Source organism: Narcine bancroftii, chromosome 4 (genome assembly GCF_036971445.1).
Source record: "Narcine bancroftii isolate sNarBan1 chromosome 4, sNarBan1.hap1, whole genome shotgun sequence".
In the NCBI taxonomy this organism is placed as follows: Eukaryota; Metazoa; Chordata; class Chondrichthyes; order Torpediniformes; family Narcinidae; genus Narcine; species Narcine bancroftii.
The window spans coordinates 42,170,134-42,293,582 of NC_091472.1; the positions used below are offsets into that span (position 1 = coordinate 42,170,134).

Consider the following 123,449-nt stretch of genomic DNA (forward strand, 5'->3'; position numbering starts at 1 on the left):
GGTTGTTTTCTGGCAAGGATGTGCTTTTGATTTTCACATAAGAAGTCAATAACTAAATTAGGAGAATGCAATATTAATATAATAACCTCAATCAATCCCTAAGTGAGAAAGGCTGAGAAGTGGAAAGAAATGTGCATTCATTGGAGCTGGTTGTTTAGGCCTTCAGATCTGTTGTGCTCATTTTGATAGTGGCTGAGCTAATTCCTGAGTTTATTTAGTTCTTTCATCCAAGCCAAATATTTTCTCATCAACATTGTTAGATTTGCTCGTCAAAGCCGGATTGATGTGCATAGTTATGGAGGGGTCTACTTTTACTTTTCAATGCTCAGTTCGGGCAGAAGCCAGAATGAAGAGGTTCATAGATGTAATGGAGTGAGTGATGGATGTGGTAAACATCCTCAGAAAGAATTGGGGGAGCAGTAAGAGATTGATGATGGTTCAGTATTTCACAAGGGCAAAAAAAAATCAAGAGTAGGAGGGGAATGACAAAATCAGATGAAAGGAGAAGCATGGGACCCAGCATGGTATCTTGGGAATGGAACATGGGATGTCAGCAATTTAATTAATTTATTAAAGAGAACAGGAAGCATGTTTTGTGGAAAATGTGAGGCATTAGGAATTAAAATCAAGTTGTGAACTTGATGCTCATGCAAACATATGCATTATTGTATGTTAATAAGCTTAACTCATTCCACATCCTAGTCCCTCTGTCATTTTCTTTTATGTTGATACTTAATAATGAAGAAGATTTATGTTGATGCTTCCTTGGAAGAACTGTCCTCCAATAAATGGTCACATTTTTGAGAGACAATACAGATAAGAGTGCATTTCACTGAGAGCTGCTTAACTATAAAAGAGATAGATGACCCAGCCCTGAAGCCCTGTTCCAGAGGTTAATGAAGACATAGAAATGATAATCACAGATGCTGTTCATTTCATTCAGAGATAGAGCACTGTTACAGGCCTCACCACCCAAATGCACCCAGATGACCAATTATCCAACTTACCTCCCATGTTTTTGGTACGTGGCAGGAAGCTGGAGGAAAACCCACGTAGCCATGGGGAGAAGGTACAAATGCGCAACAGACACCGCCTGATTCAAACCAGGGTTGCTGGCACTTTAATAGCATTGTACTAACCATTATGCTGCTGAGCCACTCATGGGATGACCAGTCTGGTAAATAATCCATGAGAAATACCTCACTACCACAGACCTCTCCATAGTTAGCTGCTTCACCTAGGATTACATGCTTGTTAAGAAAACGTCTCCTTGGTCTTATCACTCTCACAATTATTGGGCACGATTTTCGCTAAAGGGCAGCAAAGATAGGTGAATGGCAACTGAATAGGAGAGGACCAACTTTTTGCGTGATCTGGTTTGCTGGAAAAAAAGTGATTGAAGTCACAGCGCTCTTGTGGGGTCCAACCACCCAGTCTGACTGCTATAAGCTCTATACAGGCTTTACGTGGCCTGCAAATGGAGCCAATGGGGTCTGCACCCATGGGGTCTGCACCAAAGATGGCAGTGCCAGTGATTGGCAACAGCCACGAGGGGTTACAGACTCTGGGGAAGCAGAGGAATGGCACAGTGCACCAGAAAATAGGGAAATCACCCCCCCTCCCTGTTTGAGGTAAAACAGAGGAGACGACCTACAGGACTGATGACAGACCAGTGAGGGGCTCTGAGGCTTAAGAACATACAGTTGATGGGCTGCTGGTGACTCGAGGTGAGGAACCTATGCAGGCTGGGAACTGCTAGCTATTGCAGTCAAAGGATTCAAAGCTGACTGTTGGAGAGTGGCTCTAGACTGGTTGAAGGCATACCACGTATCGGAACTGGGTTGCAAGAGGGCCCCAAGGGTGGGAAGGGTTCCTGATTGTGTTGGTGGTTCAGATCTGGAGCTCGTTGGCTTCTGTGTGGCTGCAGTGGCTGCGGGACCACTGGAGGCAAATCCATGGACACACAGTGACTCGGGGGGGGGGGTGGGGGGGGGGGAATGGGGTACGACTACTTTTGCTTCTCTTTCTCTGACTGCAGGATGTGCTTCAGGCAATTTCTGCCAGTGGTGAATCTGTCTGCTTAAAACAATTTTGTGCAATATTGCACTGTCTTTATGACATGAAAATAAATTGAATCTTGAATCTGAAAAAGAGAATAAAGCAGGACTCAACCAGGGCTCAGAGGTGTTGAGTGCGAAAAGAAAGAAGTGAGCAATGACATCAAAAAGAAAATGTTCAATCCCAAAAAGCTTTCAAATGAATGGGTGGCTCGCATGAGGCGAGCAAAGAAGGGATAAGCATAACTTTGGGATGGTTTACGTTGAAAAAAAAATTGAAAAACTGCAGCAGTGTTCAAGAATATTTGCAAAATAGTAAGAACAGAGCTCTTCCTGTTTACACTGATTAGGTTATTGAAGCTGCTCTGCACTGCACTTGGGTTACAGAGGCTGACTCTGCTTTCTCTCTCTGTGTCTTGGACACATGGTATTGAATGACCATTCACTGTCCTATCACCTCTGGATGTGTTGCTAGGAAGAAAGAGATTCCCTTGTCCCCTCACCTCCTGAACAGACGCCTCCAGTCAGGACTTCTGAGACCTTTGGTGCCCGCCTCTGACTCATTTCTGTGAGATTTCATTTGACAAGACCTTAGAAACTAAGCAAGTTTTAAGAGTATGCAGGAGAGACACAGGAGACCACAAATGCTGGCGTCTGAAGCTAAACACCGTCTGCTGGAGGAACGCAGCAGATGGAGCAGCATCTGTGGGAGAAAAAGATTGGACGATGTTTTGGGCCCAAACCCTTCATCAAGACTGGGGATGTGAGATGTTAGTGTAAGGAGGACAGGATGGGAGGGGTAGGACAGAGGCTCCACATGGGATTGGTAAACCAGGGAGAGGAGAAGCATGCTTGACAGATGCAGCAGACTGACAGCAGCAGGGGAGGTGGGGGGGGGGGGGGAGAGAGAGGGAGAGAGAGAGAGAGAGAGAAGAAAAGCAAAGGGGTCAGTGGGGGCAGAGATGTTGTACAGGTGACAATGGTGATAGAAATCTGATGTAACAGAAGGGTGTAGGAGGGGAGGGGCAATAAAGGAAGAAGAATCCAATAGGAAGATGGGGATGGAGGGGGATGGAACCAAGGAGGAGGAGGGGATAAGGATAAGTGGGGGGCCAGGTGTGGTGGGTAGGTAAAAGATCAAAAAAGGGTGACGGGAAACAGATGGGAAAGAGCAGAAGTGGTATGGAAAAAGAGAAGGAAACCATTACCTAATATTAGAAAATTCTATGGACTGCCCAAGAGGAACGTGAGGCATTGCTCCTTTGTTGGGTCTCACTATGGCAGCACAGAAGCCCCAGGGCAGACAGAACCACGAAACACAGAGATGCTGGAGGAATTGATTAAAAATAATTCTTTTGTTTAAATAAGTCAGGACTGATAAACTGACTTGGAGAACTGGTAAACCCGGAGAAGATGAATGAACTTACAATCTAAACAATAATATAAGCATGTCAACCGGTCTTGCAGCATCCAAAGGAGGTTATCGATATTTTGGGCCTAAGCCCAAGGTATGAGTAAAAAAGTGAGACAGATATCTTTATCAAAGGCTGGGGGAAAATGGGGAAGAAAGAGAGGGAAAGAATACAGGCCAACAGAGAAAAGGTATTAATTGTATATGATGAGAGGACAGGAGAGAGGACATTTGAGAATTGATTTTGGCTCTATAAAAGGAGACAGAGGGAAAAGGGATGAGATAGATAGAGCTTGAGGTTGAGAGACATTGAGAAACATTGGGGAAGGGGGGTTCTAAAGGAAACTGGAAAATTTGATGTTAATGCTATCTGGTTGAAGGATGCCCAGAAGGAATATGAGCTGTTGTCCCTCCAGTTTTCAGGTGGCCTCAGTTTGGCAGTGCACGAGACCATGGACAAATGTCAGTAAAGGAATGAAGCAAGGAAATGAAATGGGTGGCTACTGGGACATCCATGATATTTTGGCAGACACAGCGAAGATGCTCCATGAAACAATCTCCAGATTCAGTCTCTCCAATGTAGAGGAGACCACAATGGAAGAACCAGACATAGTAGGTGACCCTGCAGTTTCACAAGTGAAGTGTTGTTTCACTTGGAAGGACTGTTTGGGGCCTCGAACGATGGTGAGGGAGGGAGTACAGGTGCAAGTGGAGCTTCTCTTGCAGCCACAGGGTAAGTGCCAAGGGGATGATTAGTGGGGAGGGGGCAGTGGACGAGGGAGTTGTGGAGGGAGAGGTCCCTGTGCAAGTTGGAGAGGGGAAGAGATGGGAATTTGTGTCTGGTGGTGGGATTACAGAGTAGGTGGTGGAAATTGTAAAGGATGAAATGTTGAACGTGGAGGCTGGTGGTGTGATAGGTGAGGACAAGGGGAATCCTGTCCTTGATGTGTACGGGGGTGGAGGTAGCCAGGGCAGATGTGCAGGTGAGGGCCGAGTACCTGATGGTAAAGGGGAAGCCACATTGTTTGAAGAAGAAGAAAGATATGTGGGAAAGGGAAGGGGAGTTAAAATGGCACACAAGGTGGCCATTGTAGACAGAGTGCAGATGAAGTGCCAGTTAATGAAGTAGACAAAGGCGGCGTAGTCAAACAATAATCATGGCTTTTATAAACAGAAACTAATGGTACAATAATGAAAGACAATGGGTGCATACACAATTATACCCAAGGGGAGTGTCTTAAGTGGTAGAGATAATACACGTCCAATGTCAGTAAAGCAGGGCTAGGCAGAGTGGGAAACTGACAGCTCAACATAGATTCACCATAGCAGATGATCCAGGAAATTTCTTTTGGTCTCAGTGATAGAGAGGAAGCTGCATCAGGAGTGCAGTAGATGAGTTAGAGGAAGTGATGTCTATCTTTGCCTTGTGTGGAAGAGCTATTTAGGTCCCTGATGGTGGTGAAGGAAGAGTTGCAAGAGCAAGAATTAAATCTTGTGTTGTGGTACTTTAAATAGGTTTCCACTGATTGTTGAGGTATTGGGCCTGGCAAGTGGGTCAGCGGGAACTGCCGTAGCCATATCATGTGGTCCTGCATTCAGCAGCAGCAGTTGAATTTCAAACCTCATGATCTACTGAAAACCTTCCCAGATATAAGTAAACCCTAATAATTGGCCCCTATACACACATATTACAGCTCAGTGAAGTGGAAATATCATACTGCATCTCCATTGACTTGCACTCCCTCCTGTACAAGCTCCACTCGTCTCTATGTTCTTAAAATGGAAATAGAGGTTCAACAGCATTTCATGCAACATGAAGTGATACAGGCCAGAAACTTCCAAAGTTCAGTTCTTGCTCGGAGCACATCCCGGCTTTTACCCTGTAACCCATGATGCCCTGACTAATCAAATACCTGTCTGTCTCTGCCTTAAATATACCCAAAGACTTCACTTCCACAGCTGCCTATGGAAACCAGTTCCACAGACTCACAACCCCCTGACTAAAGATATTTTTTTTTCTGCCCATTTATCCAGAAGTTGTTCCCTCTTGTCCTAGACACCTTTTCCACATTTACCTTGTCCAGGCCTTTAACCATTCAAAATGACTTTATGAGGTCCCCACTCATTCTTCTGTACTCCAAAAGGTACAGTCCAAAAGATGACAAAAGTTCCTCATATGCTCATCCTTTCATTCCAGGTATCATTGCAGTAAATCGTCTCTAAACCATCTTCAAGGACAGCACGTCTTTTCTCAAATAACGCATCCAAATCTGTACATAGTACTCCAAATAAGATTTCACCAGTGCTTTATAGAGTCTCACCATTACATCCCTGCTCTTGCATGTTATTTCTCTAGAAATGAATGCCAACATTGTATTTTCCTTCTTCACCACTGACAACTTGAAGATTAAACCTTTAGGGTATCCTACACGAGAACTTCCATGTCCTTTTGCATCTCTGAATTTTGTATTTTTTCCCCCATCTAAATAATAATCTGCCCATCTATTTCTTCTACCAAAGTGCATGACTGTCCACTTTCCAACATTGTATTTAATCTGCCACCTCTTTGCCCATTCTCCCTTAAGTAGATGATCATTGTCTTCTGTTTGGAAACTTTAAATTCTTGTTCTGGAACACCATGTGAGGACGCAAGAGGTTTTAATTGGGAACTCCTTAGTCATGGAGTTAGGAATGATGCGCATCTGTTGAAGATGCACATCATTCCTAATGCCACAACCAATGTGTTTTCTAAAAGGTATCAATCATCTTCTGCTTTTGGGGAATCTGTGCCTTCTGCTGAGGAGAAAGGTGGTGCTAAATAAAATATGTTTATCCCAAAGTAATCAACTTTCTTCCTTCTAGTTATCATACAGCATGAGCAAGACGGCCAAAATGGCCTCTGTCTCTCATGGAAATTTACAATTTTTATCTGACTCTGTGATCAAGGCAATATTAAAAAGCGATACTATTTGGTCCCTCTTGTTGACAACTATTGAATGGGATGATACTGCCTCTCCTGTTCGTGTGAAGAATCCAAATGAACACATTCATAATTCACCAAGGGTGACATGCTTATATTATTGTTTAGATTGTGAGTAAGTTCATTCATCTTCTCCGGGTTTACCAGTTCTCCAAGTCAGTTTATCAGTCTTGACTTATTTAAACAAAAGAATTATTTTTAATCAATAAAGACAGGGAGAAACCAAACATAAATCATTAGAAATGTTTGACCTTTCAAAGAATGAATGACAAAACCATGTTGATGAATGCTGACAATACCCTATCTCATTTGTCAAGCTGTATTATATTATTGCCCCCTTCCAATTTTCTCTCCATACTCTGAGGATATGTGGCCTGTGGGTCATTGACTTCTGGCCTGCTCAGCTCATTTAATGAACAAATGAGCCATTCCAGAATCACAGGAGGTGGAGAGTTTCATAAACTGGAACTCAAAATAGTCACTTCAGAATTTGCCATTTCATTTAATTTTTTTTTGTCACTTGATCAAAAACCCAATGCAAAATACTGAAACAACGGTGATCGAAATACTTTGCCAGGATGGCCTGTTGATTGACTATCAAAACCCTGAGGACTGAGTTCAATTTTTTGCCTGCAACAGGATTTTGTGATTCATGTTATACTTGGATCAGGAAATTTGCACAATAGGAGTGAACGGAAGGTGGCTAAGTGGAATTCCATGCTTAGATCCGAATTATTCTTGGATCAGGAATATGTTTACCTAGGCACAAGTGGGGCAGAGTGTTCACACTGGAACAAAAATTACAACAGGATTATGATGAGTCTTTGTCTGGACACATGCAAGGATTTTGACATGGTTCTCATTCAGCATTCAACACTTATGCTGCTTTTTGCCAGTAATCCTGGAAGGTGATGGGTGAGAATTTTAACGACCAAAGAAATTAACCAGCTCAAACTAACCATCGGAGATTCTCATATTTACAAAAAATATTTAATTATTTATTTGTATATATGAATACTTGTCGGGCATGTTTTGTCTAGATGTGTGTCTGCATGTTTTGCAGTGAGAACCAGAGAACACTGTTTTGTTGGGTTGTACTTGTTCAATCGGATGATAATAAACTGACTTGTCTTTAATGTTGCAAGGTCTTTTCCTGTTTCTTTGGATGTAGCACATTGAAAGATACTGAATATTAAAGGGGTTGGATAGTGTGGACATGAAAAGAATGATACCGGTCGTGGGAAACTCTCTGGCCAATAGACCCAGCCTCAGAATAAAAGGGAAAGAATGAGGAGACACTTCTTTAGCCAGAGAGTCGTGAATCTGTGAGTTACCTCCCTCTGGAGGTTGATAGATTCTTGATTAATAAGGGTGTCAAAGGTTATGGGGAAAAGGCAGGAGAATGGGGCTGAGAGGAAAAATGCACCACCCATAATTCGAATGGTGGGATCGATTCAAGGGACCAAATGACCCAATTCTGCTCTGCATCTTCATGTCTTAAAACCTGTTTCAAAGCCACATTTTGAGACATTAGTGGAAGTGATGGGATGTTTGATCAAAATGGTACATTCTTAGATGCAGTGAAGGTGTTTATGGTGGGAATTCCAGTGCCAATGGCCTGGCAGCTGAAGGCACGGCTGCCAAAGGTGAAGTGATGAACAGCATTGCATAATTGGGGCATATTGGAAGTCCACAGTTATCTCAAAGGGATATAGGGATGGAAACCCCCCCCCCCCCCCGCAAAACCTAACCAACCACTTCATGAAAGTCGGCACTTCCCAAAATAGATCCGATTTCTTGAGAACGACACAAAGTTATGGATGACAGAATGCTTGAACACGAAGTGTTGGACTGAAAATTAAACAAGAAATGGCCATGGCCATGCTGTAACTAAAGATATAGCTATATTAAACAATCAATCTGATTTATTGCAGAAGTTGGAATCGAAGCAAAGCAAAAATTAAACATATGAACTAACAAAAGAGTAACGGGGTGATATTTATTCCTCAGTCAAGATCTTTTGTTTAGCAGTAAGTCAATCTTGATTTTTAAAACTGTGTTTGGAGTATAATCGAGCATTTGACCTGAGTGCAAGTATGCCTTTCAAACCAAAATGAAGCTATCCTGGAAAGATTACAGTCATGTTTAGTGAGTGCAAAGTATGAACAGCACAGTAAAAAGATTCAGTTCCTCCTGTAAACGATCAAACCAAGGCAGATCATGCTAATTAAATGAACTGAAACCTACCATCCCAGCTGAAGTAAATCTGATTTAGAAGTCAATCCGTAATCCAGAGTCACTTTATCTAGGCTGAGGGCACTGAGGCTGCCATCTTTCAGATGGAGCACCAAAGTCTCCTCACCATCTCATCTGCATTTTTAAACTGTTAAGATATTCTTTGAAGAAATTCTCTTCAATATCCTGACCTCCATTTAGCTAGAAATTAAAGTGCACTGTCATGGATATGTCATTTAGACAGTGTATCGCATGCTGATCAATAGATGAGTCATGAACCTGTCATTGCAAAGTTTGCTAAACCTTAGGATTATGCAGGGAAATTGCACATCATGGAGGACAGAGGTCTATCTGGGGTGAAGAACCAGTCTCACGTGGGTCGTAGTGGAGGAGGAGGACTTCTTCACTGGCCACAGAGGTGGAGCATCAGAACCCTGGGATGAGGATCATGATGGCTTCAACCGATGGTTTGGAGCATTGACCTGGTTGGGAGTTGGAGTTTTGTTGGGTTGAGTCCTGGTTTGATTGGGTGGGTGGGAGGGGGTGTCACAATGCACAGCTTACCAGAGTGTTAGGGGAGATGCAAGGATGGGATGGGAGATGCCACAGAGAATGAGGCTGAAAGGAGCAAAGGCTACCTTAGCAGGGTTGTGGATCTGTGGAACTCGCTTCCGCATACAGCAGTGGAGGCCAGATCACTGGGAGTATTTAAACAAGAAATAGACAAGTATCTCATTAGTGAGGGCATCAAGGGATATAGGGAAAAGGCCAGAAATTGGAACTAGTGTAGAGTAGCTTAGTGTAGATTTATGGAACAGACTCGATGGGCCTAGTGGCTGCCTTCTGTTGCTTTGTCTTGTCTTGTCTTGTGATATGATTGTTCCCTAGAGTGACCAGTAATGATAGTTTCAGGATTACTAATTTACTCAGATATATGCTCAGTGTTTGTTGATGGTAACAATGTCATTGTGTATCTATTTCATGCTGAAAATACAAATATGAAACATGACCAGAATTGCCCAGTAAGATTTTGGTGTCATTTTGAGAATGAGCTACATCATAGCAACCACTCAACTAAGAGTTAACCATGAGCTGTAAACCAGTCGCAAAAAGGCTCGTATCTGCTACTCTGACGTCTAGCCATGAGTCAGCTCGGTATGAGTGCTGGTCAACCTTTGCCAGAGTCCCACAGACGAGCAGCTGTGAGACACTCATGCAACAGCCTTACACTGTAATGCAGTTGGAACTTGAAGGCCAGAGTTAGAATGAACACTTGGTCAGTGACATTGGTGCATGTTCCAGTTCAACCACCCTCTATGAATAATATGCAAAAATAACTGCTTATTCATGAATTTAAACCAAACAAAATAATCAATAAATCTATGAACCAACAGTAAACGGTATGAATGCAGTGTGCAGCATGACCCTTGTGTGTGCTCCCTGACCCAGTGTATTGCATGACCCTTGTGTGTGCTGCATAACCCTTGTGTGTGCTGCATGACCCAGTGTATTGCATGACCCTTGTATGTGCTGCATGACCCTTATATGTGCTGCATGACCCAGTGTGTTGCATGACCCTTGTGTGTGCTGCATGATCCAGTATATTGCATGACCCTTGTGTGTGCTGCATGCCCCTTGTGTGTGCTACATGACCCTTGTTCTTAAAAGAAATTGTCAACATAGGAACACGAAGAAGCTATTTATTCTCTCTGGCCTCTTTCACCATTCACTGCAATCATGTTCTACTAGGATTTCAGGCTATCATTTATCTCCACATATTTGCCTATTTCCATTTCCTTCGTGTTTCTGATTACTGAAATCCACTTGATCTCAGATTATTAACAATTAGCAAAAGTGGTTTGAAGATCCCATCACCCTCTGACTATTGAAATAGTTCCTAATTTTACCCTTGAAATAGCTGCAGAAAGAAAACTGCAGAGGAATGGCTTCATCCAACAGACTGCTCTCTCTCCTAGATTTTCCAGTTCCCTTATTTCTAGTCTTTTGTTCCCCTATTCTTTTAAAAACATCAATCATATCATTCCTGAAATTTCAAAGTTGCAAAGGATTAAATCCTAGTTTCAATAGTTGCTTTTAATTTAACCCTTTGAGACCAGATATCATTCCGGTAAACTTTTTTTTAAGCATGGGCATTCAGCACAGTAAACAAGCCCTTCTGGCCCTGAAGCCCATGCCACTCAATTAACCTACAACGCTCATGCCTTTTGAAGGGTGGGAGGAAACTGGAGGGCCCAGAGGAAACCCACACAGACATGAGGAGAACTAAGAAGGAACCTCTCTTTGTAAGATGTAATACTCAGAATCCTGACAGTCCTCGAGTGTGAACTGTTGGTGCATTAGCATCCTTGTATCCTCAAGCCATATCCGTCTCTCTTCTGAAATAAAACAGTGTGGTGCGGTTAGTGTAGCAGTTAGCGCAGCACTATTGCAGCACCAGTGGTGATGGGATCAAATCTGTCACTGTTTGTAAGGAGTTTGTATGTTCTCTCTGTGTCTGTGTGGGTTTCCTCCAGGTGCTCTGGTTTCAAAAGCAGCATGCACAGTTTGTAGATTAGTAAGTAGTATTTGGGTAGTGCAGGCTCATGGGCCGGAAGGGCCTGTTACTGTTCTGTATGTCTAAAAATGAAGAGGTATTATAATGTGCTCATTAACAATAAAAGTACACTGACTGCAGAGAGATTCGTTTCTGCTCTCATTGGGTATTCTCTCTCTGAGGGAAATCACCAAGAAACAAAATACTCTGGGTACTGGAATTCTAAAATAAAAATGATGAATGATGGTAATACATAGGTGAAGCAATTTCACTGGTAGTATTTCAGGTTGATAAATTTCTGTCAGAATATATTACGAAATTCTCCCCCCACCCCTCTCCCCCACCCCCACACTCTTAATTTTTACCATTTTTGTACTGCTCAGTAGAACCCAATTCTCTCATGTCAATCCTCCACAGACTCAAGACGCTCCTCTTATTTCCAACAGGGTCTTCGTCTCTTCCTCACACAAAAAAAAATAAAGTGGAATGTTAGGGATTTGTTCTGCCTTGTCTCACACATACTTCATCCTTCTGAAGAAAGCTTATCCCTCTCGTAGACTTATTCTGTTTGTTCTACTAGGATTTCAGGCAATGGATCAGCTTGGAAACAAGACCCACAATTGTGATGGTTACCTTGCTTCTTTACCCTCTGATTCATCCAAATGTTTAGGGTGTCTGAATATCATTTATTCACAGGTATCAGAAGAGATGCTGGACAAATAAGTTGTGCAGAGAAAGAATTAACCTACACAAGAATAACTTATATTCATATAGCAATTTTAATACAGTAAAATAGAAAATATTGGAAGCACTCAGCATGTGAAGGGCAATCTGTGAAAAGAGACACACCATTAATATCACTGGACAACAAATTTTTTCAAAAGGTTTGTGTGGTGGTACACCACCGGCCTACTGCAGGGGGAAACCTCTGTACCTGCAGGAGTGTAAGGGGACAGGACAACACCCGGTCGGGTGTCAATCACCCTCTGGGATATAAGCCTGTGCCGGCCTCCCGAGGCCTCACTCAGAGTTGCTGCAGCCACAGCCAGCATGGTTCTATGGAAGTCTTTGTGGATTAAAGCCTGTTGTACAGTCTTTATCTTTGTGTGTGTCTGATTCCGGGTAACAGTGCACCAGAGTTTGCTTCCTGAAAAGAAATTGGGGATTATGATAGACAACTTCAGACTGAACACAAAGATAATTTCAGGTTTGCTATATCACGTAGGAAGTTGAAAAAAACATTCATTTAACTTTTATTGAATTTAGCATGTTTAATCTCATAATACATTATGCTTGTTCAACTGACCTAAAATGTTTGCCACTGATTTTGATTTGTACTCAGCATCTGATGCCCCATCGTATCAGTGTCTAACAACAGTCAGCCAGCATTGATGGATTCCAGATGCCATGATACTGCTTTTCCATGGTCGCATTGTCCTAGTGAAACCCTTCTGCATGTTCATCACTGACTGCAGCAAGGTCGGCAGGGAAGGAGTCCAAATGCGAATGCAGAAAATTAATTTTAAGTGACATATTGCATTTCATGGTTTCATATGCTTGAAGTAGACAAAATAGGACAGGAAATCACAAAAAAAAAAGGTTATATCTAAAAATTGGTACTTAATAGGAAAGCTTTAAGGAGATTTTTTTGATCAACAGCCCAAGATCCATAAAATTCACCCAAAAGTGTTCAGGAAGCAAAATCTTCATTGTCCAGTGTATTTAGTATCAAAGACCACTTTTTTTTTCACAGATATGGCCTGTGAATCATTTTCTGTTTGGTGGGTGGTAGCAACCTGGGTTTGAATCTGCTGCTGTTTGTAAGGAGTTTGTATGTTCTCCCTGTGTCTGCATGGTTGTCTCCGTTTTTCTACTACATTTCAATAACGTACAAGTTAGTAGGTTAATGGATGTATTTTGGTAGTGTGGGTTTGTGGACTGGAAGGAACTGTTACCATACTGTATCTATAAATTAAAAAAAATTAAATTAACAATTAAATTTGTTTAACTTTCTAGCATCTGCTGCGTTTTTGTTAAACATCTCAAGATATTTTGCCGAACTTCATTAAGCCACTTAAAATATCAGGAAAATACCTTAATATCTAGGATCAAAATCTGGACAAAGGGAAGAAAGAGAAAGAGATTGGGAAATGGTAGGTACACTGGAAAATATATGTTGTTTGCGATCTATCAGTTGACACAATGGCATGACAACATAAAGGCCTTGAAGGGAGAAAGTTAATGATGTGATGTAGTAAAAAGACAGAAATGCTGGAGAAATTCAGCAGGTCTTTCAGCGTCCATAAAAGGCAAAGATATATAACTGATATTTTGGACCTGAGCCCATCTTCAAGGTTTGAGAAAAAAGTAGGCAAGTCCCTGAATTAAAAGGGTGGAGAGAATGGAAGAGTTTTGAGAAAGGAATGGAATCTTTACAGGGGACAGGGTGTGAAGAGGTCTAGTTTGGTGGGAGTTGGTAGGTTTCTAGAAAATGTGTGTTGAGAGCTTGTCTCCCAAATTGGAGACGAGGAGATTGAGAAAGGGAAGAGTGCTGCTAGAGATGAATCAAGTGAATTTGAGGTCTAGGTAGAAGCTGGCAGTAACGTGGATAGAGTTGATGAGCTCATCATAGGTGCATGAGACAACACCAAAGTAGTTAGATGGAGTAGAGGGAGAGTTGAGGAGCTTTGCCTGTAGGTTTGTAGAATGAATGCTCCACGTAGCCAACAAAAGACAGGTATAGCTAGGCTACCCATTTGATTTGGAGAAAGAGGGATGAGTCAAAGGAGAAGTTATTGAGAGTGAGAACAAGTTCTGTCACCCAGAGTAGGGTGATAGTGGAGGGAAACTGGTTTAATTAGTTGTCAAGGAAGAAGCAAGCAAATTTGTGCATTTAACTATTTGAGATGGAGGTGTACAGTGATTGGATGTTCATGATAAAGATAAAGGTGATGGTAAAGATGATCGAGTTCAGGAAATTGGAAGTTTCTTAAGTGACGGGGGGCATATGAGGTAATAATGTGACCAACCCAAATGTAAATGAGAGATTACAGGAATAATAGGATTGGACTCTTTGTCCTACCCCGAAACTTTGGAGGGGAATTATATCATGGGCCAAGTGTTGATCATGGTCAAGAACTTGGAACAATTGCAGTAAGAATGCTGCTTTGCTTGTTGGCCTTGTCTTTCAAACAGACCAACTGAGTATCTCAAATGTGTTCTTCCATTTTGCACCACATCATCTTGCTCATAGAAGGGTTTGCGCCAATGAAATTTGAAGTAGGCAATGTAATGTCAATCATTTATTTAATAAGCATGCAATGGGACTTATTACATTGATAAATAATTGGATAGATTGGAAGAATACTGTATGGATCCCAGCATAGATGAGGATCAATAGCCCAGAGAAAGTGCTCAGATTCTGAAGAACCTTTGCTGTACAAAAAAAAACCTTTGGACCAGCTCAGTACTTGGAACTATCAGGCCTAATTCTCCAGGCTGGGTCCCATGATGCTTCAAATGATATAGACCCTCCAGGCTAAAGTCCCCGACACTTCTGATGAATATTGATGGAGGAATAATTCTTGTTCTTTAACAATGACCAGTAATCTCTATTGTATAACTGACGGAATGGCAGAAAAATTCAATTCAGAGATTCAGAATCAGGTTTATTGTCATGAACATGTACCACATAATTTGTAGTTTTAATTGCAGCTGCCTAGGATGCAGACCTCAGGGAAGCACTGTTGAAGAGAGATTCCAACAACTCCAGCACCTTTGCATCATGAATGATGTGGTTCTGACTAATGTGCTATATACACGAGCATTAGTCTGGTAAGGTGGAGGGAGGAAATGGTATGGCTCATGTCAAACGTCACATCAGGTATTGCACCCACTGCTCAGCCTGGTTAGCACTCCCTCTCCCTGCTCAGCTCAGCCCAGTCAGCAACCCACCCACCCCCCCCCCCCCCACCCCCACCTCCATGCTCAACATGACCTAGGGCGCAAAATTGTCTGGCAATTTAGCCACCTGCTGCATCTGCCTGAATTATTTCTGATACTCCTGAAATATGAGATGATATTCCTGGCCAGTCAGAGGAGTTGAAGCAAAAGGATGGACCTCTGGCTAATTGCATCAAGTTTTGAGCAACCTGTTAAAAATCAATTTATTTCTTCTCCTTGGAGGTTTTCTCTCCAGACCCTTGTAGAAAACAGTACCTCACTCCTGGTTGGTCCTGGTCTACGAGGTGGTCAAATGTAGTGGCTGGCCAATGTCCTGGACTTTGGTGACCCGCAAATTGGATCTCCCAGGTGGCTGGAAGAAGCCTGAAGCTTGAGTTTGTGCCGAGTATTGTGTTGTTCAATATCTCTTATTTCCACATTTTCAGCTTGTATATTCCATATTCCATATGGCCTTCATTTTGGATACTGTTTCTTGGCATGAAGAGGAGTTATGAATCTTTTCCACATCCTGGTTGAACAAGAATGTCTGCATTTGAGAATTGATGATAATAATGTCTTTACTAAGGGCCTATTGATAAAGAGTCTGTGGTTGATTAATGGGAATTTCTTAGTGCAATAAATGTTGCAACATGTGTACTTATTTTCATTGCAATTAGTGCTTCATAAGGATGCAATTTAGATAAAAGACTAGCATTGGGTTTATTATGGCTTCTTTTCTCTCCTTAATGATTGAAAGGAACAGTCATTTTGTGTGTCAGTGACTTGCTTCTTATTTTAAGCGTGGCAATTAATACTGAAGCTTGATTCCTCAGGCAATAGTTTCCTTCAAACCTGGACCTCCTAAATATATTTTGTAGCTTCTTGTGTGAGCTGCAAAATATTTACATTTTCTATTCTGCTCTTGAACTTTTCCATCACTGATTTCCACAAAGCCTCCACAAATGGTGATTCAGGCCTTGGTCTGCACCAGGCTGAGCATTAATTTGATTAGTTAAGTCACCATCAACTTTCTTTATTTCTGGATTATATTGTCCAATTAGCATTCCATCCCACATCTCTGGAATGTGTGAAGAAACAGGAGCAGTGGAAGGGAACCCATGTGGTTGCAGGAGGAACATGAAAACTCTGCCCATATAGTACCTGAGGTCAGCATTGAACTGGGATTCTTATCTGAGAAGAGTACACAAAATCGGTGAGGACTCCTTCCATCCCCATGCACACCATCTTTCAACTGCTCCTGTCGGGAAAGAGATACAGGAGTATCAGAGCCAGCACCACCAGGCTGAGGAGCAGCTTCTTCCCAGGGGCAATGGGAATGCTGACTGACCAAAGGAATTGCTCACCCTAACCATTTGAGACTCTCACATTTACAAAGCAATATGCATTTATTTGTATATATGAATACTTGTACTGTTTGTCAGTATGTGTGTTATGTCTGGTTGAGAGTCTGGATATTTTCCAACAAGGACCGGAAAATACTGGTTCGTTGGGTTGTACTTGTCCAATCAGATGATAATAAACTTGACTTGAGCCAGTGGAGCTCTGAGGCAGTAGTTCCACTGCATGTGCTGCACTAACCATACCCCTCCAGCTCTGTTCTCTTCGAAAAGATTTCATTTAAAACTTATCTTTTTAATCAGGCTTTTGATCATCAGCTCCTTAAGAGGCTTAAGTGTCAAATTTTGTTTACTCATGGTCTTGCTTTGGGATGTTTAGCTTTATTAAATAGCCTATGTAAATATTTTAAAAATGTCATTGTTTTCATTTAACTGTAAACATTAGCTCCTGACTAACTTCTGTCCTTTAACCACATACAGTAATAATTATGGGAAAAACAGGGATTAGTGACTGAAAATTGGGCAGGATGTAATGGGACATTAAACATCTAAACTGCTGGCTAATAGTAAACAGAAAGATACTGAAAATACTGAAATGGAAATACTGAAAACAATTCTGTTGATTGAAGAATGAGCCCTTTTCAATTAACAATCCTATCCTTAGTATATTTGGTGCATTACCACTGAACCATCACTTCAGAAACATATTAAAGATAATTTCTCACTGAATATCCTTCGTTATCAAAACATGTGCTAAGAAAATATCTGGAAGTACATTCATCAAAGTGTCTGTAAATATCTCTCATAGTCTCTGCATGTTTATCATAGTACCTGCCTTAGTATTATCAGCCAGCGATGAATCATTTCATGGTGCTGACTAAGCAATGGGCAACACTCAGGACTGATGTGTTGCATACATGCAGTTCATTGAATGACAAGTTTACTTGAGAGCCGGGTGACTCCTATTTCTAAAGACAAAAGAGTCTACAGATACAGTAATCAGGAACAAATGGAAAACTGGATGGTGGAAGTTCTCAGCATCTGTGGAGGCAAAGGATGAAAGTTTTGGTGGGATGACACAGACTTGCTTATCCTTATTGGGATATCCTGCAAAGGAATGAAAGCTGTAAACATTCTCAAGTGTGCATGAGTAACATCATCACATCTGAGTTTCTAACATGCAAATCTCAAAACCACAGGCCGAGGAAAGAAATTTGATCAGCTAAGTTACAATGGGGAGTTTATCCCAAGAAGCAAGCCTAAATCTTGATATTGACTGATGGTCATGTTTGGAAAAGAGCAAACTAACTTGGATACAAACAGGAATGAGAGGTGACGAAAATGCTGGATTCCATTCAATCATGTATCATGTAGATGGATGAAATCTTCATCGATGTTGAGTATCTGCTCATTGGTCCAGGATGTTGTCAAACTTAGACCATGAATTCTTTCTCTCCAGAGACTACAGATGGTAATGGATAGTTCTGACACACAGATGAAAAATAATGATTTTAGCTTCCCCAGTCAAGACTCTTATATTCCCATAGAAGTACTCATCGGATGAGAGACCCCAGGTACCTGCTCAATGGGCTGGAATGCACGAGTTTTGCTGATGCATCTTGAAAATTTTTCTGACAGTACATGATGGATTACTCTACCATCTGTTTGATAGATTTTATGAAAAGATAAATAAGAAGAAATATATTTTCATTCACTCTTGCTGGGGTGGTTTCTTTCCCACATACTTTTGTGGAATTAACTTTCAATGCTGCCCCATCTTTTGCACACTGCATTTGACCTCCACCATCTGCAGACATTTTTGTCTCTATTTCCTCAAATGTTTGAGGAAATGTGGCAAAAATCTTGTTTTTTTTTAAATTTGAACCATACACCATGGTAGAAGGCATTTCCAGCCTATGAAACCCAAGCCACCCAATTACACTGAATTAGACCAAACAACACTGTATGTTTTAGAGGGTGGGAGGAAATTGGAGCAAAGGAGAAAACCTATGAAGGTCACGAGGAGAATGTGCAAACTCCTTAAAGATAGCGTTGAATTCGAACCTGGGTCACTTGTACCGCATTAGTGTTGCGCTAACTGCAACGCTAATCATGTTGCCCTATCTGTGATCACCTACAAACCTCAACAATTTTTACACTTGCATTACTGGAAGTATCCTGTCAAGGTACATTACTGTGTGGTACAGAAACTACTCCATTCAAGGCCACAAAAAAACAATGAGGGGTTACAAATGTAACACAGACCAAAACACAAACTTGTCTTCTCTCCATCAACCTCATCTACTTCCAGCTAACTTGGATCTCAACCTTTTTCTTTCCACTCACATATTGCTTTAAGTAATTCATATGCCATCGGTGCTCTGTGATTAGTAAGGGATTGCTTAAGGTGGTATGTGAGTGGGAAGGGAAGGTTGAGAATCAGTGCTCTAGACCCAATTGTTATTGAAATATTTCTCTTGAGAAAAAATGTGCTTTGCCCTTTTACTTTGGAGTTATGAAACTGTGCACATAATGAGAAAGTTAAGTACGATTAAAACAGTGGTTTTCAAACTTTTTATTTCCACCCACATACCACCTTAAGCAATCCCTTACTAATCACGGAGCACCTATGGCATAGGCAATCTGTAAAATGGTAGTGAGTGGAAAGAAAAAGATTGAGAACCTTTTTAAGCCCCAGAATCTAGCACTTATGGTGCATGGCAAAATTCCACAGATGTGTGTGGAAAATGTGCTGACCAGCTCCATTGTGGTCTGGTATGGAGACACCAATACCCCTGAGTATAAAGCCCTGCAAAAGGTAGTTGTCACAGCCCAGGACATCTCATACAAAACCTTACTCACCATCAAGAACATCTACAAGGAACACACCCATCAGAGAGCAAAAGCAATCATCAAGGATCCACATCACCCAGCACACACTCTGTACTCGCTGCTGTCATCAGGAAAGAGGTATAGGTGCCACAAGTTTTGCACCACTGGGTTCAGGAATAGGTGCTACCCCTCCACCATCAGGCTCCTCAACAACAAACTCAATCAGAGACTCATTCAGACTCTTTCTTTTGCACTTTATTGTTTTTTTTCTCTCTTTGATTAGCACAGTCAATTTGTTTACATTTCTTTATTTGTTTACATGTGTACTTTTCTTTTGCAAGAACAATGTGATATTTCTCCTGTGCCCGCAGCTAAAAAAAGAATCTGAGGTTTGCATGTGATGTCATGCATGTACTCAGACAGAAAATCTGAAATCATGTGCATAACTCCAGAACATAAACTCCAGAACCTGAAAGCCAGAGGTTCCATTCAGTTCAGACCATTTTGCAAAAGGAGGCATGATTTAACCTCTTGAAATTTCCCTATTCACCTTGAAATTTTGGAGCCAATTGTGAAAAATAAAATACCCCCTCAAGATAATTGTCTGTAAGCTTCATTAAAGCTCTCAGCCAGCCGATTGTGGGCAGAATTTTCACTCCAGATATTTCATTATCTATTCCAGCTGATGCTTTAATACACTCGAGGCCTGCTGGTGATGCATCATTTTGAAAGAGATGTCAAAGTAAGGTCTTCTCTGTTCTTATGTCGAGGTAAAAGGTTCCATAGCGCTAGAAGTGAAAATCAAGGAATTCTTCCTGCTGTTCTAACCATGGTCACTCATAGCAAATATTTGGTGGGTGAACAGTTCTCTGCATGCAAATTCACTTCCATTTGTTCTGACATTAAAAGAGAGGTAACATGTTTTTGGTCTAAAATACCTGACAATAGTGTTCTTTGTTTTCCAAGTAGGTGACACAAATGGCAATACTTTCAGAAAGGCAAGGGTTAAAGACCAGTCCCTGTCTTTCTCATTTCCAGTCTTAAGCACCCTATACTGGTGGTTTAAATGTAGGTTATGTTCACAGCTGTATGACATTACACTATTGGGTTACGGTATAAGTCTTTTCAATCCTTAGAAGTGATTGAAGTCTTGAGTAAGACTTCTGTTTACATGTCTCTGGGCTTTCAGGTGGATGCAATAAATACCAATTTATTAAGAATCCTGTTCTGCAAAATATATATCCCTCTTCATTCAATAGTAATTTATATATTGAATGAGAGCTCGATCAAACATCTTTTCCACTTAAGTTCTAGTTGAATGTGTAATTAATATTTTGTATGTTAATTGTGAAAAGGGATTAACTTAAAGCACCAGGTCAACAAAGCAATGATCACATGTTTTGATCACTTTCGCAAAGAACTGTGTGAAGATTTTAACCTTACTAACCTTGGGCTTTTTTTTACAGTCGACATAAATATAGATTAAAAATTTCCTGCCATCTATATAAAATCAATCAATCATTCCTGTAGATTTAGAAATATCAATGTGTGTGTCATTGCATACATTATGACTTTTTTTGTTGGGGTAATTATTGAAATTTTAAACTTTACAGTTTACATCAACAAACTGTTCCTTCATCTTGTCTCCACTTCAACAGTGCAGGCTTTTTGCCTTTACCAAGGTCTTGGTTCAAAATACTTAAAATTGTGAAAGGGTTGGACATTGAAGATGTATGTTCCCAATCCTTGGTTGATAAATTATCAAGGTAATGGTTATCAAGTTTGGCTCAGTATGGTAAAATTATATTAATGGCCCACACTGGCTTCCAACCCAGCATTGACAATGATGAGTTTAAATAAAATTTTGACATACAGCAAGGTAACAGGTCCTATCAGCCCACGAACCCGTGCTGTCCAATTATACCCCATTGGCCTACACGCCCAGTACATTTTATTTTGAATGGTGAAACTAGTGTACCTGGAGAAAACCCATGCAGACATGAGGAAAGGATACAAACTCCTTACAGACAGCACCAGATTTGTACCCAGGTTGCATTGCGCTAACTTTTATGTGCTGTCGCTTATTGTCGTACACATTGTACATGTGGTGATATGTAATTACACCACTAGGTCACCAGGGGTCATCCTGGTGACCTTGTATATAAAGCAGTCCAGAGCTACAGTCTAGCTTCCAGGTTTGTCTTGCAGTGTAGTGTACATATTTGTTTATTATAGCTGTCTTATATTCGCACTGCTGGTGTGGTTATGGTCAGTACAATACCATGTACATATGCGCCAGAATTCTTACATGCTGCAGCCAGGCAAAATCTATCACAGTAAATGAATTGAATTAAATGAAAAGAGACAATAAATGCACAACATCTCACATAGATGTCTTTAATGTATGGGAGGTTGGAGCACCTATGATGGATGGGGGGCAGAAGTGGAAAGGTTTCTGTACACATGACTTCCAAGAAAATGGTGATCAATCACACCATGTATAAAATAGACATGGAGAGGAGTTACAAGATGGTTTCCTTGATGCTTTGGTGAAGGAGACCTGGGTCAGATGCCAGAGAAATATCACTGGAACAGATAATACCTGACGTAGATACCTCAGGGAAGGCAGCACTTGAGGAAATATCAGAGGTGAAGAAAATCAATGGATTTATGACTGATTGAATGTATAACTAGGTATTCTAAATATATAATTTTGTGTGCATAAACAGTTTTTAAATTTAAATTTTTTTAAAAAATTACAACATAGTGGAAGCCGATTCTGAACATTGAAACTAATGCTGATTAATTACACCCAATTAACTGGCCAACCTCTTACATTTCTGGAGGATGGGAGAAAAAGAACATGCAAACTCCTTACAGACGAAGTTGCATTCGAACCTGGGTCACTGGTGCGGTAATAGCATTGTCCTAACCGCTGCACTAATAGTTTGCCCATATTACAGTGTAGTCTGTGGAAGTGGATGGTAATCTTTCAGGGATAAGTGTTCTACGTGAGAGGACCTTGGTACTATTTTTTTCCAAGACATAGCTGCTTAGTTGAGCGTTGCTGCATTCAAGAAAGTTCTGTTTGTAATTTTACCCCTATTTATTTGCCTATGCAGACAGCAACACAAAAATATCCTCTGACACTATACTCTGTGACTTCATTCAAATGAATTAGGTCACCTTTTGAAAATCAAGACCAGATGCAAGATGACTCTGCAACTTCAGCACCTCACTGCTGCATAGCCGAGCTCACTGGTAAATCAAACCAGTAATGGCATGAGCACCTGTCTTTCAGCTTGTGGTGGAACATGGTAATGAAGGTGGGGGAATCTCACTGGACTGTACAGGCTGGCCCGTCTCTGACCTGGTAACTCCTCCCCATAGTTTCCCAACAAAGGCTGAGAGCCCTAGTCTCCCCCATCAACTTCAGCCTTGGATCTGGGCCAGAAGCATGTAATTGTACACTGGAGGTTTCAGGACATTAAAGCCTTTGGCCATGTGTGTTATGTCTGTGAGTGATCATTGATCGAGCTACAATTTAATGTCCTGATTACTTTTCCATGGATAAGGCGATACGAGTGGAGAAGCTGGAGACTAATCTCAAGGAACCAGAGGACTGTTAAATTTGATATGTGGCTGCACTGCCTGAAGTCCTTCATGAGATCTCAGCCGTCTGAAAAAAGTATGGTCTGACAACTACGACAACGTGGTGACCTTCCTGTGACCGCAAATGGAGCCACTGTGAATGATGTATGCCCCGTATTTATAGGACACCTGATGCCAGGGCCTTGGGGAGTCTGTCGATGATTTTGTGAGGGCCTTGAGAGAGCTGGGACAATCCTGTGGATGTAAGGATGTAACATCCACAGCCTACCAAGAGGAACTCATCCATAATGGCTTAGTAGCTGGTTTCCGTTCCAACCACATCCATGAGCAACTCCTGGAGAAGGGCGACTGGAACCTCCAGGAAGTCATACATTAGAAACAGCTCAAAAGAAAACAGAGGCCTACTCAGCAAACCACACGGCTGCCAGATGGGGCACACGGACACCACCATCTAGGGATTCGGGGGCCATGAGTGTCATTGCAGCCACTGAGCAGACAAAGTCCAATTACTGTGTCCAAACCCAACACATGAGAAAATATTGCCTGGCCTATAGTGCGACCTATTCGAACTGCTAAAGGAAGGGGAACTGCATAAGATATGCTGTTCTAAAACCCCTTTTAGCAGCGCCACATGTGGGCTGATACCATCTTGGCTCGACCCTCTTCTGTAGTCACTTCCAGTTGCTGAGAACTAAACAGAGGGAATGGGAGCTGGACGACATGGAATGACATAATGTCCGGCTTCCCTTCCAGACACCTCAGCGTGCAATCCATGGAGGCGGCCATCTTTGAGATCCTCAGAGTGGCCATCTTGGAGGCAGCCATCCCAACTATTTGACACTAGCCTCTATCGTGCTGGATCAGAACAGGCCACAGCAACTGGTGTGATCGATAATGGAGATCAAGATAAATGGCCAAACCACAGGATGCTTGTTTGACACAGGGAATACTAAGAGCTTTATGCACCTAAGCACGGTCCAACACTACGCCCTGCCAGTGTCCCCTGCCAAGTGCAAGGTACCATTAGCAGCCAAGTCTCACTCTACAGAAATCTATGGGTGTTGCATAATGACCCTAACATTTAGAGGCACAAATGATAAAAACTTAAAACTGCTAGTAATGTCCCTCCTCTGTGTGCCAGTCATTCTGGGGCTAGATTTCCAGTGTCAGCTTAAGAGCAGTTTGTCGGGCCCCACCCCTCAATCATGGGTCAGAAATAACTAATACCTGAAGGCCCGCCCATTTTTCAAATGTGGCCAATCATACACCAGGACACTACCTGAGGCAACTGATCTGTGGACTGGCCAGCCTCCAGATCTTTCTTCCCCCCGACTGCCAGCCTGTTGCCACGAAAAGCAGATGATAGAGTCCCGGTGATAGGGCGTTCCTAGAAGTCAAAATGGAGCGGCTACTAGTGGAGGGTATCATTGAACCCAGCAACAGCCCCTGGAGGGTATAGGTGGTGGTAGTTAAGAGTGGGGAGAAACACTGGATGTTTATTGATTACAGCCAGACAATCAATAGGTTCACCTTATTGGATGCCTACCCCCTCCCCTGCATAGCTGACATGGTAAACAAGATCACCTAGTTCCAGGTCTTCTCCACCATAGATTTCAAGTTGTAATACCACCAGATGCAGACCCCCCCCCCCACCCCCCCGGAGGATCATCCCTACATGGTGTTCGAGGCCAACGGCTGCCTCATTCACTTTCTGGGGCCTCATATGGCCTCACGGATGGGGTGTCAATGTTCCAAAGGGAAATGGACCGCATGGTGGATGACAATAAATTAAAGCCATGTATTCCTATTTGGATAATGCAACCATCTGAGGCTGTACCCAAGACGAACATGATGAGAACCTGCAAAAGTTTCTGGACCCCACAAGAACTCTGAACTTAACATACAATCAGAAAAATTGTGTGTTCAATACCACGCAGTTAGCAATCCTGAGGTATGTGGTGGAGCATGGTTTCATTGCCCCTGACCCCAAGTACATGCGCCCCCTGCTGGAATTCCCACTGTCCCAGAACCCCAAGTTGTTAAAAAGGTGTCTGGGGTTCTTCTCATACTATGCCCAGTAAATCCCCAAATACGCGGACAAAGCACAACCCCTGATAGAAACAGTCACATTTCCTCTATTAGTGGAGGCTGGCAAGGCATTTGAGGGCATTAAAAGGGAGATTGCAAAGGTGGCCATGGATGCCATTGATGAATCCATATCTTTTCAAGTAGAGAGCAACGTCTCCGACTTTGCCCTGGCTGCCATGCTGAACCAAGCAGGCAGGCCCGTGGAATTCTTTTCCTGAATCCTACAGGACCCCGAACTCAGGCAACTCAGCCATTGAGAAGGAGGCACAGGCTATAATGGAGGCGGTATGCCACTGAAGGCACTATTTGGCTGGCAGAACCTTCACCCTGCTGATAGAGCAGAGAGCTGTTGCTTTTATGTTTAACAGTAAACAGCAGAAAAAAAAAATTACAAGATCATGAGGTGGAGAATTGAGCTGTCCACCTTCATTACGAGATCTTACATTGGCCAGGGAACCTCAATGAGCCACCCAATGCTTTGTTCAGGGAAACCTATGCCAGGGGCACAAGTAGATCACCTCCAAGCCCTCCATGATAGCCCTTTCCACCAGGCTCTTCCACTTTGAGAGGGCCTGTAGCCTCTCCTATTTGGTGGAAGAGATCAGGGAGCTGACCTGTAACTGCTCGGTTTGCATGGAGTGCAAGCCCCACTTCTACCGGCCGGAGAGAGCTCATCTGATCAAGGCCACTCTCCCCTTCGAACCTCTTGTATGGACTTTAAGGCCACCCTTCTGTCAATGAATAGGAATGTGTTTTTGTGGACGAGTACATACACTTCCCATTTGCAATCTCTTGTCCGGATATGACCACGCCCAGGGTCATTAGTCCTCCGCAACCTTTTCACCTTGTTCAGATACCCCAGTTACATTCACAATGACTGGGGGCTCCTCATTCATGAGTGAGAAGTTGTGCCAGAACTTCTGTCCAAGGAGAGAACCACAAGCAGAACCACCAGTCACAACCTCCGTGGGAACGGACAGGTGAAAAGGGAGAACAGCATGATTTGGAGGGAAAGTCAAAAGGGATGTCCGTCTCCCAGAGGCCAGAGGATCTCCCAGAAGTGCTGCACGCCACCAGGTCCCTACTCTGTAAGGCCATGAACGCCACGCCACATGAGAAACTGTTCTCCTCCCTAGAGGGTCGGTGTCGAGAACTAGGCTGTCGGTCTGGCTAACGACCCCTGGGTTGGTGCTTCTCCACAGACCCATTAGGACCCACAAGGCAGACCTGCTGGTTGAGGAGGTGCACCTCTTGCAATACTAACCCCTAGTACGCCCACGTACAATACCTGGATGGGCGGGAAGATACAGTGTCCGTCTAGGTCCTTGCTCAAGCAGGGGCCCCGGCATAGGAGGTGCACCCAAAAGCCCTCATCAGTGACCAGCTGGCCCCAGGTATCATCCAGGTAAATGATCTCTTGCAACCACCACCATCACCACCATGAACCCTCAGGTCCCCCGCCCCCCCCCCCCACATTCCAACACCTCTGCAACTTCTAGCAGAACAACCTACATTCCCACCCCTGTTTGTAACAGGTTCACACTGCCACAGTTCAGCCCCAGGACACTCAGCCTGCCAGATGGGCCGCTACACTGCAGGAGCCCATGACAATACCACCAGTGCTGCGGAGATCGAAGCAGCAGATAAAGCCACCGGACCGGCTGAATCTATGAACTGACATAGCCTACATGACCGAAGACAACGACACAGGACACTGTGCCACTTCACCCTGCAGACCTTTATCCAAAAAAGAAGGGTCAATGTGGTGGAACACAATAATGCAGGTAGGGGCCTCACTGGACTGCTCAGGCTGGCCCACCTCCCACCTGGTAACTCCCCCACATAGTTTCCCAATAAAGGCTGAGAGCCCTAATTTTCTCCCTCAATTCCAGCCTTGGATCTTGGCCAGAAGCATGTAATTGTACGCTGGAGGTTTCAGGACATTAAAGCCTTTGATCAAGCTACACAGCTAGTCTCAGACTTCCACTCTTCACCATGCACAGGCAAGGGAACCAAGGTCTGCTGAAGCATGAATGGGTGATAACACTGTAAAACAATTTTTTTTTCAAAAGTTGTTCTTCCTCATGAAAAAATTGGGATTACAATAGACAACTTCAAGATGAACACAAGGATAATTTGAGATTTGCTGTGTTATGTAGGAAGTTGAAATATTAAATTAACATATTGAATCGCACAATGATACTGACACATTGCATTAATTCAGCTGTCCTAAAATTGTTTTGCCACTGATTTTCATTTGTACCCAGCATCTGATGTCTCTCGTGTCAGTGTCCAACAATAGTTGGCCAGCATTGATGGATTCCAGTTGCCATGATACCGCTTTTCTATGGTCGCATGTCCTGGTGAAACCTTTCACCCTGTTCGTCACTGACTGCACTGAGATCAGCAGGGAAAAGTTCAAGTGCGAATGCAGAAAATTAATTTTCAGTGATAAGTTGCACTTCATGGTCTTGTATTCTTGTAGCGTGAAGGTTATATCTAAAAAAACAGAATGTGATAGGAAATTTTTTAGGTGATTTTCGTGATCAGCAACCCAAAGTCCACAAAATACACCCAAATGTTTTCAGGAATCAAAATATTCATTGCCCAGTGTAACCAATCATCCCAGTCTCTCATCTTCCTGTGGGACAAATTTAAAGAAGCAAGAGAACTTGCATTCATATAGCACCTTTCACAACCTCAGGATGAATCTAAAGGTCTTTCATCCAAATAAATAATGTTACACACTGGCAACTCACATAAATATCAAGATAATAATAACTAGATAATCAGTTTTACTCAACTAAGAGATTTATATTAGACAGATGATCAGGGGTAGCTTGTTTACTCATCTTTGGAATAAGTCTTTTAAGCTCATGTGAGAATACTGTAAGGACCTTGGCTTCATGTTTGATTCCAAAAATGTGATTTTTGGCAGTGTAGCACTCCCTCAATATCACAGTGAAGTGTTAGCCAAAATGGTTGAACATATATCTGGGGTAGGATATAACATAAAACCTTCCGTATCTATTCATGTGTACTGGCTAGCATTTATTGCCATTCCAGTAAAGAGTGTGCTCGCAATTGAGCCACAGGTAAACATTAAGATGTCTGCTATGGTTACAGTGATATCAGCTCTGATATTTTGAAGGGTTTTGAAGTAATAAAGGAATCTGCCTTCTTGACATGAGTGATGACTAGAAGAAACCCAGTTAATAGTTTAGTCAGAGGATCGTGAGTCTGTGGAATTTGCCTAGTTCCTGACACTGTCCCTCTAGGGAAGGAGAACAGTTTCTTATGTGGGGTGGCGCTCATGGCCGTACAGAGTAGGGACCTGGTGGCGTGCAGCACTTCTGGGAGGACCTCTGGCCATTGGGAGATGGACAGCCCTTTTGACTTTCCCTCCAAATCATGCTGTTCTCCCTTTTCACCAGTCCGTTCCCACAGAGGTTGTGACTGGTGGTTCTGCTTGTGGCTCTCCCCTTGGACAGAAGTTCTGGCACAACTTCTCACTCATGAATGAGGATCCCCCAGTCACTGTGAATGTATCTGAACAAGTTGAAGATGTCTAATGACCCTGGGCGTGGTCATATCCGGACAAGAGATTGCAAATGGGAAGTGTGTGTACTCGTCCACAAAAACACATTCCTATTCATTGACAGAAGGGTGGCCTTAAAGTCCATACAGAGAGGTTCGAAGGGGAGAGTGGCCTTGATCAGATGAGCTCTCTCGGCCGGTAGAAGTGGGTGTATTTAAGGCAGAAGTTGACAGGTATTTGATTAGTCAGGGCATAGAGGATTATGGGGAGAATGCCAGGGCATGGGGCTGAGTGGGAGGATGGATCAGCTCATGATGAGAATGGTGGAGCAGACTCGATGAGCCAAATGGCCTACTTCTGCTGCTATATCTTGTGATCTTGTGGTCTTGTCATGCTTTTAAAATGCTACACAGAAAATTGTTAATTTTTTTTTTACATACAACTTTTGAATCATTTTATCAATACTTCAGTGAGAAATATTGTCTATTTTTTAAATTATTAATAAACGACAACCTGAACTTGAATGGACAAAGCGGTTCAGAATAGGTTGGTAATTGATGGCCAGTATAGACATGATAGGCTGAATGGCCTGCTTCTGTGCTGGATGGCTTGATAATTCAATGTGAGAGAATCTTGCTAAATAGAGATCTGCACACAAAGATCTGGCAAAAATGGAACAACCTAAACCAAATGGCTTTGCAAAGTTTCCACAGCCAAGACCATCAATACTGAAAAGGGGCATTTGGCCATCCTAATTCATGCACAGACAAAGACTTGCTCTCACTCTTCTTGTTGCTTGTATTTATGTTTTGCATGATTCCAGAGATTTTGCTTCAACTACTTTTTGCAAAATTCCAGTCCAAATATCGATTACTTTCTCAATACAGGATTTGCTTCCCAAAATCAAATCTAGAGTTGTCTTTCATCACCTTAAACAATTCCCTACTCTGAGTTGAACTTTACCAGGGAGATGTTTAAAGGTATATTCTGGAGTAAACATTTCAATGCTACTTACAATTCCATGACTCCTTAAAATCACTTCTAATGCCTATTTTCCAGGCTGAAAACCCCAAAAATTCTGCTTTCAAGCATCACAGGTCCAATGTTTTTGATCAAGTATCCAATATTTGAATCTTGTTTCTTGATAGCCAGAATCAGATTTACCATACAAGGCACAAAAATTTCACATCAGGCCCTTCTGAGACTTTTGAATTCTTATCCCTTTGTTTCTTGATTTGCAGCCAAATTGCAGATTCCACTCTTTCTCTTATGCCCTCTGAAACTATGGCCAACAACAGCTAGATGTGAATTTTCTCTCAACTAAATGTTGGAGCAACACACAAATTTATTTCTCCAATCTTTAATGGTTAGGTAGAAATTCTTACAACGGTTCACTTATCCTGGAAGATCATAAATAACAGAATACAAGTCTATAAATTAACATGAGCTACATTATGTTGTGATGCTTAACACACTCATTTCTCAGCTCTTAGAACAGAGACAACATTACAATACCATTAAACAAGCAAATGAAAATAATCATTTAACTTTTCTCAGATAGTTACTTTGCTTTCCATGTTATAGATCACAAGGTAGTGTAATGTTAACAGTAACATTTATTAGTTGCCTTTCAGACTCATGGGCCAAAATGACCTGTTACCACACTGTATGTCTAAATTTAAATTTAAATTTTAAATTTGGTCATTCTGTGAATTTGACTGTTTCATTTGCCTCTCCCACCAGTTGAAGCATACTCGTAGAACTTGCTTGTACCAAATATTTTCAAAGGAAACTTTAATTTCCTCACAATTATTTTCTTACATAACTCTTTGATTTATGCTTTTCCCCTGCACTTATCTACTCCCTAATGTGCACTGTCCCTGAATCACAAGCTATACTCAAAGGACTTTGTTTAATCAAGAGCTTTGAAACACAATGAAAGGTGAGTCATCACAGCATTTTACCTGTGAGTTCCCCGGCCCCGGTCCGGGCAGTATGGTCCGACCTAGGAGGGGAGGCAGGCCCCTCCAGCCCGGGTAAGAAACCTGCATAGGAGAAGGCCACTCCGATATAAAACCTACGACCCAAGGACCTCGCTGCCATGTCCCAGCTTGCATGGCCACGGCACACGAACCATGGGTGTAAAGGGTGGGGCCAGTATTGCGCACACTGCACTCCACCTAAAAGCTCCTTTGCGCAGGCCTGAGGACATGTCCACGTCCTCCCCCTCCACGCAACCAATTTTCCCCTACGACCGCTGCAACTGTGTCTGCCTGTCCCGCATCGGACTTGTAAGCCACAAACGAGCCTGCAGCTGACGTGGACATTTACCTCTCCATAAATCTTCATCTGCGAAGCCAAGCCAAAGAAAAAGAAAAAATACAACAGTGAACATTCCAATTCTAGGGAATGCCCCACCTTGATCCGATTCCACTCTTTGCATCAGTCCTTGACTGTTTTCACCTGTCCTTTACCCACTCCTTGCTTTTCTCTCAAACATAAGCTATTTTCCATGCCTCTGGTGTCAAGAGCAGAGACACTGACAAGTGTAAGAAGCCTTTTTCCTTCCAGCTCTGTTGTCAGTGCCCTTGTAAGTTTCAAGTAAGAGTTCTATTTGTAACGAGGTACAGCAGATAGGATGAATATGTCTAAGGAATTTAAGGTCCTGAACTTTCACGACTTACCAAAAAAAGGTTTTTTTCAAGAGACCCAGAACTCATTCCTGACACTTAAATCATTTTTCACTTAACTACAAATAAAATTTTTATTTGGGAACATAGAGACTAATTAGTAGCTTCAGGTCACACTAAATATAGTTTGAAAATTTAAAAAAATATCAAAACCACGACTGCTGGAATCTTGAATAACAAAGCAAAGCTGGAGAGACTCAACAAGTCAGGGAGAATCCGTGGGGAGAAATGGTCAGTTAATATCCTTACATGAACTATTCTTAAACTATCCCTTATGCAATGGTTCTCATTTCTTTTTCTGGACCATCAGGGTTGCCCGGATCAGCAACACAGCAGAACCTAGAGATGGCAATCATTTAAAGATAACTTGGATGAAATACAACAATTGTACATCCCAGTTTGGAAAAAGAATAAATCAAGGAAGGTCGTGCATCCATGGCTAACAAGGGAAATCAGGGAGAGTATCAAATCCAAAGAATCAGCATATAAACTAGCCAGAGAGAAAAAAAATATTCCTGAGGACTAGGAGAAATTCAGAGTTCAACAGAGGAGGACAAAGGGATTAGTTAGGAAAGGTAAAAGGGATTATGAGAGAAAGCAGGCAGGGAACATTAAAAATGCCCATAAAACCTTGTAAAGAGAAAGAAGTTCGTTACGACAAATGTGGGCCCATTACAGACAGAAACAGGTGAATTGATCATGGGGAACAAGAGCATGGCAAACCAATTTAATAACTACTTTAGTTCAGCCTTCACTAAGGAAAACATAAATAATCTTCAGGAAATAGTAGGGGATCGAGGATCGAATGTGAGGGAAGGATTTAAGGAAATAACTGTAAGTTGAGAGGATGTGTTAGGTCAATTGGAGGGATTAAAGGCAGATGAATCCCCAGTTTGCATCCAAGAGTGCTTAAGGAAGTAGCCCAAGAAATAGTGGTTAATTTTCAAAACTCTTTAGATTCTAGATTAGTTCCTGATGATTGAAGGATGGTAAGCGTATCTCCACTTTTTAAGAAAGGAGGGAGAGAGGAAACGGATATCATCGGACAGAGTCAGCATGGTTTTTTGAAGGGAAAATCATTTCTGACAAATCTAATAGAATTTTTTAAGGATGTAGCTAGTAGAGTTGATAAGGGAGAACCAGTAGATGTGGTGTAGCTGGACTTTCAGAAGGCAGAGAAGATTACGGTATAAACTTAAAGCACATGGTAGAGGAGGTATTGAGGTGGATAGAGAATTGGTTGACAGACAGGAAGCAAAGAGTAGAAATAAACGGGTTCTTTTCAGAATGGCAGACAATGACTAGTGGCATACCACTAGGCTGGGTGCTGGGACCCCAGTTATTTACAATTTATATCAATGACTTAGATGAGGGAATAAAAAGCACCATCTCCAAGTTTGCAGATGACATGAAGCTGGGTGGCAGGGTTTGCTGTGTAGAGGATGCTAGGAGATTCCAGGATGACTTGGTCAATTTAGGTGAGTGGGCCAGAGCATGGCAAATGCAATATAATGTGGATAAATGTGAGGCTATCCACTTTTAGGCAAGAACAGGAGAGAAGATTATTACCTAAATGGCATCCATTTAGGAAAAGGAGAGATGCAATGAGACTTGGGTGTCGCTGTGCATCAGTCATTCAAAGTGAGCATGTAGGTATGGCAGGGAGTGAGGAAAGCGAATGGTATGTTGGTGTTCATATCAAGAGGATTTGAGTACAGGAGTACAGAGATCCTGCTACAGCTGTACAGGACCTTGGTGAGACCACATCTGGAGTATTGGGTGCAGTTTTGGTTTCCTTATCTGAGGAAAGACATCCTTGCCATGGAGGGAGTTTAGAGAAGCTTCCCTGGAATGATACCAGGGATGGCAGGACTTGCATATGAAAAGAAAACTGGATCAACTAGGCTTATACTCACTGGATCTTATAGAAACATATAAAATTCTTAAGGGATTGGACAGGCAGGAAGCTTGTTCCTGACGTTGGGGAGAACCAGAACTGGGGAAAGAGTTTAAAGACTGAAATGAAAAAAAAATTGGTAAATCTGTGAAATTCTTTGCCACAGGAAGTAGTTGAAGCCAGTTCCTTATCCATATTTAAGAGAAAGTTGGATTTGGCCCTTGTGGCTAGGGGGATCAGGAGGAATGGAGAGAAGGCAGGTACTGGGTACTGAGTAGATGATCAGCCATGATCATAATGAATGGCAGTGTAGGCTTGAAGGGCCAAATGGCTGCTCCTGCACCTATTTTCTATGTTTCTCTGTTTCTGTGTCCAATTAATTTAGCTCCAGGGGCATGGCTGCCTTTGTTATGGAGGAACAGGAACTTGACCAATTCACGGACCCCCTTGGCATTCAACATTGTAGGGTTGAATTGAAGATTCTTAATTTCTGTTCCACATTTAGTGCTTGCGATTTATTTGTTCATAGTATGTGGATGGTGCTGGCAAAGTCACACTTAATATTCCTTCCATTTTCCCCAAGGAGAGAGCAGTAGCCTTCTGTTCAAACTGCTGCAATCTCCAACTGATTGGCTCTGACAATGACTCTTGGAGCGGAACATCGTTTTGCTTCTCCATGAATGCACCATTTAGCTTAGTGCCAATGTGCTCCTTGTACTTATGAAACAGATCAGTTGGAATCAAATCCTCATTGCCAGTGCAATACACACTTAAGTTGAATACTTTAATAGCTCTGACACTTTGAAGATTTTAAAATAAGGCATGATGAACTTCCTTTAAACACGTAAGTCGATTTGTGCTATTTTGATGACTACAAGCTGAGATTGTATCAGCTTTGCAGTTCCCAGCACGAACAGATTTTCAGTGGTACAAGATGTTAATCTTGGTCTTTCAGCTCACAATAAAATATCAATCAAGGTTATCAGGTATACATGAAGAATAAAATTGGATAAATTCATATCTGAGCTCTAAACGACAACATGTTAACTCTAAACTTTCGTGACATCTGCATCCCAAACAACATGGATGATATCAACTTGTGAAGCTTGTTCTCAGGGACGTGAGGTTTTAGCACTGGTGTTGGAGAAGGAATTTTCCTCTCATGGATCGAATGTTGAGGGTAGATACAGTGGAACAATACACCGATAGTATGGGTTCAAAAAAATTGCATGGCAATAAAAGCAGGGTTGTACTAAATTGTGGTTTCAGAAAATCGTTGTAATTACAGTTGAAATTAAAACATGAATTAATTTTTAGTTAACCGTCTGTCCCTACTACCCATGGCAGCCCATACTTGCTCCTGGTGGCAGTTCAAAACCAGAGTCCAATGACTCATTGCGTTATATCTGAATTTGCGTTAAATCAGGGTGCATTGAATCGGGGTTCCACTGTAGTGTAGAAATACCCATGACAGATGCACAAAGGTAAATAAAAGGAAGTTGTTGTCAATTGATTGCAGATGGTTCAAAAAAGAGGGATACATATCTAAAATAATGGGCAAAGGATGTGAAGGAGCTGAGAGGAATTTGTTTACATGCAAACAGAAATTTACACATAAAGAAATGGTTGAAATGAAATCAATTGGAGCCTTGAAAAGGAAATGGATGGAGAATAAATAAAGAGTAATTTGCAAGGCTGTGAAGAAGGTGTCTGGGATTGGGATGTGATTAGTCCTCCAAAACCCAGCATAAATTTGATGGGTTGGTTGACCACCTTCTGCTCCATAAATATTAAATGATTTGATGATTTACTCTCAACTGTTAATTTCACCTGAAAGATTGTTGAAGTGGGAAAGATAAAATCGCCATCTACAGTTTATTTATATTTGCTTTTATGTTCCATAAAGTGAATATACTGTATGTTGACATATTTTGCTCCATTATTCTCTTTTAGTAACAAAAGGTAAAATAGTAATTTCTACAATTCATTACATATACAAAGAAATAGAAGATAGGTTTCCTCCATTTGATGGCAGGTTTAGCCTTGATCATAAACCGCAACATGATGGCCCATCTGGTCGAGCTACTGCATCCCAACACCTGAGTTCAATCCTGACCTTGTGTAGAGTGTGTATTCTCTCTCTGACCATATGGTTTCCTCCAGGTGCTCCCCCTCCACGTCCTCCCCCTCCACGTCCTCCCCCTCCACGTCCTCCCCCTCCACGTCCTCCCCCTCCACGTCCTCCCCCTCCACGTCCTTCCCCTCCACATCCTCTCCCTCCACGCCTTCCCCCTCAAAAGATGCTCACAAACTCAAGCTAGCATGCTGGAACATCAGAACCATGCTAGACAAGGCTGACAGCCACCGACCTGAACGTCGGTCTGCCCTCATTGCACATGAACTCCTCAGACTTGACATCGACATAGCCGCTCTCAGTGAAGTCCGCCTGGCAGATGTAGGCAGCCTCCAAGAACGCGGCGCGGGCTACACACTCTACTGGTCTGGCAAGCCTTCGGATGAACGACGCCTATCTGGTGTAGGCTTCATGGTCAAGAGCTTCATTGCCTCCAAACTCGAAAACCTTCCGACAGGCCTCTCGGACCGAATCATGTCCATGCGACTCCCCCTTCAGAACAAGCGTCACATCACCCTCATCAGTGTCTATGCTCCAACCCTCCAGGCGGAACCAGCAGAAAAGGACAAGTTCTACACCGACCTGCGCAACCTCATCCAACGCACCCCTACAGCCGACAAGGTTGTCATCCTGGGCGACTTCAACGCTCGTGTCGGCAAAGACTCAGAAACCTGGCCAGGAATCCTGGGCAAGCATGGCGTCGGCAAGTGCAACGACAATGGGCGCCTCCTGTTGGAGCTCTGCGCAGAACAGCGGCTTGTCATTACAAACACCCTTTTTCAGCAGAGGGACAGCCTTAAGACCACCTGGATGCATCCCCGATCCAAACACTGGCACCTCCTGGACTACATCCTGGTGCGAGAAAGTGACAAACGAGATGTGCTCCACACCAGGGTCATGCCTAGCGCGGAATGCCACACTGACCACCGGCTGGTTCGCTGCAAGCTCAACCTTCACTTCAAACCAAAGCCCAGGAACAATAAAGCCCCCAGAAAGAGGTCCATAAATCTTCGTCCGCGAAGCCAAGCCAAAGATATGGTTTCCTCCAGGTGCTCCCATTGCCTTTCACATTCAGGGCGGGTGTGCGATCTGAAAGAGTAGCTGGACACCATAAAATTCCCCTGATGTTTAGGTGGTGGAATCTATGAGGAGTTGGCGAGAATGTGCGGAGAATAAAAAGGGATATGTAGGTGGTGTAAATGGGCCAACATGAATTAAATGGACGTTTTCTGTTCTGCATGGCTCCATGGTTCTACAATACCCTCTGCACAAAATTAGGCTGAGAAAGTACATGAGCTCAAGAATGTAAATGAAATGGCTTTTGTGGAATTGTACCTATTCATTCTTTGAGAGGGTGAAAGCAATGGAGATACAATTCTTGGCATTTATAAATAATTAGATTGTATCTAAACAATTCTCTTTGTAAGTCACAACATGGCCATTTAATCACTGTTTCAAGAATTTTTAAAAAACACCCCATAAAACTATTAACAGGATCTCCAGTTTAAATTAATGGTTGTCAGATCAGAAACTCTACAACATTGGGGTGAAAGGGATATGACTTGAATGCTTTGTTATAATATGGTTAGATGTGGTCATATTTATTTGCAGCTGACTCTATAATAAGAATTATTCAATACAACAGTATCTCATTGCATGGTATTTTTTATTAAGTGGAAACAAAAAAACTGGGCACAACAATGGCTCAATATAAAATGTGTTTGAGCTAAAACTGAACTGTTTTCATGGGACAAACCGTAACTTAGTAAAATCACTTGGCGCCTTATTAAGTCCAGCATAATGTACAAATGTGAATATTTTCCCACACTCAGTGGAGCTGATTAAACTTTTTATCCCCAACATCTCTCCTGGCCCAATTTTCTGATCTTCTGCCCTCAATATTTGTTTCTCAGCTCCTCAGTAGGCTGGATCAAGCTTAGATACAGTCTTGTAGACTATCACTGCCTTCCACTATCCTGCATGGAACCTTAGGATATTACAGCACAAAAACAGGCCCTTCAGGACTGTTTCAAACCATTTTTTTTTTGCCTAGTCCCTCCATACCTCTCCCATCCATGTACCTGTCCACATTCTTCATAAGTGTTAAAATTGAGCCTGCATTCACCACTCTCGGGACAAAGTTCCCCGTCATGTTCCCTCTAAACTTTTCCCCTTTCACTCATAACCCATGTTCTTTGGTTTGTATCCTATCTACCCTCATTGGAAAAAAGCCTACTTATATTTGGTCTGTCTGACCCCTCATAATTTGAAGTATCTCTATCAATAAAGTCCTAACAAGTTTAACCTTTCCCTGTAACTCAGTTCCTGAAGTCCAGGTAACATCCTAGGAAATCTTCTCTTCACTCTTTCTATCTTATTGATATCCTTTCTGTAGTTAGGTGACCAGAACTGCACACAATACTCCAAATTTGGCCTCACCAATGTCTTAAACAACATTGCCATAACATTCCAACTCCGATACTCAATACTTTGATTTATGAAGACCAATATGCCAAAAGCTCTCTTTACAAACCTATCTACCTATGATGGCACTTACACAGAAATATGTATCTGTATTCCCAGCTCTCTCTGTTCTACTGTGCCCTACCATTTACCATTTAGGTCCTTTCTTGGTTTGTCCATTCCAAAATGCAACACCTTACACTCATCTGCATTAAATTCCATCAGCCCATTTTTCCATCTGTTTCAGATCCCTCTGCAAGCTTTAAAAATCTTCTTCACAGTCAACAATACCTCCAATCTTAGTATCACTGGCGAACTTTCTGATCTAATTTACCACATTATCATCCAGGTAATTGATATGGATGACAAACAACAATGTTTCTTGCAGCTGACTGCTCTTTCTCTACAGATTTGTTTCTCTAGTTCTTGTTGATTATTGGGCAGTCTATAATACAACCCCATGAGTAAGATCATACCTTTTCCATTCCTCAGTTGTCTGGAGCAATAGAAGCCTGGAACATTGAACTATCACTGTTGCCCATCCTGCAACCAAGTTTCACTAATGGCCAAAATGTCATAATTCCACATGCCAATCTACACTCTAAGATCATCATTCTTTCCCACAATAGTCTTTGCATTGAAATAGATGCGCCTGAGAATATTTCCACCAAGCGCAACCTGTTGTCCTCTAAAGTTACATGCAATTTTCACATCAACTTTTACCTCCTCCACTTCTCTATCTGTTTTGGCAATCTGGTTCCCATAGCAGCCATTATTCATTTATGAACCTGATACCATCCTTGTACACATGTGCCATCCAACACGGTTCATCAGAAAAAAAACCCTGGCAAATTTCCTCTTCTGACTTGGAAGTCCTTGAGGTGAAAGGTAAAGTCTCTACAGCTATCTGGGTTAAAATCAATTAATTCAGCCATCAATGCTCTGAAATCATTTATTTGAACTGCAGCAAGTCCATTGGTGGACAGTCTAGTGGAGTCACCTCAGGATGATTGTTTATGGGTGATACACCTCAATACTGAGTCTTAGCTAAGAAGTTTTTCTATGCCAATTTCCATTTGTTGGTTGAATAAATTATACATATGGCACAGTGTTGGTATTACAAAGCAGCGTTCATATCTGGCAGATGAGCCTGGAAATTGTGCGAGTCAGACAGGACAATTTTAGGGTTTGTGTGGATCTCCTCATAATTAAAGGAGAGAACTCTTCTTCTTCAAACTGCTACCAAAGATTGACAGTTAAAGACACGAGTGAATCTAATTTGAATGACATTTGTCAGGGTCTCCCAGTTTGGGGGTGGAAGCGGTCATGAGCGGTGCCGGCCCACTGCTGCTAATGTAAGCGATGTGATGCGCATGAGTGTTAGACGCCAGTATATGGGTGATGAATCTCGGATGCAGCAGGAGGAGAGTGAGGGTGTCAGGATCACCTGTGTGGCGGGGAGCCATTGAGAAGGTCAGAGGAGTTTAGCTGGGAGGTTTTTGGGGAGTTGAAGAATGCAATGTTGTGGTGAGTGAATATTAAAAAGAAAGTCGACTTCATGGTGTGCTGAAAGAAATGAGTGAGTATATTCTTTATTTGTTTGTAAGCTGTGGTGAATCAGTGCCATTACAAACACATTGCCATATAGTTTACTTATGTGGCAATTTTGTTTGCAGCAAAAAGCTGATGGAGGATTAAATAACGAGTCCCATGTTTATGATGGACTTGATCTGATTTTTGATTATTTTGGTGGGTGAGGGTTGGTGAATAAGGTCAGATAGGGTTGATGAGGTGGGAATAGTCAGCCATGAGGAACACTAGAATTTATTTTACCTGGTTCCATCTTGATCTATCCTGATTTTTCCAGTTTTATTTCAATAATTATTTTTTTGAGACTAAGTGGAGATTCGATTCCAGGGAGTTAGAGAGAGGGTAAAATGGCACATGTGTAATTAGGTCAGGACCCTGACGTACTTCATGCCAGATCCATTTACCGATGGGATAACCAGGTTAAAATAGGGCAGGATAATTGTTGTCCTGCCAGCCCAAGCGATCCGGGTTCAAATCTGGAACTGCCCATAAGGAGTTTATACATCTGCATGGGTTTTGATCACGTGCTTCGCTTTCCTCCCACCCTCCAAAAGATGTAGGGGTTTGTAGGTGTATTTGGGTGCCATGAACTCGAAGGCCGGGAGGTCTGTTACCATGCTGTATGTCTAAGTTCAATTAAAATTAAATAATAGTGTGTTGGCTTCTTTAAAAGTGAATATATCATTGAGCCTATACATACCAGATTGTGAATGGAACAAAGGTCGTTTTTTTTGGTTTTATTTTTAAGACTAATAAGTAAAAGGAGAGTGGGGGTGGGGGCAACAACAGATTACAGATCATATATAACAGAACATGATCACATCAGAGAAGTATAAAATATTTTATATAAGGGATTTTACGTGTATTATTTTGTATAATTTTTGTATTCAATATTATTTTTGGACATAGTATGACTCATGATTTAATTGTTTAATTATTATAATTATAGCATTTGATGTCCTGAATGAAATAATTTATGTAATAATTATGGCTCTGCTTCTAATTTGCAAATGATATGTGATATATATATAATATGATTTGATTTATGTTATTATTAGTTTACCTTGTCTAAAGGGTTTTAGTTAAACTCAATAAAAATATTTTAAAAAGAAAAGGAAGGAAAGTGAGAAATTGAGGGCCTAATCATCATTTTTCATCCTGCCTCGCCCAGAGGAGTAATGTCAGATGATTGAAGGACTGGTAAATCACGGATAGTGTTTTTGGTTGGTTTTCTCTGAGTGCTCTGGATTCCTCCCACCCTTCAAAATTGTGCCAGGTTTGGAGGTCAGTTAGGTGTCATTGGATGGCAATTACTCTTAGGCTGGAAAGGCCTGTTACTGTGCTCGATTTCTATATTTAAAATTAAGCAATATTTTGCTTTTCAATTTCACTGTATTTGGTTCTCTCAGTGTGGAGATCAGTTAATTAAGCACCTTTGTTCTGTCCTCTGTCACAGCAAGGACCTCCAATTGGCCAACCATTTTAAATATGGTATTGCCACACTGATGTTCATGGCCTCGTGTGCTGCCAAACTGAGGCCATCAGCAGATTGGAGGAACAACATCTTAAATTCCATTTTGGCAATCTCAATTCAGACAGCATCAACATTGACCTCCAATTTCTGTTAACCCCCCCTCCTTGACCTCCCTTTCACAATCTATGTTTCCTTTCCTCCAGCTCCCTACCCCCTTCCCTTCCCTCTCTTATCAGAGAGTGAGCTTTCTTAACCCTCTGCTCTCTCTCCCTAGCACCTCTCTTCTTACTCTCCTACACTCCCACTTAAATTTAAATTTAGACATACAGCACAGTAACAGGCCATTTCGACCCACGAGTCCGTGCCACCAAATTACACCCAATTAAACTACATCCCCCCAGGTACGCTTAAAATGGTGGCAGGAATTGAAACCCTTGGGGAAAGCCCATGCAGACAGGGGTAGAACATGCAAATTCCTTATAGACAGTGCTGGTTCTGATCACTGGTGCTATAAATGCATTGTGCTAACTGCCACACCAACCGTGTTGCCCTTGTATCCAGCTATTACCTCTTCACTGTTAGTCTGTGCTCCTCCCTCTTAACCTTCCACCCTCCCCTCCTTCCCCTTACCTTCCACCTTTTTATTCAGGCATCTACCTGTTTTACCACATACCTGATGAAAGGCTCGGACCTTTCACTTCCTATGAAAGCTGCATGATCTGTATGATTGGTGCCTGTTTAAAACAGATGAGTACCATGTCCTGCATGGTGAAATGTTAAAGATATTCGTGAATATATTGATTAGTTGGTTAGCACAGGTTTTCAGGATTCAGCCAGGTACTCCATCTTGACCAGATGCTTTCCTTGAAGGCAGCCCACATGCCATCCTCGGATACTGGCAGTAGAAGATCATCATGGGATGTGGGGTTGCGCAGTGGTTCTTCCTTGCTCTGGTGGTCAAATCGGGTGTGGGGTCATTGAGTTCATCTGGGAGTGAAGCTTTGCTGTCTCCTCCTGCACCAGATTTAGTTTTGTAGCAGGTTCTGTCATTTAGGCCCTGCCACAGCTGTAGGGTATCCAGTGAAGGCAATACACAATAAATATTATTGAAGAACAACATGACACTGCAGTTTTCATCCATTGATGATTAGATAAGGCAAGATATGTCAATAAAGTATTCAAAAAGGCACATTGGGTGTTTTTGTTCATTCGTTGATCAGTACGATAAAAAGCAGTGATTTTAAGCCGGAACAGTACATCACACTAGTTAGGCCATAGTTTACACAGTGCATACTTTACTGGTCACTACTTTATGGGAAAGATATGTTTGGACCACAGGGAGTGAAGAAGAGATTTACAAGGATGTTATTGAATTTAGAACTACAGACAAACATCATGGTAACAGGCCATTACAGCCCATGGGTCCATGCTGCCCAACTTATCTGCATTTAACCTACCCCCCCCACCCCACCGTACATTTTGAATGATGGGAGGAAACTGGAGCCTCTGAAAATAACCCATGCACACATAGGGAGAACATACAAACTCCTTACAGACTGTGAGGGATTCGAGCCCCTGTCCAGTCCTGATCGCTGGCGCTGTAAAGACATACAGTAGTTACCCTAACTACTATGTCAACCGTGCCGCCCTAAAAAATTGAAAAACGTTAAGGTAGAGGTTCCATTACTACATTTATAATCTAATATATATGAAATTATTTGACTTTTGTCTACTGTTTTGTCCAGCCCCCCCTCACAATGAGGGAACTTTGGATGGGTTGTACTTCTAGTCCTTAGAAGAGAGAAAACTTAAGAGTTATGGTGTATAATTGGAATACATGAAATGATGAGGGATTTCGAGCAAATAGGAAGAAAACTTTTCTCATCTCAGAGTAGTCAAACGCAGGGGACTTTGAACAAATGTGATTAGTAGATTGGAAGGGAAAAGGGGAAGAAATTGGCTCAGTGGGTTAGACGTCCCAAACACACTTTAAACTCCTCTCTCCAGCTTTCCACCTCATTTATCCAGTACCCCATCACCTCTTGGTCCACCTCCACCTTTTCCTCTTTAACACTTGCTATAACCCCTTACCACTTTAGTCTCAGCAAAGGATTCTGACTCAACACATTGACTCACCCTTTCTCTCCATGGATGCTGCCTGACCTGCTGTCCCTCTAGCTTTTCTTTGTTCAGTTGGACAGAGCTGAAAGGGTAGCTCTCTTTACAAGATTCAGGATTCCTTTATTGTCATGTAATAGTGCAGAACATGTAACATTACATGAAATTACCTTCTGCCTGTCATAAGGCAGTCAGAGTCACCATTACAGTATGAGAGAAAACCCATTTTTTGACAGATACCAATATGCTGAATGGATTCATTCAATTCAGTTTTTCTGACGAGTTTATGATGTTGGATGGGCATTGATGATTTATTATCTATAGGCTTATGCAGGGTCTCTAATTGAGCCAGAGAAAGCACAGAATCTTTACCCACGATTGACATGGCTAGAACATCATAATTAGTTAATTTTTTATCAGATCCTGCAGTCCCTCCCCCATCACCCCCACAGCTATGCCATCTCCTGGAAGTTCCTAAAAAGAGCCAAAGGGGTGGTGGGCAGGGGAAGAATGCTGAAAAACTCTTCATGAATAACCTTGTGTATTAAAAGAAATGATACAGACGAAATGCTTGATATCCATCGGCTTACTCTGTTTCATGAGATGTAACACCAAAGCAAGAACAACTCATTCTGCAAGTGTACAGAGACTCAGCATAGACAACATCAGAAGAAAATTCAATCAGACATTCATGATTTTTCAGGCACACACCTTAACATATATGCAGTTTAATTGCATATTCTGCAGACACAGTGCTATTGATTTCACTTTTATTCTACCCTGCTCATTAGCCTAGCTCCTCAGACATTCTTGTACCTTGGAATGATTCATCAGCCCCTTCTGTGCTGGATCAACACTGGATGATGTTCTTCCTAAGACAAAAAATGCATATCGAATTCTTCATACATGTCTTTGAAACCCTGCACTTCAGAGGAGATATGTGCGAATTTGTTGGCAGATGATGCATGTGGACAATTAGAATGCTAGGGATAATCTTTAACCATCTGGCAGGCAATTTAGTGGAATGAATTCTACTGATTTAAAGGGAAAGGGCTTGGCATTTCCATATTTCTGTTTCTTCATCATAAATTTGAAAATTTTCCCACAACGATAGGCAAAATGCCATTTTTTTAATAAACGATTGAGATGATTTTTCTGCTTGCTCCACCTGTTGAATACTCAGATATTTAATGCCTCAAGATCCTAAATCCATGGTGTTGACACAATATTTCGCAGGCTCATCTGAGCTAAAGTTATTAGCCCTACATCCACAGATCTATATTAGAATACTACTCATGCAAAATGTATGGGACCCCTCCACCATCTATCAACGTTGACTTAGTTCCTGATGTCACACTTTCAAGTACCTATACATCTAAATTGGCTCCAGAATCAAACGAACTTAAAGAATCAAAATTAATCTGAAAGACATTAAAGATTATGCAATGGTAAAAGACAAAATAGTTTCTTTTAGATATGTTTTTGATCCTATTTAACATTATATATTGTTCATCTGTATGTGGTGCAAGTTCCATGATAATGTAAAAAGTATTACAATACTTTGTACAGCCAGATGTCATTTGATCACAGGGTTTCCATTACCATAAATTTATCTTCCTTATAATCTACATTTGACATTTTCATGACATGTTCGCTCTTTCCTTAGCTGGCAATCTTTTCAATATAGAATCTTTTCATTCAATCCTGTTTTGAGGTGAATCAAGTAAATCAATTTTTGAGTTGACAATTACCCAGGCAATTTAACATCATTGTACTTTTCTTATCAAGTTCTTTCTTGTTCCAAATTTTTTCTTTATTTTATCCAGTTCACACTTTGCCAAAGAACTGTGTTGTCTTGTGGCTTTCATCGTGTAGTCCCATTTGCATTTAAACTTTATTACGAAAGGTATCATTAGTGAGATTTAAATGAAAAGATTGACTGGCTCATTTCCTGTTATTAGTACAACATCAGAATAATTTTAACTATTTTACTACTGGATTGTTTAAAATATCATTGGTGGTAAATGAGCAAGTTGCACTATGAAAATGATAACGTTGACTTAGTGCCAAAATGTTTTAACATGTAATGACAGAATATAGACCACCCAGTTATTTCGGGATTCTTTTTGATGTAAGTAATTTTTTGAACATTGAAGTCACAAATGTAGTGGTTTAAATGCATATATTTCTGTGAATTTTAACCCTTGCTTATAGAACATAGAACATTACAGCACGGTGCAAGTCCTTCAGCACATGATCTTGTTATGATCTCAATAATCTAAACCAGTGGTCTTCAAACTTCCCTCCTAAACTCACGTGCCACCTTTAACAATCCCTCTGCCATAAGTGCTCTGTGATTAGTAAGGGATTGCTTAAGGTGGGACATGAGTGGGAAGGGAAGGTTGAGAACCACTGCTCTAGACCTAATTGTTACTGAAATATTTTGCTTGAGAAAAGTTGTCATTGGCCCATTTTCTTTGGAGTTATGAAACCGTGCACATAACGAGTCAATTAGGTACTTTTAAAACAGTGGTTTTCAAACCTTTTTCTTCCCACTCACATACCACCTTAAGCAATCCCTTACTAATCACAGAGCCCTTATTTATGGCATAGGGGTTGCTTAAGGTAGAATTAGGGTTTAGGGGGGCAGTTTGAAAACCACTGATCTAAACATTCCCTACCTCACATCTCTTATAACCCTCTATTTTTCTTGCATCGATGTTTCTGTTGAAGAGTCTTTTAAATGTCCTGTTGATTTGATTTGGCAAAACAAAGGACAGAGGAAAAACTCTCTCATTGATGGAAGAGGACATAGAATAAATGAGAAACTCAAGAACTGCGGATGCTGGAATCTTGAGCAATCAATGAGAAGTTGGAGGGACTTACCAGTTCAGGCAGCATCCATGGGGAGAAATGGTCAGTCAATGCTTTGGAGCAGGACCCTATTTTGAGACTTTAGTGGGAAGGAGAGATTGCAAGTATAAAAAAGGAGGCGGAGAAGAGGTCATAGGGGGCTGAACAAATGAAGAAGGGGAGGTAGAGGGACAGGTATGGGAATAGCCCATTTGGTGAGGGGTGAAGGGTGGGGGGAGGTTGAGAGAAAAGTAAGTAGAAAAGTAGGCGAAGGATTGATGGGAACAATGGAATTTCATAAGACTGAGGCTCACCTAGAATTGGAAAATCCAACATTCATGCCATTGGTTTCCATGCTCTCCAGAAGGAATTTAAAGCATTGTTCTTCAACTTTATCATGGAATGAAGGTGATCAATTTAAAAAAAAAGAAAACTATCAAAAGTCATAATTTTTATACGCATCAAGTGATTAGGTACTGGAATATGCTGATGGGGGATATTGGATGCAGATTTAGTTGTAGAATTCAAAGAGAGCTAGATTTATGTCTGATAAGATAGATTTTGTGGGGGAGGATGAGAGAGTGTGACTGAATGGATTTCTCTTAAATAGTTGGAAAAATGACATCCTTTGGTGCTGTAACTATTTTGTTTTTCTGCGGCACTCTTTTTCCAGAACATTCTTTTGGATTAAAGTACATTTTTTTTCTGTTATTTTCAAACTTTTAATCAGTGTGCAGACTGGAATCAAATGAATGCATTGATACTTTATTCCTGAGTATTTTCAGTTCAGCCAGGAAAGAACACTCCATTTTAAGCAACTAACAGAGAGGCAATCTCATGCTTCATTCAAGAATTACCACACAAAGACTTAATCCCATGCTTATTGGGTCACAAACTTTGCAGAATATGCTTCCTGATGTTTATTAAAAGCAAGTAGCAGTTAATAGTTAGATTTACTTTCATGCAGAGTTTGAAAACTTGACATAGCAGCTGGGGTAGGAAACCCTGCATCATAATGAAAGAGAACTTCATTGCAAGAGGTGGTGAGTTTCAGATGGGATGTTAAACAAATGATTTGTCTGCCCTTTCTGGGCACCTTGATAGAAATAGCAGAGGATCAGGGGAGTTCTCATAGGGGCTTGATCTATTCCGTAAGTAAAACAGCCCAAAATGGATGGGGTTTTCTTTTGTGCGGGACCTTGCAATGCACAAATTGCCCATGACATTTCTCCTACTGCATGGTCTACAAAATATTTTGGGTTGTCTTGAGGGCATAAAAGGTACATTCCTGCCTATCAATGTTTTGAGGAGTAAGGGGGGGGGTGATATTGAACAGGGGCCTGCATCCTCAGATTATTGAGCCTTTTGATTACATTTTCCTTGAGAGTAAATTGTAGCCCGTCATGTCAAAAGGATTTCAGCTTGATAGTCCTTTGAAAAATAAACAAATAACAGTCCCTGGGAAACCGCCCGTGATTTATTTTTACAGCAATGATCAGATGCATCTGTTTTCCTCTTTGGTGGTGCTGCAGCTTTTAGCTGAAGTTATTTATGTTTCCAGGCATCCTGACACTCCAGACCCATGCCTTAACACCATAGAGTGCTTGTTTGGAAGCTGGGGGAAAAAATGGACCCCTATCTCATCTAAACCTTTATGGAATGTTTATGGCAACCAACCTAATGCAAAGGGTTAGAGCATGAGCCAGGATATGTCCTTCAATTGTAATTATCTCTGTAATGCAAGATAGGTTGAATGCATAACAATCATTAGAGCTATTCTGGAAATTGCTGCTTCACCAGGCCCTGACATGCTCTCCTCTTTGGTACAGCTCACATTTCACTAGGATCATGTTCGCTGTTAAGAAATATCTCCAGCTGACAAACAGGATGTGGTGTCCATTATCCAATACAACGATGTTTATATTTCCAGATGCAGCATTGGAGCTTCTTCATTTGGCTGCTTCTGGTCAAACTTTATGAGCATTTTCTTCAATGTCAACTGAACCTTTCCCATATTACAATTTGTTTAGACATTTTTTGATTTAAACAATTTTTTGACGCTTTGGGTGGCATGGTTAATGTAGTGGTTAGTGCCATGCCTTTGCAGCACCCGCGATTGGGACGATGGTCCGATTCCTGTGCTGTTTGTAAGGAGTTTGTACGCTCTCCCTGGGTCTGTGGGCTTTTCCTGGGGGCTCCGGTTTCCTCCCGCTGTTCAAAACGTACCAGGGATGGTGGTTAATTGGGTGCAAATGGGGTGGCACGGGTTTATGGGTCAAAATGGCCTGTTACCGTGCTGAATGTCTAAATTAAAAAAACAAATTTGTGGACAAACTGCAGTAATGGTCCGTGTGGTAGGGTGATCAAGAGCTACATTTGCTGCTCTAGTTTTTCTTTAGAACAGACCTCTGTGATGATGAGGAAAGCCTACACAAAACAGAACAAGAAAAGAGGACCAATAATCGCTAGTCTGTAAGGCAGACTGTCTACTCAGCTTCAGAATAGTACTGCTGCTTAAGAAAGCTTCCACTAAGACTGGACTCAAAAAACAAACCCTGTATGAAAGTTTTAATTATGCTAAAGATACCTGTGGCCAAGTTGCTTCTGAGATTCTAGCAACAACTACAATGAACATTTAGCAAACATCCCATAGGGCTTCACAGGAGCTTAACAAGAGACCAGTTTGGCCAAAGAATATGGTATTCATGGAGTTATAAAAGTGAAAAGGTTTATCCTTAGTTCATAGAATTGTTACAATATAGGTTATTGAGTGAAGCATGGCATCCTGAGGAGCATCTATCCAGTCCTATATCATTGCTCTGAGAGCATCTATCCAGTCCCATATCATTGCTCTGATTTAGACAATAAAATTGGAAAACATATATATATATCTTTGGCTTGGCTTCGCGGACGAAGATTTATGGAGGGGGTAAAAAGTCCACGTCAGCTGCAGGCTCGTTTGTGGCTGACCAGTCCGATGCGGGACAGGCAGACACGATTGCAGCGGTTGCAAGGGAAAATTGGTTGGTTGGGGTTGGGTGTTGGGTTTTTCCTCCTTTGCCTTTTGTCAGTGAGGTGGGCTCTGCGGTCTTCTTCAAAGGAGGCTGCTGCCCGCCAAACTGTGAGGCGCCAAGATGCACGGTTTGAGGCGTTATCAGCCCACTGGCGGTGGTCAATGTGGCAGGCACCAAGAGATTTCTTTAGGCAGTCCTTGTACCTTTTCTTTGGTGCACCTCTGTCACGGTGGCCAGTGGAGAGCTCGCCATATAATACGATCTTGGGAAGGCGATGGTCCTCCATTCTGGAGACGTGACCCATCCAGCGCAGCTGGATCTTCAGCAGCGTGGACTCGATGCTGTCGACCTCTGCCATCTCGAGTACCTCGACGTTAGGGGTGTGAGCGCTCCAATGGATGTTGAGGATGGAGCGGAGACAACGCTGGTGGAAGCGTTCTAGGAGCCGTAGGTGGTGCCGGTAGAGGACCCATGATTCGGAGCCGAACAGGAGTGTGGGTATGACAACGGCTCTGTATACGCTTATCTTTGTGAGGTTTTTCAGTTGGTTGTTTTTCCAGACTCTTTTGTGTAGTCTTCCAAAGGCGCTATTTGCCTTGGCGAGTCTGTTGTCTATCTCATTGTCGATCCTTGCATCTGATGAAATGGTGCAGCCGAGATAGGTAAACTGGTTGACCGTTTTGAGTTTTGTGTGCCCGATGGAGATGTGGGGGGGCTGGTAGTCATGGTGGGGAGCTGGCTGATGGAGGACCTCAGTTTTCTTCAGGCTGACTTCCAGGCCAAACATTTTGGCAGTTTCCGCAAAGCAGGACGTCAAGCGCTGAAGAGCTGGCTCTGAATGGGCAACTAAAGCGGCATCATCTGCAAAGAGTAGTTCACGGACAAGTTTCTCTTGTGTCTTGGTGTGAGCTTGCAGGCGCCTCAGATTGAAGAGACTGCCATCCGTGCGGTACCGGATGTAAACAGCGTCTTCATTGTTGGGGTCTTTCATGGCTTGGTTCAGCATCATGCTGAAGAAGATTGAAAAGAGGGTTGGTGCGAGAACACAGCCTTGCTTCACGCCATTGTTAATGGAGAAGGGTTCAGAGAGCTCATTGCTGTATCTGACCCGACCTTGTTGGTTTTCGTGCAGTTGGATAATCATGTTGAGGAACTTTGGGGGACATCCGATGCGCTCTAGTATTTGCCAAAGCCCTTTCCTGCTCACGGTGTCGAAGGCTTTGGTGAGGTCAACAAAGGTGATGTAGAGTCCTTTGTTTTGTTCTCTACACTTTTCTTGGAGCTGTCTGAGGGCAAAGACCATGTCAGTGGTTCCTCTGTTAGCGCGAAAGCCGCACTGTGATTCTGGGAGAATATTCTCAGCGACACTAGGTATTATTCTATTTAGTAGAATCCTAGCGAAGATTTTGCCTGCAATGGAGAGCAACGTGATTCCCCTGTAGTTTGAGCAGTCTGATTTCTCGCCTTTGTTTTTGTACAGGGTGATGATGGTGGCATCACGAAGATCCTGAGGCAGTTTACCTTGGTCCCAACAAAGCTTGAAAAACTCATGCAGTTTGGCATGCAGAGTTTTGCCGCCAGCCTTCCAGACTTCTGGGGGGATTCCATCCATACCTGCTGCTTTGCCACTTTTCAGTTGTTCGATTGCCTTATATGTCTCATCCAGGGTGGGAACCTCATCCAGCTCTAGCCTTAGGGGCTGTTGAGGGAGCTGGAGCAGGGCGGAATCTTGGACTGAGCGGTTGGTACTGAAAAGAGATTGGAAGTGTTCTGACCATCGGTTGAGGATGGAGATCTTGTCGCTGAGGAGGACTTTGCCGTCTGAGCTGCGCAGCGGGCTTTGGACTTGGGGTGAGGGGCCGTACACAGCCTTTAGAGCCTCGTAGAAACCCCTGAAGTCGCCAATGTCCGCGCTGAGCTGTGTTCGTTTGGCGAGGCTAGTCCACCACTCATTTTGGATCTCCCGGAGTTTGCGCTGAAGATGGCTGCATGCGCGACGGAAGGCTTGTTTCTTCTCTGGACAGGACGGCTTTGTAAGGTGAGCCTGGTGGGCAGCTCGCTTCTTTGCCAGCAGCTCCTGGATTTCCTGGCTGTTTTCGTCAAACCAGTCCTTGTTTTTCCTGGAGGAGAAGCCCAGTACCTCTTCAGTGGATTGCAGTATGGTAGTCTTCAACTGATCCCAGAGGGTTTCAGGGGACGGGTCCGTGAGGCGGGTTGCAACGTCGAGCTTTGCTTTGAGGTTTGCCTGGAAGTTTCCTCTCGCTTCGTCTGACTGCAGTTTTCCAACATTGAACCTCTTTCTGGGGGCTTTATTGTTCCTGGGCTTTGGCTTGAAGTGAAGGTTGAGCTTGCAGCGAACCAGCCGGTGGTCAGTGTGGCATTCCGCGCTAGGCATGACCCTGGTGTGGAGCACATCTTGTTTGTCACTTTCTCGCACCAGGATGTAGTCCAGGAGGTGCCAGTGTTTGGATCGGGGATGCATCCAGGTGGTCTTAAGGCTGTCCCTCTGCTGAAAAAGGGTGTTTGTAATGACAAGCCGCTGTTCTGCGCAGAGCTCCAACAGGAGGCGCCCATTGTCGTTGCACTTGCCGACGCCATGCTTGCCCAGGATTCCTGGCCAGGTTTCTGAGTCTTTGCCAACACGAGCGTTGAAGTCGCCCAGGATGACAACCTTGTCGGCTGTAGGGGTACGTTGGATGAGGTTGCGCAGGTCGGTGTAGAACTTGTTCTTTTCTGCTGGTTCCGCCTGGAGGGTTGGAGCATAGACACTGATGAGGGTGATGTGACGCTTGTTTTGAAGTGGGAGTCGCATGGACATGATTCGGTCCGAGAGGCCTGTCGGAAGGTTTTCGAGTTTGGAGGCAATGAAGCTCTTGACCATGAAGCCTACACCAGATAGGCGTCGTTCATCCGAAGGCTTGCCAGACCAGTAGAGTGTGTAGCCCGCGCCGCGTTCTTGGATGCTGCCTACATCTGCCAGGCGGACTTCACTGAGAGCGGCTATGTCGATGTCAAGTCTGAGGAGTTCATGTGCAATGAGGGCAGACCGACGTTCAGGTCGATGGCTGTCAGTCTTATCTAGCATGGTTCTGATGTTCCAGCATGCTAGCTTGAGTTTGTGAGCATCTTTTGAGGGGGAGGACGTGGAGGGGGAGGACGTGGAGGGGGAGGACGTGGAGGGGGAGGACGTGGAGGGGGAGGACGTGGAGGGGGAGGACGTGAACCTGTCCTCGGGCCTGCGCAAAGGAGCTTTTAGGTGGAGTGCAGTGCGCGCAGTACTGGCCCCACCCTTTACACCCATGGTTCGTGTGCCGTGGCCAAGCAAGCTGGGACGTGGCAGCGAGGTCCTTGGGTCGTAGGTTTTATATCGGAGTGGCCTTCTCCTATGCAGGTTTGCAGCGGCGATATATATATATATATATATATATATGATGGCAAGAATGTAGGAAGGTGGGTTTAAACAGATGATGAGGTAAGGAATGACAAGAAAAAAGAGAAACTTGAAAGGTTGATGAAACTGTGAGTTGAAACTATGAATGTTGCCAAGTAGCTCGCTGTAGAAACTGAAGGAAAGAAAATAAAAGCTGAAACCGCGTAGCAAAGAAGCAGCTCAAGTAAATGATCAGGTGGATAAAATTAAGAGTGGTGCTCAATATGGAAGATAGTTACCAAAGGAGTCTGGAACAACCAATGTGAATTTGGATGATTCACATGGTGGGGTGCATAACCAGGCAAGCGGGATATTATAAAGAGAAAGGAAAGGGTTAAAATGCCCTGAATCAGAATGTATGAATCTGTCACAATTCTTTTAAGTGATGATATTGCAATCATCCCTAAAAAGTTTATAGATGACAAGGTTCAGGTTCGCAAGTGGAGATGAGAGCAGCAGTAATCATTGATCTAGTGACTGAGTTCACGGTGAGCATGAGGGACATAAGCAAGATAAGCCTCACATACTGGATAGGATGACCAGTGAAATTGAAGTTAGGCATGCTGTCCATACGGAGGTTACAATGTGAGTTTGGAAGGCTTGTATTGCTTCTTAATTTGAACTTAGAACATACAGCACGGAAACAGGCCACTCTACCCATGATGTCTGCACTGAATATGTGGCCAAGTTAAACTAAACTCTTTTGTCTGTGATAGATCACATAGTTCATTGATTTATTGTATCTGGAAAATTTGATTGCATAGTTTTAATGTTCTTGAGATTTTCAACAACTGCACAATGTGAAATGTTATATCTATTCTTTAACTGGCTTGAGTGGCTTTAAGGTTAAATCCGGGAGTATGCAAAAACGCTATACAATCTAAGTTCATTGCATTTCATCGGACTGTCTGAGATGAATAAACAGATCTTTCAAAATTCCCCAACTTTGTATTCCTTATATAATGTTACAAAGCCAGCAATCAATAATTTATTTTTGAAGTAAAGCAAAAGATTGTTCATGTCTGTAAATACATGGATAAACAATATAAAAAGCCCTATCTATGACAGATTGGTTATTTTCTGTACCTTTGTCTATGATCTTGCAAAGAGTTGTGTTCGGAATGCCTCAGATTTTATTTTCAAAACTATTACCTTATTAGCAATAGTTCAATAATCCTGTGCTTAATTGCTAAAGGCATTACTCTGGGGCGACTTCAATGAATTGAATGGCTGCAACTTCAAACTTCTGTCATTACAAATCTAAATTTGCTGTTGCCAAACAAAGAATATTCCTAAAAATGCAAAATCATCCACTGAAGCATTTTTTGCCATTGTATTTCTCCATATTTATTGTGTTTTTAAGACAACAACAAGCTTATTAGAGTTTAGATGTGTCAGGAGCACTATGTCTTAAGCAACCAAAAGTTAAGACAGCTCTTGTTGCAAGGTATATCGCCCAGTTATTTTCTATCAATTTCTGCTAATATTGATTCTCTGAAGGTTAACCCTCTGAAAGGTCAAAAAACTACGAGGGTTCAGAGAACACAACATAAGAAATAGGAACAGGAATAGTCTATCTGGCTGGTTGAACCTGCACTGCCATTCAATGCAGTGATCTAGCAGTGGACCTGACTAATTGCCATATACCTTAATTCTCCTATTATGAAAGTTGCCATTTATTTTCTTGACTATTCTATAAAACATGATTCATTCTGCCCTGCTTGCAAAAAAATAATAATTTGGAAACAAATATTGAGCATTATGCATTTGTAGCATTTTCTTCCTTTGTATCTGAAATAGTCAGATTGTGGAAATGCTTGAAACACATTGAAGTGCTGGCATGATAGTATTTTTGATGAATAATTTATTGACTAGTTTGTTTAGTTCGTTAAATTTTAAAAAAATATATGCTTATATATTGACTATCTGGATCTTATTTTATCCTAGTCTCAATCAGTGCAAGAAACTCTCATACATGAAAGTTGGATCTTCATATTTTTATTAATTTAATGTGTACAAATATTGCCAAGGTATAGCAAATATATCAACAACATATACTTACCAAAATAACACTATTAAAGGCTATATTGAAACAAACTATGTATCAAATTGAATTTGTCCAAATTGCTTTAGCGTTTTCTAGGAAGTGTATTGCAATAACTTGGAAATCGGACACAGATTTATGGATGGAGAGATAGCTGCATTCCACTTGAGAAGATTACATATAGTTTACGAAATAAATATCAGGTATTTTGGAAAATATGGCACCCTTATTTGCAAAATGTGGGTATGAATGTCTAATAGACTCTCTGAAGACCCAATTTCTTGGTAATCTCTAGTTTTCAAAAAAAAATGAAATAAATAGATTATTCCCTTCACGTTCTCCAAACCTTTTTTCTCTTCTTTTTTTCTTTCTTTTTTTTGGAGGGAGGATTTTGTATACAATATGTAGAATTTTTAAAAGTTTTTTATTGAATGAAATCTATTTACTGTTGAGGTTCAAAAATGGCTAAATAAAATATTTACTTCTTTAATACTCAGTGAGCTGGTATCAGCTAATGAAAATCTAAATACATTATCATGAGCCACATCTTCCAACTCACCACAAGGTAAAAGTATTTAGGCATTGAGACAATTAAGTTAATTTTCTAACTTGTTGGCTTATTGTTGGGATGACTCATTTAGTTTTAATTTTACTGGTAAGAAGTAACCTTGGCAGAAATCTCTGGGTCCAAAATATCTATCTGCACTATATAAAAATAATCACTTTTTTTTGTATTAACTACAACTGGGAATATTTATGTATCTAACCTTTTATATTTATGATTTTTATTTGGTTTCATAGCATATTGTGGTAATTTTCATTTATATTATTGCTCTTGGTGGATCTTGCGTGACTGTGCAGCTGCAGCAAGTAAGAATTTTGGGGAGTCTGTACTTCAACATGAAGCAGTGTCTTAAGAAAGCAGTCTCTATCCTCAAAGACCCCCACCACCCAGGCCGTGCCCTCTTCACTCTGCAACCATCGGGAGAAAGGAGCCTAAAGATGAGCACTCAGTGACACATGGGCAACTTCTTCCTGCTGCTATAAAATCCCTGAACAATCAATAAACCAGAGACTGCCCTATTATTTTTATTTTTTTATAGTAATGTTGTAAGATGATTATAATATGAATGTTTGCACTGTGACGCTACCGCAAAACACCAAATTTCATGACTTGTTCATGACAACAAATTCTGATTCTATTGTACTTGTGTATATGACAATAATCTCTCAATCTCATTCTATCAAAATCAATTTAGTTAAGAAATCATTTCATAGATTTGTCAGAGCTTGGCAAAACTTCTCTTCAATCCTCAACTTAAAATTCTACATAGATAAATGTATTAGAAAATAATGAATAGTTCTATTAAATGTGCACTTTAATTTATATTGTAATTTGAAATACAGCAATAATTACTAAGTATTTTGGGGTATTAATTATTTGTCTCTTTCATTTTTACGGCAAGTTTTTCTTTAAACATGCCCATATTTCAAGAAGGCTCTTTTGCAACACCTTACTCTCCAGAAACAGTTGTCGCATTTCCAACAGCACTTTGGAAGTCATTCATTTGCTACAAAGAGCTTTGGCATGTCTTGAGAAATTGCTGGAAGAATTCAAATACTTCCTTGTTACATCTGGCAGGAAATAATCCTCATCAAAATGTCAATATAAAAGTTTTCCCGCTGCTTCTTCATTGGATTGAGCAGGTTTAATCCACAATCCACACCAGTGGTTCTGATAGCCACACTGCAGGGCCACACTATAACCTGGCATTCATTTGGCATTGTCCTTCAAAATGACTATGACAAGTACAGCGATTTAAAAATGAAAAATTCACATCTGTATAATCAAGGCATTCTTTCAACCCTAAGATTGCAATGTGTTGCTGGAGCAGAACATCAAATTAGATTCCTCGATTCATCTAAACTGGTATGACATCCAATGACAAAAATATTCTAATCTTGATAAAGGGCTCAAGCCCAAAATGTTGGTTATGTATTTTCACCTTTGCTATATAAAGGACATTGACCTGCTGAGTTTCTACAGCATTGTGTTTTGACTTTGTATCCAATCTGCAGCCTATTCTAATCATTCATTCTAATCGCCACGTGAATTGCTTATTGGAGATAAATACATGTGAATAAAACGTGTCTTATCACTTTTGTTCAATGGAAACCAATAATTTATCATTTCATTCTATGTTTAGATATTTTCAAAAATATAAAATTTGACTGATGCATGAAAGATTTAACATTGGTCTGGAAGTTGTGTCCTGTAGTGTGTCCTTTTTATTGAGCATCATGTGGCAATTTTAATGAAACATAAATGTAAATCAGGGATCCTTTGAGCAGCATGGTTTGTATTCTAGGTCTGAAGATGTGCAAAAGCCTAGACTTCTCTGAAAGTGTTCACAATCCCAAAGTTCTGACTGGTGTTTTGCAAGCTTTTAAGAGTCTATGTGAGGTCTATTGGCTTCTGTGTTGCCTATGAAAGGCGATGCTGTGTGGCCGACCACAAACTCAGGCTTACCTGGCTTTAATTTGATACTCACAACCCCATCTTTGTTTAGACCATCCAGCTTCCCACAAACATAGCATTCTGTTAACCATTCCCCTGCACTACTAATTGACTTAGAGGCCTTTGATCTATGATCCTATTGCAAATTTGAAATTCCTAGCTTCTCTCTAAACTTAATAATAACTATCCCATTGCCAGTTAAGAAAAAGACTATATCCCAAATAATGATGCTTCCATTCCTTGATGAATTTCCACCCAGAAATCCTATTCATCCTTGATTCTCTGCCAAATCCTCCACCTATCAAGGTTTCTTTGATCTCAAATCCACCCCTCCCCCCAAGATCCTCGTGGCTATATGACTGTTTTTAACACTTGGCCTCCATTAGTCCACCCCCTTCCCAACACTCAACTCATCTCAGCCTTAGGTGTCTTTTCCTTTAAAACTCCTGAATTTTACCAAAATGACCTCTTAAACAACATGTCTGTTGACTCACCATGAGCTGACTGAGTAATCACACTGAGAGGTATCTCTTAGGGTGGACCTTTCAAAGTCAATCTATCACGTGGCATGACTTTGATGTCACACAGGATGTAATGTCTTGTGGAGAGTAATTTTCTCGATGAGTCTGGTGAGAACCGGGAGACAGGTAATATGAGAAGACTGAAAGCCATGAGGGTGCAAAGGTTTTGCCATGAGTGTTAAGGGGAGCATGAACCGTTAACCAAAAAAAAACTAACCTACTTCTATCAATATCAAGTACTTTGAAGCAATATCCAGAAGTTTCCTTCTATTTCTTGTGATCTCATGATCAGAAGTCCTCAGTGAATGATGGCTGATGCTGTACTACAGAAATACAAGAAATACCTCACTCCCTTTCACTGCCTCAGAAGGCTTTCTACCTAGAAGAGAAGTGGAAGTAGAAGAATGGACACAATAAGACTGGGGATTCAGAGCTCACCTTGATATCTTCAGAGCTGCAGCACTTGTTTTCAAATCGCCAAAAGCTCCAGACTGTTCAAAGGTGCAGCTTTGGGCATTTTCCTTATTGGGCAAGGGTTTAGGAGTCAGAAAGGAGATTTTATTGAAACCTACAACATTCCAACAGTATTCCACAGAATGGAAGCAGAGGGTAAATTCCCATTCAGTGAGGGGACTAGATCAAAGGGTGAGAATAAAGGGTACATCATGTCAGACTGAGGAGAAATTTCTTCCCCCAGATGGTGGTTAATCTTTGGAATTCTCTATCCTGGGGCTGTGCAATCTCTGTCATTGAGCTTATTCAATAGATTGATAGATTTCAGGGCATTGAGCAAATCAAAGGTCATGGCAATATGGCTGGAAAATGGTGCTGAAGTTAAAGTTCATGATATTGGAGCAGTCCCTGAAGTTAATGGCCTTTTCCAGGTCTTATGGAATATTAACAGCATTGCTAAAGTTGTACGACTGCGGCAGGGATCTTTTAGTATTTATTGGTTGTTTATTTGCCGAGTTGCCAAGGGGCCCAAGTCAGATCATCTGCTGATATTCATGAAGCTAAAATTTATCTTTGCATTTGATTTAATGCAGTGTACATTAATATGTAGCCATCTCATTCATTAGCATTAGTTGAGCTTCTGGTATTTTTTTAAATCCCAAAACCCTAAAATTTGTATTCTGAATGATCAATTTGGTGCATATCAACACATATTTCCAGCATTAACAGTTCTTTGAAATTTTAAGCACAAATTAAATGTTGGATTTATTCATGCTTGTCTTACAGCCCACATTGTACTCATGAAACTATAAAAGATGGCATTAAGATAGGAAGAGCTGGCTGAATTCCAACACAGACAAAGGTAGGACACATTGAATGGAGCAACTCAACCGTTTCAGTGTCTCATTCAACATGAATAACCAGTAATTCAGATTAGACTTGGGACGTTCAAGGAGAATTAGGTGCACCCGGAGAGGGGAAAAATCCAGGCAAGTCCATTATTGGCCTGAGTAATGTGGTCACAGTAAGCATGGGTTGATTTGGAGCTCAGTAGGCAATAAAGCAACAAAACTGCATCAAAAGGACCATCCCATTCCTCACAGAAGAGATATTATTTGAACTATCTGAGGTGAAAATAAAGACTGCCTCCTGTGATTAAACTTCAAACAGTAACTGTACTCAAGATTATTTTATTGTCATGTAATAAAACAGAAAATATAATACTACATGAAATTTCCTTTCGTCCTCCGTAAGGTGGACAAAGATTCACTCTCAGCAAAAATCTCACACCAACCCTTACAGTCAGAGAAAAAGAAGGAAAAGGGAGATTCCCCCCCCCCCCCACCCAAAGTCACTGGATGCCCGTGGTTTGTCTCCAGTGCTCCCACAGCCTCTGCAGCCACAAAACCTTCAGTCCTAACCATCATCAAGCTGAGTGTCTGATGCACACCAATGACACGATCAAGAAGGCTCTAGCATTCTCTTGCATCCTGTTTCAAATACCTGGCACTCCTTCAGCCAGTCTCGAACCAGTTTTCAGCATTCCGCAGCCCTGGTGTGAGTCCCTTGACCGCAATCGCCTGCAACCTGCTGCCTACGAGGGGCCTCGCCTTGAGTCACCAGCAGTCTGTTGCCTGTGTGATCTTCACCCTCAGAGGCCCTCACTAGTCACCAACGTGAGTTGTCTCCCCTGCTTGTCCTTCTCAAATGGTGCAGGTGGTCTCCCTGTTTCCTAGTGCCCTGAACCATTCCTTTGCTTCCCCAGAATCGGCAACCCCTCATGTTTGCTGCCGATCATAGGCGCCACCTTCTTGGACCCTGATCCTGCGGCCGTAGGATTTTAAAATAACACCTTTAACAAGCCATTTAAAACCTGTACAGTGCCCACAGCAGTCAGACTGGCTGGCTAGATCTCGTGGGGGAGCACTGAAACATTTCTCCTTGCTCTTCCCAGGTGCCCACCAGCAGCAGCGCTGCTATTACAGCAGCTCTAGCAATGACGTCAATTTTTTGGGGGTGGGGGTAGTTAAACTGACAGTAGAAATATTTGCTGCATTGATTATCTGGTAATTAAACAGTTGGGGGGGATGGGGGGGTTGCTCTTTTTGCAAATGTACAATGCTTACGTCTGTGAAACTCAGATGATACAATTAGACTCACTATAATATCCCATGTACTATCTTTCATAAAGTCCTCTTAGCTTTGAATGATGTATCTCAGCTGCAGAGAGCCACATGTTGTACAAGAACTGTGGATTTTCCTGCAATTTTTAGCTCAGTTCTACTTCTGAAGTTAATGGTAGAACTTTAAAGGTCAACATAGAAATGACATCATACACATACAGTATTGTTTCTGGGAAACATCACAGAAAACTCTTTCACCCATAAGTCTTGGTTTGTAACAATAAGTGAATTTAATGTCATTTGACAAATTCTGCACATGATGACCTATTGCCAGATTTTTGCTCTGGTTTTCTGATTCTGCACCACTTGACCTTTTTGCCACTACTCCTTCTGCTCGTTGGCACAAATGTTCTGTGGGAGAAATTATTGTACATATTTTCTCTTGCCTTCTCTACTAATCCTCGGGCATTTTCATTGCTCACCTTTGCAAGGCAAGTGGTGCAATTAAATGTATCGATTTTAGAATATCAAACCCACCGGGGTTGGGGTGGGGGGGGGCGGCCGGTGCAGAATGGAACCAATAAGTGAAGGATGGAAAACGATGAAGAAAATTGTTGTTTTAGTTCTTGGAGAAGTGAGGCTTCAGGTGCTTCAAAGCAGGACCACGCAACTGTGAAGATTTTTGAGTAAACATGGAAATGATGTTGCCTCCAGCAGGAAGATCAATCAGCTGAATAATTGCTAAATGAGCCAAAGAGGAGATCATATGATATATTTATGTACTGTAATATTAGTTTGTAGATAATTATTGTTGCTTTAATGCTGCTACCCCTTAATTGGCTGCTCAGTTTTTTGCGAATGGAGTATCTCAGAGATATCTGTTTGAAAGCAACCCACAGAGAGAAACTGATTTGGCATTAATAAAGTACCTTTGATGTTAGTTTAAATATCTAGCTATTATCCTGTACTTTAGAGGGAGATGTATCATCAGACATACTGGCTGATGAATTTAGGACATTTAAATACCATGCCTGATTTGAAAAACTGAACATCGGGCATGGTGCCTCATTCCTAATTTAGAGTGTCTTTGGGAGTTAGTGCGCGAGATTATAGAAAAAAAAAATTTTAATACTGTGAGTTCAAATGAACTGGCTTAATGGGCAGTGGAAGCAACTCAATAATAAATCGCAAACAGGAATTGGATAAATTGACAGGAAATCTTTTTTAGCCCATGTGGAAAGGGAATGGAAGTGGAGGTTCTTCAAAGGGTTAGCATGAACAGGGTAGGCCAAATCTATTTTCCAACAATCAGATTAAGTTCACTAAGTAGACAGGTAAACTCATCAGATTCTCGGCACATTAACAAATATGGTGAATTATCTGCCCTAACACCCGTCCTTATTTTTTCCCTTGGTCCTTTCAAGTCAAGTTTTTTTTCTAGATGCTCTTTGCTTTCTTTATTCTGACAGTCTGACTTGTGGAATCTTGATTCTGTAACATCATCTGCGATTAGTTTGCTTCTAAGTCGCAGTTTGTGCTCACTTCAGGGAAAAACACAATTTGGCATTTCAGTGCAGTATGAGTACTTGTTGCACTGCTAGGGATACAGCCATTTCATGAGTTTTTACATCAAAATTCAGCTACTCACTCGGATGACCAGTTATGAACTAACAAACCTTCTCAGTACTAACAAAGGAACAAAGGACATGTGAGAAAGTAAAAAAATTTTGGGAAGATCTAAATCAGATATTAAATAAAATAACAGAAAACAATATACCAAAGAATCCAGAGATCTTCCTCCTAAGTAACATAAAAAACAAAGAATTTGGAATTGATTTGGAGGATGCACAAAAAAGATTTGTTAAGATAGCTCTAGCCGTAGCAAAAAAATGTATTATGTCAACCTGGAAATTGGAAGATAATTTGAAAATACAACAATGGTATATAGAAATGAATAAATGTATTCCATTAGAAAAAATAACATATAGTTTAAGAAATAATATTGAAATATTTGAACAAATATGGGAGCCTTACATTAAATACAATAGCGAAAACCTACCGGGGACAATCATTACCTAAGTTAACGGAAGGAAAAGGAAATGAAAAGAATGGACTCAGTAGAATTTCTGGTGTATTTTTATTGAATGACAACATTGTCTGACTGGTTTAATGTATCCTAGATTGTATACCTTAAATGGACCGGAGGGGGGAGGTAGGGAGGGTGGGATGGGAGGAGGGAGGGGGGGGGGGAAGAAAATGGCACTGTATATGTGTGAAAAGGAAAAAGTGTGTACCATGGTTAATGTGATTTATGGTGTGAAAAATAAAAAATTTAAAAAAAAAACAAAGGAACAAAGGAACTAGACAATGGAAAATTCAAAATAATAGTTTTTATTAAGCTATTAATAACATAACAGTTCTTACTTATATTTAAATTTAACCCCACAAAGCGCAAATGTAAATGAGCATGTGTGTTAAAATTCAAAAGTATTTCAGTTTAAACTTGAGTCTGAAAAGTCATTTTTAAAGTCCAATTTCAAACTTCTTTTTGAACTTCAGGATCTTTTTAATTTGTGGTTCAGAAGTAATTATAAATGACTTTTAAACACCATACCTTCAGATCTCTTTAAACTCACAAGTTTCTCGATGAGCTGTCTTTCAGAGAGATGTTGTTCTCGAGTGTTTTCACAAGTTTCCCTCTTTCTTGTCAGGCTTGCGGAACTGTGATTTTCACGGTGAATTATTTCTTAAACAGGAGTGACCATCTTCTGGACACATGAGGCTGCCTCATTTTTCTTAAAAGAGCAGTCGAAAGTGGTCTTACTTATTTAAAAGCCACATGTTGTGTTTCTCCTATAATAAGGATATTACAAGTTCTGTCTTTCCAGGATATCAAGTGTTTCTTTAGTTTTCTGATTCAAAATGTCTCTCTGCCTTCAGTATATAGTTCTCTGAGATCATATGACATGACATCACCACAGTTTTAGTTTCGTGTCTGCAAAAACTCCTCCCTTTCTTCAAAACTGCCCTGCATCCATAACAACCTCTGACCTCTGTTAAAGCACCTTAAATGGTTTACAATTCCAGAAAGTCTGATGACCCAAACAAAAATCCTTCAGCAGTTCTTCTTGAGTACTTGAATACTTCAGCTTTTAATAAAACAAACACTCCATTGTTCTTGAGTTTCAATTAGTGACACTCAGTTCCATTATAGTTCTGTTTTCCAGATGCCACAACTCCAACTGAACTTTTGCCATGCAGTTTCTGCAAATGTACTGTGTCCTGAGTGTAACCCTTTAACTAGCCACAATTCCCTCACTAGAAATATACTTAACTCTATAACTTACTTTACTAAGAGATATATATTTTAAAAATAAAGATTTTAACTTGAAAGATTAACACAAATCCATTACATAAAAGATCCCATGGCACTCTTGTAGGAACTTCCAATATTCTGGACAATAGTTATCCTTCAATCAATATTTCTAAAAGAAAAATAGATCATCTAGCTATTATGACTCTCTGAGATTTTGCTGTGCTCAATTTTGCTGTTGCAGCTCTTAAATTAAAATAATAATTATACTTCAAACGTAGCTCATTTGCAATCTGGAGTCTCCTAGGAGACTCATATAAATCTGAGTCTTTTATTTATATTGCCTCGATATAAAAGTTTGGTTAGGAATATTTGTAGTGTAGTTTTGTTAGCCACACTATTGGATACATGTGAAGACTTTCAACTTTGGACATGGTCCAAAAGAGGTTCACCAAGAGTTGCCAGGATTAGTCTTCTTCTTCTTTGGCTTGGCTTCGCGGACGAAGATTTATGGAGGGGGTAAGGATTAGTATGTATTAACTAAAAGAAGTTGGACATTTTCTTTCGAGCATCAGAGGCTGAAGAGCAATAAGTCAGAAGTTGCTAAAATTTTGAAAGTCTTACATAGGATAAAACATAAGAACATAAGAAATGGGGGGAGTGGGCCATCCAGCCCATCAAGCCTGGTCTGCCATTATTTATCATTATTATCATAATAATAATTATTATTATATCACTGAATCTTGAGGCGATGTTCTCTAGTTCCAGACTCCCCTATCAATGGAAATAACTTACCTACCTCTAGGCTTTTCATAAATTTGTATGTTTCTTTAAGATCCCCTCTCATTCTTATAAATTGCAATGTGTACGGACCCAGACAACTCATTCTCTCCTCATAGACTAACACCCTCATCTCTGGAATCAAACTGGTGAACCTCCTCTCCACCATCTCCAAAGCCAGTACATAATCATCATCTTTCTCCCAGAATGGAAAAGTCAAATACCAGAGGGCATATGTTTAAGGTGAATGGGGAGAAGTTTAAAGGGGATTAATGAAGCAAGTTTTTAAAAGTTAGTGGATGGCAGGAATATGCTGTCAGAGGAGGTGGTGAAAGCAGAAACAATAGCAACATAAACAGGTAAATAACAGAGGGATAGGGACTGTGTTCAAGCAGATGGGATGAGCTTTATATTGGTAAGGCAGTTGGCCATGGCAGGCCAAATGGCCTAATCCTGCCCTGCTCTGTTCTATGTTCTATGTCAAAAGTTTATTTTGTTTTCTCCTGCATTAAGCAAGGAACCTCTAACTTTCATTACATTCCTAACCTTTTAATGGTGCTGTTTCTAAAGCAGATATTCTGCTACCTCCTTTTCCCATGAACTCAAAGGGAGCTATTTATAGTTAAGGCACTGCTTTACTAAATATTTCATCTTCTTACAGGTATCTTTGAGCCTGAAAAAAAAAACACACTTTAAAAAAATGGAGAATAAAGGCATCCTTTTCTTTAAAAAATAGTTGCCAAACATAGATTGTTTCTATCAAATTACAATAAAGGATTTAAGATGAATTTTAATCCCAAATTTGTTTTTCTTGATGAAGACTATTCTCGGATAAGAGGGTACCATATTAACATTTTGTATCATGTCCAATATACAATTAACTATATTTGCTTGAAGGTAGTGAAACTTTCCAGCCACAATGTGAATGTTACAGCTGAATCACATTCTGTTTAAACCTGAGGTCTAGGAACCTTGATATTTTCTGAGAACAGAAACCTGGGTTACTTTTAACTTGAGCATCTGTGAATATCTAGCTTATAATTGTTTTACAGGCAGAAACCTGGTCACTAAGTGCTCACTCAATGGTAGCTTATCATTATTATATGAAGAGAAGTCAGAAAGAATGGCCCATCATAAAGTTGGGAAGGCATTTCCAGGTGGGATGTACTGGGAATATCCAAACCAGCAGGACACGGGGAAATGTAAGAATGGTCATAAGGAGACATTGTGGAAATACTGGGAGCATTGAATCAGATGATGATAGAGAATAACAAATGTTGAGGGTTTCAATTGATGCATTCATGTCTCACATAAGGTCAAAAGCATGAGCCATGGGGAGGATGCCGCAATCACAGGATAGGACATGGGTCAAATGGTACACGGGACCTGCAACTTAGTGGAGGAGTTCCACTCGAGTCACAGACACTAGAAGAGGATATTTCATTGATGACAAACACACCTTTGTAGTTGGGGAGATTTTAGTGGCCAAGAAGATAGTGAGTTGATGGGATTTATAATTGGTTGAAATTATAACTGTCAATATATAGTTCATATAATTTATATGTTGAATTTATAACATGTGGTTATTTCCCTTTTAAGAAGACACAGTGCAGTGTACATATTTTGTTTGGTGTCTTTAAGAATTTTCAACCCAGAGGCATTGAAAAACTGCAGGGGTTCAAAATGAGGGTATTTCTTCTCAATGGCATCACAGATAGACAATAAAGATGGATCTTGACCACAATGGCCACACACTAAAAAAAAATACATTTTAAGATGTGCTATTGTGATGAATGGTCACATGCAGGCATTCAGATTCTTTTCAGATTTACCTGTCTTTAGTAAAGGATGTTCAGATCTGTACTCAGTGTGATGGCCTGTGTTTACATCAACATGAAGGAAACTGCACACCCTAATATTAAATCCGAGTTCCAGATGCTTGTGAACCCATGGAGTTTAGCATATTGGTAATTGCATTGGAATGAAGAAGAAACTAGAATATATAAATAATTATTGGTGCATAGAATCATGGACTCACAGAGTCTGAGAAAGTTAAAGCACAGAAGGAGGCCATTCAATCCATCTTCCACATTAGACTATCTAGGGTAGTCTCATTTCCTGGCTCTTGGTCCAGACCAATGTAGATTTCAGCACTTTTCATCCTCATCCAGGTACTTATTAAATTGTATTGGTGGTTCTGACTCAACAGTCTTTCAGACAATGAGCTCCAGACCCACACTACTCACTGAATTAAAACATTCTTCAATGGCTCACCTCTAATCTTTTCAACAACTTACAAACCTATATCCCATCATTATTTCCTCAATGCCAAGGAAAATAGATCGTCCCATTCATCCTGTTTAGACTGCACAATCTTAATGGTGTGTAGACTTCTGTTTTGTGCAGGTACTCTGATTTCCAGAATTAATAAAATGTCTTGATAGATATTATGTCAGAGGATGCTCTTCTTTTCAGAAGTCAATATAATTTGTATGGACAAGCCCCTGAAATGGCTGCTATGAATCACAGTAGTGAAAAGAAACTCTTGTGTGGGGAGAGAAAAGTTATGATCTAGCTTCAAACTTGGATTGATGCAAATCCAGAGATGTAACTGAATACACACATATTGATAGGAATAAATGGCATAATTGTACTCCGAGCCAGAGGCGAAGTCACCTTTGAAAGGCTGGATATATGACTGTGCAGAATGAAGTGTAGATATCAGGGAATGTCACAGAGCTGGACAGTTTGTCAATGCAGACGCTATTCAGATGGTCCATTCAATATGTCTCATTCCCAGATATTTTGTTTTCATTGCGGAAGCACATGTTTATTTTGTAAATGTTTAATGTTTATAAAATTGCTAAACCAATACAAACCTGAGAAAGAGAAAATTGATTCAGTGACATTTTGACCGATTTCCTACCACTCATGCCATAAACCCATATGAATGTGGAACTCAAAGCAGTCATAAGAGAATGTGACCTTGTTCAAGCTGCTTCATAAAAAAAAAACTAAACATAGCTCACTGATTTCAGAGCCAGGATTTGCTGAGTCATCAGAAATAGTCAATGCTACAAACCACTTTAATTCAGGATGAGTTCACAATTCTTAAAGATTAGACATTTCTGCAATTTTGCAAAGATTCTGAAACAATATTGCAATACTATCATCCCGACACAAATCAAATTATTTTGCTTTAAGATTAAATGATGCTCTATTAATTGACAGCCATGCATAAAAATTCATGTAAAAAAATCAAAGAATTCAAACAATTTTAGGTCAAGGCCAAAGATAATCTGTTGGAGGACATCAGGTGGAGAGTGATGCATCCAATTTTGCCTTGGCTGCCACCCTTGATCAGGCAGGCCACCCCATTGCCTTTTTCTCCTGCACCCTCCAGGGCCCTGAAGTCCAACACTTCTCTGTTGGGCAGTACAGTACTGGAGGCATTACCTGCCCAACAGATGTTTTACACTCGTCACAGACCAACAGGCTGTGGCATTCATGTTCAACAATAAACAGTGGGGTAATATAAAGAACAATAAAATTTTGAGGTTGAGGATCCAGCTCTCCACCTACAATTACGATATCCTGTACCAACCGGGGAAGCTCAATGAGCCCTCAGATGTCTTGGCACGAGGGACATGCACCAGCACACAGGTGGATTGCCTGAAGTGTTCCACAACGGTCTCTGCCACCCTGGTATCACAAGATTTTTTCACTTTATCAAATCTCGGAATCTGCTGTACTCCACTGGGGATATCAGAGACATAACCAGGGACTGCAGGGTCTTTGTCTACCAATTGGACAGGGCGCACCTGATAAAAGCCATCCGCCCCTTCAAACGCCTGAACATGGACTTCAAAAGCCCCCTTCCCTCCACCAAACGCAATATATACTTCCTTATGGTTATCGATGAGTATTCGCGGTTCCCCTTTGCCATCCCCTACCCTGATATGACCAATATCACAGTCATTGTGGCCCTGTTCACCCTGTTTGTGTTCCCATTGTACATCCAGAGCGACCAGGGTTCCTCATTTAGGAGCGATGAGTTGTGCCAATTCCTGCTGGCCAGTGGTATCGCCACCAGCAGGACCATGAGTTATAACCCCCAGGGGAACGGTCAGGTAGAGAGAGAGACAGGACCGTGTGGAAGGCCATCCTCCTTGCCCTAAAGTCCAGGGGACTGCCTATCTCTCACTGGCAAGAAGTTCTTCCAGAGGCACTCCATGCCTCTGGATCTCTGCTATGTACTGCCACTAACACTTCCCCTCACAAAAGAATTTTCTTCTTCCCCAAGAAGTCCGTGTTGGGGATCACACTACCCTCCTGGCTGATGTCTCCAGGCCGGCCCTGCTACGAAAACATGAGGGGCCATAAAACCGACCCCTTGGTTGAAAGGGTTCATATCCTCCACACGACCCCCCAATAAGTATATGTAGCCTACCGGATGGGCTCGAGGAAATGGTCTCCAACAGGACCTCATGCATGTGGGGGCTCCTGTGGAGTATACCCTCCAGGCAGCACCCCCCTCATTCTCGCAGTCACGCTTTAGGTACTGCTGCACCCTCCCCCCACCCCAGTCACTCCAGCTGAGGCATCATGCCCCCAGCAGGTTGGCGCAGCGTTGGAGGACCGGGATGCGACAGCAGCCTCGGCCGCAACCCAACAACTGGAAGTCCACTGGTCAGTACAGAAGATCAAGCCACTGGGTCGGCTCAACCTGTAAGACTTTGTGCCCCATGTCACCCTGCCGGACAATAAAATAATACAAGGTGTGAATGTGTCGAACTGCTGTATTCCTGATTACCTGATTCCTTGGTTCCGCCCCGTCCTGTGACTATACATGCGGCCCCTCCCTCTTTGACCTTGTATAAAACCTCTAAAACCTTGACCCTTCCCCATAAAGCCTGGGTCACAACACAATGTGAATAAAAGCCTGTAAATCAATGATTCAGTCTCAGCCTCCCGAGTTATTTACTATGCGTTATTCCCCCCCCCCACCTGTATTCACCAATCACCTGCCACCTTCCCACCCCTTTTTTTAGCTCTTCTTGATGAAGGGTTAAAGCCCAAAATGTTGATTAAATATTGAAATTCATGGATGCTGCCTGATCTGCTGAGTTCAATATCACAAGGTCACAAGATATAGGAGCAGAAGTGGACAAGTTGGCCCACTGAGACTCCTCCACCATTCTATCATGAGCTGATCCATCCTCCCACTCAGCTCTGCTCCCTGTTGCCCTTGTTGCCCTGACTAATCAAATAACCTCCAATATTTTGTGTGTTGCTCTCTCAATTCAATCCATGTAGGAACTTTAATGGCTTCAGTGAACTCACCTCTCATTCTCCAAAACTGTAGAGAAACAAAATCCTAGTTTCCTCGATCTCTCCTTGTGCGACAAACCAATCATTGTTGGAGTGTATCTTTGCTGCATTTCTTCCATGGCAAATAAAGCCTTTTAAAAGTAAGGAGAACAAAACTGTGCACAATGCTCTTAGTGCAGTTACATCAGAAGGGCAAAGGTGGAGAACAGTCCCAATGGAATATTGTCCATCTGCTCGAGGTAGGTGTGGATGTTTGGCAAAATCAATTCATTTGATGCTCGTGGTTGTGGTACCATACAGACCTCTAACCCATAACCATCATTGGATCCCAAATCCCTTTATTTTTCACAATCCCACTCTTAATTTCCCCCTCACCTGCAATGATCAGCCTACATAAAGAAGCTAAATGACAGTTTACAATGGCAGAACAGAAATTGCTTCAGATACTCACATTAGAAGATGCAGGTGAACCAAGCATTGCAGGAGCAGGAGGAGGCTATGTTTTTTTATTCAGTCATCTGCTTGCCTGCTTTTCCTTTTTCCCGATGAAGGGCTCAGGCCCAAAATATTGGTTACTTTTTAATTTCCTGTGACCTGCTGAGTTTCTCCAATGCATTTGAATACTGCATTATTTTGATATTTTCTTTGTTCACATAAAGTCTGTAAGAGCAAAATTTATTCGGTATCTCAAATTTTTGTGCTGTGATTCATGAATTATTTTAACTGTTAAGGTGTGGACCTGGGAGAGCAGAGAGCAGGAACACAGCAGTGCTCCAAAGGGTTCAATTGCCCAGTCCTACTGGCAGCGGCATTAAACAGTCTGTAAGAGGAGCAAAGCCGTGTTTTAAACCTAAAGTCCAGCAACCACAGGTGATGAGCAGCAGCCACAAGGGGTTTCAGACGTCAGGGAGCAGCAGACCAGCATAAGACTCCAGAAACAGGGAGAACATGCCCTGACAAGATGAGGAAGCAGAGGAGATGACCCGACAAGATGGCGACCCTGGCAGTGGACCAGCAAGGGGCTCAGAGGCTGAGTGACCAACACGTGCTGCAGGTGACCCACATGGGCTGCTGGAAATTGGCTCACGGGGACCAGGTGTTGGAGCTGGGATTTGAGAGGACGCTGAGGCCAAGAAGGATACCGAAGAGTTCTTGGGCTTCCACTGGATCAAACAGGAAACTGTGCCACTGCACTGGAGGCAAATCCATGGACACTCTGACTTCAAAGGGCCATTCTTCTGCTTCTCTCTCTCTCTTACTGTAAAGGGCACTGAGTGACATAAAGGGAAACTCTTTGACTGCCTTACAACAGGCAGAAGACGATATTGTGTACCAATACATGATAATAAAAGAACCTTGAATTCTGTGAGCGCAAACAGTAATAATGTGGGGTTCACCTGTACCTTTCCTATATACTATATAAATGTAAATGATTACACTGCTTATGGTATCTTTATTTGATAAGGATGTTACCAAATATAGTTGATAATCTGCTCTGCATATGTGTAGAACATTCCTCTTAAAACCCTCATTATTTATGGGGGGGCATAACATATCCAAAGTCATACCACATGGTCCATGTAATTCATGAGCACAACTAAAGGTTTTTGAAGAAGACTGACGTGAGGTATGTGATTTTGTTCCATTAAGGATGTGAGAGAGCTGGGAAATGTCTGTGATGCAAAAGTAACAAGGAAAATAGAAGCAGAAAGGAGCTGACATTTATTTACTGTATATTGATATCGTCTGGACATCTCAAACTGATGCCTTACCTTTTACATGTGATATATGTTGAATATGTCTGTTGAAGAAGCCCACAGATAACAAATGGCATTGGTAAAGGTGAATGTTTGAGAGGTACGTTGGTTTAGTGTTTCTGTCCTTGCAGAAGCTTCCTGTTCCAAAGATAGCACAAGGGCAAAATCAGGGCAGAATGGGAGGGTTGCACAACTGTGACCGGTGACATTTGGTTGTCCATTTCATTGCCAGGGATACTTATGGCTGACAGACAGCACTGAAGAAATATGTATGGCTGTGGACATTATTCCATTTCAACAATTTGGAGGACCAATGCAACAATGGAATTAGGAGGATTTGAAAGGATTTTTTATGTAAGCGAAAAAGTAGATTTAATTTGGATGGTGGAAGGATACATACTCTCCCACTCCCCCCACCTCCTACACCTCCACTATCTCCATTGCACCTGCCTTCAGGTTCATTAAAACAAAGTGTGATGCTTTGTGTATAGTTTGGAGCAATCAAGACTAATCAAGTCAGGATCTATTCTTCCACAGCAATGGCAAGAATAAACACATTGCTGTGACCATCAGAATGCAGTTAAAGGCAATTGTGGGAGTATAAAGCAGAGATAGAGTGGCCTGTACTGGGATTCTTTGCAGTTCAGTTATCAATTCACCGAGCATCGCCCTCTTGCGCCACTCACCACCCCTCTCATTTTGTCTGGTAACACACACATCATTATCTTATTGCTCATACAACTGAAGTTTCCAAATGTATCATTTCCCTTGCTGAGCACTTGTTAGCCTCCAATCATGTTTATAATAAGAACACACATAAATGCTGGAAAAACTCTGCCAGTCCCACAACGTCCATAGGAGGTAAAATTATGTTTCAGGCCTGAGCCAACCATTCTGCTATCTTAACGAGTATTCCCAATGAAGTGCTTATATTGCCTTTTATGGTCTTATACCTTGAAGAAGGGCTCAGGCCTGAAATGTTGGTTATATATCTTTACCTTCTATGGAAGCTGTGAGACTGCCTGATTTGCTCCAGCATCTCTGTGTGTTTTTATTACAACCACAGCGTCTGCAGACTTTCGTCTTTCACTCCAATGATTTTTTATCTAGCAAAGCAATCCATGTGCCATGTCATCTTGCCTCTTTCAGTACACCCTCACCTGCATAATACAAGAGATAAAGAGAACCAGTGCCTCCTCGTCCCTGAACATCAGGACAGTGCAGACCTGGATTTCAAGTTGCCTGGAGACATCATAAAGTATATCTGAAACACATCTCATGGATAATGGTGTCGCGCTGACTTAAATTCACCTTAATCAAGTTGAATTTCCACATCTGTACTTTAATAGCTATATCCTTTCTGCTCTCCTCCAAGGCCATCATATGAAGAACAACAGCCCACCGGCTAAACGGACCGCACCTCAAATAAAAATCCAAAAAGCTACAGACGCTGAAAATTCAAAATGAAAACAGGAAACACTCAGCTGGTCAAGCAGCACTTGCAGAAAGGGAAACAGTTGACCTTTCAGATATGAGGCTTTCCTTCTGACTGTTGTTCCTTTTTTTCACCCCTTCCCCTACCTAACTTGGAGCTAACTCATTCTTCTCTTTCTCATTTCTGAACAAAGGTGTCTGACCTGAAATTGTTAACAGGTGCTTCCTGACCTGCTTAGAGTGGACAGCATTTTCCGGTTTTAACTCAGAGGAGCTGATTGCACTTCAGATTGCATGACTGAGGACAGCCTGCATTGATTGGCACGGCATTGTCTGCTCCAGCCCTGCTTGGTGGGACAGAGGATCTGAATAGGTGCAACATACCCAAGTCAGGTGTGCTCTTCACAATAGGATGGATAATTGTGGATTGATATCGTGGGCCACTCTGTGAACAGAATATTGCCTACCATGGAAACTTAACCTTGGCACCTTAATCAGACCCGAGAGTGCCAGTCCAATAATATGGCTACCAACACTTCTGATATCTTAAAGAGTATTTCCAACAAAATGCTTATCTGGCTTTATAAGGTATATCTGATCTGCTCACTCTGTGGTTGAAGTGTAACGCCACAAGCCCAAGTGGGGATGTTTTTCCAGGGAAGACATTGAAATTCATTGAAGCATTCCCAGATCTGCATCATTACTGGCACTCCTCACCCACCAGCACTGACCGCCCACCTCCCCCTAACCAGTAAATCACAAAATTCTGTAGACACCATAGTTGAAGTAAAAAACACACAATGCTGGAGAAGCTCAGCAAGTTGTGTGTGTTTTTATTCATGCCACCCCCACACCCCCCCATCATCTCCCCAATAACCAGTATGAAACATGTCTTCTTCTCATCCATTGGCCATATCTACCATGACATGGGTGCAGGCTGGGGTGGCATTCATTATTCTAATGTATGATCCAGTTGGGCAAAACTCCATGCCACTTATCTACTTCCATTCTTAACTGGTCTACTATTTTCTATCTGCCTGTAGTTGAGCAACCTCAGCTGAAAGCTTCATTTTCCCACTGCTACCTTACCACTACTTCTCTTTGCACCTCTTTCGCTAACCGTTAACTAGCATCAGCAGGGCAGGCAACTTCTGTGAAGAGAGAAACCGAGTAAATGTTTCAGGTTCATGCCCTTTTGTTCGAAAGCTTTCCAGTTCATGTTCTGGCTGGATTGTGGAGAGACAAGTTCAGATCAGGGCCAGAGGAAACAGTCTGTCAGTCGCTGGCCTGGGAAATTGGCTGTCTTTGGGCAGGGAAGAAAGCCAGCATTCTCTGTCTTCTCATTGTTTGTTATCTACTCATATTTGTGGCTTATTCATGGTGGGATTTTAACCAAGTTGGATCGCAAGTGATGGGCAGAATTAGGCCTTTGTCATAACATGAATGAAGACTTGGACAATGTTTCTGAAAGGCAGGATGCAGGTAAGATATTGAAGGCATTCAAAGGTCAACCCTATGAGGATTCCAGAGATAATGGTGCAGTGGTGGGAAGGAAAGACCGGGATTTATAGGAAGAACTTGGACTGAAAGAGGATTGACAAGAGTGGGATGTCTGGTAGGCAAATTCTTGTTAGCTGGACAATTCAGTAAGAAAATAGTATGTTACAGCAAAACAATAGCAGCATAAAGGTTAAGAAAGTTAGAATGTTGTTGCAGAGTTAATGTAGGAGAGGATGTTACATTGAAGTCACTGTATTTCAGTAGCATTTTGTCAAGTTTATTGTCATTTGAATGTACAAATACAACCCAACGAAACAGCGTTCTCCGGCTTTAGGAGCAAAACACGCGCACACCCAGACGTAACGGATACAGACAAACAATACATATGGAGGACAAGAATTCATATCTACAAGCAAATAAATAAATATTGTTTCATAAATATGAAAGGCTTGGATAGTTAGAGTGAGCAGCTCCTTTGGTCGTTCAGCCTTCTCACTGCCCACGGGAAGAAGCTGTTCCTCAGCCTCGTGGTGCTGGCTCTGATACTCCTGGATCTCATTCCTGATGGAATCAGATGAAAGATGCCATGTGTGGGGTGGAAAAGGTCCTCAATGATTTTTTGCGCCCTCTTCAGACAACGATCTCAGTAGATCGTGTTGATAGGAGAAGGAGGACTCCAGTAATCCTCTCTGCCATTCTTATGGTCCTGTGGATTGACCTCTGATCCATTTCTCTGCAAAAACTGTAGCACGCTGTGATGCAGCCGGCCAGGACATTCTCAATCGAGATCATTGACACAATAGTGGCTGGTAGCTGTGCCCACTTCAGTCTTCTCCGCAAGTGCAGTTGCTGTTACGCCTTCCTGACAAGTGAGAAGATGTTTGTCCATGATAGGTCACTAGTTAAGAGAACTTCAAGGAAGTTGGTGCTCTCCCCTCTCTCCACTACCGAGTTATTTTTTAAATTTTTTTTAATTTTTCACACTATGAACCATACTGACCAAAAACACACAAACATTTCCCTCTTGAATATACACAGTGTCATTTTCTCCCCTTTCCCCCCTCCCTTCCCTCCCTCCTTCACCCCCTCCCCACCCACTCAACATTCAACACATATGATACATTAAACCCATTAAAAAATGTCATCACACAATGAAAATAAACAAGCAATTTGTGTCATCTACCTTTACACACTGGGTCAGTTCATTTCGTCTTCTTCTCATTCCGTCATTTTAGGCGGTGGAGGTCCGCGGTAGGACTTCTCTGTTGTGTTCCATGTACGGTTCCCAAATTTCTTCGAATACTGTGATGTTATTTCTTAAATGATATGTTATTTTTTCCAATGGAATACTTTTATTCATTTCTATGTACCATTGCTGGCTCTCTTCTAATTTCCAGGTTGACATAATACATTTTTTTTGCTACAGCTAAGGCTATCATAATAATAATAAACCGAGTTATTGATGTGTAATGGAAAGTGGTCATTCCAGGTCCTCCTGAAGTCCATGTTCATCTCCATTCTCATTGGGACTCAGGTTGTTATTCTTGCATCATTTAGCTATTTTAACTGTTTCTGTTCTTCTTTAAATGATGTTTTAAGGTTAAACAGGTAAGTTCTATTTGTTTAAAACACAATGCTGGAGAACTCAGCTGGTCAAACAATGTACTTTATCTTCTTCTTTGGCTTGGCTTCGCGGACGAAGATTTATGGAGGGGGTAAGAATGGCAGAGAGGCTCGTTTGTGGCTGACAAGTCCGATGTGGGACAGCAGACACGGTTGCAGCGGCTGCAGGGGAAAATTGGTTGGTTGGGGTTGCGTGTTGGGTTTTTCCTCCTTTGCCTAAGATAAAGATACATAATCAATGTTTCGGGCTTGAGCCCTTCATCAAATATGAAATAATATTGGCAGGCATCTGAACAGAAAGATAAGGGTGGGAGGGGTGAGGAGAAGAGCATGGTCCCAAAGGCAGGAGGCATTAGGAGGAGAGGGAGGGAAGACACAGTACGAAGCAGGGGGAGGAGGAATCACTGAATGAAATGAGAGGGAGGGGGGTGGAGAGCTGAGGGAAAGAAAACAGGGGAAAGGAAAGGGAGGGAAAAGGAGAGTAGGTTAGCAGAAACCGGAGAAGTTGATGTTAATGCTATCTGGCTGGACAGTGTCCAGACAGAAAATCAGTTGTTGTTCCTCCAATTTAGGAGTGGTCTTGATAGGATAGTACATGAAGTCATGGATAGACATGTGAGTGGGACTCAGAACTGAAATGGTTGGCCACTGGGAGATCCCTGTCACTGGTGAAGAAAGAGCAAAGGTCTCAGCAAAGTAAACCTAGTCTGCGTCCAGTCTCTCTGATGTAGAGAAGGCCACAGAGGGAGCAGTAAATTACTCCTGGAGATGTTGCTTTATTTGAAAGGCCTTTTTGGGACTTCGGACTGTAGTGAGGGAGGAGGTGTGGGCACAATTGTGGCATTTCTTGGAACCATAGATGATGGTGCCGGCAGGGTGCGGGTGCGTGTAAGGGGGGGGGGGGCAATGTGGGAGCAGGGTGATTAGTAGGGAGGGATAAGTACAAGAGGGAGTCACAGAAGGAGCAGTCTCTGTGGAAGGCAGAGAGGGGAGAAGAGGGGAAGATGTGACTGGTTATGTGCCAGAAATTCCGGAGGATTAACTGTTGGATGCAGAGGCTGGTAGAGGTAGTAGGTAAGAACAAGTGGAATCCTGTGTTTATTGTATGTAGTGACAGAGGGGGGGGGGGTGGGGCAGGGCAGATGAGCGGGAAATGGAGGAGATGTGGCTGAGTTGATGGTGGTGGAGGGGAAACCATGTTTGTGGAAGAAGGCAGGCATTTCAGATGATCTAGACTGGAAGACCACATCGTGGGAACAGATGTGACAGAATTGGAGAAATTGCCAGAAGGGAATAGAATCCTTGCAGGGGAATGGGTTTGAGGAAGTATAGTTGAGGTAGTTGTAGGAGTTGATAAGTTCTAATTGGGTCTTGGTTCCATGGTAATGCTTGAAATAATCTGACCTCTGACCAACATTTATACTCACTCACTTGTCAAAACTGTAGGTAGTTCCTGGCATTCTCACCACACTACTGAAGACAACGGTTTGGAAATGCTGCAATGACATAACAATCCAGAATTTACTTTAACGCCTCACAATTAGTTCCCTCCATTTGTCATTTGAAACTTTTCACTGAAATTTGCTGCTTATGGAGAAGAAGATGGTCTGGTGCCCTCTGCAGGACGTGTAGTGGAGATCAGTCTCTCTCCACAACCAATCAGCATGGACCTATGAGGAAGTGAACAGAGCAGAGCCTGAACAGGGAAGAGTAAATACAAAGAGTGAACACAATGTCAGATCAGTTGTAGAAAGCAATATTAAGAGAGAGATCAACAGAGACAAGATGAGACAGAGAATATAGAGAATCATGCATTTATTTTAATCCTTTTTAAATGAACAGCAATTAAAATCCAAAGTAACGAGATAACATAGTTGTAATTATTACTTTACAGTCTCATTATGGTTGTTTGCCAGTCATTAAATGTGTCAGTAAAAGAAATTTGAAATGAACAACCCCTGACTTTAGGTGGCAAAGGTATCCGTCAGGAATTGTGCTATTCAATCAATTTATATAGTGAGTCAGGCAGCGAAGTTTGGTTTTTGGGAAGCTGAAGAAAGCAGTACTGAGAAGCTAAAAACATTAAAGATGACAGAAATCCAAAATAACAATTGAAAACACTAGAATGGCATACCAGGTCAGCCTGCAAGAATAGAGAGAAAAGCAGAGTAACGTAAATGTTTTGGGTTGACAACCCTTCCTTAGTCACAGTTAGTGTTGCGGTGAGCGCAATCCCATGGCAACGCCAGTGACTTGGGTTCGAATCCTCCACTGACTGTAAGTTGTTTGTATATCGTGTGTATATCCTCCAGTGATCCAGTTTCCTCAGGGTGCTCCAGCTTCCTCCCATGTTCCAAAGTAATATCGGGTTAGTAGGTTCATTATTCACATGGGTGTACTTGGGTGGGATGGGCTTATGGGCAGGAAGGGCATGTTACCAAGAAGTATATATGAATTAAATTTAAAAATCAATGAGCTACCTCTTCTGAAGTCAATATTTGATTTAAGCAGATGTAGCAATGTGCCACTAGCTCTAAAACGATTTTGTTTCCAAATTCTGATCCATTAAGAAAACAAAATTGTTTTATTACTTTAGTTATCTAGTGAACCAGTGCGGACTCGAAGGGCCGACATGGCCTGTTTCTGCGCCGTAAATGGTTATATGGTTATCTAATACCCGAGGATCAAGTCTTTAAATTATATTAAGTATTTGATGTTGGGTTGAGAGATAAGGGCAATGCTGAAGCATGATAGTAATTGGTGAAACTGAAGCAAAATAAACTTGTAGATTGCTGGTTTATTACACAAAAGTGCTGGAGAATCCCAACAAGCCATGCAGTGTTTTTTATGTAGCAAAGCAAAATCACCTGCATTTACAGACTTGAGCCCTACATCAAGGTATGAGCAAAAGGCAGACAGGTGACAATAAAATGGTGGGGGTGAGGCTGGGGGAGGACCACAGGCCTGCAGGCAAGAGGACATAGGAGGCTATGGGTGGGAGGCACTTTTCCCTCAAAGCTGTGCACATGTGCACATGCACACGTTTTGCAACCAGCACACAAAGGAAATTAATCTTTGTGCTAAAGGTTAGTTACCTAAAGTATTGTAGTAATTAATAATTATACTTAAAGAAAATAATCTCTTAGCTAACTGTTTCTGTTAACTAGTCAGTTAAACAAATAGTTAATCATACTTGCATTATATTGAAACATGCCAATACAATTTTATTAGTCATGAGCGATAGGCTGTGCCAAAATTATCTTGAAACATTTGCACAAGCATTCAGTGCACGCATACTTTTGTCACAGGGGGAAAAAATTGTACGCACACTGACTATTTAAAAAATAGCGAGATCATTGGTGGGAGGGCAAGAGAAAAAGGACAGGAAGTAATAGGGGGAGTGGATAACTCTGGATGGAGAGGGAACATGGCAGGGAGCTGAAGGGAAATAGACAGAAGGACGCAGGGGAGGGGCCTAATGGAAAGAGAAGAAGTTGATGTTAATGCCATCTGATTGGAGAGTGCCCAGAAATAATAAAAGGTGTTGTAACTTTTGTGGGTGGCCTTGGTTTGGCAGTGCATGAGACCATAGACAGATATGTCGGATGATCTAGAATTGAAGCCCTCATCCTGGGATCATATGCGATGGAGATGGATGAATTGAGAGAGAGGAATAGAATCCTTACAGGGGAAAGTATACGCTGAGGTCTAATCGATGGTGACTGTGGAAGTTAATGGGAATGTAGAAAATGGCTGACGAGAGTTTTCCTTCTAAGATGGAGACAGAGAGATTGAGAAAGGGGAGAGTTCTGCCAGAGATGGACCAAGTGAATTTGAGGTCAGGATGAAAGTTGGCAGCAAAATGGATAGTGTTGACAAAGTATGAGAGAGCATCAATGTTATCATCATTGAAGCAGAGGAAGAGTTGAGGAGCCTTGCTTGTGTAGGCTTGAAAAATGGATTGTTGCAGGTACCCATAGCTACGCCTCTGATATGGAGAAAGTGGGGTAAGTCAAGTGAGAAGTTATTGAGGGTGAGAATAAGTTCTGCCAGCGAGAGAAGGGTGGTGGAGGAGGGGGACTGGTTGTCTCTGTTTTTAAGAAAGAAATGAAGGGCCTTGAGACTTTTGGTATGGGGGTTTGAGGTGTAAAGAGATTGGACATCCATAGTAAACAATAAGGTGGCTGATATGACAGAATTGAAAGTTGTAGAAGTGATGGAGGGCATGTGAGGTATCACAGGTATAGGTAGGTAGATCAGGCAGAAAAAAAAAATTGAAGTAAGATAGTACCTGTTCAAGGGGGCACCAGCTCATGGAAACAATGGTCTACTGGGACAAATGAGTTTGTGTATCTTTGATAGGAGATAGAACCTGGCAGTATGGGGTTGGGAAACAAAGAGATTGGAGGCTATGGGAGGGTGATGACCAGAAATGATATCAGAGATGATGCGTGAAATGGTGGCTTGATGTTAAATCAAGATTGCTGGAAAGCTTTTAGCTTCTTCGCCAAATGGACTTGATGTTCAAGTTAAGTTTTATCAACTTTTGCATGACTCATAACAACTGATGAATCATTGAAACTGAAATCCTTCTCGTGCGTGTTCATGCACGATCACCAACTTCTATCATTCATTTCTGGGTTAACCCTGAATGCATAATCAACTCCAGAAATGCTTTGGCCCATTTTGTTAGATTGGGTACAAAGAGGCTGCAGAAAATAGTTTACCTCATTGTGAAAAGGAAGGCAAGTAATCTCAGTCAAATTTATTGCTTAAGCTGTTTTCCACAGCAATATCTCTCAGAATAGTACAGGCCCTGATCTTGAATTAACCTAACCCATATAACATATATCTTTCTTGCTTGGTCCTAATTTATAATGTCAACTGGAGACTGGAGAGAGACAAAACATTGATCAAGGATTGGCATTCAAATAGTTTGCTTCCACTTTTAATTTCTGAAATGTTAACTTTGAAAGTGAGTACAACATTTTTAATTAAAACATTTTAATTTTACAACATTGGTGTCTCAATCTTGCTTTTCTGATAGGTATAACTTTTAATTATTAACATCTACAAGTTACACATGAGGAAAAAAAACTTTTCAAAGTTCGACTGAAAAAATGTTATCAACGTATATTGCAAAGAATCTCAGCAACAATTATGTACTTCCTGACGCAGCATTGAAAGAAACAAAGGATAAATCAGCTGCTAGATTTTAATGGAATATTGTGAAAAAAATTTTTAACATTACTTTCATAAACCTTTTATATGGACACAAGAAATTTCAGTTTCTGAAAAAAAAGCCTACTTTAAAAAAAACTTTTCATCAGATTGAAATTTCCTGTGGTTGCTGGCTGAGCAGGGAGCTGCACCTATTTTTTTAATGACACACCACGGTAGAAGGCCTCTCCTGCCCATGAACAGCAACAGCTGAACTCTTCCAGACAATCAAGATGGCCAACTGAGGATATGTACAGAAGATCCACAGACAAGGCTGGTGTCACAAGGCGCACATGGCGAGGTATTAAACGCAAAACCGACCACAAGTCAACCTTGCGGGTTAGTGATGATGACACCTCCCTCTCTGACAGGCTAAACACCTACTACGCATGGTTTGATGCGGAAAACAACACACCAAAGAAACTCTCATCTCCACCTGAGAAACAGGCGTCCTGGTTAGCAGCGGCAGAAGTGAGGAGGATCTTATCCAGCGTGAACACACACAAAGCGGCAGGACCAAATAACATACCTGGTCGAGTGCTGAGTCACTGTGCAGATCAGCTGACTGAAGTCTTGACAGACATCTTCAATATCTCGCTCCAGCAGCTCATTGTCCCATCAAGAGACAAGGCAGCCACCATGATCATGGTGCCCAGTGGTGGCTGCACTAAATGACTATCATCCAGTGGCGCTGACTTCCACAATTATGAAGTGCTTTGAGCATCTAGTAATGGAGCACAGCAAAGACCTACCAGCTGCAGTGGACCCGTTCCAGTTTGCCTATCTGTCACACCATTCTGCTGACGATTCAATATTTTTGACTATTCACTCCATCTATTTTTTTTTGTATATTTTATTTCAATTTTTAAAGCCAAACATGTAATCAACAAAAACAGGAAAATATTGAATACAGAATAAAAATGATCATCTATGATACATGGCAGACTGTTTGAATGACTATTTTAATTCTGTCTTCACTAAGGAAGACATAACTAATCTACAGGAAATTATTGAGGATCGGGGATCTATTGTGATGGAGGGACTAAAGGAAATAATTGTAAGTCGGGAAGTTGTATTAGTTAAATTGCAGGGATTAAAGGCGAATAAATTCCTGGGGCCGGATAGTCTGCATCCGAGAATGATGAAGGAAGTGGCCCAGGAAATAATGGATGCATTGGTGATAATGTTACAAACTTCTTTGGATACTGGATTAGTTTCTGAGGATTGGAGGGTGGCCAATGTGACCCCACCCTTTAAGAAGGGAGGGAGAGAGAAATCGGGAAACTACAGACCAGTTAGCCTGACATTTTGGACAAGTTAGGCGAGTGGGCCAGGACGTGGCAGATGCAGTATAATATGGATAAATGTGAGGTTACCCACTTTGGAGGTAAGAACAGGAAAGTGGATTATTATTTAAATGGTATCTGTTTAGGAAAAGGGGAGATGCAGTGACACTTGAGTTGCTGTGCATCAGTCATTGAAAGTGGGTGTGCAGGAGCAGTAGGCGGTGAGGAGGGCAAATGGTATGTTGGCATTCATAGCAAGAGGATTTGAGTACAGGAGTGGGAGATCTTGCTGCAGCTGTACAGGGCCTTGGTGAGAACACACCTGGAGTACTGCGTGGAGTTTTGGTCGCCTTATCTGAGGAAGGATATCCTTGCCTTGGAGGAGTTGCAGAGAAAGTTCACTAGGCTGATACCAGGGTTGGAGGGGCTCACATATGAAGAAAGGTTGGATAGATTAGGCTTGTATTCTCTGGAATTTAGAAGATTGAAGGGGGATCTTATAGAAACATAAAATTCTTAAGGGTTTAGACAGACTAGATGCAGGAAGGTTGTTTCCAATGCTGGGAAAAACCAGAACCAGGGGCCATAGTTTAAGGATAAGGGGGAAATTTTTTAGGACTGAGATGAGGAAAAATTTCTTCTCTCAGAGAGCGGTAAATATTTGGAATTTTTTGCCAAAGGAAGTAGTTGAGGCAGGTTCCCTGTCAATATTTAAGTGTAGGTTAGATTTGGCCCTTGTGACCAAGGGGATTAGGCGGTATGGGAGAAGGCAGGAACCGGGTACTGATCAGCCATGAATGGCGGTTTAGGCTTGAAGGGCCAAATGGCCTACTCCTACACCTATTTTCTATGTTTCTATGTTTCTACATGATGGCTATAATCCTCCGCCCTCCCATGAAAGTTTAGTAAAGTAAGAAAGTAAGTCCCAATAAGTGAAGAAAGAAAAGAAAGGAAAGAGAAAAAAGTGAAAAATAGGGATTGTCGTGGATCTATTATCTACCCCACAAATTTCACATTTTCCAAATTTAAGTGGATCTTGAGGGGATGCTAACGTAGGTTTTGTGGGTGAGAGGAAACGCAATTAAAGATTTGCACCTACATGTTGTTAATATGGCTGCCATATTTTTAAGAAAACATCATATATATTTCTTAGATTTTAAGTAACCTACTGTAGAGCTCGTCGAAAGAACCAAAGACTTGTTGATCCAAACCAAGGCTTTTATTAGCAAAAGACCGGAGCTCTTCACAGGTGGCCGACCAGTCCGGAATGATCCGACCTGGCTAGGGCCACAACCCTTTAAGGCCCAGACAATAGGTGTGGCTTAGCTCTCAGCCAATCGCTGTAAGCACAGTCTAGATACAGTAACTATATACACTATGTACATTGGTGATCTGTACTATCACACCTACTCAAGTGGAACACAACTATGCATTTCTGCATTCCAATGAGCTATCCTTTAAAGTAGCCACTATACATTTTATGGCCACTGCCAATGTAATCTTGACAAATATTGTTTGATATTGATATTGGTGCAACCTCATTTTGTGTCTTTTACTGGTAATATTCCCCAATAAGAATAGTTATTGGTTCTGTGGAAATTGAATCCCTGTAATTTGCTCTAAGGCTTTCGCCAGATATACCCAAAAGGGTCTAACTTGAAACATTACCAAGTTGAATGTAAAAAAGTTAATCTCCTCACCACACTTAAAACATTGCTCAGGAATTTAATTTAGTTAATTTTTGCAGTGTGAGATGCAGTGGGTGCAAAAAATTATATTGCATCTATCTGTATCTTACATTTATTGTATTTGTCATACAGTCTTGTCATTAGTCAGACCAAATTTGATCATCAATACTTATATTTAAGTCTGATTCCCATCTCAGTTTAGGGGTTCCCATTTGAAGTAATAAAGACGTGGCTGAAATAAATTTATTTGTGTTTGCCTTTCGAATCAGAGTCTCTACATCACTACACTTTGATAGAGTCATTGTTGGGACCAGTTTATCCCTTAAATATGCTCTTAACTGAAAACAGCAGAATATTGTATTATAAGCAAATTCCAAACTTGTTTTTTAATTGTTCAAATGGAATAAGTTCATGATAATCCTCAATGAACCTGATCCCCTTCTGGGACTAGGCATCCAAAATTGTATGATCCATTGTTAAGGGTATAAGTCTTTCTGAGTCAGGGGTGTTTTTTGAGATATTTCCCCCCCCCCCACCCCCCTTATTCCCCATCTGGTAATTTATTTTGTTCCACATATTAATTATATGTTTTAACAAGGGGGCTTCTTTCCCACCAGATATTAATTTTGAGTCCCATTTATATACAAGATCCTCTGCTATCTTCTCTCCCATTTTATAGAATTCTATTTTCACCCATGAAGATTTCTCCCTCAAATAGGGAAGAAAAAAATTTAGTTTGGGCTGCTCGATAATAGTTTTTTAAATTTGGTTGGGAGTTGTAAACTCCCAGCTCAAATTTCCATGTTAATTTCTCTATGGAGACTCTGGTCATCTTACCTTTCTAAAGAAATTTTCTGACACGTTTATTTAGTTCCTGAAAAAAAAACCGAGGCAATGGTAGGGGCAGAGTCTGAAAGATATATTGTACTCTTGGAGATATATTCATTATTACACAATTAACTCTACCAACTAATGTTATTGGGAGAGCCATCCACCTCTTCAAAAACTACTTCAACTATTTAAGGAAGGGGATAGTTTAATTTCTGTAAATTATTATCTGTTTTAATCCCTAAATATTTGATCCCATTTAGTGTCCATTTAAATTGAGTACTTCTTTAATATTGATTGTAATTCCCATCCATAAATGGCATAATTTCACTTTTATCCCAATTTATTTTATAACCTGAGGCTTTCCCATACTCTTCCAGTTTTGAGTACAATTTCTGTAATGAATTTGCTGGTTCTGTCAAATATATCAATCTGCAAATAAATTAATCTTATCCTCCTCTTGGTTAACCCTAAATTCCTTAATGTCTGGATCATCTACTCCATCTTGACCCACCTAGAGAACGATGCCTCATATGCTAGACTGTTGTACATTAAATTCAACACAATCAACCACAGAGACTGATAGATAAATTGTCCTCATTCAGACTCAGTATTCCTCTATGCAACCAGATCCTGGACTTCTTGATTGAAAGACCTGGGTTGGCACCAAAACCTTGAGCCCCATCACTCTAAGCATTGACGCACCTCAGGGCTGCGTGCTCAGCCTGCTACTGTTCACGCTGCTAACTCACGGCTGAACTGCCAGGTACAGCTCCAACAGAATAATCAAGTTTGTGGATGACATAACAGTAGTTGGCTCATCAACAGCAATATTGAGTCAGGTTACAGAGAAGAGCATGAAAGGCTCGTACAATGGTGTAAGAGCAACAAGCTGAGTCTTAACCTGTACAAAACAAAGGAGATGATTGTGGACTTCAGTAGGATGAAAGAACACACCCCTACTGCATATCAATGGATCTGTTGTAGAGAAAAGTAGGGAGCACAAAGTTACCTTGGTGGTCCCATCCTGGAGCTGCAACACCTCCTCATTAGTCAGGAAGATACAGCAGCATCCACACTTCCTAAAGAGCCTGAGGAGGGCAAAGCTATTCTAACAAAGTTCTACAGGAGCAACAATAGAGAGTGTCCTGGCTGGCTGCATCATAGTGTGGAATGGTAGCTGGAAAGCATCACATTGGAAGTCAGTATGGAGTGTGATTTAAACTGCTGAGAAGATCCTTTATCAAAGATATATACAGGGAGTGGTGCTTAAAGAGAGAATCATCAGGGGCCCTTTTACCATTCAGCCCACAATATGTTTAGTCACTTTCAGGTGTCCCAACGAAGATCATTCGCCGGCAGTCATGGCTGGGGGAGTGCAGCTGGCACGTTCAGGTGGCCGTGGAGAGGACGCCTTTCTGTCACTTGAGCGTGCCAGCTGTTGGATAGCCGTCTACCAGTGAACGCCGGCTCCTCGGGACTGTGGCCTAGTCCCGCCCATGGTTTGGATCCCGCCCCGACCTCATTCAGTTAAAGGTCAGGGAAAGGAAGTGTGGGGAAAAATGTTTATTAACTTTCAGAACTAAAGTGCTTTGAAGTTTTAATTTCGGGAATGGTCAGTTTAGAATTAACATAAACAAGAAAACCTGAAGATGTTGAGGTCTAGAGCAGTGCACAAAATTACTGGAGAAATACAAAATTCAGCGAAAGTTTTTTTTTTAATCGACTTTTCAGGCTCGAAACGTTGGTTGCCTTTTGCTTTCTATGGACACTTCATGACCTGCTGGGTTTCTCCAGCACGCTTGCGCACAAATGTTTTGAAATGACTCATCGAGAACAGAAAATGGGGAAAGTTCTTGCCTCATTACAGGATGGTGCAGGGGTCCCACCGCTGGATGCCAAACCCCTTTGAGGAAGCCTATCATTATATGCCTTGAATTGGTAAACAAGGTTGATGGTGGAGAAAATAGAATAAACAAATGGCTGAATTAAGAATCGGATTTTTTTTTCTTCCATATAGGAATATGCAGCCCCTGTTGTATGTTCGCATGTCCGAAGCACCTGCTTTATAAGACAAATGTTTTCTGATCTCATTGCACTTGGACCCTTTACAGTTCAACATAATGACCCTGTGATTTTCACAAATTGAATCCAAACACTTGGTGTTACGTTTATCACAGACTCTGAAATGAAGCGGGGTGGGGGCGTGGGTTTTGACTTTTGTATGAGATATATGGAAAACATGATTTTTGAAATAAAAAGGGTGGGGGGGTGACTATTACATAGGATCTACTATTGCACAAGTATATACAATATTCATTTGAATGGGTTGGCTGTATTGCATTAAAATGTGAGCTCAGGTTAATTTTTGTTTATTTTGATTCATATTTCCATTTTAAATTAACATGAAAGATTAATGAACCTTGGGAAAATCTACATGATTATTAATTACTTTTTATTTTCCAAAATGATGTAAATCCATTTGAAACTTAAATGTCGAGGGATACAGGAGTTGTTTAAAAGTAATAAAAATATTTTTGATGGGCTGTTAAAGGTCATCGGTTCTGGTTATTGTAGTATGATCAATAACCACAGGCAGACACAAAGGTAGTGATTAAAGGCTTAAAACATCAGTCACATCTTTACATACTGTTGGTCTAGTTCCAAGGCTGGTATGGAAGGAGGAGACTAGGGCTATCAGCCTTAATTGGGATCTATGGAGAGGAATTACCGGGTCAGAGGAGGGACAGTCTGTACAGTCGGGTGAGGTCACACCTGCACTACCTGGTTCCTCCACATTCACTACATGCTTTCTGCTTTGCCTTATGAAAGGGCCTCCAGGATGGCCTACCTTAACAGGAACCACAACATATTAGAGAAGCTATGGGATTTACATGGACCAAATGTGATCCTGGGCTAGTTCGAGTATTGTATATCCTATTGTTAGTTTCCTTAATTTGGCATGTTTTCCTCCCAGGTTAATTTTATAGATTTGTTATTTCACTTTACCAGTTTTCCATTGATTTTGACTGGATTTGTTCATTATCATTTCTTCTTTTTTTTTAATTTTAACATGCTAAGAAAGGAAGGCAGGCATGAAAAATGGAAATAAATGTAACAAGCAAGTTGTGTACTTGTAGGCAAAAAACGTAGACCTCGAATTTGTGTGTGAAATGTCAGAACAACCAGTGATGCCCAGACAAAATTTCTCATTAACACAGCTTTCGCATGGGTTTCTTGGCAGAGCTTCCACCAGGTGGAATTTATACCAGTCAGTTATGGGTGGCAATGGAAGAGATTGTTGTGGCTCTGCTTGAGATTTTTACATCTTTGCTGGACATAAGTGAGGTACCAGATTGGGCTGTGTCACGCACTAACAACCTTTTAATTATGTTTGGGACTAAAGGGTTTTTTGTTTAACACTAACACAGGAACAGCAATGGGAAATACACCAGACAATGACAAAATCAAAATAATAATTTTTATTAAACTATTAATAACATAACATTTCTGACTTAACTCAAAGATTACTTAACTCCACTATGCGCAAATGTAAATGTATGTGTGTGTGCGTATAAATCAAGTCTGAATCTAAGAAGTCAATCTTTAAAAGTTCAGCATCATTTTAGTCTTGCTTGAAGGTATTAAATTCTCAGTACAGAAATAATCACAGAGTGCTTTTAAACTTATATCTTCAGGCCTCTTTACTCACAAATGTTTTCCACATGAAGAATCTGCCCTTTTCTCAATGACAACAAATGTCGCTATTTTCTTCCACAATGAATTCACAAACCCAGACAAAGGGTGAAACAACTGCGCTAAACACAAAAATAGACCCAATAGAATTCTTTCCTCTCTTCCAAAGAGACAGAAAGTGGTCTTCATTAATTCAATAGCCTCTGATTCTGTTTTCCCCTTTTTCAAGAACAAACACACAACAAACAGCACCAATTCTGGTTACTGTAACTCAACCCTGTCTTTCACAAGGTTTCAATCCTTGAATGTCACAGAGTTTTTACTTCTGTGAACTCCAAGCTGAACTGTTTCAAAACTGAAACAAAATGTCTGTATTTGGTAATATATTTCTCCAAATCATGTGACCGTTACATCATCACTGAAGTGAGTCCCAATTCTTGGAAGCTACGACCATCAGTTTTATTTCTACCAAACTTCTGTTCTTTTTTCAAAACCATTCCATATCCATAACAACCTCTGTCCTCATCTCTGTTCAAGAGGCTTAAGTGTTTTGGATTAAAAACAGAAGGCTTCCTCAACAGTACTTGAATAATTAAGATCCACTTGAAATCCATTACCTCTGTCTGACCAAGACACGTTGACTTCGAAAACAATGGTCCTCTATAAATGTGCTATGATCTGTGTGTGATTCTGTACCAACCCATAGATAACATTAAGAATACAGATAAAATATTTTAACTCTATAATTTACTTTACTAAGACATTTTAATAAAAGAAATATAGTTTAATATTAAATTAAAGATTAACATATATCTGTTACAGCTGAAAATGGCAAATGGAATTTTATCCATACTAATTTGAGTTGGTGCATTTTGGGAGTAATAATGAAACCAAGATCTCAACGGTGGAAGAGGCAGGTGAAGTTACTTCGAACTCAACTGCTGTGAAGGCAGACGAAGGCTGCAACAAATCCATCAGCTCCGTTTGTTGTGGTTTCCATGACATTGGAATCAGTTGGTTGATTTGTGAAGTATCATGTGGTTCTTGGAGTGTAACATCAAGTACATGTTAAACAAATACACGCACAGACATCTTCGGTCTGTGGAAAATGGAACAAAGTCCATCATCTTTGTCCTTGAGGGATATCCACAACATGTTCCATAAATAGTAGAGTGTATTGAGGAACAGAATGACCTTGGAGTACTAACCAAGGGATCCTTGAAGGTAGCAACAGAAAGAGATAACATCGTTCAGAAGTCATATGGGAATCTAGCCTTCATTAGTCAGGGCATTGAATACAGAAGTAGACAGGTTATTATCCAAGTTTAAAATAATACTGAATACTGGATGCAGTTCTGGTCAATGGATTACAAGAAGGAAGTGATCACACTGAAAGGGGTACAGAGGAGATTCATTGGGTTGTTGCCTAGGGTGAAGCAGCTCAGCTATGAAGATAGACTGGAGAAGCTTGATCTGTTCTCCCTGGCGTAGAGGTTGTTAAGAAGGGACATGATTTATGTATACAAAATGATGAGTGCATAGATAAGGTAGACAGGACCGCAGGAATATTTTTCCTGTACTCTTTGGCTTGGCTTCGCGGACAAAGATTTATGGAGGGGGTAAATGTCCACGTCAGCTGCAGGCTCGTTTGTGGCTGACAAGTCCGATGCGGGACAGGCAGACATGGTTGCAGCGGTTGCAGGGGAAAATTGGTTGGTTGGGGTTGGGTGTTGGGTTTTTCCTCCTTTGTCTTTTGTCAGTGAGGTGGGCTCTGTGGTCTTCTTCAAAGGAGGTTTAAACAAAGGACATAGATTCAGGGTAATAGGAAAGAAAGTTGGAGGGGATATGAGGTGACCTTCTTTGCTCAAAGAATGGCAAGAACTTAGCTGTAGCAAAGATGAGGAGAACCCTATCCAAGGTAAACCCACCCAAGGCAGTGGGATCAGGCAATCTGCCTAGTCAGGTACTGAAGGACTGCCATAGACCAAATGGCAGAGATCTTTATGGACATCTTCATTGCCTCACTGCAGCAATCCATCATCTCACAGGTTTCAAGACAGTCACCATCATCCCAGTACCAATAACGTGCCTCAATGACTATTGCCACATAGCACTGACCTCCACCATTATGAAATGCTATGAGTATCTGGTTATAGAATACATCAAAACGCACCTCCCAGAGATGATGGACCCATTTCAATTCACTTATAGAAGAAACTGTTCCACAGATGATGCTATATTCTTGTCCCACCACTCCGTTGTGAACTACCTGGAGAATGACGCCACATACATCAGTCTGCCGTACATCAACCAGCTTGGCATTTAGCATGATAATTGCTCAGAGGCTGGTGGAGTAGCTGTCCTTGCTGGGACTCCAATCAGTATACAGAGGGACTTGAGAGTGCTTGTGCATGAATCGCAAAATGTTAGGTTGCAAGTGCAGCAGGTTATTAAGAAGGCAAATGGAATGTTGGCCTTCATCGCTAGAGGAATTGAATTCAGGAGTAGGGAGGTAATGTTGCAACTGTATAAGGTACTGGTGAGACCGCACCTGGAGTACTGTGTCCAGTTCTGGTCTCCATATTTGAGGAAGGATATACTGGCTTTGGAGACGGTCCAGAGGAGGTTTACTAGGTTGATCCCTGGGATGAAGGGGTTGACTTATGATGAAAGATTAAATCGTCTAGGATTGTATTCGCTCGAGTTCAGAAGAATGAGAGGAGATCTTATAGAAACATATAGGATTATGAAGGGTATGGATAGGATAGATGTAGGAAGGTTTCTTGAGCTGGCCGGGGAAACTAAAATGAGAGGACACAGTCTCAAGATTCGGGGGTGTAGATTTAGGACAGAGATGAGGAAAAATAGTTTTTCCCAGAGAGTAGTGAATGTTTGGAATTCTCTAACCAGGGAAGTGGTTGAGGCTGCCTCATTAAACATATTTAAAATTCGGTTAGATAAATTTTTACATGATAGAGGAATTAGGGGATATGAGGAAAAGGCAGGTAGGTGGAGTTAGGTCAGAAATTAGATCAGCCATGATCGTATTGAATGGCGGAGCAGGCTCGATGGGCCATTTTTGGCCTACTCCTGTTCCTACTTCCTATGTTCCTATGTTCCTATGACTCAACACCCCTCTCTGTAATTGGATTCTAGACTTCCTAATTGAAAGACCGCAATCTATCTGCATCAGTAGTAGAATGTTGAGCACAGGCGGACCACAGAGCAATGTGCTCAGCCCACTCCTGTTCACTTTATTGACCCATGGCTGCATCGCCAGATTCAGCTTCAACAGTGCATTAGGTTTGCAGATGATAAAACAATAGATGGCCTCATCAGCAACAATGTTGAGTCGCACTACAAAGAAGAGGTTGAAAATCTTGTGATATGGTGTGAGAGAAACCACCTGAGTCTCAAAATGAACAAGATGAAGGAGATGATTGTGAACTTCATGAGGTCCAGGAATGACAACCCTCCACTACACATCAATAACTCTGTAGTGGAAAAAGTAGAGAGAACCAAGATCCTTGGAGTCCACTTAACAAGGTGACCTATCATGGATGCACGACATCTCCTCATTTTTCAGGAAGGCGCAATAGTGACTCCACTTCCTGTGAAGATTGAAGTGGGCAAGGCTACAGGCCACCATCATGTCAACCTTCTAAAGGAGTCTCCTGGCTGGCTGCATCACAGTGTGTTATGTTTGCTGTAGAGAATTGGATCAGAGGTCAATCCACAGAACCATAAGAGTGGAAGAGAGGATCACTGGGGTCTCCCTCCCCCCCCCCCCCCACCATTGACTTTGGCCACTGGGATCATTGCTTGAAGAGGATGCACAAAATCACTGAGGACCCCTACCACCCACAATCATCTTTCAATTACTCATGTCAGGATAGTAAAGGACAAAATTAGTCACCTAGAAGATCAGAGTAGTTGTCTATATGTGGAGCCTCATGAGGTGAGGGAGATCTTAAACACTTTATTTGCATCAGTATTTACACAGGAAACTGGGATGGTGTATAAGGAAGGAAGGGAACCAAGCAGTGCATATAGAGATTAAAGAGGAGGAGATATTTGCTGCTTTACAGTGAATAAAGGTAGATAAATCCTCTGCGCCCGACATGCTATTCCCTCAGACTTGAGGGACACTAGAGTAGAAATTGCAGAGGGCCTGGCAAAAACATTTAAAATGACTTTAGCCATGGGTGAGGTGCCGAAGGATTGGAGATAGATCATATTGTTCCCTTGTTTAAAAAAGGCTCCAAAAGTAAACCAGGAAATTACCCGATGTCAGTAGTAGGTAAATTATTGGAGGATGTTCTGAGAGATCAGATATACAAGTATTTGGACAGCCAAGAACTGATTAAGGATAGTCAGCATGGCTTTGCGCATGGTAGATTGTGTTTAACGAATCTTATAGAGTTTTTTTGAGGAGGTTCCCAAGAAAATAGATGAAGGAAAGGCTGTGGATTTTGTCTACATGGACTTTAGTAAAACCTTTGACAAGGTCCCACATGGGATGTTACTTCAGAAGGTTCAGACACTAAAGAGTTGAAAATAAGAAAACAGAAATGGAAAAGGAGGAAAGGTAATGATGGAAAAACGGAAAGAGAAGATAAACAAAATATAAAAGGGCTACGCTGAACTATATGTCTTTAAATATTAATGGAATACATAACCAAATTAAAAGGAAGAAACTACCAAATTTAAATGAATAAATGTATTCCATTAGAAAAAATAACATATTGGTTAAGAAATAACATTGAAATATTCGAACAAGTATAGGAGCCTTACATTAAATACAATAGCGAAAACCTACCGGGGACAAACATTACCTAAGTTGATGGAAGGAGAAGGAAAGAAAAGAATGGACTCAGTAGAATTTCTGGTGTAATTTTGTTGAATGACAACATTGTCTGACTGGCTTAATGCAACCTAGATTGTATACCTAAAATGGATGAGAGGGGGGGGTGGGGGGGTGGTTTGGGAGGAAAGGGGGGGGGGGGAGAAAAAGTCACTGTATATGTGTGAAAAGAAATAGTGTATATCATGGCTAATGTGATTTATGGTGTGAAAAATAAAAAAATTTAAAAAAAAAAAAAAAAAAAGAAGGTTCAGACACGAAGAATCCATGGAGAGGTTGTAAACTGGATTCAAGATTGGCTGAATGGGAGAAGACATGGAGTGGTAGTGAGTGATTGCATCTTAGACTGAAGGCCTGTGACTGATGGTGTGCCTCAGGGTGCCTCAGAGCAGCGTGATTCCCCTGTAGTTTGAGCAGTCTGATTTCTCTCCTTTGTTTTTGTACAGGGTGATGATGATGGCATCACGAAGCCATCCACTTAACACAAAATTCATCCAGTCTGCCCTCCCCTATGATAGTTCACACATCTGAGTGCACAGGTGGCTGCACTGCTTTAAAAATAAAGTCAACATCATCCTCACTGTCAGAAACTAAATACAATCTGCTACAGTGGTTCCCAACCTTTTTCTTTCCACTCACATCCCACTTTAAGTATTCCCTATACCATCAGTGCTCTGTGATTAGTAAGGGATTGCTTAAGGTGGGGTGTGGGTGGAATGAAAAAGGTTGAAAACCACTGTTGTAATTGTACCTAATTAACTCATTATGTGCATTTCAGTAACAATTGGATCTAGATCAGTCATTCTTAACCTTTCCTTCCCACTCACATCCCACCTTAAGCAATCCCTTACCAATCACAGAGCACTGATGGTATAGGGAATACTTAAAGTGGGATGTGAGTGGAAAGAAAAAGTTTGGGAACCACTGCCCGGCTAGAGGAACTCAACAGATCAAGCAGCATCAGTGGGAAAAAAAGGATGGTCAATGTTTTGGGCTGAAACCCTTCATCAGGATCCTTCTGAGATTGTTGACCATTCTTTTTCTCCCATTCATGTCTTTTGACCCATTAATTCCTCCAGCAAATTGTGTTTGGCTTCAGAATGCAGCATCTGTTGCCTCCTGTGTGTCTCGTTGCCAGAAGACTTGCTTCAGGATTCTTCTAGACAATGGATGGCACTCTGCTTCATTCCAAGTTAAAATCATTCAGTAAACCATGGCAGAGAAGATTCATTGTTTAGTTAGATGGATTTAGCAATCAGGGTTGGTTAGAGAATTGCTGATTGGACGGGACTCACGTTCTTCCCAACTCCTCTCTGGCAACTTATCACTAGAAATGCCTTGCCCAAGGAACACTCATCCTGTGTACACTCTTTAAGTCCCTCTGCTCCCTCTCACATCCCTCTCATCATTGTAGCGCATGATCATTCCTCATGAGCTCTCTCCAACAACTGCTCATAACTGTGGTGTGATCGTTTCGGAGGTGTGAATATTATTTTGGTGCCATGGGAAGTTTCATTTGTAATTCTGCCACTTCCAGCTTTTGAATGTGCAATGATGAAGTACCAAGTTTCTTTTTCAGAGTTTTACAAGATAATAGTGGCCAGGTTACAAGTGGGAATGGAAATAGGAAAACTAGTGCAGATGAATTTCCAGGCCTTAACACATAACAAATTCTAAATTAGTGCATGCCAGAGCATTTCCTTTATTGGCTTTTTAAATACTTTTTATTTCCACACAAGAAGGGAAAGGTCATTTGTTTTAAATTCTAGATACTTGTGTCCCAGTGTCAGAGATTTCTAAGCAGCTACAATTGCCCACTGAATAGTCATGAGACCTCATGAGTGAGCAGCCAATTGAGACCATCTCTGTGCAGGGAGTACCTCATTAGCAGCCTTAAAGAATACAGCAGGCAGGCTAAATATAACTAATTTCTCACCAAAATAGCACAACTGTGTTTCAGAACCCAGACGGTCCATGAATAATACAATAAATCAATTCGTTTATGTATTTAGGAGTCTTTTGATTTATTTTTAAAATGCATGCCATTTGCTGTTTTGCAAATAATCCCAATAAAGGTAATACAATGTATATGGTAGTTTAGCTGATCAAAATAACTCCAACTCTATTTAAGACAATTAAACCCATAGTTCTGCAACTTCTGCATCTTGTTTTAGGTGGAGTTTATGTGCTGCAGTGATTTAAAAGCAGAATGCTTAATCATTTGATCTTTGTTTCTTTGCCCATTTACTCTATTTGCAAACCAGCTTTCTGATTCCAAATTCCTTATCATAGCCATCACATCCCATCAGTCCCAGTGAGTCAGCATCACTTTATAATTTACAGTGAGAGCCAAACACAAAGATAGCAAGAACCTTTGAAATATGGTCTCAGGATTGCATCTTCTCACATTTCACAGAGCAAGGAGACAGACACATTGACCTGTTGCCATGGAAAGTTTTGTTTCGAGATCAACACTTGAGTTGAGGAAGCAACAGGTTTTCTTTTTGCATAATGTGATATCCACAGGCCTGCAGGAGTGTTCTCTAAGAATCCTAAAAAAGGAATCAGTTTATTGATGAAATGCTGCAAGATGCATTATTTGCTTGATTAATCTTAGCTTGCTTGCAACCATTACCTGTGTTTTTTATATATATAATGTGCTTGAGATCTAATTGTTTCCCTTGTTCCTTTAGTTTACACTGAGAAGTTTCTTGTTATTTGTTCAGACATCTTTTATGAACATCCATCGAGCTAATTCATGGATAATGGGATAAATATGTTCCCTCATTTGGTGAAACACAAATAGATAAGTTGTGAGCATAGAATGACCTTTTCCCCTTCATAATCCAATTTCGGCTCAGAGTTACTTCAAATTCTCTGAGGGATGGAACTTGTTCATTCTCCCACAGAGCTGAGGTTCCCGTCAGCACAGCTGGCAGGAGTTATTAGTTATAACAATATCTCAGGAGGAAGGGTTTGAGCCTTGAATGAGGCCATTGTCTGGGCTTATATGAAGCCAGATTCATTATGCTTTGCAGAACACAGTTTAAAGCCCAGAATTAGAATCTCTTCTTGTGACTAAAGAAAAGAGAGAACCCTAGAACTGAAATGCCCTTCATTTAAATCAGAGGAGAACCCTTGGTAAAGCTTGAAAGCAAAGCAGGAATGAAAAAAAAAGCGCCAATTGAAAGTTTTAAATAGTTACAAGTCAGAAGCCTTGACAATTATCACTAAGAAGATGACTTGAGAAAAACTTTTCTTTCACATAATCAAACTGCAGGTGTCTGTTCTACCAATTCAAATTGGTTTTCCTAATGTGCTTTTCTTTAAAAGAATAGTCATTACATAAAGTGCAGAACAATAGTCTTTTAACCACATGTGATACTGAATATGTGCTTTGGAACATTTATCACCACATTTAAAATAAGGAACAAACACATGGCTTTTGACTGATACTTTAAAACATTCATAAGTGCCAGCCTTGAAGTGAGCTGTGATAAATAGCATTTGCTTCTTAAGGGAAAAAAAAACAAAGTATTTTTAATACTATTTCCAATTCTTTTCTTCCTGGACTCCCAATCCAGACACAGCAGCACATTAATAATTCTAACAATATCTCAAGAGAAAGGGGTTGCCGAACAAGAGATCACAAGCAAACAAACACTGACAATGGTTCTCTGTAGGAGGTGCATGTGAGTGCTCTGGGCTGCCTCACTTTCTGATTTCCCACTCCCTTTGTTTCTCTTCATTTAACATCTCTGCTGACAGCCTCTACTAACATTGGAGGTGAATAATACTCTGAGTCAAGGGGCCAGGATCTCTGTCCGGCCACTCCATGCTGTAGCCAACCCTTGCAATCATATCGCAGCGGACGTGAGCTTAACATTCTAATTAATAATTGTACCAAAAGACTCGAAAAGGGGTGTCAGCAAATTATCAACATTACTATTCACATTCTCTGAGAAACATTTTGCCGCTTTATGATTAATCGATGTGACATTGATGGTTCATTAATTGTATTTCATTGACTAAAGAGAGCACACAATTTAATGACTTTGGAATGCAGCATTAGAGTTGACATTTTAATGAACAATGTTAATAGTTTTAATGCTCACATTTGCTGTATGGTGTGGAGATTGGAATAAAGAGTTGAGGTTGAGGAGTTTGACAAGATTATGTATGCCACCGAAGACTTGAAAACTTCTACAGGTGTACCATGGAGAGCATTCCAGCTAGTTGCAACATTGTCTGGTCCGGTGGTGCCGATGCTCAGGACAAGAAAAACTCCACAAGGTTGTTAACTCAGTCTGAGACATCACAGGCACCAGTCTTCGCTCCATCACGGACATCTGCAAGATGTCTTAAGAAAGCAGCCTCCATCCTCAAGGACCTCCACCACTCTGCTACCATTGGGGGGGGGGGGGGGGGGGAAGTACAGGAGCCTGAAGACGAACACGCAGAGGTACAAGGACAGCTTCTTTCCCTCTGCCATCAGATTTCTGAATGAACAATGAACCACAGTCTCCATCTTACTTTTGTCATTTAATTTTCTTGCATTATTTTCATTTATTTTGTAAGGAGGTTTATATTAATGTTTTCACTGTAATGCTGCCACAAAGAAACACATCTCATGACTCGTTCATGACAATAAATTCTGTTTCTGAAGATACACTCCATCCTTTAGTACGTCATATGGATGGCACATAAATGGGACAGTGTAGACGGTCCATCTGTTTCGTAGCTCCTTCATCCCGGGTTGATTTCAGATCTCCGGTGTTGTTTATGTAAAGATAGCGAACTGGGATTCACTAGAAGTGAGCTGTACTAATGTCTGGTCCCACCTCCCGGCTCCTACCCCAGGGACCCGAATATAACCCTGGTTTCCTGCATAAACCCAGAACCCCTCTGAAGCTTGTTCATGAACCCTACTTGTGTTGTAAGCTAATAAAAGCGTTAGTTCTCCCTCCAGTCGAGTGTGAGCATTTATCTACACTACAGTAGAGTTTGTACATTTTCTCACAGGTGCTCTGGTATCATCTCACATGGCAAATAGCCCACCATAAAAAAAAACATCCACAGTTTGGAGGCTGGTAGGAGAATTGGAAGGGTTTGTGGTGGAATGAAATTGATGCCATTCCTCTCAGTGCCATCATAGACTCAAGTCAAGTCAAGTTTATTGTTATCTGATGGTACAAGTACAACCCGATGAAACACTGTTCTCCAGTCCTTGGGTGCAAAACATTCAGGTACACAACCAGACATAACACAATTACAGACAAGCAATACATCTGCAGGACAAGTATTTCATAGATACAAATAAATAAATATTGTTTTGTACATATGAGAGTATCAGATGGTTAGTGTGAGCAGATCCTTTGGTTGTTCAGCATTCTCGCTGTCCATGGGAAGAAGTTGTTCCTCAGCCTGTGGTGTTAGTTCTGATATTCTTGTATCTCTTCCCCGGTGGGAGCAGCTAAAAGATGCTGTGAGCAGGGTGGAAGGGGTCCTCAATAGACCATTTCAATGGGGAGGAGGGGTGGTGGGAGACTCCAGTGACCCTCTCTGCCATTCTTATGATCCTGTGGATTGACCTCCGATCCATGTCTCTGCAGCAACTGTACCACACTGTGATGCAGCTGGCCAGGATGGTCTCAATAGAGCTCCTATAAAAGGTTGACATGATGGTGTCCAGTAACCTTGCCCGTTTCAGTCTTCTCAGGAAGTGCAATCACTGTTGTTCCTTCCGGGGCTGAATGGTCTTCTATGTTATTATGAAAGACATTTGAAATATTTATTTAGAAATAAATATACCGTATAATCTATTGCTATGACCTTGTCAAAATACACTATGTTTTTCATTACATTGGATTTGATCCTCTTGTTCTTATCGATCTACCTTAATATGTTACCAATCTTCATTTCTGCAAGTTTCCATGTTGGAGGACGTCTCCTATGGTCAGCAACTATGAAGAGGACACACTATTGCCTTCACTTTCTATAGAGTCTGAGGAAATTTGACATTGTTGAATATTCCAATCAAACATTTACAGGTGTTCTGTGCAAAGTATACTTACTACTTGGTTGCTTCATGGCCTGATTTGGTAAATTGAGTGCCGAGGAATGCAAAAGGCTGCAGCAAGTGGAAAAGCCAGCCATGTCCATCATGAGTACTGACTTCCCATCCATTGAAGACACCGATGCCTCAAGAAGGCAGCCAACATCATAAACGAATCTCATCATCCTGGTCACAATCTATTCTCACTGCTACCTTTGTGAAGAAGGTACAGAAGCCTGAAGTCCACCACCTCAAATTTCAAAGGTAAAACACAGGATTCTGTTGACACCGTGGTTAAGTGAAAAAACACACAAATGCCGGAGAAACTCAGCAGGTTAAACAGTGCCTCTGTGTAGAAAAGGTAAAGATACATCGCCAATGTTTTGGGCTTGAGGCCCTTCTTCAAGGTATGAGGTTTTAGCTCTGAGGAATGTTTTGGAACATTTTTAAGAGTATTGAAAAATACCAGTTGTAAGTAAACAACAGCCTTTCTCTGGGCTTAAAAACAGAACTGTATATATACTTTCCAAATGTAAAACTTGTCTAATGGTTGTCAGGCCGCTGCACACCAGAGTTGATTGCTCTGCATTGTTTTCAATCAGCACTGAGATTGTAAACTGATTTAGCCTAGAATAAACCTGTCTGTGATCATTTCCACATTGAATTGGCCCATCTGTGAAATTTAACAGGGCAAGTAAGGTTGTGAATTGCCCTTGCAGCATTGGTGTAATTTTCACATCAGGGATGTGTGGGTTGATTTTATTCCCCTGCCGTCCTCCTTTTGGTGCAGAATTTGGGCCATGCTATCAAGGGGCATCTGTCAATCGTAACTCTCGGCTTTGATCTCACAAAACTTACCTGATGTGCAAATAAGCACTTATCCAGTTCCTTAGGCCCACTTTTTATCCTGGTGCTGTATGAGAACACAAAGCAGGCTATGAACCCATTTCTGGAGCAAATATACTCAGATATCTTGATTATTCTGAAAATATTACAGGATAATGTTTAAAAGGGCAGGTTTCTTCTTAATTGTTTCACTTACCTCCTCTTCTGGTCTCTGGTTTGATTTGTTCTAAAACCTTTTATAGTTTGCTGAAATATTCCTCTTTACAAGTAAACTAAGTCGATGAACAGTAGCATATCTATTTAACATGGGGGAGCATCAAAAACACAGCTTCAGACAAATAGCACTCATGAATGTGAGCTCTCCAACAGGATTACCAGTTGCAATGAGAAAGAAGAAACTGCGTTACTCCCTCTCCCTAGTTCAGTGGCACTGAAATGATTAAAGGATACCTTCATCTCCCTGCGTAAACCCCCCCCCCCCCCCACCCAACTCCCTACCATCAAAACCTTTCACCAATTCCCACCACTGCAAGAATCTCTCCAACTACTGACGTGATTGAAATCCGTGTACTAGAGTTTGATTTGGGTGCTGGCCTTATGGTACATTCTAAATGAAAATACTGATGAGTTTTGTTTCCAACATTAAGCATTAAAAAGAAAGTCGCATCATCTTAATAAAAATACCGCCTTTTATTAACTAAAAATGTGGACTATTAGTTGTTCCCATTCCAGATATTGCTGGAGTAAACTGATGGATTAAAATGAACCCCAAGGTTGAACAAATCCCTTTATGGATTACATGTTTTTTTTTTCTCCTCTTGCAATGTATATTTATTAGTATTGGTGTAAGTTTCAAGTCCTGCGGGAAATCTCAAAATCGAAGCAATGGAATCTGCCTTTTGTTTCTCGATGAGGTGATTTCCCTTTGCTGAAATGCATACGGCAAAATCATTGCTCACAAATAATAATTATAATTGATCTTATTTGTACCTGACATTCACAACATTAAAATACTTCTGGCTTTCTGTTTTCTAGTTTCTAGAATGATCTGTTTGTTCTTTGAAGAAAAGATTGGTAAGTGGACCATAACAAATTATCGTACCAATGACTTGTTCCAAAACTCACTCTCATGATAAGAATCAACAATGAGTATTTGTACTTGTTTCTGCCGCCTCTTCCTTGGCATTAGCAAAAAGTGGAATCGTTTTGTTGGTGGAGAGTAAGTGAAAGATAACGTTCAGGTAGTAAACTTGGTCATGAGCATGGCGGCAGACCAGCAAGGGGCTCTGAGGCTGAAGGCGGCGGGCTGTTCATAACTTGAGGTGAGAAACCTGTGTAGGGTGCGGGCAGCTGGTTACAGCGGTCAAAGGACTCACGCCAGGCTGCAGACTGGCTCGAGACAGGTCTTGGAACCAGGATGTGAGAGGGTGTTGAGGGCGCTGAAAGTTTCCAGATTCGAATCTGGAGCTTGGGCTGCTGTTGGTTTGGACTGGACTCTGTGGCTGCGGCAGCACTGGAGATGAGCCCACAGACACTCAGTGTCTCTGAGGGGACTCCATTCTGCTTCTCTTTCTCTGACTGTAAGAGGAGCTTCAGGCAATTTCTGCCTATGGCCAATCTGCCCACCTTATGGCAGCCTAAAGCAAATTCCGTGTAATATTGCATTGTCTTTATTACATGACAACAATGGAATCTTGAAACTTACATCTTGAAATTGGAATGAAGCATAAGACAAAAGAATGAGGCCTTCAGAAGAACAGTGACTGACTAAGAAAACAAAGGCAAATAGGATAAATATGCTGAAGTGAACAGATTTTTGCACAACACTAATAATTGAATTCAGCCTATATTATAGTTCAGCATCTGTTCCTCTGGGAAAGAAAATCTGAACATCTTTTCCTCCATGTTTACAATTTATTCCAGTCGTTCTGCTAGAAACTCAACCTTTGTGTCTATAAAATAAGAACAATGTTGGAGTTGGTTGTTCTGCCATTTATTGCTGAATAGTCTGCTGGTTTCAATCATCACTGAAGTGTTGGACACATTGACATAGTGAGGGGATTGTACTCTCACGGGCCCTTCCTTGTTGAAGATAATGCAAGCAACAAAGTACAGGATGATGCGATCTTCAAACTGCACAACTATTTCTGTTCCTGTTGTCAGCTTCACTTCTGCTGCAAACCAGCCGGCTCCAAAACAATAATTTCGGATTTTAACATGAAACATACCATTTTATTTTTTTTCTCTCTCTGAAAAGCTGTCTTGGATTACAGCAAACTGGAGATGCAAATGACCCTTAACCCAAAGGTCAGACCCTCATTATGCCAACAAAAAGCTTTTGAACATCTTTGTCAACAAAAAAAAGCCTCTTGGACTGTGCAGCAGGGATCAAGTTTGAGCAGAAATGAAGGAACAACAGCACAAGCTCAACCCTCCATATCACATCAGCAATTTTATTCAGAACAACTAGTGGGTGGATGGTGTTTGGTTTCCAGGTTTAGCAATATTGGTAAAAATAGTGAAAAATTGTTTTTATCCATCTGTGATTAATTTAACCCACACGTAAGAAATCATAGAACAATTCTTAGGATTATAGTATGTCATTACTCAGCACATGATGGAAAAAAAGGAGAAAATATCACTTGAATAATCTTACCATGCAACAGCTCAACAATTGTAGATATCTCAGAATGCTATGATGACTAGTTCCAGAAATTCCTTTCTTTGTATCAGCTCTCTTAATTTACACCTGTTTCCTTTTAAGGTGAAGAGTGAGGAAGGAGGTTGATGGTCTTGAAGCAATGTTATGACTATTAAGTTCCTGTCAGGAATAGACATCTGAGCTGCATGAAAGATTTTTTACTGATGAGTGACAAATGGAAATCTGATGTTAAAGGTACTCATTTGTTCAGCTTCCCTTTCTTTTGCATTACACACCATAAACAATGGTGTAAAACCTCATGGGGAGCCCACTGCCTGTCAACGTAAGTGGCAGATAGTGAAACATTTGCTCTGCCATCTTCCTCAAAGGGGAGGCATCCCAGGGTTGGTGGCCAGTTTAAACTCATCAACATTCTCAGGCAGGATTGACACTAATCCTATATAGAAAGCCAGATTATTGAAGGAGAATCTGGGTGTGTGTCCAGTTAAATTCAAGTTTATTTTTCATTTGATCATACCAGTACAACCAACGAAGCAGCATTTTCTAGTTCACAGTGCAGAACAGTGTACAGACATAAAACACAGACAGATAAATGATGAAACACACAGTACATATATACATTTATAAAAATAAATATTATTTAATAAATAGTAGGGTCACTAGGAATTGCTCAAGCAGTCATTCAGCATTCTCTGTGCCCAATGGAAGAAGCTGTTCCTCAGTATGATGGTTCTGGCTCTGATACTTCTGTATCTCTTTCCTGATGGGAGTAGCTGGAAGATACTGTGTGCAGGATCGCAGGGGTGCTCCCTGATTTTGTGAGCTCTCTTCAAATTGCATTGATGGGGAGGAAGGAAGCCCCAGTGATCATCTCTGCTTTGATAGTCTTGTGGATGACCTCCAATCCGATGCTCTACAGCAGTGGTTCTCATCCTTTTTCTTTCCACTCAGATACCACTTTAAGTAGTCCCTATGCCATAAGGGCTCGGTGATTAGTAAAGGATTGCTTAAGGTGGGTTGTGAGTGGGAAGGGAAGGTTGAGAACTGCTGCTTAAACCCAATTGTTACTGAAATATTTTGCTTAAGAAAAACTGTCATTGGACCATTTCCTTTGGAGTAATGAAACCGTGCACATAACGAGTCAATTAGGTACGATTAAAGCAATGGTTTTCAAACATTTTCTTTCCACCCACAAACTACTTTAAGCAATCCCTTACTAATCACAGGGCATCTATGGCATAGGGAATACTTAAAATGGTATGTGAGTGGAAAGAAAAAGATTGAGAACCACTGCTCTACAGCAACTGTAATGGACAATAGAGCTCCTGTATAAAGATGACAGAATAGTGGCCGGTAGCCTTTCCTCCCTCAGCCTTCTCAGGAAGTGTAGTCGTTGATGCCCCTTCCTGACAAGTGAGGAGATGTTGTGCATTCACCATAGGTTACTTCTTAAATGAACTTCAGGGTACTTGGTGTTCTCCACTTTCTCCACTATGAAGCTACTAATCTGTACTGGAGGTAGATCAGCCCTGGCCCTCCTGAAGTCCACAATAATCTCCTTCGTTTTGACCATGTTGAGACTCAGGTTGTTATGATGTCATGATATTTTCTACCTCTTCTCTGCAAAGTGGCGCATCATTGTTGCTGATGAGGTCAACTACAGTTGTGTTGGAGCTGGATCTGGTGATGCAGTCATGGGTCAGTAACATGGACAAGAATGGGCTGACTACACAGCGCTGAGATGTTACAATGCTCAGTATGATGGTTCTTGCCTTCTTCACCACCCTGTCTACATGGGAATCCACCTTCAAAGAAAGCTGAACCATTATTCCAAGATCTCTCTGTTCCTCTGCATTCCTCAATGCCCTCCCCTTCACTGCCTATGTCCTGTTATGATTATTCTCCCAAAATGAAGCACTTCACACTTATCTACATTAAACTCCATCTGCCACCTTTCAGCCCACCCTTCTAAGCAGTCTTCACCAAATTCTAGGGTAGGGATCCCCAAACTTTTTAGTATGTTGACCCCCCCCCAGACATAGAATCCAGGCACTGGACAGGGGGGTGGGGGGCTGGATGGGAGGGGGTGCTGGACGGGGTGTAGATGATGAGGGGCTGAAAGGGGGTAGCTGGATGGGGGGGGTTTGATGGGGAGCAGTATGAGGGGAGATGGGTGGAGGGGTTGCTGGATGGGGATGGGCACTGGGTAGGGTGGCCAGCTGTCTGGTTATAAGCTGGACAGTCAGGATTTTGAACCCTCTGTCCTCCGTCCAATGCCACCTCGAACCGGATGTTAATTTGCCCTCTATTTGGAGGTGTAGGCCCTGCACCCCTAAATGGAGCACAAATTACTTGTTGATGCACCAACAATGACTCAAAAGACTGAAGTTGAGCACAACTGATAGGCTTTTACTCGCAATAGAATGAAGGCATATTCCTACTGGTCGACTGTCCGGAACTGAAGAGGGGGCTGAGGCACAGTTGTCTTTATTCAGGAGCCTGTGGGAGGGGACACAGGTACAACCAACCAAATGGTGTGCCCAGATAGATAAATATATACATACAAAGGTTTACAACACCTCTGAATGGGGAAATATGGCGGTAATGTTCGATGTGCCAGTTGGCGCATGTGTGATGCACATGACGGTGGTGCACGAAAGTTCATGGCAGGTAAACCACTCACCCCCCAGGTGGAAGGGAGGGTGGTGTGGAGGCGCCATTTTAAATTGACCCTCCCTGTGATATCAACAGCCCCACCCTCGCAATATTGACCCCTTTCTGACCCTCTGGCATTTATCAACCCCCCTGGATGTTCCATCAATCTCTGGGGATCAATATCAACCACTTTTGAGACCCCTACTCCAGGGTATGAATGCATTAAATGCCGAGCTGAAGTTAATTAACAGTAGCCTGGCGTATGCAGCGTCAATATCCAGGTGGATCAGGATGGAGTGGAGGGACGATGCTATAACATTGTCATATGCGTGTCAAAAGAAACATCTGTACCCCACAAATTTTGCTCTACATGTAACAAGAGAGAGGATGATTCTCCCTTCCAAGATCATTTCCATATCACTAATGAAAATTTGAATTTTTTTAACTGGGTTGCTCTCTGCCAGCAAGTGTTCTTCTAAAGTGTTTTATTTGCTTATAGCTTGAAAGTCCCAAAATGTTGGTGTGGGAAAAGGGTCCGTTCAGAATGCCTTAAAGGGCTTGTACGAACAGAGTAGCATATTCCCAAACCTGTGGCAGGTGGGAATAGAACAGGCTTTGGTTATCGTAGAGTATGAATTTTTGGCTTTTGTTGTAGCTCTATGTATGTTTTGTGATTGTAATGTTGTAGCTGAAAAAAGTTTGTATGTTTATTAAAAAAAGGTGCATGAATTTTGTCACCAAAAATAATGTCTCCCTTTCCTATCATTGATACTCTTCACTTTGTTAGGTTATTTTTTTGTTTATTTACAGTACGGCAAAAGCTGATTCCAACCATTTAAACTTGTGCCACACAATTACATCCAAATTAACTTACAGTCCCATATGTTTGGCTTGTGTACAGTTAAGTTTCTAAATAGACAATGAACTCTGGAGAGTGTTCTGGACATGTTGTTCATATTTCCAGTGGCTTCACCATAGAAGACAGTTTTAATGTGCATCACAAGTAATTCTGAGTTGGTTGGGCATGTGTTTCTCTACTAGAGGTGGGAAGAGAAACGGAAACACAAAAACCATAGGTGCCAAACTCTTGAGAGAAGAAAGAGAAGCTTAAAAGAATCAATGAGAAATGGTCGGTTAGTTTTTCAGGTTGGGACTTTTTATGGAAAGATTGGAAAAAAAAATGATATTCCACTTAATGACCCGTTAAAGGAGCTGAAGATAGGTTAAACAAAATCGTGTGACTGGAGGTGGCGTTGGGGGGTGTCTCAGCTCAAGGTGGAGGTGTCTATATTTGGCAGCGGTCTTAAGGGGTTGTAAACTCTGGGGAGGGAGCAGCAGAATGATGCACGGCATCAGCAATGGGGAGAAGGAGAAGCAAGGGAGTCGACCCTAAGGATAGTGACCACAGTGATGGACCCAATGGGTGGCTGAAAGATACAAACAGGCAACAAACGGGTGAGGAACCCACACAGGGCATGTGCGACTTGAGGTCAAAGGATTCACAGCAGGCTGCGGGCTGCTGGAGACCTACTTATGATTACTGTTCCTTCTAAGCTGAGCAGGCACACGTTTTGCAACCAGCGCACAAAGGGAATTAATGTGTGCACAAAAGGTTAGTTACCTAAAATAATGTAGTAATTAATAATTATACTTATTGAAAATAATCTCAGCTACAATATTTGTATTATATTAAAACAGTCCAATACAATTTTATTAGCCATGAGAAATCGGCTGTGCCAAAATGATCTTGAAACAATTAAGTTTACATTTGCACAAGCCTTCAGTGCACACATACTTTAGTCACAGGAAGAACAAAAACATAAGATTGCACAACATAAGACTTTTGTGCACGCTCTCCACTAAAAATTAGGGGGAACATTGGTTATGAGAACCAAATATCAGAACTGAGATTCGAAAAGATACCGAGGGCAAGAAGGACTCGCAATTGGCCCTGGATGCTAAAGGCTTCTTTGTCGAGTTTGAGGTTTGGATCTGGGCTCAGGTTGCCTTTGATTCAAATTGAACTGGAGGTTTTTTTTTGTGGCTGCAGAGGCTGTGGGAGCACGGGAGGTAAATTCACAGACACTTGGTGACTCTGCAGGGAACTCGCTTTTGCTTCTCTTTCTCTGACTGTAAGGGCCGTCGGACAATGCTAATGGTGAATCTTTGTCTGTCTTATGGCAGATTAAAAGCAACTTCATGTAATATTACATTTCTGTTTTATTCCATGACAATAAATAGTATCTAAACTGATATAAAGTTTAATACACAATAAAGAGAGATTAAGTTCAACATTTGATCCAAGTGAACGATCTCTGAGAGTGCAGTGTTACCTCAGTCCTGAACTGAAGCATCAGCCTGAGGTTTCCTGTTCTGCCCTCTGCACTCACGGTGGGAATCCTATCCCAGAAACAACATGAGCCAGAATCTGAGTCTCTTCCATGGAGTTCAACTGACAAACTTGCAGCTTTGTCACAGAAGCTTGTCAAACTACTGCTGAAAACAATATTTTTTTCTGGAAAATTTAAAGTGAAAACATGCCAAAAATTGAAGTAAGCCAAGATGAATTATGGTTTCCCCTTTCTTCTAGCAGTATTTAAACATGTTAAGCTGCAAGACTCAGATATGCAAAAGCCTAATGTTATTTTTTTTTAAACAAGGTATGCCTTCAATCATTTGCTAAAAACTGATTGAGTTTATATTCATGCTTGTGATGCATGAGATTTCAACATTATGAGAAGCAGAACTAAACAAAATTGTTCCAAAGAGTGACTTTTGTTCCATTTAATAAACAAAGAAATAAGCCACAGTTGGACTGTGATTGTTGGACAATTGGACCACACATGGCAGCCCTGCAGTTCTGCATGGAACAGCTAGCATGTTGCAGTGGAGACTTCAGCATGCTCCATGATACTGTGCACTGGAAGTTGGATGGATGCAGCACTGATCCAAAGTGCTCTTTCTTTAAATTCAGCCACCTGCCTACTCTTTAGTCAGGCTCAGGCATGAAAAATCGACTATATACCTATAGTCACTGAGAACCAGGTCTTGGAATTTGCTGATCAATTTTGAAGGGATGGCAGTGTTGAATGCAGACCATTATGCAGTAATCCTGGTGTATGCATATTTGCTGTCCAGGTGTTCAAGAGTTTTTGTATAGAACAAATGAGTTGGCCTCTGCCATCAACCTGTTGTTGTGGTAGGCAAATTTGAATGGACCCATGTCGTCATTCAGACAGAAGCTGATCAACCTGCTGGAATCCTCCAGCAATGTATTCTTTGCTCAAGATTACGGTAAGGTGCTTACTGTCATAGAGTCATGCAGCATGGAAACAGGCCCTTCAGGCTTACTTACCCATGCTGAGCAAAATGTCACACGCACACACTCAACCCACTGACCTGCTTATGGCCCATATCCCTCTAAACGTCCAATCCATCTATTGCTCTATTTATTTTCTTAAACATTAGAAGAGTACCTGTCTCACCCACCTCCTCCAGCTGCTTCTACATCCCCCGCCCTCTGTGTATAAATGTTACCCTTCAGGTTCCTGTTAAGTCTCTCCCCCTCACCTTAAACCTATATCTTCTACCTACTGAATCCCCTACTCTGGGCAAAATATTCTGCATTCACCCATGATCTTGTACAATGCTGTGAGATCACCCCTCACCCTCCTGTGCTCCAAGGAATAAAGCCCTCACCTACTCAAACTCTCCCTTTAGCTCAGATTCTCCTGCCTTTTGTTTAACCTTCTTCACTTGTGTTATGATTTCAATTAATGCTTTTACTGTTTATTTAAATAACTTTTTAAAAATTTTAAATTAATTTCAATTGTCTCAATAGCAACGAACTAGGTTTTGAGCAGTCTGAGGTGTTGAGGGCCTATGACGGAGGCGCAGCATGCTTTATATGGAGGCCTGGATTCCCCTCTTTGACTATTTCATCTCCTTGAATTGATGTGGAATTGAGATCTTAAAGCCGTTAGGAGCAAAGCAACCACAAAAGATGCTCAAGATTGCAAAGTCATGAGGTTAGCTCCAGTGGGGATTGCAGAGGAAGTTTGAGAAGTGCACACAACAGGTCAGAGTGAGCACAATCCAGCCCATTTTCACTAGACCGACATTTCCTCATGCTACGGAAATATTGCTTTATTAAAGTTGATGTTTCGCATCAGCAGTAAGTGTTTTGTTCTGGAAACCACTGAACTCTAAGAACAGTGATGAATTCATTTTAAGGACAGTATGCCGAAGGCAGGACACTGAAAATAAAGTGACACATGTCACTTAAAGTCTCATTAGACTGGGTGGTCACATTGCGATGTAGCATTCAGCTAACCAGGTAAGGATGGCTCCAGCTCTGTGAAGATCTTCTTCTCTGCTGAGATCACCAATTGTTGTAGAGTGCTCATGTTATATTGGGTAAAGAGATGTTATTTTTCCAAGGAAAATCAGTTAAATTTCTTGCATCTGGTTGAATTTGAGCTGCTCAGTAACTACCTAAGTACTGCATTTAAATGAAAATCTCAGACGTATTAAAAAAAATACATTAATGTATTTAAAATATTACATTATTGTATTATAGTCTATCAATAAACAAACATTATTATATTTGACTGGAGTGCTAGCTTTCTCGTTACAATCACCCAAACTTTAAAATCTCATTAAAATTAAGGATTCAAGGAAGGCACATATTTCACACCATACACTTCTCCTTTACCTTAGGACATTTTAAGTTTCAATTGTAATTTGTTTTAAAAAGGCATTATCAGCCCGTTTTTAAACTTATTTTTAATGTATTTAATTTTAACTCAGAAGTGCCACACGGTAACAGGTCTTTTTGACCCATGAGCATGCGCTGCCCAAACACGCCCATGTAACCAATTAACCTGCTAACCCTCTACATCTTTGGAATGTGGGAGGAAAACTGGAGCACCTGGAGGAAAATACCATGTGGTCATGGGGAGAATGTACAAACTCTTTACAAACAGTGATTGATTCGAGCCTGGGTCATTGGCACTTGTGCTCACCGATACTCTAAACTGTGATCTTTGCCATTAAAAACATTAAAAGAAATAGAACACAGAGGGCAAGTCTCATTAAGAATAAATTTTACTTTCAAGAAATACATTTTCTATGATGTCTTATTGCTGCTCTGAAAGACATTACTGAGATGTCATTTCACGGCCAATGGCAGCGTTTCTTAGTTGGCTGTGTAACAGTATCTCAGCTCTGTCTGCTCTTTCATTTCCCTAATATCCAGGCATTTACCCTACCAGTGAGGCCAGTTGAGTACTGATCAGAAGATGGAACTTGGACTCAACCACAACAAGCAAATCTGAATGTGTCCCCTGGCACTTGGCTGGAAATTCTCTGATGTGTTAATGGTTCATTGACAACACTCCAAGAGACCGAGAGTACTGTCAATCTTGTATATGCTCTTCTGGTGTTCATGGGGTCTGTACCATTAAAGGACTTTGCCTCTTTAAAGTTAGCTGGGAGTTGTTGAGATACTTCTCCCACCCACAATGAGGCCATCAGCAGAAGTTGGAGAACTGTTTGTGTTGGATTCCCGTACCACCTGCTGCCTGGAATGGCAAGAAACGTCTCTGAATAAATCTGATGAACCAATTGTGTTAAAATGCTGGAAATTCAGTTTGACCATTGACATGGATTAATCTTGTAACTTTGTTTTACCATGTGAAATTCAAAATGATGCTGGAGTGTGTCAACTTTTTGTGAGTTGCTTGGATAGCACACAAAGTGAAGTTCTATACTGTATCCCCATACACATAAAATAAACAATAAGCAAATAAAAAAAGGGTAAATATCCCATGAGAAGAGTCTGCTCAGACAATGACCTTTGCTCTTCCTGTTCATATTGCCCAGTAACACAGCAGGAAGATATTTTGCCCAATCACCTCGATGCCCAACTGACAGATCAATCTCAGTCCCAACTCATTTTCCTTGCAAACAATTCTCCACACATTCCTACCAAATCCCTCTTGATTTTACCCTTCATCTAATCTTTGGCTTGGCTTCGCGGACGAAGATTTATGGAGGGGGTAAAAAGTCCACGTCAGCTGCAGGCTCGTTTGTGGCTGACAAGTCCGATGCGGGACAGGCAGACACGATTGCAGCGGATGCAGGGGAAAATTGGTTGGTTGGGGTTGGGTGTTGGGTTTTTCCTCCTTTGCCTTTTGTCAGTGAGGTGGGCTCTGCGGTCTTCTTCAAAGGAGGTTGCTGCCCGCCAAACTGTGAGGCGCCAAGATGCACGGTTTGAGGCGTTATCAGCCCACTGGCGGTGGTCAATGTGGCAGGCACCAAGAGATTTCTTTAGGCAGTCCTTGTACCTTTTCTTTGGTGCACCTCTGTCACGGTGGCCAGTGGAGAGCTCGCCATATAACACGATCTTGGGAAGGCGATGGTCCTCCATTCTGGAGAGGTGACCCATCCAGCGCAGCTGGATCTTCAGCAGCGTGGACTCGATGCTGTCGGCCTCTGCCATCTCGAGTACTTCGATGTTAGGGATGAAGGTGCTCCAATGAATGTTGAGGATGGAACGGAGACAATGCTGGTGGAAGCGTTCTAGGAGCCGTAGGTGATGCCGGTAGAGGACCCAGGATTCGGAGCCGAACAGGAGTGTGGGTATGACAACGGCTCTGTATACGCTAATCTTTGTGAGGTTTTTCAGTTGGTTGTTTTTCCAGCCTCTTTTGTGTAGTCTTCCAAAGGCGCTATTTGCCTTGGCGAGTCTGTTGTCTATCTCGTTGTCGATCCTTGCATCTGATGAAATGGTGCAGCCGAGATAGGTAAACTGGTTGACCGTTTTGAGTTTTGTGTGCCCGATGGAGATGTGGGGGGGGGCTGGTAGTCATGGTGGGGAGCTGGCTGATGGAGGACCTCAGTTTTCTTCAGGCTGACTTCCAGGCCAAACATTTTGGCAGTTTCCGCAAAGCAGGACGTCAAGCGCTGAAGAGCTGGCTCTGAATGGGCAACTAAAGCGGCATCGTCTGCAAAGAGTAATACACCAGGGGCAACTAACAATGACAGTTAGTGTACCAACCTGCACTTCTTTGGGAAGCTGGGGAATAAGAGAACATCAACAGTCACAGGAGAATGGTCAATCTCCCCACAGACAGCATGAGAGGTCACGATTGAACCTGGTCATTGGTGTTGTGAAACAATGGCCCTACTGGCTGCACTTGAGCAAAAGAATGATTCCGACATAAACAGTATTAAGGAATTACAACATTATTAGACAGGAGTTAGGGAGTGTAGATTGAGTTAATTGTCATACATAACATATAGGGCAATACGGTTGACGTAATGGTTAGCACCACGCATCACAGCACCAGCGAACATGACTGGGGTTCGAATATTGTGCTGTCTGTAAGGAGTTTATACATTGTCCCTGTGTCTGCGTGGGTTTCCTCCAAGTGTTTCGGTTTCATCCCACCATTCAAAATGTTCAGAGAGGTTTTAGGTCAGTCAGATGTTATAGTATGGATACTGTATACAGAGCCGTTGTCATACCCACACTCCTGTTCGGCTCCGAATCATGGGCCCTCTACCGGCATCACCTACGGCTCCTAGAACGCTTCCACCAGCGTTGTCTCTGCTCCATCCTCAACATTCATTGCAGCGACTTCATCCCTAACTTCGAAGTACTCGAGATGGCAGAGGCCGACAGCATCGAATCCACGCTGCTGAAGATCCAACTGCGCTGGGTAGGTCACGTCTCCAGAATGGAGGACCATCGCCTTCCGAAGATCGTGTTATATGGCGAGCTCTCCACTGGCCACCGTGACAGAGGTGCACCAAAGAAGAGGTACAAGGACTGCCTAAAGAAATCTCTTGGTGCCTGCCACATTGACCACTGCCAGTGGGCTGATATTGCCTCAAATCGTGCATCTTGGCGCCTCACAGTTCGGCGGGCAGCAACCTCCTTTGAAGAGGACCGCAGAGCCCACCTCACTGACAAAAGACAAAGGAGGAAAAACCCAACACCCAACCCCAACCAACCAATTTTCCCCTGCAACTGCTGAAACCGTGTCTGCCTGTCCCGCCTCGGACTTGTCAGCTACAAACGAGCCTGCAGCTGACGTGGACATTTACCCCTTCCATAAATCTTCATTCATGAAGCCAAGCCAAAGAGAAGAGACTATCACCAATGTATATATTTGTATATATTTACATATAGTAATAGTGATTGGCTGAGAGCCGTAGCCACACCTACTGTCAGGTCATAAAGGGCTGCTCCTCACCAGACCCAGGTCAGTCTGGACTCGTCGACCTTGATATAATACGTTCCAGTCTTTTGCTAATAAAAGCCTTGGTTTGAGTCAACAAGTCTTTGAGTCATTCGACGTGCTACAATTTTTTTAGCAAAAATTTCAATGGATGAAGCGAATGCTGCGACCAGAATGCCTCAGCATCAACTTACAGTCAGCTACTGCTCAGAGTGATTTCAGGCACTGGGTGAGGTGCTTCAAGGCCTAACTGCAGCAATTAGACCCCATCATGGAGGATCACACAGATAGACTTCTAGTCCTGATGCCTATGGTGTCCACAAGGGTCTATGAAAATATCCAGGACGTGACTTCCTACACAGTTACCATGAACGTGCTGAGGGCCTGTGAATAAGGTCTATGCCAGGCACATGCTAGTGGTCAGGGGGCAGCAGCCTGGTGAGTCTTGCAGAGCCTATCTCCGGGCACTGAGGTTACTAGGCAGAGTTTGTGTGTGTACCGACAAGACAGCAGAAGGGATCACCAACGACCTCACCCGGGACGCTTATGTGGCTTGGGTCCGATCGAATGAAGTGAGTCAATGATTGCTGGAGCATGGGGGAGACAGCCTGGTGGAGACCATTCAAATCGCTGAAATGTTGGAGGCTGTAGCCCTAAGCATAGATGACTATACATAGGACTGGGTCGCAATGTTATGATGCGAATAAAACACCTACATTTAGCCCAGCCTCCCCATGCTCCATTGCTGGCCTCACCGTCGCTGCTACACTATCCAACACGGCCCCGAAGTGCTACTTCTGTGGGAGGGCGAAGCACAGTCGATCCCTGTGCCCTGCGAGGAAGGCCTGATGCCAGAACTGCAGAAAGAATGGCCACTTTGCCACCATCTTCCGGCCCAAAATGGCTGCCACCAAGCACAGTGCCTCGTATGAGGCCCAACCACCTTCCTCAAATTTGAATTACTTGTCCTTAGAACTCTTATCCAATGAGAGTGAGGAATCAATCACATGGCAACGCTTGACATCACTACGCAAGCACCGTGCGCGGAAGGCACCACCTTCGCAACGCTCCACCCTTGCCACTGCATCGCAACGCTCCATCCTCACTGTTGTGACGTTGATCCCTGACGTGGCACCCCCCCCCCCACCCAATGGGACCTTTGAACCAGCAGGCCCCGATGGACTGCCTGCACAGCGACGGCCACCGCCTCCACAGCTCGCCACCACCGCTGACTCCAACTGGGTCCAGGCACCGGAAGACCCTATCGGCCCAACTGTACCCCGAGTATCGCTGCCTCCGCAGCTCGCTACTGTCTCTGGCCAAACGCTGCAACCTCTGCAACTCACCGCCAACAGCCCACCCACGCTGGTGATGTCATCGCGTGAACGAAGCGCGCACCAGGCCGAGGCCCCACGACACTCCGCACCTAATCCAACGAAGCAAGGATCCACCAGACGGTCCCCCAGTAACGAGTGACGTCAGCACACCAACCTCCACAGTCACCAACACAGGCAGCACCCCCACTCCCTGTATCGGTTGCAGTATTGCGGAACATCTCAGTGTGGACTTCAAGGGGCCCCTACCATCGACGGAACGTAACATCTACATCCTTACAGTGATCGACGAGTACTCCTGCTTCCCGTTCACTATTCCCTGCCCAGACGTGACCACCTCCACAGTCATAAACGCTCTGCGCAGCATCTTTGCCATTTTTGGGTACCCCAGTTACATCCACAGTGACCGGGGGTCCTCGACTTTGAGCGCGGAGCTGAGGCAGTACCTTTTGGAGCTCGGTATTGCTTCGAGCAGGATCACTAGCCTCAACCTCCGTCTGGAAAGCGATCACGCTTTTCCTCCGGTTTAAAGGCCTCCCCACCACTCACTGGCAGGATGTCCTCCCAAATGCCCTACACTCCATCAGGTCCTTGTTACGCATTGCCAGCAACCTACCCCACACGAGTGTATGTTCTCGTTCCCACAGAAGTCGGAGTCAGAAACGACCACACCGGTTTGGCTGACGGTCCCTGGACCTGTCCTGCTGAGACGTCACGTCCGGTACTCGAAAAACATCCCCCTAGTCGACCAGGTAACGCTGTTACACGCGAACCCACACTCTGCTTATATGGAGTACCCGCACGGGCGGGAGGTCATGGTCTTGGTAAGGGACCTGGCCCAAGCCGGGTCTAACATTGTCACATTCCAACTCCAACCTCCATCCATTCCTCCTCTAGGTTGCGTGCCAAGACAGCAAGACCAGCAGCACCTCATGGATGACAACGGCAGCAGATCGGACCAGTCTACGGCCAATGGCGACTGTGGACTAGGCAAAACTGTGTGTGTGGACCCCAGCGATGATACTCCACTAGCTACCCCGATCCAAGCACCACGACGATCACGTCGGGCAATCAGGCCTCCTGACCACTTCAGCCCATGAACACTGCATGCTATTTCCCCCCTCATTTTTTTACTTACCCCAGGGGTCAGTTCTTAAAGAAGGGGTGAATGTGATAGTATGGATACTAGCACCAATGTATATATTTGTATATATTTACATATAGTAATAGTGATTGGCTGAGAGCTGTAGCCACGCCCACCGGCAGGTCATAAAGGGCTGCTCCTCTCCAGATCCAGGTCAGTCTGGACTGGTTGACCTCAATGTAATACACTCCAGTCTTTTGATGATAAAAGCCTTGGTTTGAGTCAACAATTCTTTGAGTCATTCGACGCGCTACATGGGCGGCGTGGTCTCATGGACTGAAAGAACGTGTTACCATGCCATATGTCTAAATTTACAATTTAAATTTAAATGGCAGAGAAGAGAGAGGGTGGTAATGAAGAGGCGTTTTTCTGTTTGGAGAACTGCGGCCAACAGTGTCCAGCAGGGATCAGTGCACTTTTGTTTGTGATATATGCAAATGATTTGGATGAAATTGTAGGTGGGTTGATGAGTAAGTAAGCAGACAACACAAATATTGGTGGAGTTCTGGATGGTAAAGAAGGTTATCAATGGATACGGCACTATATCAATCAATTGGAAGGATTGGAGCAGAAAGGACAGTTGGAGTTTAAACTGGAGCATGAGGTGTTACATTTTCGGAAGCCATATATATGGGGAACATACACAGAAAATGGCAGGACCCTGATGAGCATTCATGTTCCGAGAGATCTTTGGGTGTCGGACCGTAGTTCCCTGAGTTGGCAGCAGAAGTACATCAGGTCGTAAAGAAGGCATATGACATGTTTGTTTTCAATGGTCATGTGTTGAGTATTAAAGATGGGAAGGCATGTTGCAACTGTATCTTCTTTGGCTTGGCTTCGCGGTCGAAGATTTATGGAGGGGGTAAAAAGTCCACGTCAGCTGCAGGCTCGTTTGTGGCTGACAAGTCCGATGCGGGACAGGCAGACACGGTTGCAGCGGTTGCAGGGGAAAATTGGTTGGTTGGGGTTGGGTGTTGGGTTTGTCTTTTGTCAGTGAGGTGGGCTCTGCGGTCTTCTTCAAAGGAGGTTGCTGCCCGCCGAACTGTGAGGCGCTAAGATGCACGGTTTGAGGCGAGATCAGCCCACTGGCGGGGGTCAATGGGGCAGGCACCAAAAGATTTCTTTAGGCAGTCCTTGTACCTTTTCTTTGGTGCACCTCTGTCACGGTGGCCAGTGGAGAGCTCGCCATATAACACGATCTTGGGAAGGCGATGGTCCTCCATTCTGGAGACGTGACCCACCCAACGCAGCTGGATCTTCAGCAGCGTGGACTCGATGCTGTCGACCTCTGCCATCTCGAGTACTTCGACGTTAGGGATGAAAGCACTCCAATGGATGTTGAGGATGGAGCGGAGACAATGCTGGTGGAAGTGTTCTAGGCAACTGTATATAACTTTGGTAAGGCTAGATTTGGAGGATCACTGTAAAAATTCGGAGAGAGTGCAGCAGAGGTTCACCAGGACTTTGCCTGGATTAAGCTATGAAGTTGGATAAATTTTAACTTTAAATTAGATTTTAAATGTAGGCATACAGCAGGGTAACAGGCCCTTGAGCCCATGTTGCCAAATTTCTCCCATTGACCTACAACCCTGGTATGTTTTGAATAGTGGGAGGAAATTGGAGCACTGGAGGAAACCCAGGGAGAATGTATAAACTCCTCAGAGACAGTGCCGCATTCGAACCTGCATCGCTGCTGGCGCTGTAACAGTGTTGCACCAACCGCTCTGCTAACTAACCATGCTGCCCTAAACTTGGACTGGAGGGTCAGAGGCTGAGGGGGATTAGATCAAAGATATTAAAATGTCAAATACTAGAGGGCATAGCTTTCAGGTGAGAGGGAAATGTGTGAGGCAAGGTTTTTATAGAGAGTGATAGGTGCCTGAAACATACTACCGAAACAGGGGTGGTGGAAACAGATACGACAGGTAAGTTTAAGAGGCATTTAGACAGGCACATGAACAGGTAGTGAACAAAGGGATATGGATCAAATGCTGGCAGATGGGATTAGTTTAATTTAGCCTCATGGTGAGCACTGTTGTCTTCTATGTTCTGTGTTCCAAAGAAGTCAATAGATGTGAATGGCTGAGATGTGAAGGGCTGACTGTGCTGCATCACGTTGTGAATGAGAGAACAGATTTGATGGATCTCAAAAGCAAGGACTCTGAAAAAAGTCTGGTAGTAAATGATTTTATTTACAGAAGACGCAAGTGGGAAGAGTGCAACGGGGATAAAGCATACACACTATGAACTAGTTACATACAATCAAGGAAAAGAAGCAATACGATACCTGCCACCACTTGACAGTGCAAGCACGGCTCTCTGCTACTAGGGACACTAACTAAAAACACTCCAAACCCTTTAAAAGTCCACATTTCACCAAATGATTCTCCAGTGCTGTTCCATGGTACTCAGCCTGCTGTGAAGCAGGGTGGTCCCTCGAAGATGGCAAAGAGGAGGAGCCTAGCACATGTGGCACTCTTGGGGGCTCTAGCCTAGGTAGTGTACAGGGATCCAATGGCTTGGTGCCAGCAAGGTCTAATCAATTACAACAGTCAATGGCCCAAGGCCAAGTACAGGAGTTCTGGAAGGTCCAGACCAGGTAATTTACATGGTCCATTGGCTCGGTGACAGCAAGGTCTGATTGTACAAAGGCCAAAGGGCCGAGGACAAGTACAAGGGTACTTAAAGGAGCCAGTGGTCAGGTGTGCACTGATAGGTGGAGTGGGACCAGACCTTGATTGGCAGGTGGTGTGTCTTCCAAGAAGGTGATGGGCAGTGCTGTCTCGTGACAGTCACGACCCTCCACAATACAACATGTTACTTTGATTTCACTCTAATCTAGCCTATACGACCTGACTGGGTTGGTTTTGCTGCCTCGTTTATAGAAAAACACCAGAAACGCAGATGTTGAAATATTGAGTAAACTATGAGAAACCAGAGAGATACAACAGACAATGCAGCATCCACGGAGATAAATGGTCAATATGTCTGTGATCCTTTGCTGAGCAAGGTAATGGGGAAATGATGCCTCCTATATTCAGGCCAACAACACTGACACATGGTTCAACCCATCCAGAGTAATCCCACTCTGGGACTGGATTCACTGTCCACAGCACACACACACCCTTATCTTTGCTGATGGCTGATCAAGTCGGATCTCCACACCTAAAGGTTGTGATGTGATGTGGAGAGTCTCTGAAATCCAGCCAGGCCTCTCATACATCCTGACAGCCTTGATTGCTCATTTCTTTGAGCTTAGAACTGTTTTATTTTCCCAGGTTTCATTGAGAGAAACTTTATAAACTGTTCTGAAATAACTGGGAAAAAAGTTACTTACCTATTTAAAAATAATAAAGAGAAGGTTATCAGACAACTTGAGCCTACTTCCAAAAGGTTGCTATTCCTCACCCAGCCATTTCTGGGGTCAAGTTGTGTATCAGATATGACTCTCTTCAGCCCATTCAATGTCAAGTCAATTTGCAAGGCAATGTGGGCATCTATCCCCAATTTGTCTCAGACTTGAATTTGATCATAGACTCATGGAATTCTACCGGTGGGAAGCTTCTTTTCTATGCTTACTGTAAGGTAAAACATCATGAGATGGGAATGTGTAAGGAGTTACCCTGTACAGGGCTGTAACAAGATGTGAATGCATCCTTGTACTTACAAGATAAGAGAGACATTGATGGATTGAGAGGCAGGAAGCTAGCAGGGAAAGGATAGCAACAGTTTTAGTCATTGGACAAGTAATGATATGATGATGTTCTAAGCACGTATCCAAGGGTATAAAAAATCACCATTTTGCTGATAACGGCAGAATGCATTCTCCGACTAACATGGTTAGTTGCAAGTGTTACAATCCGGTAATAAAGAACAAAGAACCCTGATTTCGACTCAGTCTGGTGTTTGTCTCACTCATTCATGAACAAAGCAGACCTAACATTAGCAAGCTGGTCCCATTTCCCTCCAAATCTTTCCTACTCATGACCCAGTCTAAATGTCTTTTGACCATTGCCTCTAACATTTCCTCTGGCAGTTAGTTTCAGATGCCCACCACCCTCTGTGTGAACAGATATGCTGGCTCGAAATGAGCCAGTTGTCTGTGGAATTACACATTGGCTATGGAGTGGCGCCGAGCTGATTCACAGAAATTATATGTGCAGGTTGCACTGAACAACCATGTTCTCCCTTGATAGGCTAAAGGATGGCTGACTGAAGCACCCACATCGATAAAGGAGATAGGATAGGCAGGGGAGAAATGATTCCTTTTGGTGAGAGAATATGCTCTTAATGGTGGTCAGAATACTCTGATGTAAAGCTGCATATTCTACCCCTATATGGCTGTTAGGAGGCCACCTGAAAGAGGCAGGAGGTACCTCCGAGGCGCACTTTCTAACCCTCCTCCAAGAGGGATAATCGCCGGAGCACTGAAGTCCCCCTAGGCACCTGAATGCAGCCGCCTGAAAGCGGCTGCTAAGGGGCGGGCTGATGACAATCAGCTGGTGACCCAACTCCCCACGCCTTGACAGCCCCCCTTCTCACTGCCCCTGCCCCGACGTCCCGCGCCGGCTGCCCCTGCCCCGACGTCCCGCGCCGGCTGCCCCTGCCCCGACGTCCCCAGCCGGCAGCCCCTGCCCCGACATCCCTGCCAGCTGTCCCTGCCCTGATGTCCCACGCCAGCTGACCCCGCCCCGACGTCCCAAAGGTTCAGGAGGCAGATTGCACTCTGAGGTGCCTCTCCTGCAGCTGTCCCTTTCAGGTGGAAAGCACAGCACTTTCAGGGCTGCCACCTGAAAGGGCATTCCACAGGTCTACATCCACTTCTGCAGGAGCATTCTTGGTGGAGAATGCACCTGAAAGCAGCTAATGTTGAACTCATTCCATTGTTGCTGCGAGATTTAGAATTGTATGTATAGACCATATACCTGCTGACCTTTTTGCCTTTTTACATAAATCTCTTTGCCTGCATTAATACTGTATCCTCTTCTACCTCACCTGTTTAAGAGTCTGAATGACTCTTAATTGTAGTAAAGTTAGAATTGCAGATTCCTTTATTGTCATGTACAGAAGTACTATCCCACAAAATTGCCTTCTTCCTGTAAGGCAGACAAAGAGTGGGTATTAGTGTAGCCTGGCACCCCTTACAGTATGAGAGAAAGAGAAACAAAAGAGAGCCTTTAGGACTGAGTATCTGTGGATTCACCTTCAACGCTCCAGTGCTCCTGCAGCCTCTACCACTGCACAGACCCTGATTGATCCAACAGCAATCCAAGCTCCAGATCCTAACCTCCGACAAGATCAGGAATCCTTCAGCGCCTGATGTCCTTTGGGAGCCCTTCTTGCCCTATGCACCCTCTCAAATCCTGGCTCCGATACCTGGTTCCCATGAGCCGTCTCCAGCAGCCCACACCCCGCACAAGGCTCCCCCGACCGCGTCTCCCTCAGCCTATGTGGGTGCCCCAATTGCTAAGTCCCTCATTCATCCACTGCACTGCTCACTATCCTTTAGGATATCCACCACTTCTCCTCAACAGGGGATGTTCTCCCCATTTCAGTGCCATCTGCCGGTCCGCTGCTCCCTGGAGTCTGCAAACCTTTCTGGCTGCTGCCAAGCACAGGTGAACCCATCTTTTCACAGACACGTGGTTGCAGGATTTTACTTTAAAAATACTGTTGGCTCTTTTAACAGTCCACTTTATATCTATATGGAGCCACCCACATTAGGACTGGGCAGTTGAACCCTTCAGAGCAACTCTGTGTCTTTGTTCTGTGCTCTCCTGGGTCCACACCAGAAACAATAAAGCTGTGAACTATTATTGACATTTAGAAACAGAGGAATGAATAAGATCTATCTACTCAATGTGGGTTTTTTTTTGCACAGCTTGTTGAAGCGCATGGACTCATAAGAGTGCATACAGATCTGTGCTGAGGGAAATAGAAGCCAGGGCTGTAAGTGGCCTCAGTAAGCTTTGGTTTATCATGGGGTAGCCTATCAAGGTTCCTCCTAGTTACTATTCCATGAGCCTGGCTGCTCCATGTAGATGTTGGGTGAGAATGGGATCAAGGTCAACTGTTCCATCTTCCCAGTGTCAAAGAGCCCATTGACAGTCACAGCCTAGGCTCTCATTTGGGAGGCACAAGGGAATGCCAAACACAATGGAATTCTAGCACACAAACTCCAAAGGCAAAACAAGACCCAAGTGGTTTTACTGCATGTGCCCTCTTCCCAAATTTCTCATTGATCATAGCCTTACATTAATTATAACATTGGATGAATCACTGTGTAAATAAGTAAGAAAAAAATGCTTTGGTGCTTAGTATGCAAAAGGCAAGATATTTGCTGCAAATTGTTTAGTTCTTACCAATATTAAAGTTGTTTTATTTTCATGCAGTTATGGAGAGTCGTGGATATCTCTACAAATGTTAGTTTTATTATCAATGCACCCATGTGCCTCACAAAGCTGCAATAGTTTGTTTGAAAACTAGATAAAGAGTTAAAAAGAACAATTTATTTCTGAATGAAAATCCCCTATTATTGCAAGAGCAAATACATTACAAATCTGTCAAGTTGAAAGAAAAATTGAACAGATTCGTTTGCCGATTCAGACTAAGACTTTGGAAATACCTTTTAAATTGCTTAATAAAGGAAAATCCTGAGTGCAAAAGTGTTTGCTTCTTTTGTGACTCACTGTTTTCGATAGTTGGTGGTTATATAACACCTATTGTGACTGGCAATGGCCATAAAGGCACAAAAGCACAGCTAGAAACTATTCACTGGGCTGCTTTTTTTTATCTGAGCCAACTGAAGCGGCATGGAACAGACGGGCCTATCTTTAAATTGCAGCAACAGGGCCTGTTTTTCATCACTGATTAATAATTAAGAGTCAGGGTCGTCCTCCTGTGCAGAAATCTACTTCCCACAGGCTCCTTCAGCGCTGGAATTAAAGGCTTGCTCCAATTCAATATCAGGACAGTGTTTAAAATGCTTTGAATGCCTTTTCACTAACTGAACACAGGAAGAAGTTCGTGTGACCCCTTGAACTCCCAAGATGTAGGCAGCTTCAGCCAAGGCTGTTGAGAAACCCTTTCAAAATGTTCTCTCAGAACATTGCTGTACTTTGCAAAAAAAAATGTCTTTTTAAAAAAGCAAACCTTCCCCAACTATTTTCAATGCGATCTTTACTTTAAGGCAATTACTGGTCTGATCATTTACTGTTAAGTAAATGTAACCTTAGACTGAGGAATGCTACTTGAATAT

At 42.1% G+C, this 123,449-nt stretch overlaps 1 protein-coding gene and 1 long non-coding RNA gene across 2 annotated transcripts; one reads left to right on the forward strand and one right to left on the reverse strand.

Annotated features, from left to right (window-relative positions):
• Nucleotides 1-75,143: 75,143 nt before the first annotated feature.
• LOC138759816 (uncharacterized) lies at nucleotides 75,144-121,262 on the reverse strand. The gene is made up of 3 exons (XR_011355113.1): nucleotides 121,187-121,262; nucleotides 77,099-77,163; nucleotides 75,144-75,883 (listed from the first exon to the last, which is right to left on the reverse strand). It is a non-coding gene; the product is annotated as an uncharacterized lncRNA (long non-coding RNA).
• LOC138760497 (phosphatidylinositol 4,5-bisphosphate 5-phosphatase A-like) lies at nucleotides 114,614-116,420 on the forward strand. The gene is made up of 2 exons (XM_069931130.1): nucleotides 114,614-115,799; nucleotides 115,945-116,420. Exon 1 carries the CDS (start codon nucleotides 114,614-114,616, stop codon nucleotides 115,187-115,189), a length of 576 nt encoding a protein of 191 aa, XP_069787231.1. The 3' UTR covers nucleotides 115,190-115,799; nucleotides 115,945-116,420.
• Nucleotides 121,263-123,449: the final 2,187 nt, after the last annotated feature.

Coding starts and splice junctions, on each gene's coding strand:
- LOC138760497 (XM_069931130.1), top strand. CDS start 114,614: ATGGCTGCCACCAAGCACAGTGCCTCGTATGAGGCCCAACCACCTTCC.